Source organism: Dromiciops gliroides, chromosome 6 (genome assembly GCF_019393635.1).
Source record: "Dromiciops gliroides isolate mDroGli1 chromosome 6, mDroGli1.pri, whole genome shotgun sequence".
In the NCBI taxonomy this organism is placed as follows: Eukaryota; Metazoa; Chordata; class Mammalia; order Microbiotheria; family Microbiotheriidae; genus Dromiciops; species Dromiciops gliroides.
The window spans coordinates 65141195-65285373 of NC_057866.1; positions in this window are offsets into that span (position 1 = coordinate 65141195).

A 144179-nucleotide genomic window follows, 5' to 3' on the forward strand; every position below is an offset into this window, starting at 1 on the left:
GATTATAAAAAAGAAAAGTACATGAAGACAACAGTTGTCCTCAGGTATTTCAAATGCTGCCATGTAGAAAAAAAAATATTGATCTGTTTCTACTGTGATCCAAAACACAGAACTAGTTGAAATTCGTAGAAATTGCCAAGAAGTAAATTTAAGTAATTTGTTAGTGGGAAAATACCCTAACAATTAGAGATATCAAAAAGGAGAATGTCTTGCCTCAAGAAATGGTGTTTCCTTTTCTTAGTAGTTTTGAAGCAGAGACTGAAAAAACATTTATTGGATTGGCTATATAGTGGGAAGGCAGCTAGGTGGCACAGTGGATAGAATGTTAGGTTTGGAGTCAAAAAGACTCATTTTCCTGAGTTGAAATCTGACCTCAGGCATTTACTAGCTACATGACCCTGGACAAGTTATTTAACCCTGTTTGCATCAGTTCCTCATATCTAAAAAGAGATGGGGAAAGAAATGGCAAATGACTCCCATATCTTTGCCAACAAAACCCCAAATGGGTCCGTGAAGAGTCATACATAACTCAACAACAACAGCAACAACAACAACAACATATTGGTTAGAATAGATGACTGTGGAGTCTCTTCCAACTCCCAAATTATGTGATTTATAAAAACTGGCAAAAGGCCATGAAACTTGTCAATTGAGAAATCACTGAAAATATTAGAGGGTGCATTTTCAGTTGAGTAATGAACTTTACTGCAATGTGCATCCTGAGAATCTGGTTCCTTATTAGAATTTCAGGGAAGAGTCTTAAATTTATTATCTCCCTCTCAAATTTCCAGGGATATTTCTTTCCCCTTGTCATACATACTTTGCAAAACTGATGTCTTCTTCTCACATAAGTTAGGATTATCCTTCACCATTTGTGTGTGTGTGTGTGTGTGTTTCTCTTTGCTTTTTCTTTATAGGACTATACTTCGTTTAAAGTAACTCTTCATTCTTTCTAGGCAGTAGTAAATAGAACACTAGACTTAGTTTCAGGAAGATTTAGTTTTAAATCCTGTTGCAGAAACTTCCTAGACGTGTGGCTCTGTACAAGACATTTATCTGCTGTCTGACTTGGTTTCCTTATCTATAAAATGGAGTTGGATGATGATAATAATAGCACCTATATCCCAGAGTCACAGTGAGGACACTATTTGTAACTGAGACACTATTTGTAAAGTGTTTGCTTAACACTAAGGTTCTGTATAAGTTCTAGCTATCATCATCGTAATCCTCTTCTTCCTTTTCCTCATCCCTATAGTTCTCCTCTTTTAAAGAGATCAATGTGGGAAAAATTTTGAATACCTTTTAAAGATGTCTCCCTTTTAAAATAAATTCAAGTGTTTATATGTGTCAAGAAAGACATCGTGGATAAAATTAGAAAGAGTAGTTTTAGTCCAGAGATAAGCCAGGTTGAAAATGACTGAAAAGATAAAGAGAGCTGAGATAATAAATTCAACAATTAAAGGCAATGCTTAATACAATCAAATATGAAGAGCTTCAAGGAACATCAGGTGTCTTCTGTGTCACACAATTGTTATGAATTAGAGTCAGCATTTAAATCATAGGTCTTTCAATTTCAAATGCTGCATTCTTTACATAATAACTTTAAGGGACAGAAGTAAACTCTGACACATACTATTAATGTTACTCTAGGCAAGTCATCTAAGCTCTTTCAGATTCAGTTTTGCTATCAATAACATGGAGTAATGATTCCTCTCACACTTTCCTCACAGGGTTAATGTGAAATTCACATGATATGTTACATAAAGTATTTTTCAAAACTTACAGAAATATAGCAATTTCCGTTATTGCTATTGCTATTGCTATTATAATAGGAATTGCCAGCACTTTGCATGCATCAATATTAAAACAGATTTCTTAGATATTTAGAAAAATAAGCACATTTATATATCATTAGGTGAAATTTTCTGACAGGTTCACAGAATAAACAACATAAAATTAGTACTATATGAAATAATCTCCATGTAAACCAAAAGCTAGGAGATACATCTCAGTTCAATAGCCCCTTTGAAGAAAGTCCTGGCCTCGGATGTAAATCAGATGATACAATTTAAGGAATAAAAGAGACTGTCCTTGTTTACTAATTTAAAAAAAGAAGTGAAGAAAGAGAATACCTTTGTAGTCTAATGATCTCAAGAAACCATTTCTCAGAAATTAGATTCATTTGTTTTCTTTTGCAAATGCTATCATCCTCATTGCAAAAGACATAATAAACATGTAAACAAAAGAGGAGGTCTGGATAACAATGAAAGTAGAAGAAGACATCAAAAGATAGGAAGAGAAAAAAAAAAGGAAGAGGAAGGTTGGCAGATATTATGGTCTGTGCTAATATAGTACCTTTAATACCAGAAGACAACAGCTGTTAAACAAAACAGGACATAAGGAAATAGAAGAACAAAATTTTGAGAGGAATAGGTTTTCACAAAATTAATCTATTCACCATTAGAACTCAAAAACATGACTTCAGTTTAAAACAAACACACAAACATAAAAATCTGGTTATTGATGGAAAATTTAGACCCTAGGATCACTCCTAATCAGTATTCAAAAGAGTTATGTATTCTTGGAATATTAAGCTAAATATAGAACGTGAATAGGTTCAGAAATGTTGGTGAGGATTAATAGCAAGAGGTCTTGGATGCTATTCTCCAAGGAGGAGAGTGCAACAGAAGAGGTGACATGTGAAAATGAGGAATGCAAAGAGAAAGGAAACGGGGCTTGTTATGAGTGGGGATGGAGCGGGGAATGGCATATTTTAAGGCAATCATCTATGGGATTTTAAAGAATGATCATGGAAGGGCTCATTTATCACATACCTTTGCATCCATCTCTGTTCTTTACACTATATAGTCTTATCTCCAACCAAAGTAGGTATTTTGTTCATAACTGAAAAGATCAAAGGTATTGCTGTCTCATGAAAGCTTTAAGACAGAATCTAATAACTCCAAGGGTTTCTGATAAAACTTTCTCCATTCGCTAAAATAAAATATATACCACTCCCCTCCCCACTCTCCCAATTAGCAATGTATGGAAAAAAATTTTATACTACTACTTATATGAGCATTGTGCTTCTATAATGGGTCATTTTTTAAAATTTATGTGGCCAGACTTTTCAAAATGTTGTGAAACTATACAGTGGCCCCTAATGGAGAAAGTCTACTTGTGAGTGGGGAAAAAAAATTCATTGCTTTCTTATTACCCATAAGCCAGCTACATTTTTCTTTTTAAAGGTCAATCAATGACAGCATGAACTTTTTCTTTTCCAATACTGAAAAGCAGCAATAAATTGCTTCCACTATACATGGTGGAACTATACACTGTTGGATAAGTTTTAATTCCAAAAATCACAGAAAGTGACCTTCTTTATAATATCACTATTGTTTGTCTAGATTCAAAGATAGCCTCTGTGACAGTTTTCTTAAATTTTCACAATACTGATATTCCTTGTCAAGGTGTCAGTCACAAAGTGAATTTATATTAAAGCAGCACATTCGTCAAGACTTTGGATTTAAAAGTTCAAATATTGTCCACAGTGACACAGGGATACATAATACCTGGACCATTCTATGGTGGAACTTTTTTTTAAATTAAGGTAAGTAAACAATTGAGGAAATTGAATAGGCCAAATGTATATCTAATACAGTTAAACTTTGTCAAATAAAGTTTAAAATATTCTCTTTCAAATGTGAAGCAACCAACTTTGACTTTTCAGTCACATATCCAGTCCAAAAATATATGGCAAATGCAATTTTTGATATGCTACACACCCAATAAGTGTTATCTTGAAACAGTTTTGAAGAAATAATATTTCTTAGGTCACACTTGTTAATGAGCTTGGGGAAAACAGGTAGGCACCGTTAATTAGCTTATTCAATAGTATCTTCATTAATAGAATGGACCTTTTAAGATTCAACTAGTCTTAAAAATGTTAGTTTTGAGTAGAATCACTTGAGAATGTTGCTGCTCTCAGTGATGACAGCTCATTGATACAATGTTTTACAGTTTAGAAAGTACTATCCTTTCAATAAACATTAATTCATTACTGGCTGTGTGGCCCTGGGTAAGTTGCTTAACTCTCATATCCCTGCAAAAATAAATAAACAAACAAACAAATTAATTAATGAATTAATGAATAAATAAATTAATTAATTAATTAATAAACATTAATTCAAATAGGATTATTCACATTTTATAGATTAGGAAACTGAATCAAGATTGATCAAATAATTCATCTATGGTTCTAAAGCCAGGAAATACAGAGCTAACTGTTACTCTAGTCTTCTATAGCCACAACCAGTACCTAGTCTTGATGCTTCAGTTCCTTTAAGTGAACCCTGTCATATATGCACAACTGTATACTGGAGTACATGTACGTCAAGCTTTTGTCAAGTCTATTGGGAAGTTAATAAGATGGATACTGATTCACAAAATTTTAAGTGAAAAATCTCAGACTCTGTTCACTAACGGCATAATTCATTTAAAATTTATACACCCAAGATATATATTTATTAACTGTTATGTTTTTAAAAGGAACTTGAGAAACACTTGATATAGGGTGATGAACATAATTCCTCTTTTGTTTTATGTACTGGCAGAAGTTACTAGGATCTCTGTTCCTAATTCAACTTCATGTTCTTATTGCATTAATAACACTAGGCAACTGCCTATCTGAAGCTTCAGTGTAGTAACTGGGTAAAGGATTATTTCTCCCGACAAATGTTCCTCAATATTTTCCTTTGAGAGTGAAGATAATTCTGAATAGGAAGTTTTGGTCAGTGAAGTCTAGTTTATATCAAAGAAGCTATGACCAGCCAGGTGCTCAATGGAAGAGAGTATCCTGGTTAAGGATAAATCCACCTGTAAGCCTAAATAACAACTACCAAAACTCTTCCCTGCCAAAGTAGTTCCCTTTAGCTCTTACGACCCAAGGGATTTAATTTAACACATTCTACAAACATTTAAGTAAAGTCACTATGTTTGGCACTGGAAATACTAGGACGAAAACAAAATACTGCCCTCAAGAAGCTGATATTTTGCATTGAGTATATGACAGGTATATAGAAAATGTAAATGCAAGAGGTTTTCATGTGTTTGTCTTTTGTTCCCTGGTGGAGGAAAGCAGTAATACTTGAGGGGAAGGGGATAGGTTCTTTACAGAAGTAACACTTTCGGGGCAGCTAGGTGGCACAGTGGATAAAGCACCAGTCCTGGATTCAGGAGTACCTGAGTTGAAATCCGGCCTCAGACACTTGACACTTACTAGCTGTGTGACCCTGGGAAAGTCACTTAACCCCCATTGCCCCACAAAAACAAACAAACAAACAAACAAAAGAATTAACACTTTAGCTGAATCTTGAAACAAGAAAAGAATTCTCAATATGGGAACTGCTTATCCAAATGCATAGACAAATGTAAAGTTCAGAAAATAGCAATTTGTCTGATTTGACTGAATGCATGAAGCATGTGAAGACAAATGGTAAAATAAGTCCTAATGATTGCAGCAAGATTTTGAAGGCTTTTAAATATCAGGCTGACCAATATGTATCTTATCTTGCCATAGAACATGTAGAATCTGGGAGAACAAACCCACTAGCTCTGACAAGTGAGGTCCCCAGAGCTTGGCTACTGTATCACTTCACTGCTGTAAGATTAGACCAGAAGGACTAGAAGTTTTCTTTGTAATTCCTTCACCAGTATGCTTTGTACCATGCTTATCAGTTGAAATTATTTAGTCAGATAAACTTAATTAGCTCCTAAAATAAATATTTTTAAAGTTGTTTAATTATTATAAAACATCTCCACAAAAGTCTGTGACATTCTTCCACATTATATATCAGATTGGATTTACACATAGAGTGTACGGGTATCAAAGTAGTACGTTACCACTCCTACCAATCCTTTTGCTGGAGTCCTGGAGATGTTACCTTTAGGTACAATTAAAATTTGTTTGATCATTCTTGCTTGTTTTCTCCTTCTGTTTTTTTTTTAACCTAGAATCTTTATCCAATTTATCCCTGGCTGACAATGTAGCAACTGCTAATAACTATTCAAAGGATATACTGCAAGGATGATTATGGAAAAGTGAGACGTTCAACATTTTTTAAATATTTTGTAGCTCACAAGGTCTTCCTAGCACCAAGGAAGTAGAAAGAGATCAAGTCCAAGGTCTAGCTATACATTTTTTTTTTTGGTGAGGCAATTGGGGTTAAGTGACTTGCCTAGGGTCACAAAGCTAGTAAGTGTCAAGTGTCTGAGGTCAGATTTGAACTCAGGTCCTCCTGACTCCAGGGCTGGTTCTCTATCCACTGTGCCACCTAGCTACCCCTCTAGCTATACTTTTCTACTCCCCAAAAGATTACTTCCCAAATGTAGTCCTCTGGTCTCTCCACCAACAAAAAACTCAATCTCTTAGTTTGGGAAATGGCTTATTATATTATTATTATTATTATATGGAACAGACTAGAAAAGGGATGATAAGAAAAAAATAAAACTCAATAACCCAATGTTAAATAAACTGTTAAACAGAAATTACTTAGTCCGTATTTGATTATAACAGTAATGATGATGGTGGTGGTGGTGGTGGTAGTAGTAGTAGTAACATAGACAATCCACAGGATATGATCAGGGTTCCTTAGACATTCCTGAACAAAGATCCTGTGCAACATGATTCCAGCTCATCTCATGGGTTTCAAGTATTTCTCATAATTAGTCTAAAGACTAATTTTGACTAATTAATTGAAACATTCACATCTGGTTAATGTATTAGGGCATAATAGTTTATGACTTAATTTAACTGGGGTGGGATATTAATCAATGAACTAAATGACTCTTATTCTTACATTATTAGTAATGGGGAGCCATAGAGAACTTTTCATCAGAAGAAGGGTTTTGTCAGTTTATTGGTAGTTTTATGGAAGATAGATTTGAGAATAAAGAGTCTGGAAGCAATTAGGAGGCCATAAAAATTATACAGACAAAGAACAGCAATGCTTTGAATTTGGAGGTAAATCTGTGAATGGAGAGAAGGAGCCAATGCACTGTTTTTTATGGATATAAAATTGATAGGATTTGGCAACTGATTGAAGCAGAAGAGTGAGAGTGACAGAAGAGTTAAGGATGATTTTAAAATTGTATACATGGGTGACTGCGAGGATATTATCATCTTTAATAGTGGGAAAATGCCTTCTTTTGGGTGTATGAGCTTGAAGAGACAATGAGACATCCATATAGAAGTGTCCATCACACAGTTGGCTCTGCAGAACTAGAATTTAAGAGAAAAAATATATTTGATAATTATTTTTCCAGAGATGATAATTAAACCCATGGGATATAATTGATATCATCAAGGCAGAGGAAAAAAGGTCTATCTTTTCCTCAGAAGAAGTGGGCCTAGGATAGATTATGAAGGATATCTGTGCTTAGAGAATGAGAGATGAATAATGAATCGGTGAAAGAGATTTTAAAAGGGTAGTGAGATGAGAGGAAAGCAAACCAGGAAAAAATAGTGTCACAAAAGTCAAGGAACAAGACATTTTTTCTGGGAAAAAGGAGTGGTAAACAAATGTCAAAGTTAAATGAACAGAAGGATACAAAATTTAGGGGGAAAATGTCATTGGATTTAGTAAGTAAGTAGAAATCTTGGAGTGAGCAATTTTATTAGAATAGTGGGTTTCTAATTGAAAGTTATTGAGAAGTTATTGAGTATTGAGGAAGGGTAAATCAGAAGAATAGACACTAGAAAATGGCAGTAAAAGATGCAAACATACAGGATGATAGCTTAAGGATTATTAACTGAAGGTACCTTAAGGGGCATGGTGGCGGGGGAGAGAAGTACAGAAGGAATTTGCCCATGCCTATAGCCAGTAAAGGAAAAAAAAAACATAGATGTGAAGGAATGATCACTGAAGCAAGCTTCCAAAAATATTAGAAAATGTGAATACAACAAATCTTTTCTTTAAACATTAGAGAAAAGAATAGGATGAGTGAAGATATAGTTATGGGGTGAGGTATGGAAAGAGGATAAGAGAAAGCTCATGATAGGTATCCTCACAGGGGATAAAGTCTTCTGTTGAGTTAGGGTGGAGAGACAGAGATTAAGAAGTTTTGAACTAGTAATTTTTTTCAACTCTTTATCAGAGAGATAATCAAAGAATTTTCACCAAATGGCACTTATGACATTAGTTTTTAGGTTAATTTATTACTAACCAGTATTTGTTAAGAGCCCCTATTGTTCCAGGAATAGTGCTAGATGTGCTAGACACTAGTTAAGATTGGATAACATCAATTTTTACTTAATTTAGAATGGTTTAGTCTGGAAAACCTGGGTTCAAATCCTACCTTTACCACTTAACAGCATCTAGTTCCTCATCTGTAAAATGGGAGTCCTAATAGCACTTGCTTTGTAAGACTGCTGTGAAAGTCAAATAAGATAATATATGTAAATAACTATATAAATATTTAATATTACCTACTCTAACACTATGCCCTGCACACAGTGGGTAATTAACAAATGTTTCTTGGCCTTGGTATGAATTCTCCTTTTATCCCCTGATGTTTTTCTTTGATTTGTCATATGGTATTGAGTCATGAACAGTAAGCAGAGTTTAGGTGAGTTTTGTTTACTTGGGTGGCATGTGTGAAGCAAATAGAGGACATGAGGATAGTTCTGCTAAATGCCAAAGAAAATCACTGTACTGCTTTTTCATTCTCCCTTTTCCACCAAATACAAATCCCAAAGTACAAGTAAGATAATATAGAATAATTCATGGAATCATCAAAGACTAGAAAAATATTGTTAAATATTTTTTCATTGTACAGATTTCACAGTTATCAGATCAACAAGGCTTGGTTTTGCCTTTTTGCAAATAGTTTTATCATACTAAGTTGTTGAAAGTAGTACTTGCTGAACTGGGATTTTTACCTGAACTATAAAAAGATGTTAAATTTCCCTTTTCAAAAAAAAAAATCAGCTGAAAATGCATTTCTTAGGTCCTTTTCCATGATTCTCAGTAAAACAGGTTCCACACTGAGATCTAGTGATATCCCTCTGGATTTCAGCCTTTGCCTGTCTGGGATGAAAAATTAGGACACCTTAGTCCTAGTTTCATTGTTCACTGAAGTTAGACTATTCTTCAACTTCCTTTCTTTTGTTTTTATATTTGAATGGTATATTTTTAATCATAGTAACCTGCTATTAGATAGAGAGCTTGAGAAAGGTAAGAATGGAATGTCTAAATTGTATTGATTATTAATTTAATTCAAAATTAATCTTCGTTTCAGTGGCTTCAAATATTTAGCCTGCTTGTATCATCTCTGCCTCTGCCTGGCTTGATGAACTGCAACTTCTGTGTTTCAAAAAGATCTCTCTGGCATCAGAAAATCCTTTATGATATCTGGGAAAATTTCCTGGTTATGGCATTCTGCATTCTGAAAAGTCACCTGTCAGAGGACCCTTTTAGGTCTTACTCAGTTTCAGTCTTCCTATTTCCATCCAGCCCTGCAGACCTCCTGGGTAATAGATTATCTTTATATGCTTTCTTGAGCTCAAATTACAACCTCTACTTTAGTCTTCCTAGTCCTGTAATACACTGCTACGAAGTGTCACTTGGTTGTGAACAAATAGACAAAGCTTGGATTCAGGAAGAATTAGCATGGAAATCTTCAATTAAATTCATGGTGCTTCTGTTTATCATGCATGAAATGGATTTAAGAATACTTAAATTAACTACATCACAGGTTTATTGAGAGGAAAATATTTCCTAAGCCTAAAAGTATTATGTAAGTTCAAGCTATTATGGAAGGAATGTAAAAGGGAAAAAAATTGCCTACTATGTGCCAGCCACAGTGAGCACTAAGCATTTTATCTCATTTTATTTATTTGTGTGATTAGCAACAGCACTGGTGTTTTGCAAAACTAAAATACTAAAAATCAACTATAACTGTGATTTTCAATGTAATGGCTGCTCTGTAGGGAAGTGCAATAATCACAGAATTCTCTAAGTAAATGTTAGATAATTTAATGAAATAAAGATCAATAATTGTGGGATTCAGGAAAGATTTCCCTCAATAAATGTTACCTGATCTACACTCAGGAAGGACCTAGGGATTTGAGAAGGGAAATTGTTGATTGTATATAAGAACATCATTGAAAATGCAACATTACAAGGACAAGGTCACAATCAGGGCACAATTACTAGATCATTTTACATAAGTGGAGTAATATGAAATATCCTGAAAATAGTTCAGAATCAAATTGTGGAATGATTTAAATGCAATCCTGGTGTGTTGGGGGGATGGTATGGGGAGAGGCATGTAGTTTGACCTGGAGAAAACAGAGGGGATACTAAAGACCATTGAGTAAAGGAATGGAATGTTCCAACCTATCAAAATGGTAGAGCTAAGAAAAAGACAATCATCTTCATTCAACAGATAGTGATTGATCCAGTAAAAAATTATTTCAACAATGGTAATGTAACCTGATTTCTATCCAACTGTCACCCTCCTAACCCCTATAATATCAACTTGTTTCAACATAAAAAGACCCCTATCTTTTGAGTTGAGGGCAAAATGATACTGCCCTTTGGATAATATGTCAATTTAGGGATATTTACAGATGCCAAAAGCAAGACACTGAGTTCAGTAAAGGATAAAAGACAATGAAAGTAGATGAAATTGAAGGTCACTTGGCTGATCTTTCAGAGGAACCATATACAGAAAAGTTTAAAGCCATACAAGTGCTACAGGAAAAATGAAAGAAATACAAAAAAGTTATAACACTTTATGGGCTGCTAGGTTGTTGTGGACTGGATAGAGAGTCAACTCAGGAGTCAAGAAGACTCATTTTCCTGAGTTCAAATTTGCCTTATAACTCACTCATCCCTGTTTGCCTCATTTCCCTCATCTAAAAAAAAAAAATGAATTGGAGAAGGAAATGGCAAGTCACTACAGTATCTGTGACAAGAAAACTGCAAATGGGGTCCTAAAAATTACACATAACTGAAATTACTGAACAACAACAATCAGTTTATAGGTTAGTTTTTTTCCTCTTTTGTAAAATGGGAATAATGGTATTTTATTACCATCCTCCCAGGATTGTTGTGAGGAAAGGACTTTTTAAACATTAAAAAACACTATCTAAATATAAGTAATGATTGTTTTTGTGAGTTTTACTATTAAGAATAGTAAAATGACTGATTGAGAAATAGTGATTTGTTGTATTAAACAAGAATATTATAACAGTTATAAAAGTAGTAGTAGTATTAGTAATAGGAATAATTGAAATATGGACTTAAGGATTTCCAGTGCCAAGATGGCAGATTGAAGAAGGAACCCTCCAAAACTCTCCCAAATTTCCCCTCCAAACCAATAGAAAACTGCCTCGAAATCTTTCCATGAGAAGGGAATTAGCCTACCAGCCAACAGAAGGGTCTGTTTTACCTGTGATAGGAGCAAAGTGACATTCAAGAGCAGCAGCAGCAGTTTCTGAACTCACAACAGGGAGTTTTACACAGGGCTCTGAGACTGGGGGAAATAACGAGTGAGGTTCTGCCCTCTTACAAACCAACAGTCCCCTGGGCAAGTGAGCAGTCTGGGCACAATAGCAGGGACCCTTGCCAGCCATCCCACCCCCAGCTCAGAATATCAGAGAGACCTTGACCCAACTGCTGACCAGTAGTGAAATCCCACTCAGGGCTGGCCAACAACAAGTTCCCACACTTGGGGTCAACCAGGAGAGAGACTCTTTTTTCATAGCAAACCAGAAGCAAGGGTTCCAACCCTTAGGAAGATCTGAAACAAAATTTTTCCTCCAGGGCCAGCCACCAGAAATATTCTGTTAACTTTAGCAACCCAGCAGTAGCACACTGCCCCTGGAGAATTCCAGCTCACATTCAGGGGAGTCCAAAAGGAAGGACAAACCCCTGAATACCAGTCAGAAGAGAAGCTTACTCTATAGAGAAAACAAGCAGCTAAGACCTGAAGCCCAGTGAAAGCCACCAGTAAGATCCAGAGCCTCAGCACACAAAAATTGGGAAAGTGCAGGAATAGAGCCCATTTATTTTTTTCATAAAAACACCAAGTCACAAAAAAGACACAAAAATAAACAAAAACAAAAAAGCTTGACTATTAAAAGTTACTATGGTGGGGCCAGCTAGGTGGCATAGTAGATAAAGCATTGGCCTTGGATTCAGGAGGACCTGAGTTCAAATCCGGCCTCAGACACTTGACACTTACTAGCTGTGTGACCCTGGGCAAGTCACTTAACCCTCATTGCCCCGCACAAAAAAAAAAGGAAAATGGCTATAAGTAAAGCTTCAAAGAAAAATGTAAAAAGTCTCAGGCCAAAACAAGAATTCCTAGAAGAGCTTAAAAAGGATTATAGAAAGCAAATTAAAGAAGCAGAAGAAAAATTAGGAAAATAGATGAGAATAATGCAAGAGAACCATGAAAAAGAGTCGATAGCATTGGAAAAGATATGCAAAGATTTACTGAGGAAAGAAACTCCCTAAAAAAACCCACAAATAACTAAATGGAAAAGGAAGTAAAAAAGGTCACTGAAGAAAATGATTCCTTAAAAATTAGAGTTGAACAAACAGAAACTAATGATTCTATGAAACATCAAGATGCAATAAAACTATATCAAAAAAGTTTTTTAAAAAAGAGGATCTTTGTCTTCTGTTATCTGTTCTGAATAATTGAATACTTTTACCTCAAGGATCAGGAGATAATGAGAATAAATGGGTGGAGGGAGGAGTTGTAGCATAGTAGAGTGGAGTCAGAGGGCCATCTCTGACACCACCTAACTATTATGACCTTGGCCAAGTCACTGAACTTCCCTGGGCTTCACTTTCCTCATATGGACAAGGATAGTGTTAGACTAGTGGGTCTGTGACATCCTTTCCAGCTCTATATCTAATGTAAGTGTATATTATACATTATATAGAAACATATTATATATACAAACTATGTGTGTATACAAATATATATGGAGGGGGTGGATAGGTGGCGCAGTGGATAAAGCACCGGCCCTGGATTCAGGAGTACCTGAGTTCAAATCCAGCCTCAGACACTTGACACTTACCAGCTGTGTGACCCTGGGCAAGTCACTTAACCCCCATTGCCCTGCAAAAAAAAAATATATATATATATATATGTGTGTGTGTGTGTGTGTGTGTGGAAAGGTTAGGCAATTTGTCTAAGGTTAAATGTATATATGTGTGTATATATATACATTTATGTATATAAATATATGTACAAATGTCTGTGTATATATCTGTGCATCTATAAATATGTGTTGTTCTATGTAGAAGTGTATGTATGTATATATACTATAGCATGTAAAATATGCTTATATAATATGCATGTGCGTATGTATATGCATACATATGCACATGCAAATATACATACAAATATAAGGAACGACTTGCCTAGGGCCATAGCCAAAGGCCAGAGCCAATATCTGTTTGAGGCAGGACTTGAACCCCAGGCTTCTTGACTTAAAAGCCAGTTCTCTATCCACTACATTAAATATATGATATGACATGGCATGATATATGACATGCCATGATATATGATATGGCATGTCATGATATATGATATGGCGTGACGTGGCGTGGCGTGACGTATGATATGGCATGGCGTGGCGTGACATGACATGGCATGACATATGATGTGTCGTGGTGTGACGTGACGTGATGTGGCATGACATATGATGTGTCGTGGCGTGACGTGACGTGACGTGACGTGGCATGACATATGATGTGGCGTGGCGTGGCGTGACGTGACATGGCATGACATGATGTGGCGTGACGTGACGTGGCGTGACATGATGTGGCGTGGCGTGACGTGACGTGGCATGACATATGATGTGGCGTGGCGTGGCGTGGCGTGGCGTGACGTGACGTGGCATGACATATGATGTGGCGTGACGTTGCGTGGCGTGGCATGGCATATGATGTGGCGTGGCGTGACGTGGCGTGACGTGGCATGACATATGATGTGGCGTGACGTGGCGTGACATGATGTGGCGTGGTGTGACGTGGCGTGACATGGCATGACATGATGTGGCGTGGCGTAACATGACGTGGCATGACATATGATGTGGCGTGGCATGACGTGACGTGACGTGGCGTGATATATGATGTGGCGTGACGTGGCGTGGCGTGGCGTGACATGACATGATGTGACATGGCATGACATGATGTGGCGTGGCGTGACGTGACGTGGCGTGGCATGGCATATGATGTGGCGTGGCGTGGCGTGGCGTGACGTGGCATGACATATGATGTGGCGTGGCGTGACGTGGCGTGACGTGGCGTGGCATGGCATGTGATGTGGCGTGGCGTGGCGTGGCGTGGCGTGACATGGCATGACATATGATGTGGCGTGGCGTGGCGTGGCGTGGCGTGACGTAGCATGACATATGATGTGGCGTGGCGTGACGTGACGTGGCATGACATATGATGTGGTGTGGCGTGGCGTGGCGTGACGTAGCATGACATGATGTGGCGTGGCGTGACGTGACGTGGCATGACATGATGTGGCGTGGCGTGACATGATGTGGCATGACATGATGTGGCGTAGCGTGATGTGACGTGGCATGACATGTGTGGCGTGACGTGACGTGACATGGCATGACATGATGTGGCGTGGCGTGACATGACGTGGCATGACATATGATGTGGCGTGGCATGACGTGACGTGACGTGGCGTGACATATGATGTGGCGTGACGTGGCGTGGCGTAGCGTGACATGAGGTGACATGGCACGACATGATGTGGCGTGGCGTGACGTGACGTTGCGTGGCGTGGCATGGCATATGATGTGGCGTGGCGTGACGTGGCGTGACGTGGCATGACATATGATGTGGCGTGACGTGGCGTGACATGATGTGGCGTGGCGTGGCGTGATGTAACGTGGCGTGACATGATGTGGCGTGGTGTGACGTGGCGTGACATGGCATGACATGATGTGGCGTGGCGTGACATGACGTGGCATGACATATGATGTGGCGTGGCATGACGTGACGTGACGTGGCGTGACATATGATGTGACGTGACGTGGCGTGGCGTGGCGTGGCGTGGCGTGACATGACATGATGTGACATGGCATGACATGATGTGGCGTGGCGTGACGTGACGTGGCGTGGCATGGCATATGATGTGGCGTGGCGTGGCGTGGCGTGACGTGGCATGACATATGATGTGGCGTGGCGTGACGTGGCGTGACGTGGCGTGGCATGGCATGTGATGTGGCGTGGCGTGGCGTGGCGTGGCGTGGCGTGACGTGGCATGACATATGATGTGGCGTGGCATGGCGTGACGTGGCATGACATATGATGTGGCGTGGCGTGACGTGACGTAACGTGACGTGAAATGGTATATGATATGATATGGCATGACATGACATGGCGTGACATGGTATATGATATGGTATGACGTGACATGACATGGCATGACATGGTATATGATATGATATGATGTGGCGTGACGTGACATGGTATATGATATGATATGATATGATATGATGTGGTGTGACGTGACGTGGCATGTGATATGATATGGCATGACATGATATGACATATGATATGACATGGCATGACATGACATGGTATGACGTGACGTGACGTGACGTGACGTGGTATGTGATGTGATGTGATGTGGCATGGCGTGACGTGACGTGACGTGACATGACGTGAAGTGGTATGTGATGTGATGTGACGTGGCGTGGCGTGGCGTGACGTGACGTGACGTGATGTGACGTGGTATGTGATGTGATGTGATGTGATGTGACTTGGCGTGGCGTGAAGTGACGTGACATGGCGTGGCGTGACGTGACGTGACGTGGTATGTGATTTGATGTGGCGTCATGTGACGTGGTATGTGATGTGGCGTGGCGTGGCGTGACGTGACGTGACGTGGTATGTGATGTGATGTGGTGTGGCGTGGCATGACATATGATGTGACGTGACGTGACGTGACGTGACGTGGCGTGCCATATGATGTGGTGTGGCGTGGCGTGGCATGACATGATGTGGCGTGGCGTGGCGTGGCGTGGCGTGACATGGCATGACATATGATGTGGCGTGGCGTGGCGTGGCGTGGCGTGACATGGCATGACATATGATGTGGCGTGGCGTGGCGTGGCGTGGCGTGACGTAGCATGACATATGATGTGGCGTGGCGTGGCGTGGCGTGGCGTGGCGTGACGTGACGTAGCATGACATATGATGTGGCGTGGCGTGACGTGACGTGGCATGACATATGATGTGGTGTGGCGTGGCGTGGCGTGACGTAGCATGACATGATGTGGCGTGGCGTGACGTGACGTGACGTGGCATGACATGATGTGGCGTGGCGTGACATGATGTGGCATGACATGATGTGGCGTAGCGTGACATGACGTGGCATGACATATGATGTGGCGTGGCATGACGTGACGTGACGTGGCGTGACATATGATGTGGCGTGACGTGGCGTGGCGTAGCGTGACATGAGGTGACATGGCACGACATGATGTGGCGTGGCGTGACGTGACGTTGCGTGGCGTGGCATGGCATATGATGTGGCGTGGCGTGACGTGGCGTGACGTGGCATGACATATGATGTGGCGTGACGTGGCGTGACATGATGTGGCGTGGCGTGGCGTGATGTAACGTGGCGTGACATGATGTGGCGTGGTGTGACGTGGCGTGACATGGCATGACATGATGTGGCGTGGCGTGACATGACGTGGCATGACATATGATGTGGCGTGGCATGACGTGACGTGACGTGGCGTGACATATGATGTGGCGTGACGTGGCGTGGCGTGGCGTGACATGACATGATGTGACATGGCATGACATGATGTGGCGTGGCGTGACGTGACGTGGCGTGGCATATGATGTGGCGTGGCGTGGCGTGACGTGGCATGACATATGATGTGGCGTGGCGTGACGTGGCGTGACGTGACGTGGCATGGCATGTGATGTGGCGTGGCGTGGCGTGGCGTGGCGTGGCGTGACGTGGCATGACATATGATGTGGCGTGGCATGGCGTGACGTGGCATGACATATGATGTGGCGTGGCGTGACGTGACGTGACGTGACGTGAAATGGTATATGATATGATATGGCATGACATGACATGGCGTGACATGGTATATGATATGGTATGACGTGACATGACATGGCATGACATGGTATATGATATGATATGATGTGGCGTGACGTGACATGGTATATGATATGATATGATATGATGTGGTGTGACGTGACGTGGCATGTGATATGATATGGCATGACATGATATGACATATGATATGACATGGCATGACATGACATGGTATGACGTGACGTGACGTGACGTGACGTGGTATGTGATGTGATGTGATGTGGCATGGCGTGACGTGACGTGACGTGACATGACGTGAAGTGGTATGTGATGTGATGTGACGTGGCGTGGCGTGGCGTGACGTGACGTGACGTGATGTGACGTGGTATGTGATGTGATGTGATGTGATGTGACTTGGCGTGGCGTGAAGTGACGTGACATGGCGTGACGTGACGTGACGTGACGTGGTATGTGATTTGATGTGGCGTCATGTGACGTGGTATGTGATGTGGCGTGGCGTGGCGTGATGTGACGTGACGTGGTATGTGATGTGATGTGGTGTGGCGTGGCATGACATATGATGTGACGTGACGTGACGTGACGTGACGTGGCGTGCCATATGATGTGGTGTGGCGTGGCGTGGCATGACATGATGTGGCGTGGCGTGGCGTGGCGTGACATGACATATGGTGTGGCGTGGCATGACGTGACGTGACATGAAATGGTATATGAAAATAGTGTTCACCCTGGTTTCCTATTACCCTAGGTAGTAACTCATGTGATCTTAGGAAATTAACACAACCTTTTTAGGCCTCATCTTTAAAATGAAGAATAGATGTTTTCTGAGGTTCCTTGCTGATCTAAACCTATGATTCAATGAAGCCTTTTGCTAAAGATGGATTGTCAGAAATAAAATACTGCTTTCCAGTTACTATAAAATCCCATTTATTCTGAAAGATATGAAAGCAAGGTTATTTTGCAAAAGGGGATTTTCTGGAAAAATGGGAATTGTCCATTTACCTTGAAAATTTACTGAAGAAAATAATGAATTATATTTGAAAACTAGGTGGTACAGTGAATAAAACACTGGCCCTGGATTCAGGAGGATCTGAGTTCAAATCCAACCTAAGACACTTGACACCTACTAGCTGTGTGACCCTGGGCAAGTCAATTAACACTCATTGCCTCTTCCAAAAAAAGAAGAGGAGATAAAGCATGCTATAGCATTTCTTCTGTTTCTGTTTATTAATTAGGATATATACAAAATCAACAAAAATTCATAATGGTCATCAATCCAATCTTTATGAATAGTCACTTGTCTTTTATAACACTAACTCTTCTCATTGTTGGTGGAGTTGTGAACTGATCCAACCATTTTGGAAAGCAATTTGTAGCTAGACCTAAAGGGCTATACAATTGTACATACTTTTTGACCCAGAAATACCACTCTTAGGTCTGTACCCCAGAGAGCAAAGGAAAAGAACTTATTAATTACCCTATTAATTAAATAGGGTAATTATTAATAATTATTAAATAATTAATAGGGGCAGCTAGGTGGCACAGTAGATAGAGCACCAGCCCTGGAGTCAGGAGTACCTGAGTTCAAATCCAGCCTCAGACACTTAACACTTACTAGCTGTGTGACCCTGGGAAAGTCACTTAACCCCAATTGCCTCACCAAAAAAAAAAATAAATAAATGATCAACAAATTAAAAAAGAAATATATAATCACCCAAGGGTTATAAAATGTATTCATTACAATCTCATAAGAACAGAAAAACAGTATATTTGCACTGGTAAAAGCCTTTCTGATCATCTAACAGTCTCATTTTTACAGTTAAGGAAGCTCAAAACCAGATTGCTAAAAAGTCTTTTACCCAAGGTCACAAATGTTATAGTAAATGGACTTAAAGCGAAGTCTTCAATCCCCAAGTTTGGGGCTCTTTCTACCATGTTACTCTCATACTCCTATTCTAGGAGTCTCTGATGTACTAGAAAGACTATGTTCTCTCTTTTTTCAGAGAGGAGGAAATGATAGCACAGATAACTAAGTTAGAGTAACTGTCAGCAACTCAAACACATCCCAGCTGACGGCAGGGAACACCCTTCAACTCTGGTATAAAGAATCATCACAGGAAGTAAATGCTTCCCACTAAGCATGGGGTCATAATCAGCAGTTCTGACTGTCATACACAAGTGGAAGCCCTCAGATGCTAGCTGAGGATGCTAGCCTGTTCTTATCTGCTGATGCCCCAAGGAAAGGAAGTTAGCATTAACTTAATGAGCCAGAAGCAAAGATGATTCTTACATTTGGCCATCTCCACCTAGACAGAAAGAGTACCAGACAGACCAGAGATGAAAAGCAGTTTCTTCCCTCAAGGTGCTTGCATCTTAATTAGATAAACAATGTGTACACATATGAATAAACCCAAATAAATGCATGTGCATACACATACACACACAATGGACATATCTCCAGGATTTTCAGTGGAGTCATGGGGCAAGGAATTATCACACACTTCACAGGAGCAAAGACCATATTGATTTCATTATCAATCTCTGAGAGGGACACCTCTTTCACTAGTTTGGGGGGAAAAAAGACCATGCTGAACGCCCTCGCTCCACCAGACTGGGGGAGATCATAACCTGAGAGTCCTGGGGAAAAATCGATCTGGCTGATGGTGAGCACATTCTGCCTCTCTCTGACCTCAGGACTCCTCAAACCCCTGCCTTGGTCCCCAGGAAGGATGAGGGATGGCTTATCCCTTTGCATTTCTTTCTAAGGGACTGATAATTAAATCAACATCACTTTTACTACTGTGAAATGCATGACAATTTACTGTGACATGGCTCCACTGAGAATCCTTCATATGTCCATTGTGTGCTTGTGGGTACTCATATGTGTACAGTTTCCCTAATTAGGATGCAAACTCCTTGAAGGGAGGGACTGCTTCCTATCTTCTTTGTACTAGAACCCAGCAGAGTGAGAGAGGCACAAGATCAATACTTGTTGACTCAACCTGAACTGAATTCAATTGGATTTGATCTAGCACTGAGACCAGTTATTGTAGAGTGGTACTTCTGTAGAAATTAGCATCCTCTTGTTTCCACAAGATCACATGAAGAAGGGAATCCCACTCATACAGTGAGTGACATCCCCTTCTTTACTAATCTACCATAAGACAGCATTTAGGTCCATTCACTTGCTTTGGCATAGAAGAAACAGTTTTTGCCTTTTTGTTTTGTTTTGTTAGTTTGTTTGGAAAAGTAAAAGCCTCTGGACAACGTCCCTGTTAATGCTTGTGTGTCTATGTATTGTAGAAAGAGACTAGAAATTGGCCCAAGCAGGTGAAGACTCTTGATGAAATTTGGCCCATTAGATATGTATCAGACATTCTGGCTCTAAAGTTTCCCTTATCTCTATTCTCTAGGAATGATAACCAAGGAAGAAAGTAGTAGTCAACAATAACTTTATTAAAAATAAAATTTTAGTGATATCTTTTGTTTTTACCTAAATTGTTCTGTCATCACTCCCCCTCTCCACCTCAGGGAACCATCCTATAGAATAGGCGGGAGTGGGGGGCAAGACAATGAGGGTTAGGTGACTTGCCCAGGGTCACACAGCTAGTAAGTGTCAAGTGTCTGAGGCTGGATTTGAACTCAGGTCCTCCTGAATCCAGGGCTGGTGCTTTATCCACTTAGCCACCTAGCTGCCCCCTAGAATAGACTTTTTTAAAAAGACAAATAGGAGGGGAAACCCCCAGCAAATTTATCCAATACTTTAAAAAAAAAATTGGCAATACATGCAATATTCCACACTCATGGGTTCCTATCTCTGAAAATGAGTGGGAGAAGATGTTTTATCAGACCTCTTCTATGGGGTCATGCTTATTTTTTATAATTTTGCAACATACATTTTCCATTCTTTGTGGTATTGTTCTTTCCAATTAATAGCTAACATTTATATAATAATGGACAACATTTATATAGTGCTTTAAGATTTTATAAAGTACTTTACATGTGTTATCTCATAGCAACTCAGTGAAGTAAATACTATCACTATTCCCATTTTATAGGTCAGGAAACTGAGGCTGAGAGAGATCAAATGACTTGCCCAGGGTCACACAGCTAAATAAGTGTCTGAGGAAGGATTCCAATTCACATCTTCCTGATTCCAAACCCAGAGCTCTATCTATAGTATGACCTAGATGTCTAGTAATAGTTAGCATTTATATAGCACTTAAAGGTTTGCAAATCTCCTTATGCATATTATCTCATTTTATCTCCACAATCCTGGGAAACAGGTGCTATTATTGCCTCCGTTTTACAAATGAGGAAACTTGAGGCAGACACAGTGGTTAATTTACATGCCCAAGGTCACACAGCTTGTATATATTTATGGTTGGATTTCAGCTCAAGTCTTCCTGACTCCAGTTCTAGTGCTCTATTCATTGAGTCACCTAGCTGCTTTCAGCATTTGCGCTGTTGAAGTTGTTTACATTATTAACTTGTTTTGCTCACTTCACTTTGTATCAGTTCATGTCTTTTCATGCTTCTCTGTATGATATTTATATTTATTGCTTACAATGCAGGAATATTCCATTACATTCATAAACTACAAGTTATTTAGCCATCCCCCAACTGATGGACATCTACACAATAACTTTTCTAAGGTACCAGAACATGCCTTGAGTTACTAGAAAACCACAGATAGGCATAATTATCTCACTTAGGGGTTTATACTATTATCATTCATTCATTTATTCATTCTTTATTTCTGAAAACACATGAATAGAAAGGTAAAAGTATTCATCTGCAAAGAGCAAATGATCATGCAAGATGGATAGGAGACTGATGACAGACAGGATAAATAATATTTAGATGATAAATTTAATGTTTATCCTATGTAACTGAAAAATAATTATGATCTTCATTTTGAAGATTCAAATGTAATGTAGTGTCGTAATGTTCAATTAATGCCACAATGGAAAGGGTGCTAACCTTGGAGATGGGATTATTGTTCAGATCCCAACCTTGCTGCTTGCTACCTATCTATGTAACCTTGGATAGATCACAACCTCTAACCTCAGTTTTCATATATCTATACCCATTTCTTTCATAGAAACCTGTAAGTGATCGTTAACACGGTGCCCATTTAGGTCTTCTCCATCCCTGAAATCTCCTATAAATGAAATGACAAAGCTGCTGTAAAGGGATGGTGTTTCTTGCCCTTCCTTTTATTGGTGCCAAATCTGCTGACAGAGCTTTGATGGTAACAAATGGGTTGCTTGGCAGTGATAAAAATGACCTCAGTACATGCTGTATTAACTGAGGAAGAAAACAACCAAATCTGTTATTAGCATTTGTTATATTCGCCCTATGTGGTATTCCATATCCTTCACAGTTCTCTCTGCCTACCATGGGTTGGGAATTAGTTTCAAGAGGATCTAAATAGGATCCTTCAAAGGACTCATAGGTAAATTGAAGTTTATAAGAAGATGTGATTTTTAAGACTGGGAATCACAAAGGAAACTCACATGAATTTTTTGGAAGATGTAATTTGTTTTGGCAGGGCAATGAGGGTTAAGTGACTTGCCCAGAGTCACACAGCTAGTAAGTGTCAAGGGTCTTAGGTCAGATTTGAACTCAGGTCCTTCTGAATCCAGGGCCAGTGCTTTATCCACTGGGCTACCTTGCTGCCCCCAATGTAAATATCTTAGTATTTAAACTCACTGTCATTCCTCAGTGCTTTCGAAAAGAGAAGATGGTAGTCTCATGCCCCAAAATGTCTTTCCTCTCTCCTTTCTTTTCTTCCTTCCTTCCTTCCTTCCTTCCTTCCTTCCTTCCTTCCTTCCTTCCTTCCTTCCTTCCTTCCTTCCTTCTTTCCTTCCTTTCATTCATTAAGTGCCAATTATATCAGGCATTGTGTCAGCTACTTGGATTTCTTGCAAAAAAAATGATGTGTTTGAAACAAAAGTGAGATATGGTAAGTGATAATTGCTGAGATGTTATTTTGAAACCCCAAAAGCTTTAGTGTCTCTGGAATCCAGTTGGGAGTTAGTAGAAAATCAGTAGAGAAGAGAAAGGGTACATAGGAAAGTCTAGGACCAAGCTGACATCCCTGTTGCTTTCTAGATCAAGTCCAACTTAGAGAAAGTTTTCGTTAAAACTATAATTTATTTTTTTCTTTTTCTTTTTTTTTTGTGGGGTAATGAGGGTTAAGTGACTTGCCCAGGGTCACACAGCTAGTAAGTGTCAAGAGTCTGAGACCAAATTTGAACTCAGGTCCTCCTGAATCCAGGGCCAGTGCTTTATCCACTGTGCCACCTAGCTGCCCCAAAACTGTAATTTGTAAAGGAGGAGAGATTTTATCTTGTCTTTCTAAGTTTTAATGTGCTGCTCCTTGATGAAAGGCAGACTGGTAAAGCACAAAAAGTGTTGACAAATAAAAGTTTGGTGGAAATGGAGACAATGCCCAGAGCAACCAGATGCTTGCGGTCTCTGGGCACATTCATTCCTGCTGGTAGTTTGCCTCTCTGAACTCTACCACATCCCTTTGACCCTTATTCAATCAATCAACAATCATTTATTAAGCGCCTACTATGTGCTAGTCATTGCACTGGATACTGCCAATAAAGACAAAAGTGAAATAATAACTACCTTCAAGAAGCTTACATTGTATCATGGAGACCACATGACCCTGGGTATCAATCTTTTAGCATCCTCAGTGCTCATGACCCTTCTTCCTGCTTTCTGATTTATCCCTGATGCTGATCTCAGAATCAGTCTCAGAGCTGGAAGGGACATTGCAAGTCATCTAGACCAATCATCCACTTTATGCCAGAATTCCTTGCAGAGTCTGCATGTGTTATGTTTCTAACCTTCAAACCCTTCTAAATTTCTGCCATAAAATCACTCCCAGAATTCAAACGCCGAGGTTTAGGGCATACTGGTAACTGAGGTTAATTCTGCAACAATTCAACAAACATCTCTCATGTTGCTGCTATGTTCAGGGCATCATGCAAGCATAAGGCTTAATTCAATACTTAGCTCATTTATTTATATATTCCTAGCATGAATGCAGATAGCAACCCATTCAGTTCTTCCCATCCTGTTTTATTCTTGTCCCCATATTCTCGTAGACCCTCCAGAGTGATTCTACCCAACATGCTGGAGATCTTCTGCTGGGGTCTTTTTTATATCAGTTGAGCATTGATGTAGTACCCAGGCTGCCTTTTTGTGATTCCTTACTATTTCTAGACATGATTCTCAATCCCTTTCCCCACTCCTCATGTATAGATTATCAATGGAAAATAACAGCCTTCTTATGCCATGTGTAGTACTTGTTCCATATATTTGTACTGATGGACAATGAATTGTCCATCCAACAGTAAGTATATCATAGTTTGGATCCGAGCTATTTTTCATCCAGTTGTTTTTTCTTGCCTGAACTGTTTTACTGATCTATTTGAAATAATCTTGGATGTCATGCAGGAAATTCTTTTAAAAATCAACACAAAATTATCTGAAACAGGAGCACTTGGAAGTAAATGCTACAGTAACATGGCTCCGTAGTGATGAGACATCCATGGCCAAAGCCATGATAAAAACAAAAAAGCCTGGACAATATCTTTCAAGAAGTTATCAAAGAAAACTGCCCTGAAATTTTAGAACCAGAAAGCAAAATAGAACTTGAATGAATACTCCAAAATGAAACAAAATTTCAAAGGTTACAGATCAAGGAGAGAGTCTTGCAAGCAGCCAAAAAGAAACAATTCAATATCATGGAGCTATAGTCAGAATTACACAGGATTTTACATCTTCCACATTAAAGCACTTCACGATTTAGATTATGATATATTAGAAGGCAAAAGGGTTAGGTTTACAAACCAGAATCACCTAACCAGCAAAACAATATAATCTTTCATGGGGAAAAATGGAAATTTAATGAAATGGAGGATTTTCAAGCATCTCTGATCAAAAAATCAGAGTTGAATTTAAAAAATGACCTCCAATTACAAGATTTAAGGGAAACATAAAAAAGAAACATGAAAGAAAAAATGTAAGAAATTCAATAAGGTTAAACTGTTTATATTTCTGTATGACAGGATAATACTTATAAGTCTTAACTTTATTATAAGAGCAATTAGAAGGAATATATGTAGACAGATCATGTGGTTATAAGGTGATTTTGATGGGATGATAATATTTGTAAGTCTTAATTTTATTATAAGGAAAATTAGAAGTATATGTAGACAGAGAATGTGCTTACAAGATGACCTTGATGGGATGATACCCCCCAAAAATAAAGGAGTAAGAAAGAAATTACATGGAAGAAAGGGGGAGACTGAATGGGTTAAATCATCCCCCCAAAAAGAGGCATGAAACAACTGATATAATGGAGGTGAAAATGGGGGAGGGTGGTGGCAGGTAAAGATTAAACCTTATTCTCATCAGAGTTGGCTCAAAGAGGAAATAACATACACATTCATTTGTATATAGAAATCTCTTGCCCTACAAGGAAGTAAAAAAGGGATAGAGATAATAGAAGGGGGAGGCGGGATCAATACAAGGGAGTGGATTTTGGGGAAGGTGGTGATCAGAAGTGAAACCTTTGTGAAGAGGGAAAAGGTCGGTGTTAAGAGTGGAGTGGTAGGGCAGTTGGTGGTGCAGTGGGTAAAACACTGGCCCTGGATTCAGGAGGACCTGAGTTCAAATCCAGCCTCAAGACACTTGATACTTACTAGCTGCATGACCCTGGGTAAGTCACTTAACCCTCATTGCCCTGCCCACCCCCAAAATGACAAGAGTGGGGGCATAAACAGGAAAAAAATTGCATGAGGGAAATAAATAGTTATTAAAACTATAAATGTGAATTGGATGATCTGTAAGGGCCTAAAATTCTAGCTGTGATGTCTAAAATCTAATGAGTGGTCGCCTTAAATTAGAAGCTTTAGCAAGAGTTTATCCTTTTAAGTATTTATTAAAATGCATTAGAAGTTAGTGAAAAGAGAGATTGAGAACAGATTCCCTATAGCATGGGAAATCCTAGTTTAGATCTATTTGGTATAGCCAGATAAAAACCTTCCTTTCCTATCAGCTCACGTGAAATCCCCCACCACGGCAAATTCCAGAAATGAAGGGACCTCGCTCCTAAGTGTCTTCTCCCAGAAGCCTGTGAAACCAGAAACAGGGCTGTCCACACACACACAGCTCCAAGCTAATTGGCTGGTAACACTGATTGACAGGACCCACAGAGGGAAGACATCAATTTTCACAGAACTCACCCATTAAACAGAAGGGTATAGCAGAATGGATTAATGGATTAAAAACACATTTGAAGCAGAGAGATTCACAGGGTAAATATAAGGGTTTGGAATGGAATCTTTTATGCTTCAGCTGAAGCAAGGAAAGCAGGGGTAGGAATCATGGTTTCTGACAAAGCAAAAGCAAAAAATCATCTAGTTAAAAGAGATAAAGAAGGAAACTATATCTTGCTGAAAGGTATCATAGACAATGAAGTCATATCAATACTGAACAGATATGCACCAAATGGTAAAGCTTCTAAAATTTTCAAGAAGTTGAATGAGTTACAGAAGGAAATAGATAATAAAACTATACTAGCGGAAGATTTTAACCTTTCCCTCTCAGAACTGGACAAATCTAACCAAAAATAAATAAATAAATAAACAAGAAATAAGTTAAGAAAATAAACAAAATTCTAGAAAATTAGATATGATAAACTTCTGGAGAAAATTGAATGGGAACAGAAAGAACTATAACTTGTCAGCTGTACATGGGACGTACACAAAAACTGACCATGTATTAGGGCATTAAAAACCTCATAACCAGATGCAAAAAAGCAGAAATAATAAACTCATCTTTTTCATATCATAATTCAATAAAAATTTCATTTAATAATGGTCATTTTAAAGAGATAAAAATCAATTGGAAATTAAATAATCTGATCCTAAAAAACAGGTGGGTCAAAGAACAAATCATGGAAACAATTGATGATTTCATTAAAGAAAATGACAGTGATAAGACAACATATCAAAATTTAGGGGATACAGCAAAAGTGGTACTTAGGGGAAATATATATTACTAACTGCTTACATCAGGAAGATAGAGAAAAAGCAGATCAATGAATTGGGAATGCAAGTAAAAAAAACAACTAGAAAATGGACAAATTAAAAATCCCCAAGTAGCATAAAATTGGAAATCTTGAAAATTGAAGGAGAGATTTATAAAATTTGAAGAAAACCATTGAATTAATAAATAAAACTTGAAGCTGCTTTTATAATAAAAAACAATAAAATAAAGTAATGGTTATTTTGTTTTGTTTTTTCTGATAAAAGTATTTAATTTTTTTCCAGTTACATGTAAAGATAGTTCTCAACATTTGTTTATACAAGCTTTCCAATTTCAGATTTTTCTCCCTCCCTCCCCGTCCTTCCCGCCCCCCTAGACAGTAGGTAATCTTATATAGATTATATAGTAATGGTTAATTTGATCAAAAAAGGAAAGAAGAAAACCAAATTACTAGGATCAAAAATGAAAGGTGTGAACTCACCAGCAATGAAGAAGAAATTAAGACAATTATTAGGAACTATTTTGCCAAATTATATGCCAATAAAATTGACAATTTAAATGAAATGGATGAATATCTACTCAATATATAATACCCAGGTTAACAGAAGAAGAAATAAAATACTTAAAGACCAGAATTTTAGAAAGAGTAATTGAAGAAGCCATCAATGAACTTCCTAAGAAATAATCCCCTGGACCAGATGGGTTCACAAGTGAATTCTACCAAACATTTAAAGAACAATTAATCCCAATACTATATAAATTATTTGAAAATATAAATATAGTCCTACCAAGTTTCTGAGACAAATATGATGCTGATACCCACACCAAGAAGAGACAAAACAGAGAAAGAAAGCTATAGGTGAATATCATTAATGAATATTGATGTGAATATTTTAAATAAAATACTAACAAAAAAGATTATAGCAATACATAACATGGATGATACACTATGACCAGGTGGGTTTTATATCAGGAATGCAGGGCTGGTTCAATGTTAAGAAAATTATTACCATAATTGGCCATACCAATAACAAAAGCAACAGAAATCATATGATTATCTCAATAGGCACAGAAAAGGCCTTTGAAAAAATAAAGCAAGCATTCTTATTAACAACACTAGAGATCAAAGGAATAAATTGAACTTACCTTAAAATAATAAGTACTATTTATTTAAAACCATCAGCAAATATTATTTGCAATGGGGATAAGCTAGAAGGCTTCCCAGTACAATCAGGGGTGAAACAAGAATGCCTATTATCAAATCTATTATTTTATATTGTACTAGAAATTTTAACTTTATCAATAAGAGAAGAAAAAGAAATTAAAGAAATTAGAATAGGTAATGAGGAAACAAAAATGTCACTCTTTGCAAATGATATGATGTTAGTGGGGCAGCTAGGTGGTGGCACAGAGCACTGGCCCTGGATTCAGGAGGACCTGGGTTCAAATATGGCCTCAGACACTTTACACTTACTAGCTGTGTGACCCAAGGCAAGTCACTTAACCCCAATTGCCTCACACACACAAAAAAAAGATATGATGTTATACTTAGAAAATCCTAGAGAATCAACTGAAAAACTTCCTGAAATTATCAACAGCTTTAGCAAAGTTGCATGATACAAAATAAATCCACATAAGTCATGAGCATTTCTAGATATTACCAACAAAGTCCAGAAACAACATATAGAAAGAGAAATTCCATTTAAAATTACTGTGGACAATATAAAACACTTGGGAATCTACCTGCCAAGACAAACCCAGGACTATAAAACGCTGTTCATACAAATGAAGTCAGATCTAAACAAAAAATATTAATTCCTTATGGGTAGGCAGAGGCAATAAAATAAAAATGACAATCTTATCTAGGTTAGTTTATTTATTTAGTGATATACCAATCAAACCATCAAAAGTAATTTATAGATTTGGAAAAAAATTAAATTCATCTGGAAGAACAAAAGCTCAAAAATATCAAAGATATCAATGAAAAAATATGAAAGAAGATGGTCTAGCAGTACCTCTACTCAAACTGTATTATAAAGCAGTTATAATCAAAACAATCTGGTACTGGCTAGGAAATAGGGAGGTTGCTCAGTACAATAGAATAGGTACAAATTACAATATAGTAAATGACTATCATCCAAGATTTTAGAACAAGAAACTCATTTGACCAAAAATGCTGGGAAAACTTGAAAACAGCATGACAGAAACTGGGTATAGACCAACATTTCACACTGTATACTAAAATAAGTTCAAAATTGGTACATGATTTACACATAAAGGGTAATAAATTGAGCAAAGAGAGCATGGAATATTTTATCTGTCAGACTTATGAAAAGCAGAAGAACTTAGGACCAAAGAGAGGGAGAGCAATACAAAATGTAAAATAGACAATTTTGATTATATAATATTAAAAAGGTTTTGCACAAACAAAAGTAATGTAACCAAGATTATAAGGGAAGCAGAAAACTAGGAGAGAATTGTTGAAACAGGTATTTTGATAAAGACCTCATTTCTCAAATACGTAGGGAATTTAATCAAATTTATAAAAATACAAGTCATTCCCCAAATGATAAATGGTCAAAGTATATGAACAGGCAGTTTTCAGACAAAGAAATTAAATCTATCTAAAATTATATAAAAAATGTTCCAAATCAGTATCGATCAGAGAAATGTAAATTAAAATAACTGTGAGATGTCACCTCAATCTATCAGAGTGGTAAATATAATAAAAAAGTAAAATATTGGTTTTTGGAGGGGATGTGTGAAAACTGGAATGCTAATCCACTGTTGGCGGAGTTGTGAAAAGATCCAACCATTCTGCAGAGCAATTTGTAAATATGCTGGAAGTACTATAGAACTATGCATATGCTTTGGTCCACTAGGTTTTTATCCCAAAGACTTCCCCCCAAAAGAGTAAAAGACCTATTTGTACAAAAATATTTATAGCAGCTCTTTTTGTAGTGGCTAAGAATTGGAAATCAAAAAATTATCCATCATTTGGGGAATAGCTAAATAAGCTATTGTATATGATGATGATGGAATATTATTGTGATATAAGAAAGTATAAACAGGATGATTTCAGGGCAGCTAGGTGACACAGTGGATAGAGCTACCAGCCCTGGATTCAGGAGGACCTGAGTTCAAACCCAAGTAAGTAACTTAACAATTACTAGCTGTGTGACCCTTGGCAAGGCACTTAACCCCAATTGCCTCGCCAAAAAAACACAAAAAAACCCACAAAAAACAAACAGTATGATTTCAGAAAGGCCTGTAATAATTGTGTGAATTGATATATAGTGATGTAAGCAAAACCACAGAGACAATAATATTGTCTGATGAAGAAATGTGAATGGCTTTACTATTTTCAGTAATACAATTATCCAAGACGATCCCAAAGGACTAAGGATGAAGCATACTATCCACCTCTAAAGAAAGAACTGATAATGATTGAACAATGACTTTCACTTTCTTTTTTTTCAAGTTTTCTTATAAAAAATGACTAGTGGGGCAATGTTTTACATAGTTGCATACATATAACCTATATCTAAATTGCTTACCACTTTAGGTAGGAGTCAGGGACAGAGAGAAGGAGGGATAAAATTTGGAGCTCAAAACTTTAAATAAAGGAATATTTACTGAGACAAGAAAAACAAATAAATAAATAATGTTTTTAAAAGTTAAATACAAACAGAAATGTAGTCTTAAATTTGAAAGAGATATCAGGAACAATATATAGCATAAATCTCCTATACAACAAATTTACATGGGATTGTTAAAGGCCCCATCAATCCCAATAGCAATATGATTAATCTGAAGTAATTATAAAATGGTATTCTGTCTTCATTCATTCGACAGCCATGTATTATGAACTTAGTTGTCAGTATTCTCCCTCTTCAAACGATCATACACATGTTTATTTTTCTGCATATTGTATCTTCCAGTAGAATCTAAGAATCTTGAGAGCAGAAACTATTTGTTTCATTCTTGTCTTTGTATCACTGTGATTAATAAAGTGTCTTTAGCTAGCAGAGGTTTAGTAAATGTGTGATTAATGCTGGAGCTTCTACATATATAACACCACATAAATGACCTTTATGTGGCCTACAATCTACGAGAGAAATTAGATGCAAATAATGATTAATTCTAATATACAATACTGAATGACAAGCTCACTAGGAATTTGTCCCATCCACTCCCCCCAAAGCTATATACTTGAATTTTTAACAATTCCTTTAGTTACATGTTGTTTATTATATGACATGCTACAACATGGCAAGATATTAATTTGATAATTTTCAGTTGAAGTGAAAATAAGTCATAAAACTGACAAATATTTCTAAATCCATAGTAGCTAAGATAGGAAATGGGCTAAGGTAGCTAACTGTTTGGAACAACGTGTAAGTAACTAAAAAAATGTGTTTCCACAGAATTATCAATCATAACTTAAAGACTTAGTAGTGCTTTGAATCTTTAACTACTCTAAACTAATCATTATATGTGCACTGTCATTGTTAGCTCCATCAATCATAATAAAATAACAGTTATTAAGTGCTAATATTGTGCCAGGAACAGTCCTAGATAGTAAGGGTATTAATGCAATGAATAAAACAATCCTTACTCTCTACAAAAAAAACAAACAAACAAAAAGAAAAAGAAAACAGATGCTTTAGGTATACAGTCTTTGCTTAAACATCTCTAGTAACTAAAGATTCATTACCTCTTAATTATACAATCACAGAAGTGGAAGGGACCACAGAGACCTTTTATTATACTTTATATGTGATGAAGAATCCCCTTTATTACATATCTGAAAGTAATCAGAATATAAATAATAATACTTATATAGCTCTTTAAGGTATTCAAAGCACTTTACATGTGTTAATTCATTTGATCCCCCCAACATCTCTGTGAAGCAGGTGCTATTACCAACTCATTTTATAGACTAGAAAACTAAAAACTTACATGACTTAAGTGATTTGTCTAAGATCAGCTAAAATTCACTCAGTTCTTGCTCTCTCCACTGAGCCACCTAGCTGAAAAGTGGTCATTCAGACTTTGTTTGAAGACCTCTAGTGTGGGGACCTAAGGAAACCAATTTTAATCTTCGACAGCTCTGATTATTAGAAGGTTGTTGTTTTTTCCGCCTTACATATTTTTTTCTTTTTTAAATTTCAAATCATTGTTCCTAGATCTACCTTCTCAAGCCAAGAAGAATGATTCTAATCTCTCTTACTCTTTTGCATAATCCTGAACATTCTTTTTTTTAATTGAATAGAATTTTATTTTCCAAAATATGTCAAAAACAAATTTTGACATCAATTTTTTAAATTTTGTGTTCCAACTCTCTTCCTCCCTCCCTTCCCACCCCCACCCACAAGAACTCAAGCAATTCAAAATAAGTTATACATGAGTAGTTATGGAAAACATTCCCACCTTAGCTAGGTTATGAGAGAAAACAGTAAAAAAAAACCCAAAACTTCAGAGTAAGGAATTGTCAAAGAGGAAAAATAATTTTTAAAAATGTGTTTCCATATGTTTTCAGATACTTTCAGTTCTTTCTTTGTAGATGGGTTGCAATTTTCATAAGTCCTTCAGGGCCTTGCTGAAAATAACCACATGCTTCCCAGCAGATCATCTTACACTATTGCTGTTATTTTGTATACAGTACATTTCACTCTGCTTCAGTTCATGTAGGTCTTTCCGGGTTTTTCTGATAGTATCCTGAATCCTGAACATGCTAAAAGATTGCTATCATATCCCTCATCCTCCTGGGCTTCTTTTCTTGCTTCTCCTAATTCTTTCAAGGAATCCTACTATGGTAAGATTCTGAAAACTTCTCACATTCATGATCACCCTTCTCCAGACTGGCTTATTGCTGTCCCTCCAAAAATTAGCTGCTCAAATTGAATATAATTCTCTATCTGTGGTTTTATCAGAACAGAAAATGTGGGAGTTCATTCCCTTGACACAGTTTCCCTTGACACCAGTTGCCTATTAACTCAGCCCAATATTGCATTTTTTTTGCTTGTAAAGCCACATTTATCATGTTTAATGTATAATCACCTAAAATCCTATAATCTTCCCTCAAGCCATATATACCATCTTATACTTTTGAAGCTAAATTTTTTGAACAGGACTATAAAACCTTAAGTATTAAACCTAATCTAATTCCTTGTCTAATTACTCTACTACCACTACTACCACTACTACTACTACTACTACTTCTACTACTATTACTACTACCACCACCACCACCACCACTACCACTACCACTACTACCACTCTAGGAGTTTTTCTGACTAGAGTTACTTTACCAACACTATTGCAGATCCAAGAAAGAAGAAGGAGGAGGAGGAGGAGGAGGAGGAGGAGGAGGAGGAGGAGGAGGAGGAGGAGGAGGAGGAGGAGGAGGAGGAGAAGAAGAAGAAGAAGAAGAAGAAGAAGAAGAAGAAGAAGAAGAAGGAGAAGAAGGAGAAGAAGGAGAAGAAGGAGAAGAAGGAGAAGAAGGAGAAGAAGGAGAAGGAGAAGGAGAAGAAGGAGAAGAAGGAGAAGGAGAAGAAGAAGAAGAAGAAGAAGAAGAAGAAGAAGAAGAAGAAGAAGAAGAAGAGGTAGAAGAAGAAGAGGAAGAAGAGAAAGAAGGAGAAGAAGAAAAAGAAGAAGAATCACTGATCATCATTTCCATATGATACTTTCTTCTTTCTTGAGTTCAATAGTATTAGGTTCAATAGTTATTTTTCTTAATGGGTAGAGTGCAGTATAGTGAAAAGGACACTGAATTTGTAGTCATAAGAAACTGGTCGAAATTTAGACTCCAATTATAAAACCAACTCTATCACTCATGACCAGAATGGTATTTGTTACATTTTTTTAAACCACTCTTGCCCTCCATTTATTTATCCATGACCTATGAAACTTGAATCAGATGACCTCTAAGCTCCCTTCCAGATGTAATCCTATGTTCCTACGACACGTTTTCCCTCCCTCTTCTCACATTGCACTATAAATTCTTCTTGGTCACACTATAGTCAACTTTCATACATCTTTCTTTGTTCTGCTAAGGCATGATTTGTAGTTCAATGAGAGTCCTTCATAAATAATGGTCCAGAAAAATAAGTTATGTTCATTGACACAATCTACATTACCTACTTCTTACATTCTGTAGTTTACTTCCTATATCTCTTTTCTCTTTCAATGTGACAATTTTCACATCGATTAAAAAATGAAATCACTACTTTTTCTTTATTTTCTTTCTTGAGGTTTTCCCCATTCTGATTCTTCTTTCACAACATGATGAATATGAAAATAAGTTTAATGGGATTGTACCCACATAACTTATATCAGATCGCTTGCTTTCTTGGGCAGGGGTAGACAAGGGAGGAAGGGAGAAAAATATGGAACTCAAAATCTTATTAAAAACAAATGTTAGGGGCAGCTAGGTGGCACAGTGGATAAAGTACTGGCCCTGGATTCAAGAGGACCTGAGTTCAAATCTGGCCTCAGAAACTTGACACTTACTAGCTGTGTGACTCTGGGCAAGTCACTTAACCCTCATTGCCCCCCCAAAAAAAATTATTGAGGGGGCAGCTAGGTGGTACAGTGGATAAAGCACCAGCCCTGGATTCAGAAGGACCTGAGTTCAAATCCATCCTCAGACACTTGACATTTACTAGCCTTACTGACCCTTGGCAAATCACTTAACCCTCATTGCCCTGCAAAAAAAAAAAAATGTTGAAAACCATCTTTACATGTAACTTGAAAAAAAATACTATCAAAGGAACAAATGAAATCATTACCCTACTTTCCCTAGTCCTTTAGCTATCTTATTCATTACTCCAGACACTTGAAATATATTGATTTTTCTGATCATATCATTTCTTCACAAGGGCAATGATCAGTGGATAATGATGTCAGTGGATTTGATGAATCATTGCAGATTCTCCTTCATTTCTCAGAAGCCAGCACATCTACCAATGAGTTCACCTCATACCTCTCATGAGGGAGTCACTTGCCTTTAAAATGTCTTTATGTGTGCAAGAATAGGATTATCCTATCTTATCTTTCTATCATATAGCTATTCCATTTAGCATCCTATTAAGGATAGGTTACTGATGATTGTTTAGAAGATTTGAACTTACCCTTTATGTGTAATAGAGCAATTTCTACTCCTTTTCCCCCTTCTTACTTTGCAGTGTCTCATTCCTCCGTTTTTCAACTGCCTGGCACTGGACTTAATTTTTCTCATCCTTTTGAAGACTTTTCATTCTTGGCATCCTTCCCATATCATTATGTTTTCTTCTAACCTGACTAGGAACATTTTGTTCCCCTCCAATAAACCAGAAGGTAAAAAGGAGCTTTTCAATCCCTTCACAGTAATAAGTAATACACCTTGTTCACTTATCTTCATGTGAACTTTTGGTCCAAAATATCATACTGTAATAAAAATGGTTCATTGTAATGATATCTATGTCATTATGTAGGACAAAACATTTAAGACAGTGCTCGATCCTGATAATGCTGTACCATTTTATATTTTTATCTGTGAAAATTGATTTTTCATTCTATCCTAACAGTATCTCATCTGTACATGCAAAATTCCCTGAGGAGATATTTATAAAGTTAAAGCTTTAGTGTGCATTAAAAAACAACAACACATTTCTGGAGTTCTCTTCTGATGCTTTAGTTGTTGGTAAAATCAATTTGAGAGTTTTGATATCTCCTCACAAATGAAAAAAAAACCAAAAAACCAAAAAAGAACTGGATAGTTCCTGGATACTTCCATCTCAGTTACTACAAATACACCAAGTACTTCATTGGGAAGTCTCTGATTTTGTACACACTTATAAAGGGAGAAGAAAATATAATCAAAAGAGAACAGCCTGAAGGTGACTTCATAGTTACCAGTATGGAAGGTAGATCCCATTAATCCTTGTCTCCTAATCCTCTCTCCACCTCTCTAAAGATAATGACTAAAGTTCTACTTTCTTGGTTTAATTTTTCATTTCTCAGCAATCAGCTTTTACTACTTCTTGTCTCCTTCTTTGTGTGCATTGCCTCAAACTAGGCAACACTAAAGATTTTACCTTGAAATAATTATGAAGTCTCCAGAAAAATCATTAAGCTTCATTATATTCCTCGAGGCTGCAAGAGTTAGATTTGGTGAAAAAAAATCCAAATTATTGAGTATATTTTCTACCTACTTTCTGAAAGATCTAACAACCTCCACTCAAAGGAGAAGGCTTTTAAATTCATTCAAAAAGGATAGGTATCCCATTTACAATTACTCCCATGAATTCCACATTAGTAGAATTCTCTCTGTAGCCAAAATGCAGGAAGCCAGGGCCTGGAATGAACTTCATGACTTTTTGACAGTTTACATCAAAACATGTACTAATTATACTCATTATTCAAGGAGCAGGTCTCCTCTTCTGTTTCTGTGTATACTTGGAATAAAACTCCTTCCCATCTATAAACCACAGTTTTCTCCTGTAATCATTTCCTAATCTCAATATTGAAATCTGACAGTTAACCAATTTATTTGGACAAACATTCACAATCATTTATCAGGTGATTATTTTTCCTATCAAAATCTTAAGAGCAGCTATTTCAATTCCATTTTATCTAGACTGAGACAGTAGAATGCACTTACACCTGGAGCTTGAATTTTAATTTAAGTGGCTTGCACAACTGAGGCAGACCAGGAAGTCATTCACTGAGAATATAAGCTTCCTGGGTGTAGGGACAGCATTTGTTTTTATTATTATATCAACAGCTTTTAGTTGTTAATCTGCATTGCTAGAGTGGCTTTCCACTCTAAGAAGTTTCCCTAATGCTAATGAAAATTGCAGGTCTCATCCAAGAAAAAGGAACAAAAAGATTCATTTCTTCTATGACTTTATACAAATAAATATGCAATTAAATTAATTGAAAACAATGTAATGTGTCATCAGAAATTTATTTACATGTGTTCCTATAATGTGCTATAATGTGCTCTCTTTGTGGTGGCAAAGAATTGGAAATCGAGGGAAAACCCATCAATTGGGGAATGACTAAGAAAGTTGTCATATATGAATGTAATGGAATACTATTGTGCTATAAGAAATTATGATCAGGAGGATTTGAGAGAAACCTGGAAGGAATTACATGAACTGATGCTGAGTGAGAGGAACAGAACCAGGAGAACATCATTCACAGTAACAGCAACATTGTGTGATGATTGACTGTAATAGACTTGTCTCTTCTAAGCAGTGAAATAACCCAAAATTATTTCAAAGAACTCATGATAGAAAATGTTCTCCACATCCAGAAAAAAGAACTGTGACTTCTGAATGTATATTGAACCATACTGTCTGTATTTTTGGACTTTTCCCCCTTCAGTTTTATAGCAGCTCTTTTTATGGTGGCAAAAAATTTTAAATCAAGTAGATTCCCATCAATTTGAAAATTGTTAAACAAGTTTCAGGATATGAATATGATGGAATACTATTGTACTATAAGAAACAATAGGTAAGATTTTTTATAAAGCTGAGAAAATAAATTAATGCATGCAAAATGAAGTGAGCGGACACAGGAGAACATTGTATATAATAATAGCAATATTATAAGGATGTCCAAATGTGAAAAAAAAAGAAGCTACTTTGATCATGACAATGATTGAATACAATTCCAAAGGACTCATGATGAAATGCTCTCTACCTCCAAAGAGAGAGGAAGAACAGGTGAATCCTGAGTGAAAATTGAAAAAATCCTTTAATTTTAATTTTTTTCTTAGCTTTTGTGTGTGTTTTCTTTTGCAACATGGTTAATGTGGAAATATTTCTCATGATTTCACATGTATAATCGATATCATATTGCTTGTCTTTTCAAAGGATGGGAAGGGGAAAGAGAGAGTTTGGAATTCAAAATTTAATTTTTTACATGTAATTAGGAATTTTAAAAATATTTTTAAAAGGTACTTTGTACCACCATGGCATTTGTATGTTCAAGAGAACTGCCCATTTCAATTTTATGATCTATGAGTATTTTAAATCTTCAATTATTAGAGATGGTAAAGGACTATTTTCCTTAGTTAAAAGAGAAATAATAAATATTACATGGTAATGACAGAAAATGAGATTCCCTTTGTATTTCATGGTGATAACCTAATTAAAAGGATGGAATCTATAAAGATTAAAGAATTAAAACTAATTAGATATTAGGACTTAATAAATGTTTATATATATGTATATATATATATATTTGTGTTTGTGTGTGTATATTTATATATGTGTATATATACATACATATACATATACTCTGTGTGTGTGTATGTATATATATATATATATATATAAACAATTGATCTAAAGTATCCATCACAGTAATTCAAAATGTAAGTGTCTGATTTCTTGACAAGCTGTTTATCAGTGCCAAGGGAAATCAAATTTCTGACAACTGTAGCATCTTATATTGTACTATTAGATATTTTAAAACATCAATTTATTTTTTTAAAGTGCTGACAGTCACATAGGTGCACAGAAAAAGGCACAAATTAGATGCTTGCTCAGAATGGTACATATATCATAGTGATTTAAGGAGGTTGAGTAAAAAAAAAATTAAAAATAATGAAACAATTGACTAGATGATATAGGCCAAGGCAATAGTGGTAAAATGACATTTTTAAAGGTAGTGAATAAGCTAGAAAATGACCTCCATTTCATATTGCAACTACCGATTTAGTTTATAGTTATTACAAATAAAACGAGAGCCAATGTTACTGTTTTTTAGTATGGCAGTAGAAGATCTGATATTCAGAGATATAACTAGGTTACTGGATGGAAAGAATTATGCCATTGTCCAATATCCAAGTCTATGGCATAAGAAACCTACCGCTGGGCTTCCTCGTTGAATGTAGTTTGAGAATTCATTTGTAATTTGTAGTCTCAGAGAACTACCTAGGATTTATTTTGAGAGAATGCAAAGACTGCTGGTTTTGGAGTTATATGACTTAGTATTGAATACCAGTTCTGCTACTTATTATATGAGGGACCTTGAAAAAAATCACTTTCACTTTCTGAACCTTGGTTTCCTCACCTGTAAGAGGAATGTGTTGGACTAGAGTACCTCCATTCTTCCTTCATGATCCAAAAATATTATCTTTCTATCCTAGGCTCTATGAACCTATGTCAGAGGAAGGACTTGAAGTCAGGTCTTTGTGACTCCATGACCCATCCTTCACCTATTCTAATATATTGCTCCCCATATTGCTTCTGTTATCTTTCATCTTATATTTTGCTTGGTTCTTATTATTTTCCTAGACATATATCCAAAGTTATGGTTCAACCTTAAAATTATTAAAGAACACAAGCATTCCAAATTCTTCTTCCTACCCCACAAGATTTTTTTGAGAGAGATTTTTAGCTGATGTACTTGAGTTGAAAAATTTCAGATAAATTATCCTCTCCTTCAAAAGTTTTCATCAAAATTCTTTATTCCAGAGTTAATCACCCAATCAACAACTTTTCATTAAGCATTTCAAATGTGTTGAAAAGGAAACAGAAGGTATAGTCCTACCTACAGATAGTTTGAAATCTTTGTAGAGCAATTTGAAACATGTTTATATCCTAGAATGTCTTATGTTATATAACTTCTGTCTATCAAAATCCTATCCACCATTCATGAAGCAGTTTAAGTCTTACCTATCCCAAAACTATTTCAGTATTCCTTGATCTTCAACAGTAAATAGTTTGTGCTACATCATTTTTATACTTTGTCTTTCATTAGTTTCTAATTTTTAAAATATATGCTTGGTTCTCCCCTCACCAAATCAATCACAGTTCCATGAGCAAAAAGATATTTTCTTCTGTATTTCTTTGTTGACTAGTACATGATATTTTTAGAATCATATATTTAAAGCTGGAAAGGCCTTAGACATCTTGTAGTCTCACTTCCTGATTTCATAGATGACTTAAAATGAAACTCGGAGAGGTATAGTGATTTGTCCATGGTCAAACAATAGGGGAGAGAGGATTCAAATTGACATCCTTTGATGCCTAATCTATGCATAGTAGAAGTTCAATAACAATTTGTTTTTTTATTGGTTTGAATTATATATGTATTTATATGCATATACACATATGAATATATATGGATATATGTAATATATTTATATCCATGTGCTTCTATATATATGTGTGTGTATATATATATATATAGTTCATGTATACATATGTACCATATATTCCTGTATGTTATAGATTGTGTTTAATGTAACAAAAGAAATTAGAGAATGACTGTAGTAAGATGTCAATTGTGTGTTATGGGTAACAAAGCAAAAACAGAGAAGAGAAAGATCTGCCTAGGCTGGAGTTATCAGAAAAGGTTGTATGGATGACTTAAAAATTAAACAGGATTTAAAGAAGTGCAAATGAAGAGATAATTTTCCTAAATATTCTGTCTCAGGATCTTTCTTTTCCAATGTCCCAACTCTGTAATAACATTTCCCACAAGATTCATTGATTAAGAACAATAACACCACAAAACACCTTTTCTAAGTTTTGGCTTAAGGTTGCAGATAAAGAATTAGGGAGTCCTAGATAAGATTTGTGGCCAGTGATGATAGGTGTATAATTGAAGTCCTTCAAAACCTAGGCCCAAGATACCATATTCTAGCCAAAGTATAGACATAATACTTTTTGTCCAGTGAATTTTCTTTCTTGCTTCTCTTCATACATAGTGCTCCATTTCCAGCATCTGAGTTTTTGCACTGGTTGTCCCTCACACACACAAACCTGGGTTACACTTCCTTCTTGTCTGTGCCTCTTAGAATCTTTAGTTCCCTTTAAGGTTCATCTCAAGTGCTACATTCTATGTTAAGTCTTTCTTGTTTTCCCCAGCTGCTGGTGATTACCCTACAAAATGATATTTTAACCATTTCATATCTATTCTGTAGACACATACTTATATTTGATTATATCTAAATAGATATGTCAATTTCTCTACTCATACTTACATGTACATATATGGGTGGGCACATACAAATACATTTGAATATAAGCTACTTGAAATAAAGAAAGGCTTTTCTTTTATCTTTGTATATCAACCCTGACTAGCATGCTGCCTGGCAGAGAGTAGGTGCTTAGGTTAGGATTGTTGATTTATTATCCCTTGAAAGTTTATATCCTTCATCCAAATAAAGCTTACTTTAACACAGCTCAAGTCAAAGTCATGTAAAAAAAAAAAAAAGGACCAAAATTTGTCCATGGATTCATATTCTGTCTTATTTAGGCAATGATTCAAACTTTTGAAATTGAAGGCAAAAATAAACTGGCTAAAAGCAACACAAGAAAACATCTTAATGGAATGTTTTGTAATCTATTGGGAATAATTCTTCGTGTTAAGACTTTAGTTAATTTTTTTTATATTAAACTTTTTTTTCTAAAAAGAGAAAGTAAAAATATCTAAACTTTGCAATCTATATTAGATACTCCTGTAACTTCCTGGGGTGTGTGTGTGTATGTGTATGTGTATGTGTATGTGTATGTGTATGTGTGTGTGTGCACATATGTGTGTGTGTGTAAAAGTCAATATTGGGCATAAATTCTATTCCCATGCTTAGATACAAATTTAGGGGAAATATAATTTAACATACTACCCAATTTATAATTACTACAGAAGAATAAGAAGGATTTTCAACACTAGTTTTGCTAAAATATTATGCTATTCTTTTCTCTTGAACTATTCCTGTAGCTTTTGAAATTTGTATCCCTCTTCCCAAAAGCACATAACATACTTCTAGGCAAAGAGTTATCTCTTCTTGACTAATTGATTTACTGCCTTGTTTTTGCGATATAAAATTGCTAACTAATAGCATCTTATATGCTTACTAACAAGGATTATAGTTAAAACTTTGAAATAGAGACCATTTCTTTATTTGACTATTTCTAGAAGTTTTCTTGGTTTACTTTATAAGTGCATAGTTATTAATTCCCATCATTTCTCTTGGAATATGAATTATGTTTGGTTTTACTAATGATTCACAGAAATAGACAGTAGAAACATCATATACTGATGAGTTAATATAATCCCTCTTGGGCCCCATTGTTCTCTACATCATATTTGCTTTACTCTCTGGGGTGACATTTTTTTTTTTACAAAGACATGCTTAGATAAACTCATTGTCACCCATGGGAGTTGAACATTAATGAAATACACACCAAGGAGAAAATAGTATTCCATCTCACACAGCATTATCAAAGAACCACTTAAAGAGCAATAATGTAAATATTTTTAAAAGCATTTATAATTCTGCTTTTCTTCCTAGTATTGCATTGGCAAGAGTATACAAACAAAAAGTGGTACATGTACAAAAAGTGTAGAATTTGTGTGTGTGCAAGGAATGGAGAGTTAGTCATGAAGGGTTAATTTGATTCGTACACATGTTGGTGACCAAAGTTTAGTTAGTAACACTACTCTTTAAGAGCCTGGTACAGATCTACTTAGCACTTAGCATAGTCTACATACTTTTTAAATGTAATTTCATTTTATCCTCAAAATAATGCTGGGAGATGAATGCTATTATTATCCACATTTTATACCTGAGAAATTAAAGGCATATAGATATTTGAAATTCTGACAGAATTTGTACAATCTCACTGCCATACTGATATATTGCTTATATAAACCCTCATTGTATTTGTTTCCAGCATGACCACAAAGGCTATCTCCTAATTAATCTTTGAGGAGCATGAACACATATTATATTTACTTTATTTGTAACAATTTGCCCAAAGTCACATAATTTTTGAAGTGGTTGAGGTGGGTTTTGAATGCAGGTCATCCTAACTCTGGACCTAATGCTCTATCAACTGAGCCATCAGCCACTTTAATCTTTACCTCTCCACTATTGAGGATGTCTCATAATTGGCAAGGCTTCTTTTCTAAAGATTAGAAGTTGTTTTTTATGTGTATAATAATGTGATTTTTTTGACAATTTGATAAAAAAATATATTGCTTGGGGACAATTTTCACTTGGACAGCATTGATATAATTATGATGAAAGTCAATGACAGAATGTATCTTAAAGAAAAAACAACCTTTCTTGGAATACATTTCTGGCTTAAATATATGTACACGTACTAGTTTAATGAGAAATATAGGATTCTGCTATAGCTGTGCAATTGTGTACAAAATTCACTTGATTTCCCTTTATATATAAGGACAAGAGCAATTCCTAATCTTGAGAGGAAAAGATCTTTCTCTACTTCTTTCATCTAACCCAATAGGATTGTATTTAATAAGAATGATAATGACACATATATAGTTTTAAGACTTTCAAGTATATAAGAACAACTAGTCCATTCCCATAAGGAAGAATGGGACGTTGGGAAGAGACAGTAAAATAGATTATTTGGTTCCAGCTATTTAAAAAATCAAATTATTTTATTATTTTCTACTTTATTGTCTTTCCTCAGTGCTAGGTAGTTATGGATTATCCTAGACTGCTAAGAATTAGTACCAAATTACTAGTGCTATGCATTTAAAAGAGATGAATGTTAGCAAATGTTGAGATATTATTTCCTGCAAGTAACTAAATGAAAATACCTAGAAGAATCCTGTAGAAAATATTAATAGCTTTTTAATATTTCCTTTCATCCTAATGATTCCCAAAAGTGATCTAAAGTTTCCACAAATCAGGGTATGTGCCATGTTCCACACTGTAATTGATGACCTAAACATATAAGCTTTTATTTTCAGGATAATTTGTTCTTTACACGGATTAATTAGCACTTAATCATTCTTGAAAGTTTTAGCTGCTGACTCAGAGAAAGATCAATATTATTGAAACATTTCTCATGAAGAAAACTACTCAAAAAGCAAATTTCATAGTGTTATTTGGATTCAGCCCTCTTTTTTCAATTTGGTTATTCTTCTTCCAAAAAACTAAAACCCAACAACAATAAAGAAGTTGGTATTAATATAAAATTGTGCTTTTCTCATGGTAATATTAGTGAAAGTAATGTAAAACAATCAATCTTATAAGAAGGAAAATAGGGAAGATACTATAGAAAATATATTTGAAAAATATATAAAGGAGTGACACCAGATTCTACTTCCAGAGATTCTTGAGGAATCCTGATTTTAATCAATACTAGTATTGATATGTATTGGGGTAAGGAATCAACATACTTGCAAAATGGACAAAATATGTTAATCTTTTAATGCCATTTATAAAATAATATCCAAAATCTAGCTGTGCAACAGCCCTTACCTTGAGTTCTAAACTCAGAAACTATGAGAACATTTTCCAAATATCTAACTCATTTGGATATAAATTAGGATGGGAACATATTGGGGATAGGGGAGAGTAAATACAAACATTTGACCTCTGCAGGGAGTATACCCCTTTTAAAGCAATATTGTGAACTGGGCCAAATTTAATGTTTATTCCTTCAACTTTGGGTCCTATCATTTTGTCCCTAGATATCTCTCGATATACTTATGTTGTGTTCCTGATATGTTCCCCCCCTATTAAATTAAAACCTGTGAAGTGTATAAGGTCATTTGGTGTGTAAAGTATCATGGCTGACACTAAAACAAAAACTACAAAAGAATATGACTCATTGTTTAAAGATATAAAATAAAGGAATGACTTTATAACAGTTGATTTTCAGGCATATTCCAGAATACTAAGGGAAACTGGAAGGAAAGATATGTTAGTAACCCTGAAATCATATCATGTGTGGAGTTGACTTTTTAATTCTACAGCTAGCACTGGCCCCTCATCAACTATTGAGGATATTCAATTTAGTTAAATAAACATTTGTATGACCTCCTACATGTAGGAAAAAGTGAAATAATAATCTTTACTAGAATGTTGAAATGCTAACGTGATTTTATCTTTATTTCTTAGTACTTAGGAGAGTATATAATACTCTGTGGCTGCTTAATTAATTATTGGGGAATTGGATTGTAAGTTGCATAGCTTTGTATATACATGCAACCTTCACTGCATAGCTATCAGAATTCCCATGAGATCCAAAGCTTAATAGAGTCTTAATGTTATTGTTGATTCTAATAGATATTTCACTTTTGTTCCATTACAATGCATTAGTACTAATGGTGATTTCTTTAATTAGGCTGTAGTTTTAGAACATCACTTAAAAAAAGATTCAAACAATTTTAGTATAATGCTCATTTCATTCTTTTAAGAAAAACACAACATACTTTTTCCTGGGCCCTGGGTTGTTTCCAAGATTAATCAACTATTTTTTTTTAAGTTTAGTCAAAGAAGTCAGCATAATAATGCCTAATTGTTTGTTTTGATTTAAGAAATACTTTAATGTACATCTCTGCTGAGTTTTCACTAAAAATGCTAGTGACAAAGAGAAGTTAAAAATTAGAATTAAGACTACTGTTACTTAAATAAGATAGTAATTAAAAGTAGAGCCATAGATGCCTGCTGGAACAGCATAATATGATGACCAGTGAACACCATAAAAATTGTAAACCCACATGGTTTAAAGGTGAACGTTGCTAGTTTTTGATCAGTCGCATCTATATATCTGGGAGTTGAAGATTCTGGGGCTAAATAAAAAAAAAAAACAAGCAACACCAAAAATAACCATTCCACATGACAGCCCCTCAAATACTTAAACATGTCTATCATGTCTCAAAGAAATTTTCTCTACTACTGGTTTCCACATTTTATTCCAGCATTCAGTCAATCATCATATTCCTTGGATTCAAAGGCATTCACCATCCTTGCTTCTTCCCTATGGATTCTCTCTAGCTTTTTAATGTCTACCTTAAACTGGGCCATCTAGATCTAAGGCCAACATTCCAGAGTACAAAGAAATTATAATCTCCTTAGTCTTGGAAGCTTTACCTTTTTTAATGCAACCCAAAATCACATTAGATTTTTAAGATACCATATCATATTACTACTGGGCATATATTTCAATAAAATAATTAAATAATTTCAGACATGCATCAATCTAACTAATATACTACATATATTGTACTTGTGAAGTAGGTTATTTTGTTGTTTTTTGGTTTATTTACAATTTTATTTTTCCCAATTTACATGTAAATGCAGATTTTGACATCAATTTTTGAAAAAAACTTTGTGTTTGAAATTTTCTAACTCCTTCCCCACCCCCAAGGACTCAAGCAATTTAATATTATCTATATAAGAGAAGGCATGCAAAATATTTCCACATTAGCCAGGTTGGGAATTAAAACAGACAAAACAAAACTTCAGATAAAGGAACTAACAAAAAAATTATGCTTCAATCTGTATACAGACACCATCAGTTCTCTGTAGATAGGATGAATTTTTCAGAAGACCTTCAGAGTTGTCTTGTATCATTGAAAAGCTGAAAATAACCAAGTCTTTAACAGCAGATGATCTTTCAGTATTGCTGTTATTTGTATATAGGACATTTGATGTTGCATCAGCTCATGCAAGTCTTTCCAGGTTTTTCTAATAGCATCCTGCTCATCATTTTTTATAGTAAACTACATTTATATAGCACTTTAAAGAGAGATTTCCTTACAATAAACCCATGAGGATTATTCTTGCAACAACAGTAATAGATAACATTTATATAGTACCTTATACCTGAAAAAGAATTTTCTTCACTGTAGCTGAGCAAAGTAAGTACCATACTTTACATCATCATCTTCATCAATTAATCCTCTTCCTCATCAATCAGTCCTCATTATCAATCAATCTTCCTCAATCAATTCTCATCTTCATCCAATCATCAATCATTATCATCATCATCTTACATTACTCTTGCCTTTGCTTCAATTTTTTTCACAGTTATGATTAACTGTTTTCCTCTATCCTACTCCCCCCATGATATTTACTCTATTTTCTATCTTCTTTCACTCTATCCCTCCTCAAAAGTGTTTTGCTTCTGACTGCCCCTTCCTCTAATTTGCCATCCCTTCTTTCACCCCTCCCTCTATATCCCCTTCCCCTCCTACCCTCCTGCAGGGTTAGATAGATTACTCTACCCGATTGAGTGTGTATCTTGTTCCCTTCTTGAGCCAACTCTGATGACATTAAGGTTTTTGAGCTAATTCTGATGAGTGTAAGGCTTTTTCACTGCCCTGTTCCTCCCCCATCTCTCCACCTTCTCCATAAGCACTTTCATGCTTCTTTCATGTGGGATTTTACCCCATTCTACCTCTCCTCTTCCCCTCCCCCAATGCAATCCTCTCACCCCTCAATTTTACCCTAAAGATGTCATCATGGGGCACCTAGGTGACATAGTGGACAAAGCATCCACCCTGGACACAGGAGTACTGGAATAAAAATCCAGCCTCAAGCACAAGACACTTACCCACTGCTCAACTCCTGTCAAGCCACCTAACCCCAATCACCCTACAAAAATAAAATAAAGAAAAAATAAATGCTTTGCAGATATCATCCCTTAATAATCAATTCCCACCAGTGCCCTCTGTCTAAATTTATTTCTATCACACTAATACTAATATTAATATATTCCTAATGATGAGAAAGTTCTTATGTGTTAGACATATAATTTTTCCATGTAGGAATGTAAACAGTTTAATATTTTAAAATTCCTCTTGATTTCTTTTTTCCTGTTTACCTTTTTATGCTTCTCTAGAGTCTTGTATTTGAAAGTCAAATTTTCGATTCACTTCAGGTCGTTTCAGCACAAATGTCTGAAAGTCCTCTTTTTCATTGCATTTGCATTTTTTCCCCAAAAGAGTAAAATCACTTTTGCTGGGTAGGTGATTCTTGGTTGTAATCACAATTCCTTGGCCCTCTGGAATATCATATTCTATGCCCTCTGATCCTTTAATGTAGAAGCTGCTATATCTTGTACTGTCTTGACTCTGGCTCTGTAGTATTTAAATTCTTTCTTTTTAGCAGCTTGCAATATTTTCTCCTTGACCTGGGAGTCTTGGAATTTGGCTATAATATTCCTGGGAGGTTTCCTTTTGGGATCTCTTTCAGGAGGTGATCAGTGGATTCTTTCAATTTCTATTTTATGTTTTGCTTCTAGAATATAAGGGTAATTATTTCTGACAATCTCTTGGAAGATGATATCTAAGCTCTTGTTTTGATCATGGTTTTCAAGTAGTCCAATAATTTTCAAATTATCTCTCCTGGATCTATTTTCAAGGTCAGATGTTTTTCAAATAAGATATTTCACATTGCCTTCTATTTTTTCATTCATTTGGATTTGCTTGATTGCGTCTTGGTTTCTCATAAAGTGACTAGCTTCCATTTGTTCAATTATTTTCTTCAGAGAGCTTTTCCATTTGGCTTTTCAAGCTGCTGACTTTTTTCTCATGACCTTCCTGAATCACTCTCATTTTTGCCTCTACCTTTCTTACTTTATCTTCAAAGACCTTTTTGAGGGTCTCTATAGCCTGAGACCAATTCATATTTTTCTTGGAAGCTTTGGATAAAGGAGGCCTAATGCTGCTATCCTTTTCTGAGGATGCACCTCAATCTTCCTTGTCACTAAAGAAACTTTCTATGGTCCACATCTTTCCCTGTGCTCATCCTTAGTGAGACAGTTGGGGTTAAATGATTTGCCCAGGGTCACGCAGCTAGTAAGTGTTAAGTTTCTAAGGCTGAATTTGAACTCAGGTATTCCTGACTCCAGGGCCGGTGCTCTATCCACTGAGCCACCTAGCTGCCCCCTTTTCCTTGACTTTTAACTCCTTCTTAAAATGGGGCACTGCTTCCAGGCTGTACTGTCCCAAGCTTCAAGGCATCCCAGGTGGTATAGTTTAAGGAGAGGAACATTCTGTACTTGCCTGGCCTGTACTCTGGTCTGAAAATAACCCCAGGCCTAATTGCTCTTCAACCAGAAAACAATTTTTTTGTTTTTCTGGGTTGATAGCTCTGGTGAGGATGCACCCCTCTCCCAACTGGGCTGCCACCACTCAAGGCTTCTTCTAGGTTCCCAGCAGGGGTAAAACAACTGGGTTCTACCTCAGTATGCCCAGAGACCCTGGTAATCTTCCCCTGGCCAACCACTCAGCCCCCTCACCAGACTGTGAGCTTAGTTCCAGAAGACACCAGTGCTTAAGGCAATTCAGAGGCTCTGGAGGTCTCTTTCATGAAGTGGGCATTTTGAATGCAAGTTTAAGACTTTCTAGCAGAGAACTATGATTTCAGGATATCTGGTGTTTCCCATATGGCTCTGCTGGTGTGTTTGGGGTATGTAACCCTGTCTTTTTGTGTCCCTGGAAGACTCTTCTTTATATATATTCTGTCTGAGGTCTTGGATATTAAAGGGCAGAGGACTGCATGCGTGGATGATAATGATATTGTCCTACATGGTCAGCAAAAAGTAACAGACCTTCTTTTCTCTGTGACATTCCTGTGTCATGAAATAGGATGTTGAAAATCACAGATTATGGAACTCTGACAAGAGAAGACATGGGAATATAGAAGAGGGAATGGGCCTTAGAAGAAAGTGATGAGACACTTTAATACCTATTATAACTTATTTCAAATCCAAGTTGTAATTGTATAATAAATGATATAATTGATTATCAATGATGAGTGTTGACTTCATGCAAGATACTTAAAGCATACAAAAATGAGGTATAAAAGCTTAAAGCACTACATAAATTTATCTTTACAATAATCAATAACATTGTAATATTTATTGTTGCTGGGTCCTCCATATATAAGTATCATGTAAAAGACACAACCTTTGTCCACAAGGGACTTATAATAATTCATTTGGGGATGATAAGACACATACATAAAAGGCATTTTACTCCAAAAATTCCAAGGACTTCTAAATTATCTCAATTTTCACAAAACTCTGAAAATTATAATCAGATTTTATTAGCAGATGGCAGATAATATTATCCTTATGTTTCAGATGGGGAAAATTCATCTACAGAGAAGATAAGTGACATTTCTCAAGTTTCATTAGAATAGAAATAAAATTCATACATTCTTATTGCATTCTAGGACCACTGAGCCTCAAACTGTTTTGAGCATTTCACCCGCACAGAAGGTAAAATTAATTTATGCTATTTCAATCTTTCATAAACCCTAATGCAAGAAAAAAAGAAGTTTCTCAATAAAGGGGTCAGATGTCTTTTGCACACAAGGAACAAATGAGAGGAGGTAGCTTTGGGAAATATATGTATTCTTCTTTATTTGTCATTTTGTCATATCACTGATCATGTATATATTTTATAACATGCATATTCCTTACATGAAATAATTTACCTCCATATATTACTCAAGGTATCTAATATATTAATCTGACATTGTTTTTCATTTTTCATTAAAAAAATAAATACACACTCCATAGACTTCTTTCTAAAGATTATAGGATCATAGGGGCAACTAGGTGGCATGGTGGTTAGAGCACTGACCCTGAAGTTAGTAGGACTTCAGTTTAAACCTCACCTCAGACCCTTCTAACCAATCATACTGTACCCTCAATAGCCCCCTAGCTTCATCTGTGCATCTAATCATGCTGTCCTCAGCTCCCATGATGTCACCAACCTTATAAACAATTATGGTATTTCCTCATCTACTCTGTTCTGTTCTTTGTTCTATACTTATAAAAAGGAAGTACATCTTGATCTAGGAGTCTTCTGGATAACTGAGGCATCATTTACCCACTGCTAATATATTGTTATCATGCACTTAGAATAAGTTCTTCAGTCTCCCTTTGTTGAATTTAAATCATGACAATACTATATCTGCCTGGTCTTTGGAAAGCAGATATACTTTTTCCCCCAGAACCATACTCAAAACCTTTATGGGTTGGTAGAATTTGTCAGAACTTGGTCTATACAGGGGGAGACTTAAAGAACTTGTAATAATCCCTAGGACAAAATGCAATGTTATGAGATACTATACATTCAGTTGTGAGTGTGGATACTGTATTTCTATACGGTGTCACCACATTTGATTTCTTACCAGGACTTTTATTACCTAGTTCAACTCTATTCCATTAGCACTTTGAACTTGGTGTTTCCAGGCACAATAAGAGATGTAATATCAACAACAGCAACAACAACAACAACAACAACAACAACAAAACAGAATGACAGAAATATACAATACTGCTCATCTCCCCTGTCATTTATAAGTAACTTTAAAAAACTCACTCAGTAATGTTGTCAGTGACATGAAAAGATGAACTTACACTGGAATTATTTAATTATTTTTGATCATCTTTTAGAAATGAGATAACATCACCCTGTGGCAAAGGGGAATTGATCAATGCTTATCTCCAAATGCAATTTTCTTGAGACACCATTAAGTGCATTTTTACTCTCCAAAGGAGGAGTCATGAATTCTAAAGAGTATTGTAAATATATGAAAAAATGGACTTCACTGACTGACTTTGATATTTCTCTCTGGAGCTATAATTCAAGAATCACACTTGCCAGTTTCCATAGTAGACATATTTGTGTTTATGTAAGGAGATTTTTGCCTATCTTACTGCTATCATTTAGGGATCTGTGATTTGATTCATATGAGTACACTCAGCTTCCATTAACATCATATCCTTCCCTTAGTAGATGTTCTTCATAAGTTTCCATAGCAAAAATAACACCAGGAATTTACAAAAACAAACAAACAAAATTTACAAAAAAAACCAAACAGTCAGTTTCTACTTGTGTATGTTAAGTTTCTACTATGTTCTTAACATTTTGATAGGTGCTGATGATACAAATCCAATGAAATCATCTCTATAAGGAGCTTATTTTCAAATGGGAAAGACAAGTTCATTAATGAAAATTTGTAACATAAATAGAAAGATAATAAATCAAAATAAATGCAAAGTAGTAAAATATAAGGTAGTTTGTGAGACAAGGCCCTAGTGATTGAATGTATCTGGAAAAACTTAATGTAGAATGTAATACTTGAGTTGTCTGTTGAATAAAGAGAGAGGTTATATGGGGCAGAGGGAAGAAATGCATTCTACTCATTGGGGATGGCCAATGAAAAACAGAGAGATAGGAGATGGAGTTTCACATGTGATAAACAGAGAGGAGATTAGTGTGTTTTTTCAAAGAGTGTGAGAGGGGTTCTAATGTATAGGTATCCCTTCCACATCATGACTTTCCTGATTGTGGTTTTGATACATTGTGGGTGAGCATAAGAAATTAAATGGGCTCAAAAAAAGAGAAGTAAAAAACTGGGGCAGCTAGGTGGCACAGTGGATAGAGCACCAGCCATGGAGTCAGGAGGAGCTGAGTTCAAATCCAGCCTCAGACACTTGACACTTACTAGCTGTGTGACCTTGGGCAAGTCACTTAACCCCCATTGCCTCAAAAGAAAAAGAAGAAATTAAATGGGAATTTGAGGGGAGTTTTGAACAAGCTGCAGATGTCATGGGAAGGAGAGCAGATAACACAGAGAAGGTTTAGAAATTCAGAAATGCAGAAAATATATGTATAATATTGTATGATATCAACATATTTTCTCTTTTAATAAAATAATAATTCAGACTTCTTTTCTGGTACAAAGGGAAGGCCAAAACATTTTATTCAGATTGTTTAGGCACCGTATACCTAACCCTGGTGATGTGGAAAGGATAACTGTACAATGAGTCTGGAAAGCTAGGTGGAAGCAAATTTATGAAAGGACTTAAAAGACAAGAAGTTCATTTTTTAAACAATCTTAGAACAAAAAGTGAGTCACTAGAGTATACTAAGTAGGTGAATTATATAGTGATGTTCGTGCTTAGGGAAAGTTATTTTGGTGGCAGTATGGAGGATGGAATGGAATGATGAGAGAATAAAGCCAGGCATATCAAATAGAAGACTATTGCAGTTGTCCATGTGGGAAGTGATTAGACCTAAACTAAAGTGATAGTGCATGAGTAGAAAAGATGCAGATGCAACAGATGAAATAAGGATAGCGACAGTAGGATTTGGAAGTGAATTATAGATGAAGAGTGAAAAATTGAGGATAATGCCAAAGTTACAATCATCGGAGATTGGAAGAACAGTGTTGTCTCTGACAGAAAATGGATATTTGAAAGAGAAGAACATTTGAAAAAAAAAGATAAGTTCTATTTTAGCCATGACAATCTTTTGATATATTTAGAAGAACAAATTTGAAATGACCAAAAGGCAAACGGTGATGGAAGACTTATTCTTAGGGAAGAGATTGGGGATGGATATATAGAGTTGATTCATTGGCATATTTGGACAAATGAGAGCTGAAGATGCCAAGTGAAAGGGATATGTAGAAAGAGAATAAAAAGGAGCCAGGAAAAAGCCTCGAGGAAAGTGCACAGTTAAGGGAGCACAAAATGGATGAGAACCATTGATGGTGACCAAAAAGAAACAGATAGACATGAAGAGAAATCAGAGAAGTGTTATGAAAATTAAAAACAAGAATTCAAAGAAGTGAAACATTCAAGAGGACTGTGTGGTCAACAGTGTCAAATGAAGCAGACAGGTTAAGAAAAATAAGGATTTTATGCATCTGTCAGATTTTGAAACTAAGAGATCAATCATATTTAATAAAGGGGCTTCAGTTGAGTGGTAGAGTAAAAAAGTAGGTTGCAAGTGGTTGAAAATGAATAAAAGAAGTAGAAACAATGAGTCTAAATAGTTTTTCATAAGAGTTTGGCTGACAAATGGTAGAGAAAAAGAGTGTTTTTAATTATACCCTTTCACCTTGAAAGGACACTCAAATGTACTCTCCAAAATCTTAAAAGGGACAAACAAAAAGTCTGTGTTGTTGCTACTGCTATTGTTGTTTTTTGGGGAGATAATTGTAATTATAGTTCCTCAGTTGCCTTTCCAAGAGGATGACAATTAACATAGTTTATACATATATGGTAATACTAACAATAATATAATTAGTTATGATGGTTGATTTTAATGTAACACATTTATTTTTTAAAACTACTTTCATGTTTCATACTATAGGTTATATGGAAAGGCACCCTATCTTGGACCTGGGCCATTATTATTCTTTTCTACAGAATAATTCAGACATTAAATGTTGTCCCAGTTTTCCCTTAGTTGGTTGGTGGCAGAATCATTATAACAATCATATTTTCTAGGAAAGATAGTTATCAATCAAGGGACAAAATAGGAATAGTTCATAGAGAAAGAAACCATGTACCCTCCCCTACAAATTCATCAGTGATTGCTCACCATATATATTTCCCCCTATCAGTTGTTCTAAGTAATTCCTTTTTAGTAAATATCAGTCAGCTAAATTACAGTTCACTACCTGAGATAGGATGGATAATAGGTCTCTTGTCCTCCTACATGAGTTAGGCTAGTTGTTTTCTACTTCTCACTAAATAGTGACAAAGTAGAGCACAAAGATTTGATTGTCCAAGAGATGGGACAAGGTTCAAGCTGCTCCTCGCCTGAAACAGATTCCCAGTAAACATCTGGCCATATTACTGTGATCACCTAAGAATTTAAAAAGGCCCATTTATGTAGGGTTGAGGTCCCTATAAATTGTAAGATATCTCAAGTTTTCATGAATAACCCCACTCTACCCTTCTGAGCAGATGTATTTCCATATGGAGATCATGGGAAATAAGTTTATTTGTGACATGTTTTATTTTATTCTTTTTTTTTTTTAGTGAGGCAATTGGGGTTAAGTGACTTGCCCAGGGTCACACAGCTAGTAAGTATTAAGTGTCTGAGGCCGGATTTGAACTCAGGTACTCCTGACTCCAGGGCCGGTGCTCTATCCACCGCGCCACCTAGCTGCCCCTTATTTTATTCTTGTTGAATGTCATTTCTGTGTTAGGCCTAAGGAAATGTCCCTTTGTTAACTGTGCAATGACCTACAAGTATGCCTGTCATCCCATCACTACTCCAAGAAGCATAACAGCTAAGAGCTAAAAATCTGTAATTGTCTAAGGTCTAAAATTGCAGTGAACCATCTTTACATTAAATTATACAAAGCACTGCTTTGATTTTCTCTAAGTGGAATAGTCAAGGATAACTCCAAATGTTCCATTCATCTTTCAAAATTCTCCTTACTTTCTTTTACCACCTAATATCCTCTGTGATTTTCATCAGAATAATAGCATACTGCTTTCTTTTAAATTTCAAAGGGGCCAACTAATATGCCACTCTCCATTGTGTAATAGTATCCATTTCCATTGAGAAGAATACATTATCAAGTTCTTCCCCCTTTGAGAATTATGGATTGCACAGGGACTATCATTTTACATTGTAACAGTTGTGGAGAGGCTTAACTTGATCTTTCTTATATAATCATACTACAAGACTGTCAAATGAAAGTAGGAAGATTTGAGCTTACCAGACCCTCAGTGGGTGGGAAAAGAGTATTAGTATGTGATATTTCCATCTTTCTTTCAAAAGTAGAAAGAGAAAAGTTTTTCAAAGGTAAAAATGAAGGATGGTAGGATGGTTAGATAAGTGCTAGTTCTTATTCTATTTGAATAGTTCTATAGAATGAAAAGTAGAAGATGAATCAAAGATTCTTATTCAACTTCTGATTGTTCAAGGTTATATTCAAAATGAATCAGAGGAAACAAATGTAGCCTGAGCTAAAAAAGTGAAATCTCTGTCTAGTTTCTCTTCGTTCTTACTATATAAAGGTTGTCATGCCATCAAATCCATTTTTTTGTTCTGTTCAGCAACTCTAAAGTATATTCCTTTTTTCTCTCTATTCACCTTTCCAAAATTGTTCTTGGTATGTGAAATCTCTTGCCCAAGAATTTAAAAAACAAAATATTTTCTTTCTCCCATTTTATCCGAATCTCTTCTCTTGGAATTATTCATTGCTGTGATGATATCTTGTTGTTGTTGTCATTGAGTAGTTTTTTAGTCATGTCTGACTCTTTCAGATAACATTTGTGGTTTTCTTGGTAAAGATACTGGCATTGCCATTCCCTTCTCCATCTAATTTTATAAAGGAGGAACTCAGGCAAACAGGGTTAGGTGACTTGCCCAGGATCACACAGCTAGCAAGAGTCTGAGTCAGGGCCTGAACTCTTTCCAAGCCCACTGCTTTATCCATTCTGTCAATCAGGTATCCTAGTGATGATATAGTTTCCTCTTTGATACACATCTTCTTTTCTTTCATGATCAATTGCATTTGGGTCCATCATTGTTTAGAAAGCAATGGTGAGAGCCCTGACCCTGGAGTCAGGAGTACCTGAGTTCAAATCTGGCCTCAGACGCTTAACACTTACTAGCTGTGTGACCCTTGGCAAGTCACTTAACCCCAATTGCCTCACTAAAAAAAAAAAAAAAAAAAAAAGAAAGCAATGGTGAAAACTTCCTTCCCCAAAGGCCAAAATTCAGATTTGTTGGACATACCAGGTAATCAAGAGTTATTTTGCTGATGAGCATTACAAAATCCAAAATAAATATTGTTGATATTTATAATATGTGGCCATTGGTTATCAGTATCAATAATGTATTCTTATTAACCTTTTTAAGTTGTTCTATTGGTCATAAAGAGGAAAAAATTCATCCAAAAGCTATCCAAAGTTAAAATTTATTCATAATTTTAATTATTGTGATGATTTAGAAGTATTTAAAGTAATAGGCTATCAACTTTTTCTTTTTCTCAAGAATTTCAGGTTGTCTGAAACACAATCTAACAATTATTGAAACACCAATATATGATTTCTATGAAGAACAAACCCCTAAAAATATGCTAAAACACAACAATTTCCCATGTACTGTCATATAAAAATAAAGTAACATAAATGATTCTATTTTGCCAGTGTTTCTTATCTCAGATTACAGTAACTGGTGGATTCATGAAATTTAAACCTAATTATTTCATAGGAAAAGTCATAAGGCTAAGTTTGTGACAGTGTCTCATAATTTACAATTAACATGGCCATCAGTAAATTCTTACTCTAATCATCTTGGTGCCATGGAAGTAAGTTTGGGTTTTTTGAGAATTTTGAAGTAGAAACTAAGCTCTAACAAGACCTACCATGGCAGAAATGCTTCAAAGAGTACAGTTGTAGGGATAGACACTGTTTGATGTTTGAAGATGAGCCTAGCCAAGGACAGAGAGAATTATTATCAGGCTGACCACTAAAAGGTTTTTTGTTTGTGGTCATACATACATGAATGAAGAATAGGACACTTTTATAAGGTCCTGTTAACATTCACAGAGATAGCAGTAAAGTGGTAGAAAAAAGCTAAGACAATTAACACAAATAAGAGGTTAAAAAAAAAGAGGAGGGAAGATAGCAGAGAGGGAGAGAGCATTAGATTTCAGCAAGGAAAACTGGCAGGTACTCTGAAAACAGCATAAAGATGGAGGAGGACTGAAGGTCAATCCAGCACTGCCACCCTAGAAATGTGCAAATTCCAGTACTAACATAAAATCCCAAATCAAGAAGTAAGGTGGAAGAATGAACAAACAAAAAAGAACCCAACCACAATGACCTATGATGTCTAGAGGGAATCTCAAGACTGGAAAGAACCTAGAAATTGCCTCAACCAGTAAACACTTGATGTTTCTCGTACAGATATGGCAGGCAATTGCAACACACACACATACACATAAATTTTATATATACAGGCATACATCCATACATCCATACATACATGTGTGTGTGTTTTAATTTGGCAAAAGTTTTCAAGGAGTATCACCTCCTAAAATAGTTAAAAGTAATAGAATTAAAATAAATTTTAAAATTCAAGTAAGACAAAATTAATTCAGGTCAGCCAGAGAGTATTTGTAGCTGAAACTGAAAGGAGGTCAACAAATTAATGGAAAATAAAATAAATACATTAAAATTTTAAAAGACTCTTTTTCTTCACACATGAGAGTAGGAACACCACATTTCAATTCTCAAATTTTAGTTCCTTATGAACCATATGAAAAAATGGGAATGAAAATAAAGAAGATCAAAATAAGAATAGTCACTGAATGAGATTATATCTATACAGAAAGAAATCTTTCTGGAATTGACGCAATTTTGAGGGCATGTGATATATAGATTTCCAATATTTGAACATCCGTGAAAGGATACCTTTTTAATTTAATTTAATTTTTTAATTTTTGGGGGGTTGGGCAATGGGGATTAAGTGACTTGCTCAGGGTCACACAGTAAATTTCAAGTGTCTGAAGCCAGATTTGAACTCAGGTCCTCCTGAATCTAGGCCCGGGCTTTATCCACTGTGCCACCTAGCTGCCCCATGATGCATTTTTTTTTTTAGTGAGGCAATTGGGGTTAAGTGACTTGCCCAGGGTCACACAGATAGTAAGTGTTAAGTGTCTGAGGCCGGATTAGAACTCAGGTACTCCTGACTCCAGAGCCAGTGCTCTATCCACTGTGCCACCTTGCATTTTTTAAAGTTAGGGAAAATGCCATTGATTATATAACTACCAAACAAAGGGTAAGCAAAAGTAAATCAATATCTATCAATCTATAAATTCACTTTCTTATTTCCAAACAATTCTTTATTTAAATTATATATACATATAACAAAAATATCATTGATGAAAATATGAGAAGAATATGCAGGTTTTCAAAAATTTCTTCTGCAGGCCATACTTTAACAGTTATGTAAGTGACAGAAAGATATAAAGAAAGAAAAATTAGGAGCAGCTAGGTGGCAAGGTGGATAAAGCACTGGCCCTAGATTCAGGAGGACCTGAGTTCAAATCTGGCCTCAGATACTTGCCACTTACTTGCTGTATGAGCTTAGGCAAGTCACTTAACCCTCATTGCCCTGCAAAAAAAAAAAAGATGAAATTTATTTATTTATTTTGAAAAAGAACATTTTATTTTTTAGAAAAAAATAGTTTTAAGTATTGTCCTCCAATAACCTGTCTCCCATTCATAAATTGTTATATATAATATATAATATATATATATACACACATATATATACTTTATCAGTGAAACAAGAGAAAACTTTATTATAAAATTTTTTTTATAATATCAAAGGATATATAAACAAGGAGATATAGGCTTTTCATATATGTTTGCCATTGTTATTAAGGGAATCCAGAAGAAATTTAAAAACTGATGCATTAACTAAAGATGGTCAGGTCTTCTCCATGCTTCTATTTGTAGATGATATGGTATTATTGGTATCAAAGTTATGAACATTGTAGAGCTTTCCACAATGAAATTACTGGGCAAACTATGATATATATTTGAATAAAGAGCCCATTAAGTCAACTGACTTATCAGCTTTTAAACCTTAGATTGACAATACAGATAAACAATGAGTAGGGCCCAGAACTGAATAGTGTGGGAGAAACAGAACATGTTGGATTTCATTAGGGAAATTGTGCATTATTTCCAACAATCCCAAACTACATTCTGAAACAGAAAACCACATTTAAAATAAACAAATACACACACAAATGGTTTAGTGTATGTGTATATGTGTACATATTTCTATAGGCATGTGTCATTATTTTATTCCCTGAGGCACATCTTGGTTTAGTGGATAAAGAGCTGGCCTTTTACCTGGGAAGACCTCAGTTCTAGTTCTGGATTTAACGCATAAAACATATGTCACCCTGGGCAAGTCATTTAACCTCTCCCTGCTCTATGCAACTATCTAAAACTATAATTTGCAGAAAAGATGCAGACCTACTTTGGTAAAAAGGAGTTCCCTCATTTAATTAGGAATCCTTTATATCAAAATAAATAAATAAACAAATGAATGAATGAATAAATGAATAAATAAATGGATAGCTAGATAAATGAATGAATGAATGGGTGGATAGGTAGATAAATAAATAGATAAATGAATGAATGAATGAATGTATAAAAGGCACAGATCTAGTTTCTATCCTGATTTTTTTTTTCTGGTGACTATATATGGTTGTGAATTATGGCAAAATAAAATCTCTAAATAATGAAATTTGGGTGATACAAAGGACAATAGAGAGACAGGTATATGGGGGATGGTAATAGCTGATTAGGTCAATTGTGGCTGATTAACAATGATGACTTTTGAGCAATATGTTGCATAAATGGTAATATCCAAGAGGTGTATTGTCCACAAAAGAAAAGAAGTGTTGAGATGTGGGAAAAAAAAAAGTTGGGGATGACTGTTTGACAATCTGAAGCCTCTACTAGTTTACATAAAATACTTTTTAAAAAATATCAAGGAAGTGCTCTAGCATATTGAGTGGGACTCTCTACACATAATTTTTGGGAGGACATTTGCATAGGGTTAAATGATACAAATGAAAAGAGATTTTTGTTTGTTTGTCTGTCCTTTGTTTTTGAAGAGGACCATGACATTAGGGTGATATGACTTGCACTGAATTGAATTTTATGTGAGGAAGGGCTATGTGAGGTCACAAAACTCACTCTCTCCTCCAGAGCCATCTGGGAGCAGTGGCAAGATATATATCAGGATGGCTGGAGATGGCCCCAGATATTTAAAACAATTGAGGTTAAACGTCTTGCCCCAGGTCACACATCTAGTAAGGGTTTGAGGTCAGATTCAAACACCCTTCCTTCCAACTTTAGGGCCAGTGCTCTATCCACTACACCACCTACCTGCCCAGAGATATTATACAGGTAGAAAGAGAACTTAGTACTGAATAAAATCATGTATCCACTGATATGTTGAACCTTTGGATATGTATAGTTTTTTGTCTGTTTGTTTCAAATAGTCTTTCAGCTGAATCTCTCAGGTTCTTTAAGTATCCCACCAAGTTACCTGCAAAGAGTAAAATGTTTATTTCCTCATTGCCTATTCTTATTCCTTCAATATCTTTTTCTTGTCTTATTGCTATAGCAAGCATGTCTAGGACAATATTTAATAGTAATAGTAACAATAGACATCCTCAGTTCACCCCTGCTATTACTGGAAAGGCTTCTAGTTTATCCTCATCCTTGCTCTTGCCTTTAGATAGCTACTACTTATCATTTTTTAAAAGTTCCATTTACTAATGTGCTTTCTAGTTGTTTTAATAGAAATGAGAAATTATATTTTGTCAACAGGTTTTTCTGCATCTATTGATATATGATACTGATATAATTTTGGATATTTCAGTTATCGATATGGTTAATTATGCTTACAGTTTTCCTCATATTGAACCACCCCTGAATTCCTGACATAAATCCCGTATTGCCATAGTATATGATCTCATGAGCAATTTTAATCATAAAACTATCATCAGTATCATTATCTGCAAACGTTTGTTAAGGGCCTGATATTATATCAGGTGTGTGTCTGTGTGTGCTGAATGATATAATTCCTAGTCATAGGGATCTTATATTCTAATAAGAGAGAAAATCATATAAGTAAGTACAAAAAGACCACAAATAAATAAATTTCAGAGGAACCCCTTTAAAACTTGGAGGGATTTGGAAAAGATTTGTATAGAAGGTGGTGCTTGAAGGAAGATATTGATTCTATGAAGCAGAGGAAGGAGTACATTACAGGCATGGGAAGAGTCATTGAAAAGTCATAGAGATGGGAAGACTTACACATGAGGAACATAAAGAAGGCTGGGTTATCTGGATCATAGAATTCAGAAGGAAGAATGCTACACAATGGGTTTTTTTTTTTTTTTTTTTTTTTTGTGAGGCAATTGGGGTTAAGTGCCTTGCCCAGGGTCACACAGCTAATAAGTGGTAAGTGTCTGAGGCTGGATTTGAACTCAGGTATTCCTGACTCCAGGGCCAGTGCTTTATCCACTGCTCCACCTAGCTGCCCCCACAATGTTTCTTCAAAGAAAGTTTGCAACAAGGTATTGAAAGGCTTTGGCAGCTGAGCAGAGTAGTTAAGAATCAAAAGTGTCCCTGTTATTAATTGAGTTAGGAAGTAGTATGTGAGATCTGCTCTTAAGAAAAATGTTTTAGAGGGGCAGCTAGGTGGCACAGTGGATAAAGCACTGGCCCTGGATTCAGGAGGACCTGAGTTCAAATCTGGCCTCAGACACTAGACACAACTAGCTGTGTGACCTTGGGCAAGTCATTTAATCCCAATTGCCTAAAAAAAACAAAAAAGAAAAATCTTTTAGCAGTAGCATGGAGGAAGGACTAGAGTGTGGAAAGACTTGCAAAAGGAAAACCAGTTAGGAGGAAGTTGCAATGATATATGCAACAAGTAATGAGAGTCAGAAGTAAAGTGAAAGCTATGTTAGTAGATGGAAGGTGTCAGATGAAAGAGATGTTAAAGCAGAAATGGCAAATTGTGGCAAAAGGTTGGCTATGTCAGTGAGAGAAGGTGAAGACAAAGATAATGCTAAGGTTAAGAACTAGGGATTTTGGAACAATGGGGGCACCTTCAATAGAAATAGAAATGTTTGAAGGGAAAGGACAAGTGAGGCCAGTTTGAGTTTGAGATGTTTCCAGGACATTCAGTTTGTAATGTCCAGTATGCAATTGATTAGTGATGTAGGATTAAAGATCATGGAAAGGTATTGAGGTTGAATGCATAAGGAAATCTTCAGAGAAGCAATGTCTATTAAATTCATAGTCACTGACAAGGTTATTAAGAGAAAAAGTGTAGAGAGAAATGAGAAGAGCCTTGGGAAATTCACACAATAAGGGAATTGGTAAGGATGATGAATTACCAATGGAGATTGAGGACTGGTCAGACAGATAGAATACAATAAGCAAAGTATTGTGTCATAACAGGCAATGAGAAGATGATATTGAGGAGACTCTGATCCTGGCAAAATACAGTCTCCAAATAATGAAAATTGCATGTGAGCCAAAGGACAACAGAGAGACAGGGAGATGGCATAATGGTCAACAGAGTTAAATGAAGCAAATAAGTAGAGAAAGTTGAGGACTGAATAAGAACCATCAGATTTAGCAATAAAGATATCATGGGTAACTTTGAATAGATAATTTTCAGTGGAATTATGGCGTCAGAAGCTGTATTATAAGGAGCTAAAAAGTGAGAAGAGAGGAAGGAGAGGAAGTAAATAATAACAACTTTTTTGTAGGAGTTTGGTTGAAAAAATGAAGAGAGGGGCGGCTAGGTGGAGCAGTGGATAAAGCACTGGCCCTGGATGCAGGAGTACCTGAGTTCAAATCGGGCCTCAGACACTGAACACTTACTAGCTGTGTGACCCTGGGCAAGTCACTTAACCCCAATTGCCTCACTAAAAAAAATTAAAAATTTTAAAAAAAATTTAAAAAAAAAAGAAAAAGAAAAAATGAAGAGAGATGTCAATAATTGTGAGAATGGTAGTCTCATGGGGAAAATGGGGTGGGGGGTTGGGAAGAAGATAAGGGTAGGGGTAGGGGTTTGGGGTCCTTAGGAATTCCTCTTTAAAGAATTATACACTCTTGCACATAAAAGCAGGTAGAATAAGATGGTAGTTTATTTAGAGGAAGGGGAAGGGAAGGGAAACCATGAAAGAAGTCTTTGGACTTCTCATGGGGAGAAGCCATGGCACAGAGCTTGGTTCTGAGATACCAATCTCCTCAAGCAGGAGACTGGCAGGTACTTTTATAGAGGACTGATGGGGGTGACCATCTGACTGTGGAAAGTTCCTTTAGTGAGGGAGGACCATCCCCCACTGGTGATGGCTGGAGGAAGTGGGTGAAGGGTGGCTGCAGATCTCAAGCCATCTCCTCAGGGCACAAAGGAAGCAGCCACACCTAATCTTATCACCCCAGGGTTGAGGGAGACTAGAATGAAGGGTGGGGGTCCTGGTAATAGCTCAGTCTGATCTGGTTCCACTTATCTCTCTGGGCATGTCTGTCCTTTGGTTTAGTTTCTCAAGGAGAAGGTTCTTTGATGTGCCCCAGAAAACTTCTGGGGTACCCTGGGCCCATAACAATAGTATCTACTGAACTTTTCAAAAGAATTTGGTAGATTGACATTTGTAGGGAAGAAGGCAAAGAAACAGTAGATAAGTATTCATTGAAAATGATGCAGAAGGAGAGAGACAGAGACAGAGAAACACAGAGAGAAACTGAATTTGTGATCTGCTGGAGATTATAGGAGGGGATGGTATCAAGGGCAAAGGTAGAAAAGTTGTTTTTTCTTTGCTTGTTTTGTTTGTTTTTAATTTTTTTAAACCTTTCCCTAAAGACCAAGGGAGGAAAAGGAGAGAGAAAGTTGATATACATCATGGCACTGGCTGTTGTTGTATTGGTAAAAGTAGTGGGTAGGAAGATACCAGGGGCATCAGAATAAGTATTACTAAATTTGAGTAAGATTTAAGCTGGTTAGATTGTTTTCATGTCCATAGCATTTGTGGGGCTATTTTGTTTCCTATAACTTTTATTATCACCCTCATAGAATCATTAAATCCTAAAAGTGATGTAAAGAGACCTACTCCCTATTGCAGGAATCCCTTATACAACATTCTGCCGCATAGAGTATAGAGTGTTGAATTTGGAGACAATGGGCTATAACAAAACTTCTTAAACTGTGTGTCACAACCCCATGTGGGGTCATGTAACTGAATTTAGAGGTCACAAAAAATTTGGCAGCATGTAAAGGTTATGTATCTTATATACATATATATCAGTGGTCACATAAAATTTTGGGGGGTGAAAAGAGATCAAGAGTGCAAGAAGTTTAAGAAGCTCCAGACTCTGGGGGCAGCTGGTTGGCACAGTGCATAAAGCACTAGCCCTGGATTCAGGAGGACTTGAGTTCAAATCCAGCCTCAGACACTTGATACTTACTAGTTGTGTGACCCTGGGCAAGTCACTTAACCCTCATTGCCCCGCAAAAACAAACAAACAAACAAAAAGAAGCCCTGGACTCTAAGATCATAGTTCTGATCTTAGCTTAGACTCTTATTTGCTCTGTAACCCTGGGGTAAATCACTCAACCTCTTTAGAGGCCTCAATTTCTTCATCTGTCCCTACATAGTTGTAAGGCTCAAAAGAGATAAAATAGGGGTGAAATTCCTTAGTGCTTTATAAATGCTAACTTTATTAGTTGAAGTAGGACTTTTTTTCTTATTATCTTCCTCTTTTACCTCTCAATTTTGGAAGAATGTATGGACAATATAAAGCTTGAAAACTACTTAACCAAAAACCTTTACTGGGTCCTACTTTTCAGGGGATTAACAATGCCACACATATGTTTTTGCTTGCTGCCTTCCATCACTGGTCTAAGGAAAGGAAAGTGAGCAAAAAGTTAGATTGAGACAAATTCCAAAATAAAAATTTCCTTATATACAGAAGGAGGAAAAAAAAAACTACTAAATAGTTTCACCAGGAATAGCTAAGCTGCTTTGCTGCAATATACAATGAAGATTTCATTCTCAAGACAAAGAATAGCTGATGGATCTGACTGAAAGTTGGGATTTTAACATTTCTACAACCAGTTGTGTAGAAAAGACTACATCTAGTGACTTTAACCAATGATGACGTTATAAATGCTAAAGTATTTTTTATTATTATTTTGTTTTTAAAGCAACATTAAAACAAATTCAAGAAAGACAGCAATGAAACTGAGAACTCAGAAAATTTTGTTCAAAATAATTTAGAGATATCACTGCTGTTCTGCAGTCACATTTCCATCACAAAATTGGCAAAAAATGCATAACTAATTATTAGCAAACAGACACTTTTTTCATAATGAGACACTTTTCTATACTAATTAGGATATTACATACATTGCTTCCAAAGTGCATCTTAAACAAGGAGACAATGTTGATTTAAAGACAAAACTTGTTCAATCATTTTCTTCAAGTTCACCACATCAACTCTTTAAATTTGTATCCATCAATTTATGAGAAGACAAAACCCCAAGAACAACAGTCCATAATAAGCTTGTGTCCCATCTTACAGGTATTTTTTTTTTAAGTTTAAGAAACTGTATGATATCAAATTCTGAATATCCTCTAGATAAGACTGCAACAGTAGAGCAGTCCCAGTGGAATCCATTGGTAAAGATAGATAGAGTTGAGTGTCATTGGTGTAACAGTGATGAATCAGTCCGTTCTGTTGGAAAATTGAAGCCTGTGATAGATAAATGGTAAGGAATCAGTTTTATGAGCAGGCAATCTCTCATAAAAAGCAGATTTCTGAGTCAGACACATTAAACACTTGAGGATATTTCAGATCTTAAATCTCTGTCTTATCTGGCTACTTGGTTTATTCATGACAAAGATTATTTGCATAAATAAATTTTATGTGTCATTGGGTCAAAAGAGTAAATAAAGCAGATTGCACAGAATAAAAAACAAAAACAAAAACAAAAACAAAACCCTCTCTACCTGTTCTCCTACAGCTTCTATTGATGATCACTTTACTGGCTAGTTAAATACCAACTATGTACAATTTAGTATATACCATAAATTACCAAAAAAAAAGGTACTGATAAATCATTTAGATGAGATACTCAGAAAACTTTTGTAGATAACCACAATGACAAAGGCTATGTCTGCTTCCCTTGTGACAATGTGCTCCATGGATTGACATAAATATCTGGCTTTGGCTTTATATAAATTAATGATTATTGCAAAACCATGGATTTATCCTTAATAAAAGGAATGAATGCTTCCCCAATTTTCCAAAGTAAAGATGAAGCTTTCAGATCCCAGAAACCATAGAACATCACTGTATGACAATAGTTTCACAGAGTTTTTGAAACTCAAATACTCAAATTAACTTGCCAATTTAGAAGCAAATTAATGAGCACAAGAGTTTTGGTTAGGCATTCATATACCACCATTCATATAGCATCTAATTATTCTAATGAGGATAACACAGTCAAATGTTAAGGATAACAGTAACAACAACTCCCTCAATGTTAAATACATCATCCATGCCATAGAGAAGGTGGGGGTAAAGGGAAGGCAAAGGAGGGGAATATTAGCTAGGGTGATATGTAAAGCATTGTGTCCTTCAAAACTTTCAAGTTATTGTAATGATATCACGCTTTCTAAATACTAGCAAATAAGGTTCTGAAAATATCATTGATTGAGTTATGACTGATCAGCAAGATGATATTGTTCCTAAGAGTCAAAGAAATAAAGGGGACAACATAGAGTTGAGCCCTAGTCAGCACGACATGGAGGTTGATGAAGCAAATGGATCTCCATGTCCTGGTCCCACAGAAAGGCAAGGTATACCAAAACAATTGAAAACAAACAAACAATGGCCTACTGGCTAGAAATGCTTCATTGAAGATGGCACTAACCATTAAAAGCCAGCAAATAGAATGTGTGCATTAAATTATCTGGTTTTAAATACCTTAATTATAGACTTGTATATGGTATCATATCAAAAGTAGAATCAGATCTTACCAGTTATTGGCAAAGGCTTTATGGACCTTTTGGCAATTTAACCTTCAGCTCCAAGTCATGAAACAACACATTTCCAAATAAGACAGGGCAAGCATAAGGAATAACTTCCTCCCTAGACTTAGATTAGGTTAAATAAGAAATGAAACTGGAGATTTGGTAAGATTTGAAGAGATACAATTTGAAGAACCAGAGATCATAGAAAATCTTAATACAAACTACATGAAATATACCTAGGAATGGAATGGATGACAAAAGTGACACAGTTCTTTTGAAAAGGAGTTAGGCATATTTGGACTGGAACTTCCAAAAAAACATTTTTGAGTCTAATAGTATGGATTTAATTAGCAGACCAATCATTTAAAAATATTAATTAAAAATAATTACATATTGTTATGGGGATATACATGGGGGTTTGGGATAAGGGTTCTTAGGAATTCCTCTTGAAAGAATTATACCCTCTTGCACACAAATCCATTTAGAATAAAACAATAGTTTATTTAGGGGCTAGGGAAAGGAAACTGAGAGAAATCCTTGGATTTCTCATGAGGAAAAGGCAAGGCACAGAGGCGGAGCTCTGAGATACCTCTCTCCTCCAAGAGAAGACAGGGAAATCCTTTTATAGAGGGCTGATGGGGGTGATCATCTGACTGTGGAAAGTTCACTTATTGGGGGAGGACCATCCCCCACTGGTGGTGGCGGGGGAAAATTGAGTATGGGGCAGCTTTGGATCTCTCAAGCCATCTCTGTCCTCCTCATACCACAAAAGCAGCAGCCACACCTAATCTCATCTTGCTGAGGGGTGGGGGAGACTGGAATGAAGGGTGGTTGTCCCAGAGCTAGTTAAGTCCTGATCCAGTGCCACTTATCTCTTTAGGTGTGTCTGTATTTTGGTTTAGTTTCTTTGGAGAAGGTTCTTTGATTTGCCCCATAACACATAATAATATCCTTCATTAAAGCATCTAATCTCCCATAATAAGTCACAGAAAATGTAGGGGGGGAACAAATAAACATTTCAGGACCTCGACATGTTGCATTTATTGCTATAGTAAGACTCATAGATAATTTGAGTTATGAAGGAAAACTCATTTAAAAAGGCATTCCATACCATCACTACAGTTATTGACTTGAGAGAGATATTGCATTGAAGCAGCTAGGTGGTTATAGTAGATAGAATTTTGGCCCTAGAGTTAAGCAGACTTGAATTAAAATTCAGCCTCAAACACACTAATTAGTTGTCAACCTGGCCAAATCATTTTATCTCTGATTCAGTTTCCTCATCTTTAAAATAAGGATGATAATATCACTAACTCCCTGGGTTGCTGAGGGGATGAATAACAAGATATTGTAAAATGTTTTGCAAATCCTGAAGCAATATATAACTGTGAGCTATTATTATTATTTAAGATCCATTGAAAAATATATTAATATGTTGCTCATGCATGAAGTACACATTTGAATACTACATTACTAAAGTCAACATAAAGTATATTACTAATTCATGATTGTATTAATTAACAGTAGAAGGCAAAAGTCAAAAGGTTAACATGTTATAAAGAGTCAAAAGTTATAAAGAAGAAAATAATTCAATAACACTTAAGAGATTTTATATAGGAGCTTCAGAAAAAAAAAAGTTAAAGATAGGGTACCCTAAAGAATAAGGATGTGGAAGATTTCTGTTTAACTATATGGTTACAGGATACACAACAAAATGAAACTACAAGTTGAATCATCAAAGAAACAGAAGGGTTGCTCCTTACTAATATTATGAGCTTTAAAACAGAATCATCAAGGGGGATGACTGAAACTCTTTCTCCATAGAATTAGAAATGGGTCAGCCTGAATAAGATCTATACATATTTTCTCAACCACTTCATAGTTGCAAATGAATTACTGCAAAACAAAACTAGTTTTCTATCAGACATAAATGATTCATTTTTCTTAAGGTAAGGTATGTGACGTTTATTATGAGAATACCAATGAACTCAACAAATAAGGATTACCATGAGTTTATTCCCTTAAAAAAATGAATGCATAAATGCTTATAAGAAAATAATATATTTGCTGATGTGGGGGAAAAATCTCAGAAAGTGCTATCAGTATAAAGAACTATTTATGATCAACTTGGAATATGTTGAATAAAACAGCTCCCAAACACTTTAGCATACATCTTGCCTTTGTTAATTATCACAAAATTCTGGCTGCATTAAGGAGCACTGGAAGGCATCTAATCTAATAAGTAAAAAAGTAATTCCTTTGGTCATGGAAATTTTCTTGCCTTATAGAAGGCCCAAGTCCAATTCATACTGTAGGCCAGGGCTTCTTAACTTGGAGTTCATGAACAGATTCAGAGTGTAGTGACCAAAAAAAAAAAAAAAAGGAAAGAACCTTAGGGTATGTTAACCTGAAAATTAATGAAATAATCAATGTAGGAGAAATAAGGGCTTTAATCAGGGCAAAGGAACCTTAACTCAGAGGATCACAAAACAAAATGCTAGGAATACCCAAAGATGGGGACTGAGGACAGAGTTTATATGGGGGTAATGGAACTGAGGGAACTATGAGACTGCTCTTGGTAAAAGTAAGTTTCGCACAGATAGAAACCACTTAATGTAAATGAATCTTTTTTACATAATAACCTAAAGTCCTGGAAATAAGCTTGGAAATCTCTGGGAGGGGATAGTTTCTTTGGGAGAGATCCATAAATCAACCAAAAGTCTGGAATTAACCAAGATTGGTTTGCTCCAGGCAATTGATTTGCCTGGGAATAGGGAGTGGGTGGGGATCAGTCAGTTCTCAGTAAATTGTCTTTATCAGGCATTATGTCAATCTATCCAGAGCTCAGATAGATCTGTGTCAAAGCTTTCAGTGTTAAAGCAAATAGGTTACCACTTGTACTAAAGGAATTCTAACATTCTCCAAAGCAGTATTTCCTAAGTAGTACTTAGTGACCTTTGAAGCAAAGTCAAGGGAAATTGTGCTCTTAGTTTTACTTTGTAATGCAATTATTAACCTGAACCCCTCCAGGCTCCAAATTTCCCTTTGCATTAGATTAGGTGCACCACTTGGGGACAAATCTGTAAAAGCTGGTTTAATGATCTAGGCTGGGGAAATGTGTGGGTAATAAAGGTAAGGGTTGGGGAGAGCAATACTTGCTTCAGGGAACATTCTTCTGGGCCTCCAGGCCACAGCATGGGTAGCCCAGTGGAAGCTCATGCCTAACTGGATAGTAATTCTTTGACAAAGGGAAGCAAGATGAACTGGGACCCTGCTTGAAATGGAGTTGAAACTGGGGCCCCTGACAAACTCCAACATAGTAGACTGAACTAGAGAGCCCAGTGCCCTGAAGTAACATAGACAGGAGTGTTGACAAGCCAAAGTAGTCCTTTTTTCATTGTTATCCTTTTGATAATACCCTACTGCCAGATGAAGGAATGAAGATTAGCATGGATGCTAACACTGGTGACCATCTAGATCTGAGGTGTCAAAGATGCAGCCCACACTTCCTGAATGTGACCTAAACCAGATTAAAAGGTAATTAGAAATTATTTAACAAAATAAATGTAGAATGAATATAGCTAACATTATGCTTTAAAACAGTCGGCATACCTATGTCAAATTAGTAATGCCATTTCTATTTCTATTCCAATTTGACACCACTGCCATAGAACATTGCAGGCCAGGGCTCAGAGGGTAAGTTTTCTAAGCTAGGGAACCATGATGCAGATTCAGCAAAGCTAGAATTTACCAGTTGAATGCCCACCAGGTAGATTGACCTGACACCCCTTAAAAGGAATTTAGTGAAAGGATTTAAAGACTGTCCTTACTTTGGGTCCTCTAGGCGATTTTTTGGGGGGAGGGCGGGGGTGAGTAGAAGGCCACAGGACACTTCCAGGTTAAAGAAAAATACTGACTAAAGTTCTGCTCAATTTTGCCTCTACTTAGTAAAGCAATTGTTTAACTGAGCCCTCAGGCTCTGAATATTCCATTGATCCAGATAAGGAATCCTTTTAGGGTCTCTATCATTATTTAAAGTTTGGGTCTTCCTTCATTACACAAGCTGAAAAATCCTGGCCTAATTAAGATTGATCCTAGTGTTTGGTTCCCTCAGTTCCATGTCTATAAAATGAACTGGACAAGGAAATGGCAAAACACTCCAGAATCTTTGCCAAGAAAACCCCAAAAGGGTTGATGAGGAGTAGGATAGGACTGAAAAATGACTAATCAAAACTTATTGGGGGGCAGCTAGGTGACGCAGTGGATAAAGCACCGGCCCTGGATTCAGGAGTGCCTGAGTTCAAATCCGGCCTCAGACACTTGACACTTACTAGCTGTGTGACCCTGGGCAAGTCAGCCCCGCATTGCCCTGCAAAAAAACAAAAACAAAAACAAAAACAAAAAAACAAAAGAAAACAAAAAAAACCTGATTGGAGGAGGAGAATTTTGAAGGGCACTATTTTTCTGACCTGGGTAGCAGTCATCCCCCTTTAAACAACCTCTAAGTCCTTCTCCCTGCTGGCTCAACTTATTTATGGTAGACTTAGTTCACCTAGTGATGGGTTTAGCACACTATAAATCAGAATTCCAAGCTCCAGAGATCTGCTAGCCTTACACTTGGGAAGGATACCATTATTTCCCAAATCAGCCCACTGACCTTTTGAACAGTTAACATGTTTAGGAAGTTTTTCTTTAAGTTTTAGGGTTTCTTTGCTCACAGGTTACAGAACTTCCTTAGCATGATACAAATCAACTGAAAGGAAACACTACAAATGTAAATCAGTTAAACCGTACAAATCAATTGAACAGTTCAACTTAAAGCAGATGCTATGGTTAGATTATGTAGAGATAGGAAGAGTATTATCAAAGACAGGGAGGTCTAGATAGTTGACCAGGAGAACAATAAAATCTATTCACTTCTTTGGGAAAGAAGAGAGTGAATAAAAATTTGAAAGGGGCATTTAAATTAGTTTATTCTATTGGGGAAAGTAAATAGGGAGTGTCTGGTTTCAGTTTTGAAATGTGAGTGAAAGGCATTTTGCTCCTATTAATCCATGGTCTCATAAAATTCATTTGGATAATGAGGCAGCTCCATCAAATCTAGGTGATCTATACATTCATAACAGTTTTATCAATGATATTGATATATGACATGCTAATTAAATGGGCAGATGACATTTTTCTGGGAGGGATAAGTAACATATTTGAAGATAGGATAAGGATCCCAAAAGATCATGCGCTAAATGTAATAAAGTAAAATTTATTGCAATAAATAAATAAAATAATGTGAAAAATATATTTCAATAGGGATAAAAGTAAAATCATATGTGTTGCTGAATCTGATAAAATTTAATAAGTCTTGGGGACAGGTACTCAATGAATACAAGATCAAAAAGGTGTAGTTATATGGAAGTACCAGGAAAATGATCTAGGGGTTTTAGTGACCTGCAAGTTTAAATTTAGTAAATAGGATAATTTGTCAGCATCTTCCCCCCCCAAAAAAAAAACCCAACCAAACAAACAAACCATAACTAAGTAATGTGATCTTGAGTTGCATTAAGAAAGTAATAGCAAAACAAAAAAGAAAAGAAAAGAAAAAAAGAAAGTAATAGCTCAGGGACAGCTAGGTGGTATAGTGGATAAAACACAGGCCCTGGATTCAGGAAGACCTGAGTTCAAATCCAGCTTCAAACACCTGACACTTACTAGCTGCATGACCCTGGGCAAGTCACTTAACCCCAATTTCCCTGCAAATAATAATAATAATAATAATAACAACAACAACAACAACTTACATAAATATATTGGTTACTCCTGTTTGTACTCCATCATAGTTAGGCCATATTTGTAGTACTTTGTTCACTTTGAGTTGGACACTGATAATCTGGAAGATGTCCAAAGAAGGAAAGACAGTTATAATTGTAAAGATCATTGAACTTGCTGCAATATTCAAATTTGAACTATCTGACATTATTTTAAGAAATGGTTATATTTAAAATACGGTAATTGATTCTAACCCAAAGGAAATTTGCAATGGAAAAAAATAAAATATATTTTTACAAAATTAATGTAATATACTCCCCAAAGCTAAGAAAACGTACTTTTGATTCAAGTCTATTACAGAACAATAGTCAGAACAAACATCTTAAAAATTAAAAGAAAACAAATCCCTAAATATCATGCCTAATAAGCCACACTGACAATAGAGCAAAAAAAACAAAAAAAATCACTATCATCATTACAAATTCTTTAGCAGTGTAGACTAAACTGTCTTCTCTTTCTTTAAATCTTCTTATCTAAACTGTTAGATATAGAGAGATTTATCTACCTTTGGATAAATTTACATGTTCACATTCTCACATAGTGAAACATGTATAGCTTAAAGTGAAAAATCCTTAATACTTTTAATGAGATATTGTTGTCCTTACAGTATTTTATATCTGGGGTAAAAACAAAACAAAACAAAACAAAACCTTGGAACTGAATCCTTGAAAACCTAGTAAATCATACTTTTTTTATATGAACACTGAAGACATGGAAAACAGTCAAAGATTGTCTTCTCTCAGAGAGTTACAATTTCGAAATTGATAAACAAACTGATTCTAACTTCAAATACCCTTCTGCATCACCTTCCAGTAAAAGTGTTAGTTTATTCCTAGGCTCTTTGAATCCAGAATGAGGTTGGTTGTTTGTCTCTTTTTCCTTTAGAAATAAATGTTCTAGGAGGCATCTTTTTTTTTTCCCCCCAGAATTAGCTTATTTTATTCACATTAAAATTGACTAATTAGTCTGTCTACCTTCTCTCATGCTTTTCTTCAAAACATTCAGGTGTTTAGCTCTAAATACTCTTCCACAATGGCTGCCTCTCTGATCATTTTAACTTGATGCAATTGAACTTGATTTTTAAAGGGACCAACACTTAAAGTAAAAGTTCCTTCAATATCTACTTTGTTTTCATTTCCTTTCATTGTCTAAAATAAAATTGAAATTTTTGCCTGAATGGCTTCTCTTCTAAGAGGAATACATTTTTAATGATAATTTTCTATCTCTACAGCTAAAACATGCTCCATTTCTATTATCATAACAGTTTTCTTTCTTTTAGTGGTTTGTAAACCACAAAAGGCTGATGCAACTTTGCCTTTTTCTTTGATCTCACTTGTATTTGTATAATATCTGGAAGAATAGATTCAAGCATTCTGAAATCTTGTCCTCTTTTAGAGTTCAATTACATCAAATTTTTTTTCTGATGTAATAAGAAATCTCTTCTTTTTGCACTAGCAGTGTTTCCATCTCAAGTATTTTTTCTGTTTCCATTTGGGTAAGTGCTTTAAAAAATAACTCAACTATTGGTAAGATGGTATATAGCAGCATATCATATCCACATACAACAACAGGCAAGAGCAGACTGACAACAGCAACATGTCATAGCCTCTGATTCGTTTGTACATGTTGCATTCATTGAATTTTAGTTCACATTAAATTTAATTTGTTTCAGTTCATAGAGTGCTGGGCTTGGAGTTAGGAAGACCTGAGTTCAAATCTTCCACCAAACACTTACTGGCGGTGTGATGCTGGGCAAGCCTCTTAATCTCTCTTTGCTTCAATTAATTCGAGAAGGAAATGGAAAACCACTCCCTATCTTTGCCAGGAAAAACCCTACAGACATTAATTGCATGGTATGGTCAAGAGAGTAACCAAGAGTTTGACACAAATGAATAGCAGCAAACTGTGTATTAGAGTTGGAAGAACTAGATAGCATGGACCCAATGGAGATAGGAAAAGAGCTCAGGGAGTAGGAGTTTGAGGTCTCATTTTGGGCAGATAGATAGCACAGCAGATAGAGCTCCAGGCCTGTAGTCAGGAATACCTGAGATCAAACTTGACCTCAAACACTTAGCAGCTATGTGACCCCCGGCAAGGCAATCAACTTTATTTGCCTCAGTTTCTTCCTGTAAAATGAACTGGAGAAGTAAATGACAAACCAGTCTAGTATCTTTGACAAGAAAACTTCAAATGTGGTCAAGAAGAATCTGACATGACTGAGCAAACAAATATTACTTTACACTTTGCATTAAAAGGAATTTTTTTTTTAATTTTTCGAGCTCACATTAACTGTGTCCTGGCTGTATTCCATTAAAAAATATTACTTGAAAGAAATGGATTTAATCTTGAGAAGACAAGAATCAGGGAGATATAACAGCTTCATGAAAGTTCAGATAGGTGCTTATTATGGAAGAAAGATTAGACTTATTCTGTTTGGCCTTAGAGAACCAGAAGCAATGGGTTGAACTTGAGCAAAATCAGTCAATAAGCATTTATGAAGTACCTACTATGTTCTAGACACTGGGCCAACTTTGCCTTGATGTCAGGGAAAAAAAATGTGTAACGATTAAAGCTGTCCAAAAGCATAGGCTTCCTTGAAAGGTGGTGGCATCCCCTTAGTTGGAGACCTTTATGAAGAATCTGGATAACCACTCTTCAGGAACATTTTAGTGGAGATGCCTTTATTTTATGGCCTGGACTAGCTCAGGTCTTTTGTAACTCTAGGACCTTCTGTTATTCTATGACTCATCTGGCAGAGTATCTAAGAAGTGTAGACTGGTTAGAACTTAATCTAGAGGGCAGCTAGGTGGCACAGTGGATAAAGCACCGGCCCTGTATTCAGGAGGATGTGAGTTCAAATCTGGCCTCAGACACTTGACACTTACTAGCTGTGTGACCCTGTGTAAAAAACAAAACAAACAAAAACAAAAAAACTTAATCTAATGCAATGACATTTAATAGAGATAAATATACATGTGTTCGAAATTCAATTTTATGAGTACCAGATAGAGAAAGAAACCATATCTAGATAGTGAGAAAGAATTTTGGTATATTGCAAGTCCAATTACTATGAGTCAACAGTGGGTTATGTCACTCAACAAATACTAACATGATTTTTTTTTTTTTTGCCATGATTGTATTGGACAATGGAACGTATTGGGTCTACTCGTCAACCCCAAAACTACTATTGGATATACCATGAGTAAGGCACATTCTAGGCAAATCTGTTCAGTTTTGTATTTATTTGTTTTGAGGAAGGAAAACAACAACAACAACATGCTACATGGAATGAAATTGTCCTTTTCTTCCACAGAAAAAGATGGGAGGAACTGATCAGCTTGATTTTGTTTGAAGAGATGCCTTTATTAAGGACTTTCATCCCTTTTCCCTCTGTTGAGTGTGGATATACCCCTTGGTAGTTTATTGAAGCAATTAAAGACCTCTCTTGGACTTGAGAGCATTTTAACCTATCCACACTGCATTAAGGATGAATTATTAAGTTACAGAATCCAGGGGGCAGCTAGGTGGCTCAGTGGATAAAATGCCAGCCCTGGATTCAGGAGGACCTGAGTTCAAATCTGGCCTCAGACACTTGACACTTTACTAGCTGTGTGACCCTGGACAAGTCACTTAAGCCTCATTGCCCCGCCAAATCAAAAACAAAAACACAAACAAAAAGTTACAGCATCCAGGGATGATTGGGTTGACTCAGGCTATTTTTTACTGGAGTCAATTTGCCCCCGACTAAGCTTAAGAAATGGATGAAAGAGTCCTTACTCATAAAGATTGAGGGAGAGTCTGACTCAAACAGCAACTCAGTGGAGAGAGGAAATCATAGCACATAGATTATAGGGTGAGTTTATGGGGAGCATAGGTCCTTCTCTCCACCCCAACAATTAAAGGTAGCTATAGAAAGGCAAGCTTAGAAGCACATGATGTTACAAATACCGACAGGTGACAGCAAAGACACTTGCAGGAACACTGAAATGCATTGCTCCAGGAAAAGCTGTAGACAACTCAACCCTCTAAAGACATTAGGGCAAGGTTAAGGAAAAAAAAAATTATCCTTAAAGAGTTTTAGACCCAGGCTTCTCAATAGAGGAGGGAAGATTTCATGGACAATGTTGAGTTCTTGGATCCAATCTTCTGAAGAGAGGTGGAGGAATACATGGACAGTGTCAGTTTTTCATTGTACAGGGCAGGGGAGATTAAATGCTTATTGAGGTGACTTACAACCAGTTCACTGTACTCTAAATATCCCTGCGTCAAGATAGTGTGACCTAATAAGGAAAAAAAAAAGTATCAGCTGTTTCTAGATCCACTGTCAGTCCTTAATATTTTCTGGCATGAAAGGCTTGTGTTGGACCTAATCCACATTTTAATAACTTGAGTATTTTGGAACTGGGAATGTATTAAACACATCAGTAATTATAGTTCCCAAAGGAACCTCTACATTGAGACAAAATAACCAGAAAGGTTTGAATTTTGAGAGTCTACCAAGATTGAACTCAGGCTTAGTAAATTCAAAATGTGGGATCCTATAAAACAGGTTTCATATTGGTGTGGTATAGGGAATATGATACTAAACTTATGGTCAAGAAAATAAGGGTTCAAACCTTTTACCAGCTGTGTGAACCTAGGAAAGTCACAACTTCCCTGAGCCTCAGTTTCCACATCCATAAAGAGAAGATAATCAGATAATCTACTTCACATGCTCTTTGTGAGCAAATGAATTAAAATAGATTTTTAATAGATTTTATAAAAATGAAAGTACTATATAAATGTCAGCTATTATGAATCCTCTTTGCTAATCAGAAGAATCTATACTCCCTAGCAGATATGTTCCAGGACCATAAGGCTAGGCCTGTATCACCCTTCCTATGAACCTGGCTTTCTCATATATTTCCAGCACAATATTTCTTCCAAGACTGGCTTTCTTCTCTCTTCCAATCCCATGACCTCTGGTGGACCCTGCTTGACTCCCTTATCACTAGCAAAACTGAGATGACAGATATACTCTATGTGTCAGGAACCTTTTCCTTGGCACAGGTGCTTACTCTGACATACTTCCTGTTCCTTGCTGTCATTTCTTTTCTATTTCTTTATAAAGAAGCAGTTTATTAGAATTGAGTTTCATTATTGGAGAACATCCAGTTAATACTGTGATAACTAAACATTCCACTCACTGAGCAGGACAAGGTCATGGCACCAGTGCTTAGGAGAAAAAAAAAAGAAGAAGAATTAGGTGTACATTCTGGGAAGATGGTGGAGTAGATAAAAAATGTATGGTTCTCCATATTTCCTCTACAGACAGAAAATCACCATGAAATGAATGTAGAGCAGCAAAAATAAAGGGGTAAAGGGGGTTGTACTCCTAAAGACATACTGTGAGGGACTAATAGAAGACACTAGGGGCTGAGGTTTGGCTTAAGTGAAGGATAAACACCTCCTGGCCAACTCCATTGAATCAACAAACAGTAGGCCCTGAGGGAAGCAGACTAGGCTTCAAGAAATTTCACCCCAGGAACTTTCTTGTCAGGAACTTTTGCCTCACAAACTTTCATCTAAGGAAAAGCAGACCCTTGATTAGGGGGAAATTTGAAGGACACCCTGCTGTTTCTGGAAATTAGGGCTAGCAGTGCTGACCAGACGTGATCTCCAGTGGTGGCTGTGGGTGAGGAGGAGTGAACACACACGTGATGAGTCCAGTGCCTGCCTCAGGAAGCAAGAACATTTTCAGTGTGGCTTGGGCCAATACGGATGCCATCACATTATTCTGCTATTACTGCTTTTGACAGGACACTAAATCATTGCCTTTATAAGTCCTTAGAACATGCACATTTAATCTGGAAGTCATTGACTTCTGGGTTAAAAATCAATCTGGAGTCCAGACGTGAAGAACCCCATATGGATTTAGGCCCTGGTTGCAGAATACTAACTGAATATTTCCTCTGCCAAAATTGAGAGTTGTGAGCTATGCTCTAGGGAAAAGGATACTTTTGATTTAATATCCACATACATTTGTCAATTCTCTATTACCTAAAAATGTCAGATTCAAAGGGGACTCTCATTCTCCAATGATTCAGGTTGGAGCTGTTTTGATTTCGGGGGTGGGGATTGCTTTGATGAAGTCTGAATGAATCTCACCAAGTATTGATGTAATTAGCACCAACAATAATAATTGAGTGATGCTATTAGTGGACTATTTTAATGAGGAGAGAATCAAACCCCTTATCATTTATAAAAACTTCCCTGTGATATCAGAAGGCTATCACAGCTGAGAAACTATAAAACATTTCTCAGAACAATGTTAGAAACTACAGGAAGATAAAATATCAATATGACAATCTGTAACTTTCCAAATATAGTGGGGGAATTAACACATTGTTCGAGTCTTTTCCCACAAAAACTGAACTTATCCATTTTAATGATTGACTGATTCTTAAACTCTTTTTGACTTGATACAGAAAATCTCCCAGTGGCACTAAAAAAAAAAAAGATGAAGCAACTCAACTTTGCATCAGTTTGAAAGGCTTAATTATATTTCCTAAAAACTGTAGATTTTACTCATTCCTCCAAAGTGTACTTATTTGACAAGGCACAGTAGCATTAGGAATCCAGCATTTAATCATCAGGTGATCAGTAAAGAATTTTTAAGAATAATATTATTTAATAATGATATTATTAAGAATAATATTTTCCTCTTAGAAATGATTAAAGCAGGGAGCCCAACTCAGGCATTTTTGATAGCCATCCTGAGATGGCTTAAAAAATCAGAGTTTCTTTCACTTGTCATTTGCTTCTCTAAAACTTATCAGTTCTCTTCCTCCATCCAGCTAATGAAAAAAATATTCATGTGGAGTAGTGGGGGAATAGGTGTTTTAGTAAAATGTACCATATAAAAACCAACCATTTGCCTTTGTTTCTCCTAATGGCCTGAATAATTAGCCATATGGTGATATTGATTTGAAGAGATTTTAAACATTTTTATTTTTTATCTTTTTAAATGGAGAAAAAGATAAGGAAACATTTTTAAAGGGAAAGGATGTGACAACCATTTAATTATTTAATATTTCGTTTAGGAGGAGGTATTTCAAAATTGTATTTATTTATTTATATTTATATTTTGGTTTTAGCAGTTATTTTCTGAGGTCTGTCTCTAGTCAACCTTATTCTCTCCTCTTCACTCCTAAGCTATAGTTAGGGCACCCAGCCATGCTGTCCCACAAATAATCTTGCTCCCTGTGTTTTCTCCTCCAATGGCTGAAAACCACAGCTGTCCTCTCTGCCCCAGAACTGAAACCAGGGAACCTGCTCTACCCACATATAACAGGGTCCCAGCCCCTTGCTGCTGTGCTTGCTCCTTCTCCCCACAGGCACAATCCATAATGTGTCTGGTCAACAAAGCTGTGCTTAGCATCTCTAGACAATGGAAGGTCATTCAATCTTTTCTTATCCAGCCATCAGACCCCCACACACTGTCAGGGAAATGAAAATTTCTAAGGTTGAAGATCTCTCTCAACCCAACTACCCCAAGGCCTTATTGTTTGTTGATTCTGCAGAGTAAACTTGGAGGTATTTGCACTTAACTCAGTCCAAACCTCCACCCCTGAAGTCAGGTCTTTCCTGGAATCTTCCCAGATTGTTTTAGGAGGAAAAGGGCTTTACCCTATGTTTATTTCTGCTGCTCAGAGGTGATGTTCTATCTCTTGTTATTTATTAGTCAATCCCTTCTGTGTGTGTGTGTGTGTGTATGTTTCTTTTTCCCTTCTAATTTGCTTCATATGGCATTGGGAGTTTTGATTCCCCTTTATAACTTTATGGTTCTGTTTTTGTTTGTTTGTTTGTTTTTGTGAGACAATTAGGGTTAAGTGACTTGCCCAAGGCTAGACTGCTAGTAAGTGTTAAGTGTCTGAGTCAGGATTTGAACTTGGGTCTTCCTGACTCCAGGGCCAATGCTCTATTCACAGCACCACCCAGCTGCCCCTGTGGTTGTGGTTTTTAAACATTTATTTTAATTTTTAGAATTTTATGAATGTCAAAACCAAGGTTTTTGTTTTGTTTTGGAGAGAGAGAGAGAGTCCCTTTACTTTAAAGAGGGGGAGAGTTTTCAATTCAGTGAAAGATGGGAGTGGTTTACATTCAAAGAGGGAGATGATGTCTACTATTTTCATAGCCTGTCAGATGAGTCTCATTTTATAGGATACCCATAAATACAATAAAATAAAATAGAAGTTGAGTAAGGGGTTGGTGCTAATGCTACTGCTGCTGAAGGTACTTGCAAGAATAACTTTTGCTGCTGAAGCCTGGGGCACCTGGCCTAAAATTCTTTGGGAGGCTTTCTGTTAGCAATATTAGTATTGGCAGTCCCAACATTTCCTGGAATATACACCCCCATGGAGCACTTCCTTCTTTGGGACAATCCAGACTTTTTTGGACTATTACAAATGTCCTTTATTTTTTAATTTTCAGATCTCAAATTTTATAATTTTGGTGATTGGATCAAAATTTCAAAATAAACATTTCAATGGCATTTGCTAGAGTGTTATCTTGATGAAGATCTGAGTGGAGGTGGGAGGATGGGAAGAAAACTCAAGAAAAGAAAGACTGAAAACTCACCCACATGGGAAACTAGGGGTTGAGATCTGGCAGCCTGTGAATCCCTCAAAGTTTACAGGAACCAATATATTATAAAACAATCCTTTAGGGCCAGAAATGGTAAATCCTCTAGCTCAGCATAACCCCAGTGAAGATTCTGAACTGTTAGATGTATGCAATTCTTTTGTTCTTTCTTCTCAGCAGTTATCCCCAATGATACAGTCAGTGTTTCATCTCAGCATGAAATAACATCAGATAACATTGCGTTCTGAGAAAGCAGATAAAATGAGGACTCCAAAAAATGAAGTAGAAATGCCCCCATAGTAGCAGCTAGGAGTTAAAAACAAGAATTGACAAATGTACCTATTGAGGGGCTATACAGAGAGTTTCCCAGGTCAACTACTTATCCTTCACTGTGAATATTGGTACTGGAAGTGTCAGACAGCAAATGATAAAGCTGGTCATGACAGATTTATTATTTGAAGCAGAACCAACTGTCTAAGTGATATCCACTTATATGACAGCTTTTAAATGTTAAAAAAAAAAGGAAAAAAGAGCCAAACAAGTCATTTCTTTACATTGACTTGACTAAAAAGGATATGTTGATAGAGAGCATAAATTTCTCTATTTCTGTGCAGTTATATGATATTGAGAGTTTCCACAAAGTGAAAAAAAATTCTCATGCAGCTACTTCAGAAAGGGTTCCCATTCATTCATTCATTCATTCATTCATTCATTCATTCATTCATTCATTCATTCATCCATTCACATATATTTTTAAATTATTTTCCTTCCAACTATTCATTTATATTTTGTTTGCTTGCTTATTTGTTTGTTTATTAAATTAATTAGAGTGCTGCTCCCCACCCCCACCACATACACACTTTCCTTTAGTTGCCATATAAATACTCTCGGGCTAATTTAAGATTTATTGCAGTCCCCCTTTGAAAATTTTCTCAAAATTTTAAAACTGCAATTCAGCCCTCTCTGCCTATTAGGAAGTAGAAGGAAAAAAAGAATAGCATTTGAAAGCCAAAGAGTTTTTTTTTTTTTCCATTCCATTTTTTTTTCTAGAAATCTCCTTTAGAGATTTTTATTTTTCTTTCTGACAGCAGAGCTGTTATTCATTGCTGACTGTTTTGACATTTTCAAAAGCTATGAACAGTTATTCTTCAGTTGCTATTAGGCATATTAGTATAAAGATTTTTTTTTCATAAACCAAATAATTTAAACTATTGATGGGATTTTTGTTTGGAAGATTGTTGATGTCTTTCTGGGTGGGGGAGGTAATATTTAGGACATTTTGTTTCATTAATAAGAACAAGAGTGGCCTCACTGTGTACTGGATAGAAGGTATCTAAGAGTCAGAAAGACCTGTTCTGCCTTTTCCAGAAACAATTGACAGGGATTGGCTTATGCTTCAATGGAGAAAAATAGTGATAATTGGCTTGACCAAAATTTATAGTAGACAGAATTTTGTTTGGTTCTGTCATTATATCTATAAGCACAGCCTTGCTGTCTTTGATTATGTAATCAAATAATCACAGAATGTTAGTGTTGGAAGAGAACTCAGAGACTGTCTAGCCCAACTTCTACATTGACAGGAGTTCTGTCTAGATGCCACCTGACAAATGGTTATCTAGCTTTTGCTGGTTGGGCTTTAGTTAGGAGAAATGCACAGAATTAGAAAAAAAAACCCAGAAACTTGGGTTCAAATAATAGCTATTTTGTAATCATAGGCAAACTAAACTTAAAATAGTACCATGTTAGTACTGGGGTTGAAGATACAATGGAAAGCACTGTCCTAAAGCCAACATCATGAGTACGTACTATCTGTCCATTCAGTTGTGACCACAATAATCAGTGCTTTCAAGTCTGTGTAGACAAATTGGTCACTAATTAATTGTGTATCCAGCTCCTATTTCATTGGTTTCAGGGGTAAATCTCTCCCCTGAGCTTGTGATCTAACCTTGGTACAGGGAATTATTTTTTCTTGAATAAATGGATATCAATATGAAATATACTTTTCCCAGCTGTGGAAGCTAGTCCTGTTATTGAATGAAAGAGGTGGTATTTGTTACATTTGAATTGATGATTCTATTTTTACTATTTTATTTAATTGTAATCTAATTGAATTTTTTACTTTAGTAGCCATCCTTATTACTGAAGGGTTTTTTTTGTTTGTTTTTGTTTTTGTTTTTTTTATTTCTGGTTTCCTAGGAAGAAGAGGAAGTGATAATGAGGCCTCTTCAAGAAAATATATACTAATGATAAGGACAACTGTGGTTCATGGGAGTCATCATTGATAGAATCAAAGAAATTATTGAATAACCCGTAATATCCTGGGGTCTTAGGTTATTCTGCTCTGATGTATTGTGAAAACATTATAGTTCTGTATTTCCACCTAGTTGGTATTTGAACAGAGCTGTTTTTGATAGACCAAACCCAGCCTAGGACCCGAGCATCATATACCAGACATCTTACCTCTAGGGCTAGGGCCTTAGACACCAGTCTTACACGTACAAGACCTAGCACTTCAGAGTCAAGATCCTGTACCACTTCAACTTTGTGGAGCTGCTAACAGCAGAACTAACTGCCTCCTTTCCCTTTGTGTTATCGTGATAGGTGAGCATATTTCCTGGTCCACTACATCTAGCCGGTCCCACTCATGCTTCACATTTCATCCCAGCCATATTCTACCCTTCTGCCCTGTCACTGTGTGTAGCCTGTCCTCCACACCCCTTAGCCATCCTCCCCTCCACCTTTCCTTCTCTTTTCTAGTACCATAATTTAATCTGTAATTATATTCCTATTGGAAAGGGGGTATTGAAAAAATCTCCTAGATTGTCACTCATAACCCTCTGATGCCCAAAGAAGACTCTCACCAAAGAGGGAAGCACAGCTAGAATACATGGTGAAAGGTAGATAGTGGAATAGTACTAGCAGTGGTATCTAGGCAACATAACAATAAGATGATAAAAGCATAGCATGGTGGGCCTGAGGCCATCTTGATATAGTGAATTTTCTCCTTATCACACTCTACAGTACTTGGTGGACCTTCTTTCATATCCTACAGCTGTTACAGTGGACCCAGAAGTAGTGACCTATTGTTTCTAAATTCAAAATTCCATCTTCTACTCTCATGCCTAGAATGTACTTTCTCCTTACCTCCTTCTTAAAATCATTCATGTTCTTCAAAGCTCAGCTCATATGCCGCCTCATCCAGGAAAGCTTTCCTGTTTCCCTAGTTTTTAGTGCTCTCTTCATCTTCAGATTAAACGGAGCAATACATCTATGGTAAAATTATAGGCTTTCGATAAATTGTTAGCTCCTTGAATTGGGAGGTTGTTTTTCACTGATTTCTTTGTATTCCCAATGCCCAGAACAGGGAGTGGAACTTAATAAATGTGTGTTGGAATGGATTGCATACCAAAATTTGGCAGTTAAAAGTTGAAAGAACTCTTGGCTAATTTAGTCTGACAAATTACAACTTAGTTTTGCTTCCCAAGAATGAACCCATGAGGTAGTTAAGCCTAGAATGTTGATTGATTTTTCAAGAAATTTCCTTTAGGACAGCAAAGTGAAGATAGGGAATCAAGGTTCAAAGTAGCATTGATAATCTGAGATTTTCATGTTTGCTTGATTACTTGATAAACACTATTTTCTATAGTGAAGTTAAATTTGTATGGCAGAGATTGCACTAATTAAGCATTACTGTAATTTCACTTGAATGGTAAGGAATGCATTTGCACTATATTTCAATGTAGCTCACTGAAGTCATAAATTCCTTTCATAACTACATATATATATACATACATATGTGTGTATATATACATGTACACATATATGTATATATACATACACATGTATGCATGTATATGTATGTGTATTATTATTATTGTAAGTGGTAGTAGGTGTAAGGGCCTAAAATTCTAGCAATGATGTCTAAAATCTAATGAGTGGTCACCTTAAATTAGCTTTAGCAATTTAGACTTTTAAGTATTTATTAAAGCATATCACATGGATAAAGAATGAGATTTGCCTGCTCTCCCTATCCTGCCTGTCTCTACTGCAAAGCCCCTGTCCGGCCATGAAAGGGCCTCACTCCTCCCAGAAGCCTCCTGTGAAACAGGAAACAGGGCAATCCACACACACACACACACACACACACACACACACACACAGCTCCAAGATAATTGGTTGGTAGCACTGATTGACAGGACCCACGGAGTGGCAAATGTCACTTCTGGATGCTAAAATCACATGGTTTCTTTCCAGGCCAGAGATCACAATGTCCTTCCTAGCACAGGGTGTCATTCCAATTCTCACATAGTGGCAAACCCTTGGGCTACCAAATGCAAAGAGAAAATTTAAGAATTACTTAAAAGCAAGACTCTGATACCAGATTGTTCTAGGAAGTTTGTAGGGGTCCTTGGAGGTAATTTTATTCCTTCCAAGATTCAAACCTCTACATCTAAGTAGAGTATTTCTAATGAATTCAGAACAAGTAAAAGGGATTGCTATTTTATAACATATAAAAAGTTCCAGAAGCCTTTAAATAATCGCTCACTCAAGAAGTCTCCTATTTATAATCATTTAAAAATGAATTGATATGAGATTCAAAATGGCTGAGTGCATTGTATAAGAACATTGACTGATGCAAGGGATTAAAGAGTCCCTGAGCACACCCTTATAGTTCTATAAGCCACACTAAGAAAAAAAATAGCTGATTATAATGAATTATTGTTTGACATTTAATCCAATAAAACCTCATGGACCTGACATGGGTTTATTGCCACACAGAAGCACATATAAACTACCTCTTTTGGCACAGTGCTGGGCAAACAAATTTAAACATTTTTCCTTTTCAAGTTTGCCATAAAAATAGGCAATAGTATTATAGAGAAACCTGAAAGGAAAAAAATCTGCTCATGTTTATGTCACTGTATTATATTCATTAAAATGAATATATGTGGGTCAGCTAGGTGGTGCAGTGGATAGAGCACTGGCCCTGGAGTCAGGAGAATCTGAGTTCAAATCTGGCCTCAGACACTTGACACTTACTAACTTTGTGACCCTAGGCAAGTCACTTAACCCCAATTGCCTCACCAGAAACAAAACAAACAACAACAACAACAAAAACGAATATATGCATATATAGCTAAATACACGTGCTCCATGTTTTTGTATATTTGTATGTGTGTTATATTTAATTTTATCTTTGTGGGGTCCTTCCAGGGTAGACATTCTCTATGAGTGTGAAAATCAGTATACTGTCTGAAATTTCTGGTGTTATATTCTTAAGCACTGAGAGAGAAAATCTTTTTTTCTGTGGACACACAAGTTGAATATATCAGAGGCAGGATTTAGACCCAGTTTTTCCTGACTTTAAGAACAGCCTTCTATTCACTACACTATACTGTTGTTTAGTTGTTTTAGTGATATCTAACTCTTCATGACCTCATTTTTGGGTTTTCTAAGCAAAGATGCTGGATGGTTTGCCATTTTCTTCTCCAGTTCATTTTACAGATGAAGAATGTGGCAAACAAGGTTAAATGTCTTGCCCAGGGTCACACTGCTATTAAGTGTCTGAGGTCATATTTGAACTCAGGAAGATGAGTGTTATTGACTTCAGACCCAACCCTCTATCTACTCTGCCACTCATCTGCTTATTTTTTTTTTTCCCCTAAGGAAAAAAATTTTTACCATAATATTGTGGCAAGTGATTGGTAGGCATTATCCAAATCCATTGGTTCACTGGACTTGAAGGTGGTTTCCAGTTGAGTTCAAAGTTCTTAGCTTTTGAGAATAATACCTTCTTAAAGGCCAACCAGGTGTGGTTACAACCTAATTAACTTTAAGTAGGGTGATCAACCAAAGTCAATCACTCTCACTTAATTCAATCAGTTTAGATTAATCTCCAGGTGGGCCTTTGAGTATCTGCCAAATCCCATTATTTTCTCACACTATACACATCAAAGAAACATGGAAAGAATAACTGATTAACCAGTATTGAGCCAGTTTTCAGGTAAGACACATGGATTGATTGAGATTTATAATTATGAAAAAAACTTCTTGTATTAATTTTTGGGTCTGACAGCTTCTGGTCATCATAATCTAGGCCCTTAGTTAAGGGTATTTAAACAGTGGGTAGAAGTGGTCTAACTTCACAGCCATGCCGAGCTAGCTTCAAACAATACAATGTGGGTTCCCCCAAATTTCCATAATTGAATAAAGTTTTCTTTCCAGACAGAAGTTGGACTAAACCCATTACTGAATAGAAAAAGAACTGTTAGCTCCAGAATTGAGTCACAATATGGAGTCAGTGTGGTTCACTCAATTCCCGCAGTTAAGAATTACTCTACTAATGCCCTCAATGCTCTTTCTCTCTGTGATTTTTAGCATGCTTAGAGCATGAATAGAGACTAGATGGAGAAACTGTACTTGTCACTTAGAGACTGAAAGCCAAAGTAGCATTCGAATTATTTTAATTGAAAATAGAATTGGTATTATTAGAAAGGTAGAATGGCACAAATTTATCTCTACTTTAACAGTTTTTGTGACTATAATGGATATATTCTGAATAGTGTATTATAGTGTTATGTAAATAAAGTGACAATATGATATACAAAATGAGAATAAATATATATTAGCTAGAAAAACCACTGAAAATTCCTGTGGAATGGATAGCATTAAAAAACAATAAATCATTTCACATAGCCTTTTTCTCTGAATACTTTAAGACATCAGAATGGAGCAATTGTGGATCATTAATATATAAATTGCAATTTGTAGTGGACATAACTTGCATGATACATTTTGCAGTTTGATTAATGTTTTCAATATCTACCTTTTTCATTTCACAAATGACTCCATATTGGTTTATAATACCTTTATCTCTAATCCTATCTTTGAACTTAGTACAAACTACTGCACCATTTTTTTGTCTTCAGAAAATGAATTGTTTTTATAAACATCTCAATTTAATATACAATATTTCATACTTTCACTGGTTATATATGCTGTGCTGTACTCACTTTTCAGTAAGGAAAATATATTAGGAATATATTTGGATACTTTAAGATTGTTATTTGATCAGAAGATATACTTGGATATACCCATGATGAAGGGAACATGATGCAAATGAGGCAAGCAAACATTACTATATATTTAATATCATCTATCACAAACCATGACCTATTCAGCCATTCCCCAATTGATGACTATTCCCTCAATTTCTATTTCTTTGCCACCACAAAGAGAGCTGAAATAAATATTTTTATACATGTGGGTTCTTTCCCCTTTTGTATGATCTCTTTGGTATACAGACATAGTAGTGGTATTGCTGGGTCAAAGGGTATGCACAGTTTTATAACTCCTTGGACATCCAAATTGTTGTCCAGAAGGGTTGGATCAGTTCACAATCCTACCAAAATTGCCTTAGTGTTCCAATTTTCCCACATCTCCTCCAATATTTACAATTTTCTTTTCTTGTCACATTAGCCAATCTGATAGGTTTAAGGAGGTTCTTTAGAGATGTTTTAATTTACATTTCTCTAATCAATAGAAAATTGGCACATTTTTATATGACTCTAGATAGCTTTAATTTCTTTATCTGAAAACTCCCTATTCATATCCTTTGACCATTTATCAATTGGGGAATGACTTGTATTCTTATAAATTTGATTCAGTTCTCTATGTATTTTAGAAATGAGGCTTTATCACAAACACTGACTGTAAACATTGTTTTCTAGCTTTCTGTTTTCCTTGGTTGTATTGGTTTCGTTTGTGCAAAACTTTTTTTTTCTAATTTAATGTAGTCAAAGTGGTCCATTTTTCATTTCATAATGTTCTTTATCTCTTCTTTGGTCACAAATTCTTCCCTTTTATATAAATCTTCCAGGCAAACTGTTCCTTCCTCTCCTAATTTGCCTATGATATCATCTTTGATGTCTAAAGAATGTAACCATTTTGATTGGACCTATCTTCTTCATGGAAAACCCTTAAGAAATATTTCTCCATTTCTCTATTCTAGCAACATATTACAAGTAACTTTCATTTAAAATAGATTTCTCAACAAAACTTTCTGAAGGCAAAACCATACCTTTAAAGTTTCTACTTCAAAGTTCATGGTCACAATTACATCTTACATTTATATAGGGTTTAAGATTTTCCAAAAAAAAAAAGAACCTCTTTAAATGTATTTGCTTTGTGACTGGCTAAACCAAGGCAGAGGAATTCTTGAGATGTGGCAACCATTCTCATTACAAAGCAATCTTTATTTCATCCCCTAGCAAAACTTAGGTAAAAAAATAATTAGATTCTGATGCTAATACCATTTCTTTCAACTTGCAATATACAAAGTAAAGAGGAAGAGTAGGGTAAATGGGGAACAGAGATTTCCATAATAGCTTCAGAACTTTCAATATCATGAATCTGGCCAGACACCTAAAAAAAATAAAGAGTTGCCTTAGCAACTTAGGGAAAATAAGGGAGTTGAAAATTGGGGCAAAAACTATGTTCCCAGCTTACAGCCTATTCCATTTCACCTATCTAATAGCTTTTTCTTAGCTGGGCTGCCTCTCTAGATGACATTACATTTTTCCTGGATCATTGGCTCTCAACTGATAGTGTCTACTTCAAGTTCTATGGTGTCTAATACAAATATCCAAGGATCAAAGAAGATGAGTCATGCCTTCCAGCACACACTTATAATGTTGATGCTTCCAAAGCCTTCTAGTCCAGCAAAAACTTAAGAATTTTCTTACTGGTTAGCAAAGGCTTTAAGAATGCAGGAATACATACACACCTTTAAAAGGCATAAGAGTAAAACTTTGGTGTGTATAATTTTTATTATCTATCAAGGAAGTGTAGTCAGTTCACAATTGTTTACACTAAAATAAGAAAACAATGAATAAGGAAACAGAAAAAAACATACAAGTACCATAGTTTCTAATCATTTCCCCTCTAGGAATCTAGGAAAACAGGAAAGGACTAGATGTGATAGTTCTGTTCATCACAATGTGGGGAGTAAAGGCTGGACTTCTTGAGGAATGCATTTTTTTTTGTACCATAACATAAGTGACTCACTTCTCAGGTGACTTTTTCCCCTGACTTAGTTCTGTCAAGCTCCTGTCTCAAAGGGGCCTCATATTTCTTTTTTTTTTTTGAGGTTCTCCTTTAATTCCCCACTTTTAACCCAGATACTAAAAGATCTAGTTAATATTGTTTCCCAAAAGGACTGAAACGATTTTTAAAAAGACTGAAGTTATAAATATATGTTTAGTATTATTTGACTCACTATGTAATTTATGCCATTATGTTTAGTATTATTGGAGTCACTATATAATTTATGCCATTATTTTTTAGATTGTATACAAACCTTAACTTTTTTTTACTCTTAATATGTAATCTATGGCCAATGACATTTAAGTCAACACACTACTAGAGGAACTGAACCACATCTATATGGACATTCTGAACATGAATTAAACTATAATACATAAAGAAAGTAGAACCTAAATGGAAGGATCACTCATAGGTTATACTTTATTTTTTTTTGTTTGTTTTGTTTTTGCAGGGCAATGAGGGTTAAGTGACTCCCCCAGGGTCACACAGCTAGTAAGTGTTAAGTGTCTGAGGCCAGATTTGAACTCAGGTCCTCCTGAATCCAGGGCCGGTGCTTTATCCACCCAGCTGCCCCCTCATAGGTTTTACTTTTGATGAAAATCCTTTAGAGAAGGCCAAGAAAGAGTTACTGAAATTGATTTTATATTATACCCCACAGGCAATAGGAAATATCATTTTACAGGAAACTTGGCTGTCCTTGCAGTGCTCACAAGGAACATAAACATACAAACTACCATAAAAACATTTGTAAAAAATATCTCTTGCAGAGGGTGAATAAATAGAAAATAATTAAAATCAACCTGATAATATATTCTAAATTAAGTCAACACTTCCTAACATTTTGTGCCTTCTCTATGAAAAGGGAGAGTGAAGAGTGTCACGAAAAATGTTTTAAGTCCGACGGAAGAACGAAAATAACAAAGTTTCCAGGCTGAAGCAAATAGGTTTATTGAGAGAGGGTTAGTCCCTCAACAAAACCAATAGGTTTATTAAGAGGGTTTTAGCCTCCCAATAAATCCGGTCATCCAGGCATTGGGCCTGAAAGACCCAGAATTACAAAATTCATGGGTTTATATACCCTTCCAAAGTTACACTTGTACAGTATTATATCATTAGTTACATTTCTAAAATTAAAACATATTCTTAGGAAATATAAGGAACTATCTAAACGACTATAAATGACAGCATTATGATAACAATAGGGTGGATCATTGTTAGGCCACTGGTCAACATATAAATAAAATTAATATCAACATTTTCATTATTAAGGAAAAAATAAAACAGGCATTTATTGAGTGCCTGCTATGTGGCAAACACTGTGTTAAGTGCTTCACAAATATTTTCTCATTTGATTGTTACAATAACCCTAGCATCTAGGTGCTATATATTTTCCCCTTTTTACAGTTGAGGAAACTGAGGCAAAAAGAGGCTGTGACTTGGTCAGCATCATATATTTAGTAAGTACCTAATGCCAGATTTGAATTCAGATCATCTTGACTCTAGGCCTCAAACGCTATCCATTATACCACCTAGCTGACTTATTAGTGAATAAAACTAGAAGATATTTTAAATTGTTGTGAAATGGAATGATGGCCACTAGTCCTCTGTGGAAAATATTAAATAAGAAAATTGATTGATTTGGTTCCATCATGTACCCAACAACAGATAAAAATAATTCCATGAGCTACTTAATCATCTCATCTTGCAATACTCACACACACATACAAAGCAAAAAATAAAAATGACTATCATAAAGTTAATTTAAGCATATGTGCCAAAATCTGTTGCTGAAGTTAAATAATATGTTGACATCTTAAATATCTTCAAAATAAAATCAATCTAAAAAAGAAAAGTATTTTGGAAAACATGGCTTAAGAACAAGATATGAAAATTTTCTTATACAATAAAAGGAAACCCCATATGTGTATGTATAAAAGATCTTGAATATTTTAAAAAGAATATATTCTGGAAGTATTGCATATGGTGAGCATTGAACAATACCACCACCACCCCAGATAAATGGAGTACATCCTAACAGTAAAGACATAAACATCTATTTTGTTGTTTTTGTTTTGTTTTTATGGGAGCCATTTTCAAATTGATTGTGTAATATTCAAAGAACAAAATGACTTGTCTTGATCAACATCAAGAAAAATTCTAAGAATGCCTGCCAATGACAATAATATATTGCTTATAGTTTAAATCAAACAAACCAACTCCAAACTGACATCCTCAAATACGGTCCATAAAATAGAAACTGGTTAAAGAGTAGACATAGACATTGACTTTGTTGTCCCTTAGAAATCCCACAAGGATGGGTGGAGAAACTAGCAACTAACTCAGGTACTAGCTTGTTGCCAAGCAGAGGGTCATGGTAATCAAAAGTAACATATTTTTTAATATTAACTCATTGTTAACCATTATGGTAGAGAAGGTCAGATACATAATCATGTTGGCATATTTGGGAATATCTCAGTCTTCACTTTTGGAGAAGTTATGCTAATGCTGGTTAGAAAACCAGATATGTTTCTCCACATGACACTACCTTTATTCAGTCCCTGATCATTACTGCTCATAGCAACATCTTCAGATTCTTCAAATTCATATCCTACATGCCATCATAAGGCATATCAGCTTGTGTCATGAAATCTGCTATACATGAATTAAATCTCTAATTTTATAAATCATTGACAGACTTTACTATTCAATGAAAGGTTAAATATATGATTGATAGGGTCAGTGTTATCAGCTGTAGTCACAGAAGCCTGTAACTATATATTTTTTTCTGAGCAAGGTGTCTTAAAGGTCATTTATAGATAGGTCACATAAGAGTTGAACTTCTTTAAAGGTGATTGTGTGGACAATAGGTGTTCTATAAATCAACATTGCATTGAATAGAATTGTTATAGGTTAAGAAATCAAAAATAGGTTCATCGTCCCCAAATAGATCAATAAGCAATATCAGCTCTACCAGCTTTTACATAATCCCTTTGAATAAATGCCACTACGAAGGCACTATATCTCACTTTTATGGCCTGTGCTAAGGCTCCAAAGCTCTTTTAACTCGAAGAATGTGCAATCTATGAATATCTCTGCAGCATTTCATTATCTCCTGATTTCTCCTAAATTAAGGAAAAGATAATATTTTATTTTGATTCACAAGAAAACTAGTTAATGATCATAATTTAGATGCTGGTATAAGGCAATAACTATTTATACAAATTATTACCCTAAACACCTGCTCTAATTTTCCATGTATTATGCTAACAATGTTTTTGTCTTAATTAAAAATGTTAATTAGCCATGATATAGAAAGCAAAAGAAGACCTTGTAACATATGTGCAAGAATTGTACAATATGTGCATTGCTTCCCCCCCAAAAAAAAGATGTATTATGAATGATTCAAAATACTTCTGAATAAGCCCATATTTCTAACTGAACCTGACACTATTCACTTAACATCAGGCAAATTTAGCATATAATTTTCTAGTGCTTTTGCCAATCATCCATTTATATTTTTGCCTAATTAATACACCTATATGCATTTTTCACATAGTGTTCATTGAAATACACCTTCCCTTAGATTCCTAAAACAGAAATCCAGTGTGTCTTTTCAGTACAAATATCATTCATTCTATTATCACACCCTAAATGAATTCCTAAAACACAACAAAATTATACCTTAATTTGATTAGGAGAAAAAAAAGACATCACTTGTAATCCTGGCTATATCACGTTAACTGCAAAACCATGGGCAAGTTCAATCACTCTTCGGAATAACAGTTTCCTCATTTTAAAAAAATGGTAACATTTGTATTATGTAACTCAGAGGGCCATTAGTGGTAGTTCTTACAATGGCATAAAACCTGGATGGCATTTGAACCCAGGTATTCATGACTTCAAGTATAGAAAAATTAACAACAATAATATCTATGTGACACTTTGCTTTTTACAAAAATAAGTAAATAAAACAAAATGTATTTGGAAAAACAAAAGGTAAAGACTATCAAAGGAATTAATGAAAAAATGTAAAGGAAAAAGTTTTAGCAGTACCAGATCTTAAACTATATCATAAGGCAGTAATTATCAAACTATCTGGTACTGGCTTAAGAAAGAGAAATATGGATCAGTGGAATAGAATAGACATAATGTACATTGTATATACAAATTATTATAGTAATCTTGTATTTGACAAATGTAAAGCTTTAAGGTTTTGTGATAGGAGTACACTATTTGGTGAAAATTTGGGGGAAAACTGGAAAGCAGTCTGGTGGAAATTTGATATAGATCAGAATCTTCTTACAGTGTTTAGTGAGTATGGTCAAAATGGATACATGGCCATATAAAGGGAGAAATAAGAAAACAAGAAGAACATGGAAAATATTATTTATCAGACTTATGGCTAGGAGAAGAATTTGTGAATAAGGAACAAACAGAACATTGTGTGATGTAAAATGGTTAATTTTGATTACATTAAAAAGGCTTTGTATAAATAAAACCAAATGTAGTCAAGATTAGAAGGAAAGCCCACAATGATCATTGTGGGGAAATTATAGATCACTTCTCAGATAAAGGTATCAAATTTCAAAAATAAAGAGATAACTTTGTCCAATTTATAAGAATATGAGTCATTCTCAAATTAATAAATGGTCAAAGGATATAAATACACAATGATTGATTGGATAAATGGAAATTTAAATGACTTTGAGGTAATCATGTCATACTTATCTGATTGGCTAAAATGATAAAAGTGGGAAATGACCAATATTGGAAGGAACATAGAAAAATTGGTACATTAATATGCTGATGGTTTAAACATGAATTGATCCAAACATTCTGGAGAGCTATCTAGAATTTTGGCCAAACAGATATAAAACTGTATACACTTTGACCTAACAATTCCACTATTAGGTCATTTTCCAAAGGTGATCAGGGAAAAGGAAAAGAACCTATATTTTCTGATATTTATAGTAGGTCTCTTTGTGGTAGAAAAGATCTGGAAACTGAGGAGATTTCCATCAGTTGGGGAATGGCTAAACACATTGTGGTATATGATTATGATGGAATACTACTCTGCTATTAGAAATGATGAGCTAGTTGATTTTAGGGGAAAAAAAATGGAAAGACTTGCAAGAAGTAATAAAAAGTGAAGTGACCAGAACCAAGAGAACTATATACAGTAATATTGTTCAAAGAATAATTTTTGAACAACCATGGTATTTTGAGTACTATGAGTACTCAAACTATCAGTATGCATATTATGGTATGTTTGTGAACATGTGTGTATATATATACACAATATATACATATACATCATACATATACATATATGGTTACACATACATAGATATTTATAGTTATATATATATTCATACACAGATATGTCATATATGTGGCAAATGGTGGCCTTCTCTAGTGTGGGGTGGGAAGGAAGGGCAGAAAAAAGTCTGGAACTTAAAATACAACAGAAATAAATGAATTTAATTTAACTTCAAAAAGAAACATGCAGGCTGTAGATCAATAATTTGAGATGAGTGGAGTTCAGTTTCTTCTATAAAGTTAAGGATGAAGGAGGTCTAAGTTCCTCTTAGGAGGGGGAAAAATCTGGCAGAAAACTTTTAGCTTTGATTATGAAATTACAAATCTGTTGACAGAAAAGAGAAGATGAAATGAATATACCTTGTCATTAGGATCTCCACCATAGAAGGATTAATGATAGTTTATATTTTTATAGTACTATGCATGATAATACTGAATCTCCCCTCTTTCTCATCTCCCTCCCTCTCTCTTTTCCTCTATATAGACACTCTATAGCTCCTTTTATTAATTCTTCTATTCTTTATAAACACATGGAACTATAAATGAACATGTATATTTAGTGAAATGATATCTATAGGGGGCTAAAGGTATTTCTTGTTCTCTCAATTTTCTATCACAATTGAATGTTCCTTTCACTTTCTCCTTTTGCTTTGAATAGTCTAAACTTTCTAGTCCAGTTCATAAACTTCTTGGTGGGGTCGGGGACATTGTCTTGTCACTACTGCTACTCTTGAGGTACCTAATGCTTCTGAGTCTGCCTTATAGACTTTTTGGCCTGTTAACATTTTAGGAATGCTATTACTGACTTATGTCTGTCTTCAAGTCAAAAGATCTGTATAGTCCCAAATTTCCCTCAAGTCTGAGAAAGAATGTTGTCCCTCTAAATTACAAATCTCATGAATTAAATCAATTCATAAATCCCTAACATCTCTATTAATCTGTAGAAAATATTTTGCATATATATATATATATATATGTATACACACACACACACACACACACACACAGAGAGAGAGAGAGAGAGAGAGAGAGTGATACAGAGAGGCAGAGAAAGACAGAGACAGAGATACATAGAGATGGAGAAAGTGACAGATAAAATAAAGCAGTAACCCAACCATCAAGAAGAGGCTTTGAGGAAGATAGGAAGTGATTTGTAGTAGAAAGAGAATTAACATCAAGATCAGAAGATTTGGGCTAAATTACTGCTTCTGTTACTTACTATGGACAAGTCATTTTACCTCTTTGAGACTAATTTCTTCATCTGCAAAATAGAGATAATATTAACATGGACAATAAAATCTTGTTTTATGTACATGTGTTTTCTTTTGAAACCTGGCTAGTATGAATATATGTTTTGTGTGAGATTTAAAATTGGATATTAGATCATAAATCTCCCCTACTTAACTTTTCCCTTAATTTATCTCCCAGACTAGTAAATGGAAGAAGCTTCTGGTTTTCTAGATAGAGCCTTTATTGTATATAAGGTGTTGTTGATTAGAAGGATAGGAAAATAGAAATACAGTACAAATCGTCTTAAATCTAGGTTTAGTCTATATTCCTTATAAAAACTCACCAAACCGAAAAGGCCACCTTTGGAGAGAGGGAGACCGTCTGTGCCGCGCCGCCAGGAGTCCCGCCAAGCAGGCAAACAGGCCTACTCTCCTTCTCTCCACCCCAGAAGTCAAAAACCCGGCAGGCAGTCTGACATGCGCAGCAGGCGGACTGTACCCGGCAGGCAGTCTGACATGCGCAGCAGGCGGACTGTTCATCTCCTCCCCAAAAGGGTGGTCCTTGAAAAACTGGCGTCTTTCAGTTATCCTAACCGACTGTTAAAAACTTTCATATTTTACCACATTTGCATGATTTCACATGTAGAATTGTATCATATTTCTTGACTTCTCAGGCCTGGGGAATGGGGGCGGGGCAAGGGGAAGAAGAGAATTTGGAACTCAACTTTTTAAAATGTATTAAAAATTCTTAAAAATATTATTGGATAATTTTTAACAAAATAAATAAAATATATTTTTTAAAACCCTCATTTTACAAAAAGATATTTAGAGAAGTATGACGAGGCAGTATTTTTGTCAAAAATACCTGGGTTCTTTTACATGCTACAATTTCAATAGAACTAACTGAACTTGTACCCCAAACATGCAGTCGTTCTGCATTAATAGATACCTTGACCGGGGCAACTAGGTGGTTCAGTGGATAAAGCACTGGCCCTGGATTGAGGAGGACCTGAGTTCAAATATGGTCTGAGATACTTGACACTTACTAGCTGTGTGACCTTGGGGAAGTCACTTAACCCTCATTGCTCAACAAAAAACAAAAAACAAAAAAAACAACAAACAGAAAACACAATAGATACCTTGACTTAGAAATGTAGTATACTTACATATTTATTTTATTTACCTGTAGCTCTACAATTTTGCCTGTGAAAACAACTAACCACCCTAAAATACCAATTATAATAACAAATTTTAGGTTAAAGTAAATTTAATGAACCGATTATCTTTAGAACTTCAAGTAAAAATTGCTATCATCTGTTCTTTAACATTTTGATGCTATATTAAAATAAAAAAATATGTCACATCTGTGTTTCTTTTAGCTGAATTTTAGAAAATCAGTTGACAGAGAATGGGAAGCAGTGCAGCAAGATTAGAGATTACACCCTCTAAGGAGTCATAGAATCACAAGATTTTAAAGTTGGCAAGGACTTGACCAGGTAATACAGCCTATACCCCGAAACAATCCCCACTATAAGTAGCAAGTGATCATCCAGCCATCACTTGAATAGTTCTCATGAAGGAGAGCTCACCACCATAGAGGCATCTCATTTCATTTTTGGATAGCTCTAAGTTTCAGAATATACCAGCTTCCTTGTTTATAGCTTCCATCCATTGTTCATGGTTCTGCTATCAGATGCTAGCCAGAAAAAATCTAATTCCTTGTCCACATGGCAGCCTCGAATGTTGGACTTAATGTAATAAAATGAAGTATAACTATGATGACTGAAAAGTTTAACATTAAGTTTCAAAAACTAAACTTCATATATACAGAATATGAGAAATGTGACTAGAGAGCAGGTTGCTTTAGAGAGATCTGGACATTTTAGTAGATTATAAACTCAATATAAGTCAGTAGTTTTATGTGGTGCTCTTCCTCTTCTACCACCACCTCCCCCTGCCCCCCCAAAAATAATTCAAGCTTAATCTGAGAGGTTGAATTCCCAAGACAAAGAAGGTGACTAACTCCCTCTAATGTATCTCATTCCACCCACATCTAGAACATTGTGTTGAGAGCTGGACAGCACATTTTAGTGAGGAAAGCATTCAGAAGGAGGCACATTTGGATTGTGAGAAACGAAAAAAAAAACTTATTTGGACAGGAATAAAAAAGGATGATAATACTTTTCAAGTCCTTGAATGACTATCATCAGTAACAACCAGTTAACTTTTACAGTTTGTTCCTGGATTGCAGAACTAAGAGAACTGAAAGGAAGGTAGTTGAAAAAAAAATATTTGCACTTCATGTAATGAAGGAGGAAATGAGCTGCTTTCTGATTTAACAGTTTCCCTTCCCTGGAAGTGTTCAAGCAAAGGCTGGCTGACCACATGGGGACATATGATGAAGAGGGAGTTTTTACACATCCATGAGCTAAATTAGTTGGTTTCTGAAGTTTTTTAAAACTCTGAGATTAGGTGGTTATGTAATTCTCTGATTGTATGGTGGTCTTAATCACGAGTGATCTTATATTCAAATAGCTTTCTTTATGTGATTCTAGGTAGAATAATGTGTCTGCTAAGTACAGAAAGGGACAAAAACATAAATAAATGTATGAGATTTAGGAAATATTAACGATTGTCATTACTTTTTTAACAAAAGCTTTTTTTTCAGTAATAAGAGAATACAATTGAAAGTGATTAAAAAGGATTTTGTCATCCACAGAACCAACTCACATTTGTACTGAAATTGCTGCAGATTCCTTCTCATTCCTTTTCTCTTTACAGTTTTTCATGTTATTTCTTTTATTCTTGGCATTTTCTCTCCTCTCCTGATATAAGATATAGCCTCAGACACTTACTAGATCTGTGACCACAGGCAAGCCGCTTAACATCTGTTCCTCAGTTTTCCTATCTCTAAAACTGGGATAATAATAAAAATGATAATAATATCTATTTATCAGAGTTTCTGTGAGGATAAGATGGGATACTATTTTAGATTATGGAGGTTATAGAGCACTATATGAAAGCTAGTTATTATTTTACATGTGGAGGTATGTGGTACTGTGGGTAGAGCACTGGACCTGGAGTTAGGAAGACATTTTAAAATCTTAGATACTTACTGTGTGACCCTGGAGAAGTAATTTACTCCTGTTTGCCTCAGTTTCCTTATCTGTAAAATGAACTGGAGAAAGATGAAAAACAATTCAATTATCTTTGACAAGAAAACCCCAAATGGAGTCATGAAGGGTTAGTCACAATTCTAATGACTGAACAACAAGAAATATTACTCTACATAGACATGTAAATATGCACATTGAAACAAGTATAGTAGCTAAGATCAGGAAAGTGACTATTCCATTATTTTGTAGGTACCACATTTAGGTATAATGTTTAGCTTTTGATGCCAGACACCCATTTGTGCATTTATTTGTCTTTTTTTTACATTTAGAAAAAAAGTAAATAATGCATGTGTTTGTGAATTTGTGGGTGGAGATGTAGAAAGACAGAAAGAGAAAGTCATGGAGACACAGCATAGTCCAGGAATTCTTAATCTATAGTCTCTGAATTAAAAAAAACACTTTGATAACTATATTTTGATATAATTGATTTTCTTTCAAACCCCTTGTATTTCTTTTAATTTTAGTTATTCCATTTAAAATTTTTATTCTAAGATAAGGTATATAGTTTTCATTAGATTGTCAAAGTGTCTATGATACAAAAATGGTTAAAAATCTATGACACAAAGTGTTAACATTCTATATCCACATTGTTTCCTTTAAAGGAAAGCTGTCTTTTCATTTTTCAAAGCCAGATAAAATGTGAGGAATTATTTTAAAAAATTACTAGAAAACAGAGAAAAAAGTCCTTAAAATGATTACTAAATAAAATAATGACTTTGCTGTTTGAGTCCTAATTCCCTTGCTTCACCAAGTTTTCTCAAGTAAAAAAGAAAAAAAAAGTGTATAATCAATATGGAATAAAAACAAAGAATTTTAATGAGGTCAGAGTTGTTCCAGGTTAAACTAGAATAAGATGACTTTTTGTGGTATGCACAGGAATCAACTGCCAACATGTGAATTAGTAGCAGCTTTTATTTACTTTACAATCTCACTTTTTATGTTGAATAAACAAGCCATGTCAGCTGAATAAGTTGTTGATACATTTGCATAAATTTATTGATCAAACCAATAGAGGAGCTAAAGGTTACACTTCTGTGCTAATAACTCGTAATAGACTTGTCTAAAATTGTACTTATGTTTCAAAATATTCAATAATATCATACAAATAATAATTACTACATCATAGGCCTTTGAATTACCTACTGATCAACATTAGTCTTCTACATTAATGTAGAATTCTTACAAAGACATATTATGGAATTTTTAGTTTTAGTGTGAAGGAATTATATCAATGGATTCACAACACTTTACTAACATACATATGCTTGGAAAATCAAAAATAATCATTCTTGCTCCTTGCAGATGTTAAGTAAATGCTCATAAGTTATAAAGGAGAGACATTCTACTATGGGGATTACTGTGGGATAATTCCTGTCTTCTAAATTCTACCATGAAATCTCTGGGTAATTCTACACAGAATTTTGTGGTACATCTTTTGTGTTAGAACTTAACCAAGTCTCAAAGATACATAATATTCATCTATTCATTCTCTCTTCTCCCTTCCTCCTTCCTCCCTCTCTTTCTTTCTCTTTCTTTCTCTCTCTCTCTTTCCCTCCCTCCCTTCCTCCCTCCCCCCCCCTCCTCAAAAAACAATGTCCTAAGGGGCAGCTAGGTGGCACAATGGATAAAGCACCAGCCCTAGATTTGGATTCAGGAGGACCTGAGTTCAAGTCCGGCCTCAGATACTTGACACTTACTAGCTGTGTGACCTGGGTAAGTCACTTAACCCTCACTGCCCTGCAAAAACAAACAAAAACAAACAAACAAACAAAAAAAAACCCCATGGTTTTTGGATGAAGTACAGCTAATAAAAGCCAGAAAAAATGCATAGTCCTGAATTTTGTAAATATGATTAAGAGATGGGGAAGTATATAGGAATGCTTGTGCATACTTCTATATATTATACTTATTTGCTCACATTTTATATATATATATGTGTATGTATAATATATATGTGTATATATGTATCTGTATATATAGATACACATACACATATACAATACACTTATACATACATGTATACATACACATACATATATACATATATGCACACACACATATAGTGTTGTTCAGTTGTATCTGACTCTTTCTGTCCCCATGGACCATAGCCAGCCCTTCTATCTTCTGCTTTATCCTGAAGTCTGTCCAAGCCATGTTCATGGCTTCCATGATACTATCTAGCCATTTCATCTTATGCTGTCACCTTCTCTTTTGTGCCTTCAATCTTTCCCAGTATCAGGGTCTTTCCAAATAAGTCTTTCCTTTTTATTATATGGCCAAAGTGTTTAAGCTTCAACTTCAGTATATGTTTTCCAATGAATAGTGAGAATTAATATCTTTAAGTATCGATTGATTTGATCTCCTTTATATCAAAGGGACTCTTAAAAATCTTCTTGATTACCATAATTCAAAAGCATTGATTCTGGGGGTGGCTAGGTGGCACAGTGGATAAAGCACTGGCCCTGGATTCAGGAGTACCTGAGTTCAAATCCGGCCTCATACACTTGACACTTACTAGCTGTGTGACCCTGGGCAAGTCACTTAACCCCCATTGCCCCGCAAAAAAAAAAAAAAAAAGCATTGATTCTGTCTCGTTCAATGTATATGTATTGTACATATACATACATATATTCTCAAGTAAAAAAGAAAAAAAGTGTAGAATCAATATGGAATAAAAGCACATATATCTGCTTTCTATTATCTATTTATCTATCTCTGTCATTTACTCTCAGAAGAAACTTGACAGCTCCTAAAGAGGATACATGATTACTGCAATTTCTGTAGCAGTGAGGGCATAAATAAACTTGCCCAGGATCCCATACCACATTGCTCTGTATCAGGACTTGAACACAGATCTTTCTGTTTCCCTAGTCATCTCTTTACATGTTGCCTCTTTTTCAAAAGATGTTCACAAAAGTATAATATATGAAGAAGTTAGACTAAAGAGGAGATCTGGGAACATGAGGTGGAAAGCATGACAGAGATCTCCCCCTTACTATAGGGTAAGGTAGTGTGAGGGCCAAAATTTGATATATGAAGCATTATTTGGGTGACTTGCCTTAATATTGGGGTCCTGGAAATATGAGGGACCTTTTAGGTTCTCCCTCTGCTCTGAACTGCCCTTTTTAGATATTTCTCCCAGGCCAATAAGAAAGGAGCCTCTAAGCTTTAGTTCACAAAAGGATAAGATTTTATTACTTGGGAATTAATTAAACAACAAAGGTGAAACTAATAAGAATCAAAGATAAGAAAATAGAAAATAGAAATACAGATAAATGCTCTTAACTCTAAACTTAACCTATACAACCCCAGACCATTTCCAATTAAGCTAGTTCAAAGAAATTTATGGTTTTCCATAATTAACTCACCAACCCTGTACAATCTACAGTTGCTCACACCACGCCAAGACAGAATGAACCCACACTACTACAAGGGACAGAGAGACCCGAGAGCGAGTTTGCATTCCAGGAGAAGCCTAGCATTCCAGAAGCAGCCCTCCCCCTCCCTTCAGGGAGCATTCAATCTTTCCTTCCCCAAAAGGGGAGGTCCTTCAAAAACTGCCTATGGAGAGTTCTCCTCAGTTCAGTAGCATACATAACCTTGGGGTGGGCCAGGTATGGCCCCTCCTAAATGAGTTAGCTAAAAACAGGAATATTAATCTTTACCACAAATAATTTTTACCATAGTAGGTAGTATTATAGATAAACCCTTGAACTTGGAATCAGGAAGAACTGAGTTCAAAACCTCACTCAGACACATATTAACTGTGCCATTTGGATCAAGTAATTTAACTTCTGTCTGTTTCTTTGTTATCTGTAAAATGAAAGATTAAAATAGTACATACCTCACAGGGTTGTTGTAAGGATTATATGAGATAATAAAATGAAAGTGCTTTACAAATCTTAAATTGTTATAAAATTATTAGCTACTGTTATTAGTGCTCCTCTCTATATACATTTCATTTATAAGTCTGTTTGGTTCAATGAAGAAATGAACAGAATGAATGTTTTTAGAGTATACAACAGGCCACCTGTACAGCTGAAGGAATTAGATAAGGTGTTTGGAAAACAAATCACAAAATGTAGGCATGATAATAATATAAAAATGAATTACTTTATCTGAACATTTGATGAATCTTTCCCATGCTAAATACAGAGATGGTGGGAAATGAGATTTGCATAAAAGATGACATATCATCTAAGAAGTGGAAGAAGCAATAAACACTAATACAATTCTGGTCATTATTCTGACCAATAAGGAGGATCTAAATATTAGCATAGAGATGATAGTAGTTTTGGATACAAGTGGCTGCTTTATCACAATGGTCAAGACATAAGAGAAAAAAAGTAAGACATTCTATCATATATACTACATTTGAGAATGGATAAGTAATATAGTATAGCTTAATATTCTTCATGGAAAGTCAGGGACAAGAGGAATAGGTGTTTTTGGAAAATATTCTTTGAACAAATTTTATTGTAACTTCAATTGACATATATAAACAAACATATGACAAGGAAATAAGGAAACTGAACAAAATAAAAGCAAATGCTAAAGAACTGTAATGAGTCACTAAACATCTGTTATTTGTGAGTTGTTAAACCACAAACAAGATACGCTTATTTTGACTTAGCAATGTAATAACCACTTTGTCCTGTTTGCTTCCCTCTTGAAATTCTTTTATTTTGTTCTTAATATAAATTTGTTGCAATCACTGTAGTCTTAATTGTATAGTTATAGTCATCACACATTTTGATCTTTCAGTTGTTTTCTTAACTTTGCATATATTTGATTCTTATGGCTTTATGTTTGATGAATTAATTTTATCATATTTCAGTAACTTTACTAATTTGGCATATGATGGAATCTCATAGATAATTTGATTTTATTTTCTCTGGTTAGAGATATCATACATTTATATTACTGTTTTTGTTGTTTAATAATTCAGGCATATTTGACTCTTCTTGACCCCATGGACCATAGGTATCAGACCCTTCTATTTTCCCCTGTCTCCTGAAGTCTAAACTCATGTTCATTTCTTCCATGACACTATCTATCCATCTAACCCTCTGCCATCCCCTTTTCCTTTTGTCTTCAAACTATCCCAATATTAGTGTCTTTTCCAGTGAAGTCTGTCTTCTCATTATGTGGCCAAAGTATGTAAACTTCAGCTTCAATGTTTGTTCTTCCAATGAATAGTCTGAATTCATTTCTTTAAGTATATGACTGATACCATCTCCTTTACTATCCAAAGGACTCTCAAAAGTCTTCTCCATCATTACAATTTGAAAGTGTGGATTCTATGGTTCTCAGTTTTCCTTATATTCCAACATTCATATACCTATTGATAATTTATGTTCCATCTTTGAAGAACTTCCTATTCATATTCTTTTATTACTTTTTTTTTTTGGCGGGGCAATGGGGGTTAAGTGACTTTCCCAGGGTCACAGAGCTAGTAAATGTCAAGTGTCTGAGGCCGGATTTGAACTCAGATACTCCTGACTCCAGGGCTGGTGCTTTATCCACTGTGCCACCTAGCTGCCCCCACCCTTTATTACTTTTCAAATAGAGAATGACTCTTCAAATGTTTTCATCATTTACTTAAACTTTTCCTTAGAAATCCTGTGTCCATTCCTTCATAATGGTTATCTTTCATTCCTGTAATGCCTTCCTTCCCCCTATCTTGGAATCTTTGCTTTTCTTCAAGATTTAGATTAAGCATGACCTTTCACAAGGAGGTCTTTCCTGTTGCTCCAGGTGGTAGTGCATATTTATCTAAGGCAACCTTTTACTGTAGCTATTATTCAACCATCTTGTATATACAATATATGTTGTGTCCTCCATTAGAACATAGGATATTTGAGAATAGATACTGTTTTCATTTTTTCCTTGTATCCTTAGTAGTGTCCAGCATGTAGTAGAAAAAATAGTAAATACTTATTGATTGAGTAAGTTACTCAGTGTTTGACACATAATTCTTTTATTTGAGATTTTTATTATGGAAAAGCATTTTATATTATTTTATTCAATTTTGTTGGGATGGGATTGCTCTGCTATTTTGCCAACAAAGCAATATTTCTCCCTATACTTATATCTGTGTATTTGTTACAGTAGATTAAAAATATACTGACTATTGGTGGGAAAAACAAAACAAAACAAACAAAAAAACCCAGAGCAGCCTAAGGCACATAAGAACAGAGTGAGACTTTCTCAGCAAAAGAGGGCAATTCTGATCACCTAATGATCATGCTGAACAGCTCAGCATGCAGTCCAGATCCAGCCAGGAACAGCACCCATCAGAGTCTTCAGCAACAGCAGCTTCTGAGGCTCTGACCACAGACTGGTGAGGGGGATCAGAGGTAGGCCTGGGTGAAGTGGAGGTAGTCTATGCTGCAGTTGGGGCAAAGAGCCCTGGTTCTGAACCAGTGGGCTGAATCAAGTAGTGATGGCCCCTTTGGGGAGGGGCACAAGCATGCCAAGCTTCCAACCATAGAGAATCAGAGTTCAATCAGACTTCTGTTTCTGAGTCAAAGAGAAGGTAGCTCAGGTTACTCACAGGACAGGCAGGCTGAGAAGAAGCCTAATCATCCCCTGGCCCATGTTGTAGCTCGAACAGTGTGTCCTGGAAGCAGTACTATACTTTAAGAAGGAGTTAAAAGCCAAGAAATAGTTAGCCAGGATGAGTAGGCAGAGAAAGCAGCAGACCATCAAAAACTTATTTGGGGGAAAGGTAGACCACAGTACACCCCCAGAAGAAGAAGATAATAACAAAGACAAAGCTCCAACATTCAAAGCTTCCAAGAAAAATATGAATTGGTCTCAGGGCATGGAAACACTCAAAAGGGACTTTGAAGAGAAAGTAGGAGAGATAGAAGGAAGATTTAGAGAGATGGAGGAAAGAACGTTAAGAGAAAAGAGAGCAATGCAGGAAATTCATGAGAAAAAAGTCAATAATTTGAAAAGCCAAATGGGAAAAGAAATAGAAAAGCTCTCTCAAGAAAATAATTGCCTAAGAATAAGGATTGAACAAATGGAAGCTAATGACCTTATGCAAAATCAGGACACAGTAGAGCAAATCCAACTGAATAAAAAAAACAGAGGGTGATATGAAATATCTCTTTAGGAAAACAGCTGACCTGGAAAACAGATCCAGGAGACATAATTTGAAAATCATTGGACTACCTGAAAACCAGGACCAAATTAAGAACTTAGAAACCATCCTCCAAGAGTTTGTCAGGGAAAATTGCCCTGATATTCTAGAAGCAGAAGGCAAAATAGAAATTGAAAGAATCTACCAATCAACTCCTGAAAGAGATCCCCAAAGGAAAACTGCCAGGAATATTATAGCCAAATTCCAGAGCTCCCAGGTCAAGAAGAAAATATCACAAGAAACTAGAAAAAAGGAATTCAAATACTGTGGAGCTCCAATAAGGATAAAACAAGATCTAGCAGCATCTACATTAAAGGATTTGAGGGCATGTTATATGATATTCCAGAGGGCAAAGCAAATGGGACTATAGCCAAGAATCATGTACCCAGTAAAACTGATTATAATCTTTCAGAGGAAAAAATGGGATTGCAATGGAAAAGAGAACTTTCAAGCATTTGTGATGAAAAGACCTGAACTGAATAGAAAATTTGACTTTCAAATACAAGACCCTGGAGAAGCATAAAAAGGTAATCAGGGAAAAAAGACTTCATGAGAGATATTAAAAGATCAAACTGTTTACATTTGTGGTAAAAATTATTTTTGGTAAAGATTAATATTCCTGTTTTTAGCTAACTCATTTGGGAGGGGCCACACTTGGCCCACCCTGAGGATATGTATGCTACTGAGCTCAGAAAGGCAGTTTTTGAAGGACCTCCCTTTTTGGAGAAGGAGAGATTGAACACTCCCTGAAGGGAGACAGGCTGCTTCCAGAACACTAGGCAGCTTCCAGAACTCAGTCTTTTTAATCTTGGCCCTTGTGCTGGTGGCATGTTCACTCTCTGTCTGGCAACTCCCCTTGTGGTGGCGTGGTGGCTGTTCTGGCAGTGTGAGCAACTGTAGACTTTCAGGTTCGGTGAGTTAATTACAGCAAACTCTAAACTCCTTTGAACTAGCTTAATTGGAAATGGTCTGAGGATTAAATAGGTTAAGTTTAGAGTTAAGAGCAATGATCTGTATTTCTATTTTCCTATTTCCTTATCTTTGATTTTTATTAGTTTCACCTTTGTTGTTTAATTAATTCCTAAGTAATAAAATCTGATCCTTTTGTGAACTAAAGCTTAGAGGATCCTTTCTTATTGGCCTGGGAGAAATATCTAAAAAGGGCACTTCAGAGCAGAGGGAGAACCTGAAAGGTCCCTCATATTTTCGGGACCTAAATATTAAGGCAAGTCACCCAAGTAACACTCTGTATATAAAATTTTGGCCCTCACACATTCCTACATGGAAAGATAATACTTCCAACTCAAAAGAACATCCTCAGTAAGGAATTCACAGAAGACACAGGTCTGAACTGAATATGAAGGGATGATATCTGTAAAGCATTTATGTTTTGTTCTTTGTGGGGCAGACAGGGTACGGTATATTATGTCTGGGGATGGATTTGCACTTGGGGCCTCCTGGGTCCAGGGCTGGTGCTTTGTCCACTGTGTCACCTAGCTAACCCACGTTGACTTCTTTAAAATAGGGTTGAGGGGTAGGAGGAATAGACTGGGGGAGGGGGAAGGGGAGAGATGGTCTGTGGAGAGGTAGTTCACACAAAGGAAACAAGAAAAAAGCTCATGGAGGGGAGGGGGAAGGAGTTGGAGAGTAAGTGAACCTTACTATCATCAGAATTGGCTCAAATAGGGACTAACATACACACTCAAGTAGGTATAGTAATATATTTTTGCCCTGAGGGAGGGGAGGGAGATAAGGTTTTAAGGAAGAGGGGAAGGAGGGAAGGGCAGATTGGGAGAGAGAGCAGTAAAAAGCAATACACTTTCAAGGAAGGTGATGTTCTGCAATACTGTATGAGTATGACATTGAATTGTTTGATTTCATTGGGAGGGTTGAGGAGGGAGGGAGGAAGAAAAGTTTAGAACACAGAATTAGCTCAAAGACCTTAACCTCATCAGAGTGGGATCAAGGAGGGAATAACATTCACACCCAATTGGGAGGAGTAATCTTTTTAACCCTACAGGAAAGTAGGAGGGGAAGAGGATAAGGAGGGAAAGGTGAAAAAAAAGAGTTCAGAGCAGGGGAGGAGACAATCAGAAGTAAAACACTTTTGAGGAGGAATAGGTTAAAAGAAGATAGGAAATAGAGTAATTATCATTGGAAGGGAATAGAATGGAGGGAAATAGTTATGATGATTGACTACAATGGCAAAACATATGGTACCTACTTTGTTGGGCTATTATGAAGAAAATTCTCTGTCAAGTTTAAGGTATTATATACAGGTTATGATGAACAGGATACTATCAGTAAAACCTGAAAAGACCTACATGAACTGAAGCAGAGTGAAATGTACTGTATACAAAATAACAGCATCTATGGAAAAAGTTCTGTAAACCTTAACATTATGCCAAATACAGCTATTTTATTATAATCATTATCAGAAACATCTAGGTGAGACAGTAAATAAAAGCACTGGGCCTGGAGTCAGAAAAGCCTGAGTCCAAATCCAATATTGACCCTAGAAAAGTTATTTTATTTTTGCTGGTCTCAGTTTTACAAATGGGAAAAAATCATATTTATATCATAGGATTGTTGTAAGGATAAAGTAAGATATCTGCAGAGTTCTTAGTACAATTTTGTACATAGTAGGTGCTTAATAAATCTTAATCACTTCCACTTCCCTTCCATCATTACTCTTTTTGGTATTATTATTATTATTATTATTATTATTATTATTATTAGTAGTAGTAGTAGTAGAAGTAGTAAAAGTAGTAGTAGTAGCAGTAGTAGTAGTAGTAGTAGTAGTAGTAGTAGAAGTAGTAGTAGAAGTAGAAGTGGTAGTAGTAATAGTAGCAGCAGCAACAGCAACAGAACAGTTGTGGTTGTAGTGGTAATAGCACTAGCTCATATGTTACACAAGTATTTTAAGTTGTAGGTTGACACTTAAATTGCATCTCAAGTTTTACCTCTTTCATTCAGCCTTTAATAATATATAATATATACATTCATAAGCAGGTCCAACAGGCTCAAAATCCAACTTGTCTTTTTCGAATACATTCCTATTTTTTTTTCTTCAGATACCATCAGTTCTTTCTCTGTAGGTGTATTGCAATTTTCATAAGTTATATTGGATCATTACCTTGCTGAAAATTACCATGTTCTTCCCAGCAGATCATCTTACACTGTTGCTGCTATTCTGTATACAGTACATTTCTCTCAGCCTCAGTTCATGTGGCTCTTTCCAGGTTTTTCTGATAGCATCCTGTTCATCATAACTTTTATATAGTGCCATAAACTTGACAGAATTTTCTTCACAATAGCTCAGCAGAGGAGGTACCATATGTTTTGCCATTGTAGTCAATCATCATAACTATTTCCCTCCATTCTATTCTATGGAATGCCCAAAGGCCCCAGCTGGAGGGGATTGATTAGACTGATTGGACTGACTGACTACAATGATCAACTCAGTTAAAGTTAACCACACCTGCCTGACCCTCAAGAAGGTGTGTTCTCAGAGGCTGTGGACTCTGATCTCAACAGGGGACCACACACAAGTACAGTGAACTAATGGATTTGGGAGATGCTAGCTAATTAGCTTCATACAGGGTGTAAAGATGGCATCTCTTTGAGATGCAGCAAAAGCTTCCACTCTCAGTTTCTTTCTCTTGAACAGTTTCATGGTGGAGGATGTGAGGAAGAACCAGGCCAGGCTGGAACTCTATGATAGATAGGCTTTTTCTTAACTTTCTTATGCAGGTGTTCTAATATTTGATATACTTTAATAAATGCTTAATGACCAACACTGTTGCTAAAACTTCTAATTTATAAGTAACAAATATATTAGAAACCCAGCTAATTTCTCCTAATCTTGGGAAAGTAATATCCCCTAACCCTAACCTTAACCATAACACATTAAATTTCACATGTCACAAGGCCTTGTGGTCCATTCCATATGGAGATTTGTTGGAGGAGCAAGAATTGTTTAACATGTAGAAGAGAGGAAGGGGAAAGCATTGCCTCATTGGTTAAGTGGTTCTCCATTGTTGGATATTTTTAAGCACAAGCTTCATGGTGATTTATCAAGTACATTATATTCACAGTGTTTTCTCAGGGGTGTCTATTATAGTGTTTTCCAGCTCTAAAATTCCATGAGGTGGGTTCTCTGAGGTGTTTGTAAGAGTTACAAAGACAGCGCAGATGATTAGGGTGCTCAGAATAGAAAAGAACTAAATCAGCAGAAATGACCCATCAGGTGGCTGTCATTCAGTCAGTCAATTGCCATTTATTACACAAATATGTTCTAGACACTGGTATGCCAATATAATATTGGGTTTATCCAAAAGTTATACTTCTCATTTTGACTCCCTTGAAACTGAGATGAATGAGAAGCCCAAGAGAATTTCTGGGTACTTAACAACCACTTTATTAATTAGGCTGGCTGATAATCAATAAATTGATGGTCAGTGTTTTTTCTTGTTAACCAAAGACAAAACTATGGAGATTACTGAATGCTTAAATACCTTTGGAAAAGGTGTCTGTGTGTGTGTGTGTGCCTGTGACAGCTGGAAATCAACCCTGTTTGGTGAAAAATTAATGAGGGGGTAGAAATATTAATGAGGAGTAGGCTAAAACTCTTCAACTCCTCATGATAATGTGACTTGATCACGATACTCAGCTGCCTTCAGCAGTGTGGATAAAGTAATCTACCTCTACCCAGAAGATTATAGTTGTTGATTTTTTTCCTTCATAAGCTGGGTTGCCCTAGACTCCAATGGAGTGGTACAATGACATGGGCTTATTTCCTGAGGGGAAGAATTCACCTAGATTAGATTCTATTTATACTATAAACAGAAATAAGGTTTTCTGGTTGGTTTGGGTCTTGCCCGAAATACCAGAGCATGTGCCCACAAGTTTTAAGCAATCTCAGCTATCAGAAATGTCCTTCAGAGACTTATTGAATGATCTACAGGGACCTGTCCCTGAATGAGGAATTATAAAAGAAAAGCCTCAATACTAATTTAATAATTGGTAATCAATATAATAGAAAAATAATCACCTTTCTCAGTTCACTGAGTATATATTGATAGCCAACTCCTTGTTATCAATATATACACTTTAGTGTTCAGTACAGGCATGCTTTCACAAATTTATGGGAACTTTTACCTCATATAAACTTGGATATTGGTGACTATTTCACAACCTCCATTTTCACGTTAACACTAAAACCAGTTGAATAAGATTATATTCATTCATCCATTTAAAAAAACCAACAACAAAAAAGGACCTTTAATAGAATTTTCAGCTATGGTACTTTGTTTGAGGTAAATACATTAGAGATGTTAGAAGTTGCAGCTATTCCTCATTTCACAGTTCCTAACGTATATATTGCAACCTACTTTACTTTGTTTACTACAAAGCTGACTCTGATTCACAGTGTTGTCATCAACATGCGCAAAACATAAACACACAGTTTTAAATGACTCATTTTGCCTTTGCCAAGTGACTTCAACACAAAAAGCAAAATGCCTTTCTTTTAGGACCCATCTAACAGTACTGCTAAATTCCAGTGTTTGCCTATTTTGTTTGGCTTTTTAAATGCTTCACACTTTGACCCAGTGTATTTTCCCAAAGATTTGTTGCATTCTATTGTCAAGACAAACTGGTTCTGATCCTCACACTTGGCACCCCATCACCTAACATGTCTTTATACCGGCTGTCTCCTATGCCTGGAATACATTTCATTGTCACATTCATATCATAGAATCTCTACCTTGTTTTAAGAAATAGATAAAGAACCACCTTATCACTATACCTTTTATAATATCCTAATTAGGACATAGGTCTCACTTTAATCATTGCTACTTATTCCATATAAATATATTCTAGTGAAAGAATGGGAAACTTTTTCAGAGCAAGAATGTTTTCATTTTCTCTTTGTATTTCCAGTGACTAACATAGTGCCTTATACAGAGTAGGTGCTTCATAAATGTTTATTGATTGATTCCTTTTTAACTTAGAGAAATATATGGAAAGACTGGATATACATGTGTATGAAGAATGAACTAGATAAACTAGTGTGAACACAAAAACTGAAACAAGTATATACACAGGGGTTTTTTTTTAATTAATAAAGTATTTTATTTTTTTTCCATTACATGTAAAGATAGTTCTCAACCTTTGTTTATACAAGCATTACAATTTCAGATTTTTCTCCCTTCCTCCCCCCCTCCCCCCTCCCCTAGACAGCAGGTAATCTGATATAGCTTATATATATATATGTACACACATAATAACATTAGTCCTATTTCTGCATTAGTCATGTTATAAGAGAAAAAAATCAGAGCAATGATGGAAAACCTCAAAATAGAAAAAAACAATAGCATCAAAAACAAAAGAAATAGTATGGTTCATTTTGCATCTATACTCCGCAGTTCTTTTTTTTTTTCCCTGGATTTGGAGATCCTCTTCCATCACCAGTTCCCTGGAACTCTTCTGTGCCATTGCATTGGTGAGAAGAATATAGTCCATCACAGTAGATCAATACTCAATGTTGATGATACTGTGTACAATGTTCTTCTGGTTCTGCTCATCTCACTCATCATCAAACCGCGCAAGACCCTCCAGGTTTCTCTGAACTCCTCCTGCTCATCATTTCTTATAGCACAATAGTATTCCATTATATTAATATACCACGACTTGTCCAGCCATTTCCCAATTGATGGGCATCCCCTAAACTTCTAATTCTTTGCCACCACGTAAAGAGCAGCTATAAATATTTTTGTACATGTGGGTCCCTTTCCCCCTTCCATGATCTCTTTGGGAAAAAGACCCAAAAGTGGTATTCCTGGGTCAAAGGGTATGTACAGCTTTATCGCCCTTTGGGGATAATTCCAAATTGCTCTCCAGAATGGTTGGATCAGTTCACAGCTCCACCAACAATGGATTAGTGTTCCAATTTTCCCACAGCTTCTCCAACATTTATTATTTTCTTTTTTTGTCATTTTAGCCAATCTGATAGGTGTCAGGTGGTACCTCAGAGTTGTTTTTATTTGAATCTCTCTAATCATTAGAGATTTAGAGCATTTTTTCATATGGGAATAGATAGCTTTGGTTTCTTCATCAGAAAACTGCCTGTTCATATCCTTTGACCATTTCTCAATTGGGGAATGACTTGGGTTCTTATAAATTTGATTTATTTCCCTATATATTTTAGAGATGAGGCCTTTATTAGAAGTACTGGCCTCAAAAATTGTTTCCCAGCTTTCTGCCTCCCTTCTAATTTTGGATGCATTGCTTCTGTTTGTACAAAAATTTTTTAATTTAATGTAATCAAAATCATCCACTTTGCATTTTATAATATACTCTATCTCTTGTTTGGTCAAAAACTGTTTTCCTTTCCAAAGATATGATAGGTAGACTATTCCTTTCTCTCCTAATTTACCTATGGTATCACCTCTTATGTCTAAATCATGTATCCATTTTGACCTTATTTTAGTATAAGGTGTAAGATGTTGGTCTATGCCTAATTTCTGCCATACTATCTTCCAGTTATTCCAGCAGTTTTTGTCAAATACTGAGTTCCTATCCCAGAAGCTGGAGCTTTGGGTTTATCAAACACTATATTACTAGTGTCATTTACTACTGCATTTCCTGAGCCTAGCCTATTCCACTGATCTACCACTCTATTTTTTAGCCAGTACCAGATAGTTTTGATGACTGCCACTTTATAGTAGAGCTCCAGGTTTGGTACCGGTAACCCACCTTCCTGTGAATTTTTTTTTCATTATTTCCCTGGATATTCTTGATTTTTTGTTTTTCCAGATGAATTTTGTTATTATTTTTTCTAGCTGTATAAAATAATTTTTAGGTAGTCTGATTGGTATGGCACTGAATAAGTAAATTAATTTAGGCAGTATTGTCATTTTTACTATATTAGCTGTGCCTATCCATGAGCAATTGATATCTTTCCAATTATTTAGATCTGATTTGATTTGTGTGAAGAGTGTTTGGTAGTTGTGTTCATAGAGTTCCTGGGTTTGTCTTGGCAAGTAGGCTCCCAAGTATTTTATATTATCTACCATTACTTTAAATGGAATTTCTCTTTCTATCTCTTGTTGCTGGATTTTGTTGGTCATGTATAGAAATGCTAATGATTTATGTGGATTTATTTTATATCCTGCTACTTTGCTAAAGTTGTTAATTGTTTCAAGTAATTTTTGAGTTGATTCTCTAGGATTCTTTAAGTATACCATCATATCATCTGCAAAGAGTGATAGTTTTGTTTCTTCCTTGCCTATTCTAATTCCTTTAATTCCTTTCTCTTCTCTGATTGCTAAAGCTAACATTTCTAGTACAATATTAAATAATAGGGGTGATAATGGACATCCCTGTTTCACCCCTGATCTTATTGGGAAGGCCTCTAATTTATCTCCATTGCATATAATACTTGCTCATGGCTTTAGGTAGATAGTGTTTATTATTTTAAGGAAAGCTCCCCCTATTCCTAAACTCTCCAGTGTTTTTATTAGGAATGGGTGCTGTATTTTGTCAAAAGCTTTCTCTGCATCTATTGAGATAATCATATGATTTTGGTTGGTTTTCTTATTGATGTGGTTGATTATGTTAATAGTTTTCCTAATGTTGAACCAGCCCTGCATTTCTGGTATAAATCCCACCTGGTCATATTGTATTATCCTGGTGATCACTTGCTGTAATCTCCTTGCTAATATCTTATTTAAGATTTTAGCATCAATATTCATTAGGGAAATTGGTCTATAATTTTCTTTCTCTGTTTTTGCTTTGCCTGGTTTTGGTATCACCACCATATTTGTGTCATAAAAGGAATTTGGTAGAACTCCTTCTTCACCTATTTTTCCAAATAATTTGTATAATATTGGAATTAATTATTCTTTAAATGTTTGGTAAAATTCACCCGTAAACCCATCTGGCCCTGGGGATTTTTTCTTAGGGAGTTCATTAATGGCTTGTTAAATTTCTTTTTCTAATATGGGTTTATTTAAGGATTTTATTTCTTCTTCAGTTAACCTGGGCAGTTTGTATTTTTGTAAATATTCATCCATTTCATTTAGATTGTCAAATTTATTGGCATACAGTTCAGCAAAATAATTCCTAATTATTGATTTAATTTCTGCTTCATTGGTGGTAACATCCCATTTTTTGTTTTTGATACTGGTAATTTGGTTTTCTTCTTTCTTTTTTTTAATCAAATTAACCAATATTTTATCTATTTTATTGTTTTTTTTCATAAAACCAGCTCTTAGTTTTATTGATTAATTCTATAGGTTTTTTTTTGCTTTCAATATCATTAATTTCTCCTTTGATTTTCAGGATCTCTAATTTAGTATCTAATTGGGGTTTCTAATTTGTTCTTTTTCTAGCTTTTTAAGTTGCATACCCAATTCATTAATCTCCTCTTTCTCTTTTTTATTCATGTAAGCATTTAGAGCTATAAAATTTCCCCTAAGTACTGCTTTGGCTGCATCCCATAGATTTTGGTATGTTGTCTCATTATTGTCAAATAATAATAACCTTGGGGCAAAAGAAAGAGATTTTGAGCAGGAGAAAGTAAATCAGTTAGAGACAACTATAAGAATTGTTTACCTCTTAGTTATTTTTACTCTGAAAGATAGATTTGTTCTTACTAGTAAATATTTGTTCATTTTTATTGGGATTAATTCTCCTGTCTCCATATAGGAAGGCACTGGCAACATCTTTTCACAAATATGGCATCCTACTTTGCTATTCTGCTTACTATCCTAGCTTATGTTTGGATGAAGGCAAGAATAGCTCCCAGTTTTTGTATGATTTCATATTAGACTATGACAACTAAGAGGCAAGGGGGAAGATATTTTTACATTGCAACCCCTCACCATTTATCCCTTCTATTTTATGGTATTTATTTTCCATTTGGCACATTTCATGTACTTGTTTAAATATTCATTTGGCATTCAGTAAACACATATTATGTGCTGATTGTGTACAATGATAATGGAAATTGTGTTTTCTTGTATATAATATGGAAGTTCCCCTTTTAATGATGATATTCCTGAAGATAGACTATGTCCTACTTTGGTATTTCTTCATAGTGTCACCTACAATGATCTGCTAAACATTTCTTACATAATGCATTTAAAATTAACCAGCCAACATTTATCTAGAGGAATAAAGGGCTATAAAATCAACACCCATTCCTTAATGCATGATAAGGGGGATGCAATGTTAGGGCAGAAATGCATAAAACTTTAGTGTTTTCAGGTTTGAATGAAATTATATCTTCTAATTCCTGCTCCCTCATTCACTGTAACATGAAATCATTATACAAAGATACCAAATACATTACTTAGTACATCAACAAATTATGGTACACATCCCTAGGAAATTTTCCCCCACAGGCGTGCCCAGGGAATTTAGCCTCTCCACTTCTAAATAAGACCAACAGAATTACATTTTTAAAACATACAGGGGCAGCTAGGTGGCACAGTAGATAAAACACAAGCCCTGGATTCAGGAGGAACTGAGTTCAAATGTGGCATCAGACACTTGACACTTACTAGCTGTGTGACCCTGGGCAAGTCACTTAACCCTCATTGCCCCACAAAAAAAAAAGAAAAGTATAAAACATACAAAAGCACTTCTTTTTCAAATTTATTCTTCTGAATTGATTTTGGCATTATAAAGCACAGGAATAATTATTTTAAATAAATGAATTTTTACTTCATTTAAATTAAATTTTTTTTTTATTTAGTGCATGTACACATTAGCCTTAACCAGAAGAAATGGTGCACACTATTTGGCAACTGAGCTCTTGTTTCTAATAGCTAATACTATGCTTTACAACCTGGAACCTCAAGTACACTAATTTGAAAGAGATTCAAGCCTATGACCCTTTGCTAGGGGATACTTTGTGAGAAAGAATATTCATTCATGTGCTGCATAAAGAGCTATCTGACCTCACTTAACAAGCTATTCGATCAGTTTCTGAATGTGAAAGCTCTAAGGATAGGCCAATGAATATCTCATAAAAAGGGAAAAATGATTGACTTTCCTGTGGAATCTGTGGTTATTTCACAAGAAAGGTATGATTGTGCCATAGCTTCAGAACCCATATTTCTATAATTGCTATCTCTAATGTGAAAAGAAGTATGAATTAATAAGTATTAGTCATGGAAACATGTCAGCCTGAAATTCAATTCAATAAATATTTAGTTAGTACCTACTATATTCCAGACATTATGTTATGTACTGAGGATAGAAAAAAGAGGCAAAACATAGTCCCTGCCCTTAAATGCTTATCATTTAATGTAGAATCATTCTGGCAGGCCTGATGTTTTTTCCTACAGTACATATAACCTAACAAAAAATGAAGAGATATAATATCAGTGCCATAGCATTTTAAAATAACAGAATAGAAATGTATATTTTAATATAATAATGTCCTCCAAAAAATAGAGTGCCGGATTTGTTATATGAGACTGGGGTTCAAATCCTAGTTGTGGAACTCATTGCCTGCATGACTTTAGGCAAGTAATAAGACTTTCCTGGAGCTCATTTTACTCACCTGTAAAATAATGGAGTTGGTCAATAAGGTATCTAAAATGACTTCTAGCACTTAATATATGTCCTTTCTACTTAATTTTGTACTTAAATAAATCCTACCTTGTTAGCTTTCTTTTTATTTCACATGTCATCTTGATTTCCTGAATAAGACTGCAAACTTTTAGATGTTTGAAGGAAGTTAGTGTTTCTATAAGGCTGAGGAAAGTAATAAATGTATGCAAGATAGGACAGAGAGAGGGTTTAAAGTCATAGTAATAGGAGATGATAGTTTGTTTTCATATATGAGGAACAGCAAGGAGAATATCTTGGCTGGATGATTAAAGTCTATGGAGAATGTATACTAAATGTGGAAAAGTTGACTGGAACAATTTTATGAGTTTCAAGTGATACTGACAATAGGAAGCCATAGGCACTTTGTGATAAGTAACATGCTTAGAAACATGATAATGGATACAGAAAATTAGGGCATGTTAGAAGACAGAAGTAAAATAAATGACTTTGATGCTATTTAATAATGACTATGCCCATATTGTTGACTTGTACAATTACATTTGTCTTTCAGTTTCTTTTTTCTTTACATATTTCATTTCTTTATGTGTTGAGCAATTCTAAGTAAATGTTTTAACCAGAATAAAGTGAAGGGGCTGAAAGATGCAGCTCCTTTGCTTAATAGAAAAATATATGAGATTCCAAAGTATGATAGTAAAGAAAAGCTCATTAAGTATTTCTTCTGCTTCTTTTTTCTACAAAAGGTAAGAAGCCTGTAACTTTCCTTGCTAGATCACTGTGTTTTTTAAATACATGGTAGTAATGCAACAAAAATATAATGTGGTCTTTAAATATCATTGATACTCTGTCTTGAGAAGGCTATGAATTCCATATGTTCCTATAGAAATGTGACTAATTCAATGCCACATTTATTAAATACCTACTATGTGAATCTAATTTTGCCAGACACAGGAAATATCTGGATATTTACTTGAATGGATTTGTAATCTCATCAATGTAAGTGCCTCTTCCAATAGTTCAAAGAACAAAGTCATTGTTCTCACATCTAAATTGATTGTCATTCATATACTTACATAAATAATTCTTATGTGGTATATTTAGTTTTCTGATATCCTTTTTCCTTTAGATCTCTTGATGTGTGGATACAAATGAAACACATAGCCTCCCAAGATATTTTGCCTTATTTTCACTGCATGGCAGTTCTATCTCTACTGCTAACCTTTCTCATTTAAATCTGGGACAGCTAGAGCCAAGATGGCAGAGGAAAAGCTGTAATTCTCCCCACTCCTGATAAACCTGTCCACACACTCCAAAAATAATGCCATACTACAACTCCTGGAGCAGTATAACCCACAAAAGAACTGAGTGAGACTATTTTCCTGCCAGAGACAGCTTTAGTGGGTGACTGGGATCAAGTGCTGTTCAGCTTGAGAGAGGAGCTCAGCACAGAGGAGAAACAGCCCTAGGCAGGCCACACCTCCAGAGCCCCAGAATATTCAGCAACTACTTCTGAAACTCAGATCACAGACTGGTGAAGAGGTCCAGTGCTGGGGAGAAATACCTGTGGTCTCTGCTAGGGCTAAGGTAGTGCGCCCATATTCTGAAAAAGTAAGCAAACTCAAGTAGCAGCAGCCCAGTGGGGGAGGGGCACAGGCACCCCAAACTTCTGACCATACAGAATCAGATTTCTAGCAGACATCTGCTTACAGGTCAAAGAGAAAGTGGGTTGTGGTTACTTATAGGCCAGGTGGGCTGAGAACAAGCCTAATCACCTCCTGGGACCTGCTGTAGGTTGGGGCAGTGCATCCTGGAAGCAGCGCTACATGTTAAGAAGGAGTTAAAAGCCAAGAAATAGGTGGTCAAGATGGGTAGGCAGAGAAAGCAGCAGACCATAGAAATCTTCTTTGGGGGAAAAGTAGACCAGAATACACTCTCAGAAAGAAGATAATAACAAATTCAAAGGTCCAACATCCAAAGCTTCCAAGAAAAATTTTAATTGGCATCAGGCCATGGAAGCACTCAAAAAGGACTTTGATGAAAAAGTAAGAGAGATAGCCAGGAGATTTAGAGAGATAAAGTGAAAAAATGGAAAGAGAAATGAGAATGAAGCAGGATACATAAGAAAAGCTTGAAAAGCCAAATGGAAAAAAGAGAAATAAAAGCTCTCTGAAGATAATAATTGCCTAAGAATTAGGATTGAACAAATGGAAGTTAGTGACTTTATGAGAAACCAAGACACAAAAAAGCAAATCCAGATGAATAAAAAATAAAGGGCAATATGAAATATCTCCTTGGAAAAACAGCTTACCTAGAAAACGGATCCAGGAGGGATCATTTGAATTGAACTACATGAAAACCATGATCAAAATAAGAGTTTAGACATCATCTTCCAAGAAATTACCAGAGAAAATTGCCCTGATATTCTAGAAGCAGAAAGTAAAATAGAAATTGAAAGAATCCACTGATCACTTCCTGAAAAAGATCACAAAAGGAAAACTTCCAGAAACATTATATAATATCCCAAAATCAAGGAGAAAATATTGCAAGCAGTTAGAAAAAAAGAAATTCAAATACTGCGGAGCTGTAGTCAGGATAACAAAAGATCTAGCAGCTTCTATATTAAAGGACAGGAGGGTGTGAAATATGATATACCAGAGGGCAAAGGAACTGGGACTACAACCAAAAATCACCTACCTATAAAAACTGGGTATAATCTGGGGCAGCTAGGTGGTGCAGTGGATAGAGCACCAGCCCTGGATTCAGGAGGACCTGAGTTCAAATCCAGCCTCAGACACTTAACACTTACTAGCTGTGTGACCCTGAGCAAGTCACTTAACCCCAATTGCCTCAACAAAAAACAAAACAAAACAAAACAAAAAAAAACCTGTGTATAATCTTTCTTTTTTTTTTATAATTTTTTTTTTTTTTTAGGTAATGGGGGTTAAGTGACTTGCCCACGGTCACACAGCTAGTAAGTATCAAGTGTCTGAGGCTGGATTTGAACTCAGGTACTCCTGAATCCAGGGCCGGTGCTTTAACAACTGCGCCATCTAGCTGCCCCCTGTGTATAATCTTTCAGGGAAAAAAATGGGACTTCAATGAAAAAGAGGACTTTCAGGCAATCATGGTGAAAAGCCCTGAACTGAATAGAAAATTTGACTTTCAAATACAAGAACTTAGAGAAGCATAAAAAGGTAAACAGGAAAAAGGAATCATGAGAGATATTAAAATGTTAAACTATTTACATTCCTACATAGGAAGATAATACTTCTAATTCATAACAACTTTTTCAGTATTAGGGCAGCTGAAGGGAATATACTTAGACAGAGGGCACAGTTTTGAATTGAATATGAAGGGATGATATCTGTAAAGAATTTATTTTTTATTTATCCTTGTCTTTTTGTGGGGCAGACAGGGTGTGGTGGCTTATGTCTGGGGCTAGATTTGGGCTCAAGGCCTCCTGGGTCCAGGGCTGGAGCTTTGTCTACTGTGTCACCTAGCTGACCTATGATGACATCTTTAAAATAAAGTTAAGGGATAAGATAAATGCACTGGAAGAAAGGGAAAGGGAGAAGTGGAAGGGAGTAAAGTAGCTCACATAAAAGAAACGAAAAAGCATATGGAGTGTGTGTGGGGGGAAGATGGGGAAGGAGTAGGGAGTGAGTGAACCTTCCTTTCATCAGAATTGGTTCAAAGAGGGAATAACATACACTCAAGTGGGTTTAGTAACATATTTTGCCCTGAGGGAAAGTGGGAGGGGAAGGGGATAAGGGGTGGGGAGAGACAAAGGAAGGGAGGGCAGATTGGGGAAGGGAGCAGTAAAAAGCAAAACACTTTCAAGGAGCGATAGGTGAAAGAATATAGAAAATAGAGTAAATATCAAGGGGGAGGGAATAGGATGGAGGGTAATAGCAATAATAAATGAAAGAAATGATGAGCAGAATGCTATCAGAAGGATGTATGAAAAATGCAAACCATCAACAACAGAAGAACTGATTGTATCTGAATACAGATTGAAGTATAATTTTATTTCTTATTTCCTCTTTCTAAAGTTATTTTGTCTATTTTCTTTCACTACCTGACTAATATGAAGGTGTTTTGCATAACTGCACATGTATGACTTATATTGAATTGCTTGATTGCATAGGGAGGGTTGAGCAGGGAGGAAGGAAGAAAATTTAGAATGCAAAGTTTTAAAAAAATCAATGTGAAAAAAAAATTTGTTTTTTTTTATATGTAACTTGGGGAAAATTCTAAATAAAAAAAAATAAAACCAAACCAAACCAAACCAAATCAATCCAAAAACCAAAAACGAAAAAATAATAAATCTCTGACAGGTAATTTATGCAGTATAAAGAGCACCAGACCTGGAGTCAAGAATACTCATATGACTTAGTTTGAATCTGGCCTCAGACACATAGTAGTTATGTCACCATGGGCAAGTTACTAAACTCTCCTTTTCCTCATCTGCAAAATGACCTGGAAAGGGAAATAGTAAACCATTCTAATATCGTTGCCAAGAAAATCCCAAATATGGTCATGAAGAACTGGACACATAAGAATTGACTGAAAAATAACAAACACAAGAAAAAAGAAAAAAAGAGAAAACAAGATTAGAACCTTTCATATCTATGCATAAGGAGAAAATTCTTTAAAATGGGGGAAGAGAATCAGAAAAAATGCAATAGATAATTTCTAATTATAGGAAATTGAAAAAAAAGCTACAGCACAAATAAAATTAATGGAGCTAGGAAAAGAAGTGGAGCCATCAATTGCTTGGAGTGTGGGGGGGGATATGAGCCTCTGAAAAGAATGTGTCAAGTCTACCTGTCAAGACAAACCTAGGAACTATATGAACTCAATTATAAAACACTTTTAACACAAATAAAATCAGATCTAAAAAATTGGAAAAATATAAATTTCCCATGGGTAGGCCAAGCCAATATAATTAAAATGACAATTCTATTTAAATTAATTTACTCATTCAGTTCTATACTAATTAAACTACCAAAATTATTTTATAGAGCTAGAAAAAATAATAACAAAATTCATCTGGATGGGCAGCTAGGTGGCACAGTGAATAGAGCACCAGCCCTGGGTTCAGGAGGATCTGAGTTCAAATCCTGCCTCAGACACTTAACACTTACTATCTGTGTGACCCTGGGTAAGTCACTTAACCCCAATTGCCTCACCCAAAAAAATTCATCTGGAAGAACAAAAATCAATAATATCCAGGGAATGAATGAAAAAAATATGCAAAGGAAGGTGGCCTAGCTGTACCAGATCTAAAACTATTTTATAAAGCTGTAAAAATCAAAATATTTGGTACTGGCTAAGAAATAGAATGGTGAATGAGTGAAATAGGTTAGGTACACAAGACAGTATTAAATGACTATAGTAATCTACTATTTCATAAAACCAAAGACTCCAGCTTCTGGGATAAAAATTCTATTAACAAAAACTGCTGGGAAAACTAGAAAATAGTTTGGCAGAAATTAGGCACAGACCAACATCTCACTGTATACCAAAATAAGGTCAAAATTGCTATATGGTTTAGATGTAAAGGGTGATACCATAGGCAACTCCTAAGTTGACTAGTGTTGGAAAAGATGTGAGAAATTTGGAACACTAATGCATTGTTGGTGGAGTTCTGAACTGACACAACTATTCTGGATAACAATCTGGAATTATGCAAAAAGGGCTATAAAACTGTGCATACATACCCTTTGACGCAGAAATAGCACTACTAGGTCTATATCCCAAAAGAGATATTAAAAAAGGGAAAATGACTCATTTCTAAAAATATTTATAGTTGCTCTTTTTGTGGTGGCAATGAATTAAAAATTGAGGAGATGTACATCAATTTAGGAATGGCCAAACAAGTTGTGGTATATTAATGTGATGGAATCCTATAAAAATGAATGGTGATTTTGTAAAAAAAATATAATTTAAAAAAAGAAATGGTGAAAATTCTATTTACATGCAGTTTGGGAAAAATAAATACTTTTAAGTGGGGAAAAAGGTGAAACAAATATGTCCATAAAGTATCTGATATCCAAAATATCTAATAACAGGAACTATTACCGAATTGCTGTGGTCAAAGACTATGAACAAAGAGTTCTCCAAGAGAGAAATGCTAACTATTAATAATATTGAATGCTCTGTAATTATACTGGCCAACTTTGGTCCTGGAGAAGAGTTGAAAAATACATTTACCTTCCTCTTTTTGCAAACTTGGGAGTGATGGCTATTGTATAATATTTTACACACTATCAGACATGGTTGAGGTGTTGGTTGACTGGCCAAATTACTTTATTTTTCACTTTCTTTTGAATCTTTTTAATCAACGTAGTGTGGGAGGAGTTAAATACCCAAAGTTAAGCTCCCTTATTGTGGTATAAGATTTTGGTGATGTACTTTACTGGGAAATAGAATAGCCTCTGAAAGTCATAGGGAAAATATATTCTCTAAACTTTGTATTTAAGAAAGTGCTGCAGAAGGAAGGTTTAAACTCAACCACAGGTGTGAGGAATGAGAGCTTCCCCACCAAGTTGAAGAAGCCATGATCTTAATCAAGTGTGTTAGGGGAGTGGTTAAGCTCCAAGCCACTTGGAGCTGTATTTGAACAGGTGCAGCCACAAATAGCCTAGAAATGAAGAGGACTCATTATTGAAGTTCTCTGGTTGAACTGAAGTTAGTTTATGCCCAGAATGGCTTTTGCAGTGTAAATTCCTTGCACAGCTGTAGTTTAAGGTAAGAATAAACTTTGAAAATGGTATACAGACCAAGTCAATTTGTCTGAACTAGAGGCACTTAGATTGCTTTATAATAATTCCTGTTATTATCCTGGCAAAATAAGAGAAATACTTTCACCTATACCATAACCTTAAGTACATCTTAAATATCTTCAAGATCCCTTTGGAGTTGAATTCACTCTCAAAATTTTGTAGGAGTCAAGTCAGGCCAGGCAAAAGCAAACAAACAAAAAAACCTTAAAATTTACCATCACTTTCTTATCCTTGGCAAGAGTCAAGGACAGAATCAACCTATGGGCAGCCTGAATCAGGGAATTTGGTACTTGAATGAGGGAGCAGAATCTTTGCCTTTGTGAAAAGGGGGAAGGGGAAAACTCTCAGTAATATCAGTGATCCTCTCTCCCTCCTGCAGTCTTAAAATAGGACATTATGCTTTCTATTTTCTGTTCATGATTTTAACAAAGATAAGGTTTCATCTAAACTGATCAGATACTGCAGTGGGAAGAGACTAAGTGCCAAAGAACTTTCCCTCTCTCTGTGTGCTTCAATCACAGAGCACACTGAAACTGTTTCCTGAAGGGATTAAAAACAACTGAATATAGAAGGACTTAGCTGGTCTGATTGATTTAGAACTCTCTGCTTAATACTTTCACATTCTTTATAGCCAAAAGTGCCACTTAGGGCCAGACAGTGATTAAATAAGTCACTGCGACTTTCTTTGCACCCTGAGGATATGATGCTAAAAGCAACACCTCAACTTGTATTACAAATAAAGTAAAAAAAAAATCTAATTTAGTTTAAACAGGAAAAGGCAAGTTTGTGAATGGAATATTAGTAGTGATTTTATTTTCATAGAACTTGATTATAAATTGGTGTCAAAATGACTTGTCACTGATACTTTGTTTTTCTATCAATTTAAATGATTGCCATTAGATTAGCAGAAATTATTTTAAGATATATCTTTGCATGGTGCAAGGCAGAAGGCAATATTGAGGAAGAACTCTAAATTGAATGATTACTCTTCCAAGATATTCTGGGTTTTAAAGAAAATTTAGTCCTTCCCATTGTTGTGGACACATATTGTGACTGGTTTCACAAAAACTCCTTTTTTAGTAAAATCATTCCATTAGTCATAATATTCTGTTTCTAAGCTGATGTCCATGGTCAGTGTAGAAAAAAAATGGAACCTTATGAAATTCAAACCATGAATATGTTTTGTTCTGTTTTGTTTTTTTTCAAGCAACAGGAGTCAATGAATAATTACTAAACAGAATATAGACAACCAAATTGGTGAATTTATACTAAGCCCAAACTGGACTTTCCATTTATTGAGAATCATGCTGGTGAGCTTGTTGTTGTTGTTTGTCCTTTGTTCTTGTACAGTACCATGGCAGATGTCATGACTTGCAATGAATTGGATTTAATTGAAGAAAGGCTGTGCAAAGTCACAAGCCTTACTCTCTCTTCCAGAGCCATCTGGGTCCAGTGGCAAGATATATTATCTGGAACATGGGAGATGGCCCCAGATGTTTAAGGTAATTGGAGTTGTGACTTGCCCAGAGTCACACGCTAATAAGTGTCTGAGGTCATATTTGAACTCAGGTCCTTCCAATTTCAGGGCCAGTGCTCTATCCAATGTGCTACCTAGCTGCCATTTCCTGAAGAGGTAAAAAGGGCATTAAATATAGATTAGGGAGATATGGGCTCAAATCTTGCTCCTTCTCCTTAACTAGAATCATGACTTAATAGTGAAAATAATATTTTCATCAAAAATCTCTGCTTCTCTTCCTTAAAAAGTATACTGTACATTATAACATGTATATCTAAGTCATTGTAATAAATTGCAAGGAGCACCAATATTTGCATTGTAAATTATAACAAATACTTGTGACTTCATATCATAGAGTATTAATTATTATTTTTCACTACTGCATATGTTTAACAATATATTTAACAAAATCTCAGAAATGGGTATTATAGTTCTATTAGTTGTTGATTTCTTAAAGTTTGCCATGAGACTTATTATTTTCTGCTATTTTGCGTACTTTGTTATATTTACTACATTTTCACTGGATGTTCTTTCAAGATGAATGATTTTTATTTATGTCCAATTTGGTGTAACTAATTCAGCTTTGTGTGTGGGTTTGTGTGTGTGGGCACTCAAAAGTATTTTGATCTTTCTAGGCCAATGCTTGAACATCAGTTTTCCAAATGCTGGTAAAACTCAATGGGGATCTTCACCAGGACCCCAGGGATATAATTTCTCCAGCCAGGTAGAGGGGCAGGAGTTACCTGATTTTTTATGATCCTAATACCCATTCCCCAGGCATCTACCACAAGATTGGCTTCATAGAATATACTTCAATCCTTTTCTCTTACTCCCTCTAATAATGTAGTCAGCTCTAAGGATCTGTATTTTGGATGAACATTTTGCCTCCACCTCTGTGAAACTAGTTTGTCACCCCTGTGATAATGCTCCAGTTTCCCCTTAGGTTGGGCAGGTAGTTCTGTGTACACCAGTGGGTTCAGATGACCACTTGGAAAACATGGCACCTGAATTTATATGCCCTACTCTCTTTTCTTCACCCTTATCCTATTTTATATATTTTCTCCCTTTTGAATGTTTTCTTTTAAAGTTTTGTTCATTAGACAAATTCTCTCTGAAGCCATATTATTCTCTTAAGCTCTATTAAAGGAAAAGGCTTCATCAAGCCTAGGACATGGCAGACTAAATGCACTTTTTCTTTTTCTTTTCCTTTTCTTTTTCCTGTTTTGAAAAGTTTAGTAGATGGAGAATGGAAATTGTAGATACATTTTATATATATAATGTATATATGTATAATATATATATAATATAGGTATATATACATTATATACATACATACGTGTGTGTGTGTGTGTGTGTGTGTGTGTATAGGGGGGCAATGAGGGTTAAGTGACTTGCCCAAGGTCACACAGCTAGTGTCAAGTGTCTGAGGTCAGATTTGAACTCAGGTCCTCCTGAATCCAGGGTCAGTGCTTTGTCCACTGCACCACCTAGCTGCCCCTGTAGATACATTTTAACTAGGTTTTAGAAAGCATTTAATAAAGTGTCTCATACTATCATTGGGTACAAGATGGAGAGATGCAAAGGGGATCAAAGTACAGTTTGATGGATTCCAAACTAGCTGGATAGCCTGACTGAAACAGTATTAATAAATGTGTTGATGGCAACTTGGAGCAAAATTTCTAAGGGTGTTCCTAGTTTTCAAGAAATCTGTACTGAGAATTGTGTTATTCCATATTTTAGTCAACAACTTGACTAAAAGAATAGATGGTCTACATATCAAGTGTGTTAATGCATAAAGCAGAGGGACAACTAACACATTGGACAATAGTCAGGATTCCAAAATTGGTTCACAGGCAAGAATAGTGGGTTGAATCTATTAAGATAGAATCTAGAAGGAAAAATGAAAAATAGTTTCTTGCTGTTAAGGGGAAAACATCAACTCTTTTTTTTTTACCTTTCTTGAAAGTATTTTGCTTTTTATTGCTCTCTCCCCCAATCTGCCCTTCCCTGCTTCCCCTCTCCCCCCACCCCCATCTCCCTCTCCTCCCTCAGGGCAAAAATATATTACTATACCCACTTGAGTATGTATGTTAGTCCTTCTTTGAGTCAATTCTGATGATATTAAGGTTCACTCACTCCCCAATTCCTTCTCCCTCTTCCCCTCCCTTATATAAGCTTTTTTCTTGTTTCCTTCATGTGAACAACCTCTCCCCAGACCATCTGTCCCCTTTCCCCTCCCCCAGTCTATTTCTCCTACACCTCAACCCTATTTTAAAGATGTCATTATGGTTAGTTAGGTGGCACAGTGGACAATGCACCAGCCCTGGACCCAGGAGGCCCCAAGCCCAAATCCAGCCCCAGACATAAGATACCCCACAAAGAACAAAACATAAATGCTTTACAGATATCATCCCTGCATATTCAGTTCAGACCTGTGTCCTCTGTTAATTCCGTACTGAGATATTTCTTATGAGTTCAAAGTATTATCTTCCCATGTAGGAATATAAACAATTTGACCTTTTAATATCCCTCATGAAGTCTTTTTCCTGTTTATCTTTTTATGCTTCTCCAGGGTCATGTATTTGAAAGTCAAAATTTCTATTCAGTTCAGATCTTTTCATAACAAATGCCTGAAAATCTTCTTTCTCATTGAAATTCCATGTTTTCCTCTGAAAGATGATACTTAGTTTTTCTGGGTACATGATTTTTGACTATAGTCCCAGTTTCTTTGCCCTCTGGAATATCATATTCCATGCCCTCCATTCCTTTAATGTAGAAGTTGCTAGATCTTGCTTTATCCTTATTGGAGCTCCACAGTATTTGAATTCCTTTTTTCTAGCTGCTTGCAATATTTTCTCCTTGACCTGGAAGTTCTGGAATTTGGCTATAATATTCCTGGCAGTTTTCCTTTTGGTATATCTTTTAGGAGGTGATTGGTGGATTCTTTCAATTTCTATTTTAGCTTCTGTTTCTAGAATATCAGGGCAATTTTTCCCTCACAATCTCTTGGAGGATGGTGTCTAAGCTCTTGTTTTGGTCATAGTTTTCAGGTAGTCCAATGATTTTCAAATTATCTCTCCTAGATTTATTTTCCAGGTCAGCTGTTTCTCCTAGGAGATATTTCACATTGCCCTCTATTTTTTCATTCAATTATATTTGCTTCACTGTGTCTTGGTTTCTCATAATTTGTTCAATCCTAATTCTTAGGCAATTATTTTCAACAGACAGTTTTTTAATCTCCTTTTCCATTTGGCTTTTTAAACAGTTGACTTTTTTCTCATGTATCTCCTGCATTCCTCTCATTTTTCTTTCCATTCCTTCCTCTCTTTCTCTACATCTTCATTCTGTCTCTCCTACTTTCTCTTCAAAGTCACTTTTGAGAGCTTCCATGGCCTGAGACCAGTTCATATTTTTCTTGGAAGCTTTGGATGTTGGAGCTTTGACCCTGTTATTATCTTCTTCTTCTTCTGAGGTTGTATTGTGGTCTACCTTACCCCCAAAGAAGTTTTCGATGGTCTTCTGCTTTCTCTGCCTACTCATCCTGGCTTTCTATTTCTTGGCTTTTAAATCCTTCTTAAAGTGTGGCGCTGCTTCCAGGACACACTGTTCATGCTACAGCATGGCCCAGGGGATGATTGGGCTTCTTCTCAGCCTGCCTGGCTTGTGCGTAATCACAGCCTCTTTCTCTTTGATTCTCTGTGGTCGGAAGCTTGGCGTGCTTTTGCCCCTCTCCCACTGGGCCACCACCACTGGATTCAGCCCACTGGTTCAGACCCAGGGCACTTTGCCCCAACTCCAGTAGATACTGCCTCCATTTCACCCCGGCCTACTGCCGAACCCCCTCACCAGTCTGTGATCAGAGCCTCAGAAGCTGCTGGTGCTGAAGACTCTGACATGCACTTGAAGCAGTGTCCCTGGCTGGGTCTAGACTGCACACTGAGCTGTTCAGCCTGATAAGCAGGTGATCAGAATTGGCCTCTTTTGTGGAGAAATAGTCTCACTCTGTTCTTATGTGCATTAGGCTGTTCTGGGTTTTGATGTTTACTGCATTATTTGGGCATGAATGGATGGGTTTACCTGGAGCTTGTGGGAGTCACAGCCTCTCCTCTGCCATCTTGAACCATCAACTTTTAAAAAGTAAATGATGGGGATGGACTAGATAGTAGTTCCTTTGACAAAACATAATTATTGTAGTGGAGTGCAAATTCAGTATGTCAACATTGTGATTCAGCAGGGAAAAAATAATATTGCATTGTGAAATTCATTAATAAAGGGATGTTTTTTCAGAACAATAGATATTATAGTACCACTGTCTTCCATCCTTCTTAGCTCACATGGAGGATATTGTGTTGAGTTATGTATATAAGGCATTGCATTTAAGAAATAGCATTGAGAAGGTAGGGTATGTCAGAAGGAAATGTTCCAAGCAGTTGAAAGACTTTAAAATGAAGCCATATGCAGAATCATTGTAGGAAGTGGGGATGTTTAGCCTAGAGAAGTTGAAACATATAAGGAATATGGTAAGTATCTTTAGTTATTTGAAAGTCAATAAAATAAAATAGGGATTAACTCGGTCTTCTTGGCAGAAATAGAAACAATGGGTGAAAGTAGGAGAGAGTAGATTTTGGTTCACTTGTTCAAAATTAAAGCTAATCAAAAGCAGACTAAGCTGTCTCAGGCAGTAAAATACCCTCCCTCCTTAACACAGGTTGCCAAAAATAGATATAGTGTATCATGGATTCTTATTCATGTATGGAGATTGTACTCAATGACCACTGAAGTATATTCCAGATATGAGTTTGGGTGTTACCTTGATTCATTTCCTCACTGGATTAAAAATATGGTTTAATTGAATTTTCATATTTAATAACATTTCATACACCTTCTTGAGCCATCTTCCAAAAAGCTTTTTTCATGATATTATACTTATCTTTTCTCTAAACACATTTTACATGGCAAAAAGGGAAGGTGAGTTATTTAGAGAACTTTGAAGATTTTTTCTCACCTTCCCTTTTTCCTATTTATTAATTTGAAATTTTTTATGATCATCTTTAATTAAATAGCTGTTACAAAGTTCAGGAGATTATTGAATAATAGATTGAAAGCTAGAAGAGACCATGAAAGGAATTTATTCAAACTCCCACATTTGTAGATGTGAAAACTGGGGACCAGAAAGGTAAAATTATCTTTTTAAGATCACACCAGTACTAAGTGGTAGAGGTGAAATTCAAACCTAGGTCTTCTGCTTGAGTATCATCATTGGTATAAATGTTTAATGACCTATTTCCAAAAGGAATTACATGGTGTTTTTTCCCTCTTTCCTTGGTGGGGATGGTAGGTTCTAAGGAAGTATTATGTAAGATAAAACTGGAGATGATGTATAAAATTAACCAACATGACACACATTTATAGGCATTTAAAATATAGTAGAATCTACTGATCTTATGACAATTTGTAGACATGAAAGTTCCTTGATACCTTACATAAAAAGTCATGGTTGCCAATTTAATTCAACAAACATTTAAATAGTGCTTGCTATGGAAAAGACAATATGCACAGAAATAGAAATACAAACACCAAAATGACATAGTGTTTGCCCTCAAAAATATAACATCCTATTGGAAGGAAGCAACACACATAGAAATGAGTATTATTCAAGGACGATGGAGGTGTAGATGGATTCATGCATTCATGGTATATAACTCGAAAGAAATTACAGGGTCTAAGAGCTGATTGTGAGGGCGGGGCAGAAAGCTTCTCAGCACAGGAGATATCTAAAAGAAATTTATGGAGGCAGAGAATGGAGTGCTGAGTTCAGGGACTACATTACTAGTTCAGTTGGGATAGAATATAGAGTCCATGAATGGAAAATGTACAATAACACAACTAAAAATGGTGGCAAACAAATATCATGCAAGGACATTAGAGCTCATCTGAGAGCAAATCTTGACTTTTCTTGTACTATCTTTGAAGATTCTCTGACCTTGATATTAAACTTATCTTTTATATGAATCCATTCCACATAGGAAGAAAATGAATTTACATATCAGATATATACTATACAAATTTTATCTTAGGAGTTGTATCCAAAGTGGTTTAGAAAGGGAGAAAATAGAAATAGGAAGACAGAATAGAAAAATATAAGATTATTTCATACAAGAAGTCAGGAGAGCCTGACCCATGTTGACCATGAGCAGGGAAAAATGGACAGATGGGAAAATGTTTTAGAACTAGAATCAATATTATAGCAACTGATCAGATAAAGCAAATGGTGAAGAAGAAGGAAAGTTAGAAACTTAGGTAACTGAGAGGATGGTAGCACTCTTAACAGAAAGATGTTTGGAAGAACATATTTTGAGATACCTCCTGGACTTTTCAGAAGAGATACACAGCAGGCAGTTTTCAACATGAGGAAAGGGAAGGGAGGGACAGAAGGGAGGGAGGAGAAGAGGGAGAGAGGTGGGGAGGTGAAGAAGGAAGAGGAGGAAGAAGGAAGGAGGGGGCATAAAGAGATACAGAGAGAGAGAAGGACACAGAGACAGAGAAAGACAGAAAGTGTGTTGTGTGTGTCTATGTGTAGCTTGATTCAGAGTATGTAAAACCGGGGGCAGCTAGATGGAGCAGTGGATAAAGCACCAGTCCTGGATTCAGGAGGACCTGAGTTCAAATCTGTCATCAGAGACAAAGATACTTACTAGCTGTGTGACCCTGGGTAAGTCATTTAATCCTCATTGTCCCAGAAAAACAAAACAAAACAAAACAAAACAAAAAAACCCAAAGTGTGCAAAAACTATAGAGATTTCAACAAGATTGGAAAAAGATATTGAATTTATCAGTAAATACATTATTAGAAACCTTGGAGAGATCTGAAAGAACACCATCAGTTGAATATTTTGGTTGGCAACTAGAACTTTTTCAACAAGATATTGAGAAATTAATGGGTGGTGAGGAAGTAAAGTCAGCAAGTGTCATTTACTCTTTCTAAGAATTTTGCATTGTAATTGGGTAGAACCATCAGATTCAGAGGATAACTTCACAAAGGAAACTTAAATTAAGATTTATTGGGGATTGGTTGTTTTTAAGAAATAGAGCTGAGCATATTTGTATGAAGTAGGGAGAAAGCAAACAGTAGATACCCAAATAGTGAAACATAAGCTCATGGATAAGGCAGGATGGGACAAGATTGAGGGTAAAGGGAAGGGAAGAGAAGCATGTGTAAAGATCAAAATGGTGTTTTGAAATAGAGAGCTTGTATGGTGAAGGAGTTAGTGATAATTCCCTCCATTTTCTTAATAACATAGGAGAAAGAAAGAAGCATTTGGGATTTTGAGAAAAGAAAAAGGTTTGAAACAGCTGCTGGAGATAATAAAATAGAGATTAATTTGAAAAAAATACAGATTTGTATTATAACAGTAACGCCAACTTCCGACTAAATAATATGACTTTATATTGATAGATTTAAATCTCATAGTGCTGGGGCCTTTTCTAGTGAATTTCTAAGCTCTGGAAGATGAGTAAAGATGGCAGATGGTGTGTGCTATCAAAGGTTGATGGTGGAAAGAGTCATGAAGGACAGTAGATCAAGGAGGAGTCAAAGTTCAAGCAGGTAGTATAGTAAAATTGGTTTTCATTCAACACTACTAAGGATTTGAAAATGAAGTCATATTCTTATGTGGAAATCTATTTGTTGTATCCTCTCAGTAGAATGGTAACTCCTTAAAAGTAGCATCTTTCTAATGTATCTATACTTGTATTTTTGCAGGTACTTAAAAAATCACTTAATTTTTTGATGTGAGAATATGATGTGGGAAGACACTTTCATCCCACCTCTTTGCAGAGGTGGGAGGTCCACAAAGGTTGTACATTTTCTGTATTTTCAGACTTTTCCAAAGTTTTGGCTATTCCGATTTTTTCCTCTTCCTTTTTTGGTTTAAAAAACAAAACAGTTTATTATCTGGGATGACTGGGAGGGGGAGGGAGAATACTGAAGTATAGAGATGTAAAAACAAAATTGAAATAAAAACTTATTTTCAATAATAAAAAAATCACTTAATTGCTTTATTTTGCTCTACTGAATAAAAAGATTGTATGTTTATGATTTCTTTTGATAATCAAACAATATATACATAAATGACATATACATTTTGCTAAATATATCCTCTGTACCACTCAGTTGTGGTCTACTGAAAAAAAAAGATCAAACTGCAAAAGTGTACACATTCCCATCTTATATCAGCATCTCAATGTAAACATTATCACAGATTTTATATTGACAAGAAAACAGAAATATGAATTAGTATTTGAATATGTTTGCTTGTCTTTTTAAAAAATCTTCATCTTTCTATTCTTTTAGAATTTTTTGTCTTTGAGATTTTTTTGAATAGAGTTTTATTTTCCAAAATATATGTAAAAACAATTTTTTTTTTAGTGAGGCAATTGGGGGGTTAAGCGACTTGCCCAGGGTCACACAGCTAGTAAGTGTTAAGTGTCTGGATTTGAACTCAGGTACTCCTGACTCCAGGGCCGGTGCTCTATCCACTGTGCCATAAAAACAAAATTTTAACATCAATTTTTAAAAAACTTTGTGTTCCAACTTCTCTTCCCCCCTCCATTCCCAACCCCCCACCCACAAGAACTCAAGCAATTCAAAATAATTTATACATGAGTAGTCATGGAAAAATTCCCATATTAGCTAGTTGTGAGAGAAAACAGTCAAAACCCCCCAAAACTTCAGATTAAGGAATTGTCAAATATCAATTCATACCAGTCCCAGTCCCTCCATATCTCTTAAGATCACACTTTTCTATTCCTTGTCTAATGTTATTTTCCTATGCCATGATGCCTTATTTCCAATTTCTGCCTTTTGAAATACTGGTCACATATGCTTAAACTTATCTATTAAAAATTAGAGTCAATTTTGGTGGTGTTGTATCAGAATGTGATATCTTGGGGGTAGTCTCATTATCTTACTGAAGTGATATGTCTCCCTCAGAGCTTTAAACAGTGATATGTCTAGAACAAGTGTTTAAACAAATGATTGTTGAATAGAAATTAAATTATCATTGTCTTCATCAAAGAATAGTTTTTGATTTGTGAACCCCAGACAGAGAGAAAGAGAGAGAGACAGAGAGAGAGAGAAAGAAATGGAGAGAGAAGAAAAACAGAGAGAGACAGAGTGAATAACAGAGACAGAGACAAGAGAAATAATGTATTTCGTAAGTAGTTAACTTCTTTAGAATTATTTCATTTTTGCACAAATACTAAATATATACTCTTAAGGATATTGTGGCTCAAACATTTATAAAAGAGTCTTCAAAGAAAAAATGAGAGGATAGAAAAATGCTAAGGAAAACTATGTTTTCTACTTTGAAATCTTTTTATATTTGGTCATAAGACATAATTTATAGATATGAGTACACTGAAACAGAAATAGATAACTGATAAAGCCATTTTAAAAAACTTTATGGATCAGTTGTATGGCTATTTTTGAAAAGGTCTGGGTTAACTTTTAGAGGGTGCACTTGAGACCTGTCAAACTAAGTCAAATAAGTGGTTTGTTATCATCAGTTACTTCCATGAAATGATTTCTGTTCCAACAAAATATGGCATGCGATCAAACCTCATCACACCAATCTTGGTATTAACTGTTTACCCTCATTTTTTTTTAATAATTAAAAGTTTCGCTAAATAAATTGCCTGTTCAACTCACATTTAGAGCCTCTTCACAGTAAACATTCTAGAGGTGGAAATTGTAGTTCTCATTCATCATACATTATGCATTTGTTATGACTCATATCATTCTCATGTCTAATTGCAAATGGTATCCAGGCTATTCCTGTCTATGTAATGCTGCCACATGTCTTACAAGGCTGATGTTTAGAGTCACACAGAGAAATCATGCTTGACAAGGAATGTCACATAGATATGCTGTTAAATGAGACATTATGTAATTCAACCTTGATGAAGGACTTTATGCAAAATTCATAACACTCATTTGAGTCCAAGGCTGGTATGTGCCTTTATCAGATAAGTACCACCGTGAGCAATCTGTTTTTATAGCTATGATCTCTGACCCACTTTTCATCTTTTTTAATGAAGGTGACACAAAATGCTTCCGAAATTCTTAAAAGTATTTCATCCATGGTTATATTTTATAGCCAATTCACTACTACAGAACAGTTGTAAGTAGAAAGACAGAAGTATGTAGAAGACTAAAAATAGGAGTTTCAAGAATGATCCCATTTGCATATGTTTATTCAAATTTCAATCACAGCAGCACCACCTATTGGCAGTTTTTCTTTAGTGCTTTATCTAAAGGACCTAGCTTATATGGAATGTATTGCAGCATAATTGCTTATGGATAAAAGCATGCTTTTGAAATCCTACTTATTGCAAGTCACTCACGTAATGAAATTACATAAATGAACTTTTCATTTTTATAATAATGTGCAGCATAAATATTTTAGTCTAAATATGTCCTTCAGAATGGGATTCCAGAGTGAGTCCCTCTGGAAGTCTTTGAAAGCTACCCTGAAGTGAAATGAAAGATTCCTTTGAATTACACAGAAAAAAAAATAATAAAGAGTTTGACTTTTGCGAAGTTGTTTCCACACTGACCTGAAAGACACCCTTGAATAGAAACACAGTTGGGGAATCATTCTACTTCCTTTATACCTAACCTGAAAAGTGTACAGTAGCACATTTTGATATGGATTCCTGTTCAGAACAATTTCCCTTGCCAAAATAATGTCATTCTCTCATTGTCCTATGGTATAAAGTAATTGTGTTTTAAAATGGAACTGGATTTTCTAATATCTAATTATCTTATTTCTAGCCACAGCTCAAATTATTAATATCTCACAGGAGCTCCAACGTGATATGGAAAGAACTGAGAAATGTTCTCCTGACTGTCTTGAAAGGCATTGTGAGAAATACAGCAACTCCTTGGTTAAGAAAGGGGATGCGTTTCAGTGACACTACAAAGTTATAAAGAATATAGGTGCTATAGGGATGAGTTGCAGAATGTTAGGTAAGCAAGATTATGGTACGAAAAATCATTAAGTACCAACAAAATAATGTCAAGCATGCCAGGAAAAAATAAAACTAAAAAACTTAATATGTGTCTGTGGGAGAAATGGTGATGAGATAATGAAATGTGAAATTTTTATTAAGGATAGAAAAGTTGAGGAAGGGACTTGACCTTGATTTTGGCAAGGGAGCAGATTTAGAGGGATATAGACCTAGGAAAAAGTAGGGTCTTCATCTTATCTTGGAATGTCATCAAGAATGGATGGAGGTTTCTCTTCGTAAAGTTGATCTCAGATTTAAACTTTTAACTATTTCATTAGGCCTTCTTAGGGGAACAGGAAACTACATTTGGGGAAAGATATCATTTATGAAATATGCCTTCCATTACTGACTTTACTATTAGCAGCTCAAATAGTACTAAATCAGAGTAGATTTGAGGGTACCTCATCCAAAAACATTTTCCCTTAGATTCTCTGATAGTATAGAATTCCTTTAAAATTCCTTTGCAATTCCTTGACACATTAATATGGTATAGTGCAGGGCTTCTCAAATTTTTCCACTCACAACCCCTTTTTGCCCAAGAAATTTTTATGTGACCCTAGGTATATAGGTATATAAAATAGGTATACAAATCAAACATTTACTCTTAATTTTTGCGAGCCCCCCACATTCAGTTATGTGATCTCATATGGGGTCATGACCCACAGTTTAAGAAGCTTTGGTATAGTGCACAAGTATCAAACATGTGGTTCCCAACCAGATTAAAATATAATTGAGAACTATTTAACAAAATACAATAGAATATAGATGTTATTTTGTAGTTTTCTTAGTCATTTTGCTGCCAAAAAGGATCCATGTGTATGGGGTGGGGGCTTTCTATTTGAGTTGGCAACACTGTGTAGTGGACCTGGAATTATGACCACTTGACTTGAGTTCAAATTTGGCCTCAGACACTTACTATGTAACTGTGAGCAAATCATTTAACTTTTGTATGCCTCAGTTTTCTCTTCTGTAACATGGGGGCAATACTGCCTCTCAATATTGTTGTGAAGGTCAAATGACATAATATTCCTAAAGCACTTATCAGAATACTAAGAACGCTGCTTTCCTTCATTCTTTCTTTTGGTAGCAATGCCTTTCATTCTAGATATCAATATAGGAATCTAGAGATGAACATTTTTTGTTCTGATAGTTGGAAATAATGTTAATAAATAGATGATCCACACCCAACCAAATGTGTGAATCACTTTAAAAAAGCCTTCCCTTTCTAGACTGGAATCACTAGATCATAGATTTTGAGCTGGAAGGGACATCAGAGGTCATCTATCCTATTCCTCTCATTTTATAGATGAGAAATCAAAGGTCAAAAAGGATGAAGTGACTTGCTAAGAGTCACACAAGCTGTATGTGGCAGAGCTGGGATGTCATCTTCTGGTTCCACAGCTAATACTCCTTCTCTGTCTCACACCATTCTGTCCCAGAAAGCCTTTCCTTCTTTAATACAACTGTTATAATACCACCAAAGCAAATTTCCTAGTGGAAATTTAACAATAATAATTACAAATTTAAGATTAAATAAATTTATCAACAATAAAAAATAAGATAGCATTTATATAGCACTTTAATTTTTGCAAAATGCTATGTCTGTCTATCTATCCATCTACCTATCTAATCTAATTTTTCTTCATAACAATTCTGTAAAGTGAACTGTAATTATCCTCATATTTTAGCTGAGGAAATTGAGGCTAAAAGAGCATAAATAACTTGGCTAGGGTTACACAGCTGGTAAGTACCTGAAGGAGGATTCAAACTAAGTTTTTACTAACTTCAAGTGCAGAGTTCTATCCACCGTGCCTTTTATTTGCCTTAGTTCTAAGCATGTCATTGGAATATTATTCATTGCTCATTCTATTCTGCCTTCTTCCATCCTTTCAAGTAGACCTTCCATTTCCTATTTCTTATCTCTGGAATGGACTTCCTGCACATCTTTTCCTATTGTACATTTTTTTTTTTACTTCAATTCCCAGTACATCTTCTACCTCCTCCATGAGACCTTCCCTGATTCCATGGGCTAACGAAGAAGCATACCTCTTCTATTTCTCCTGTTCTGTTAGACGAGTCTTTTCATCCACATTTCACGTTGCATAACTTTTATTATATCTATATGTGCATTTAGATGACTCAGTGGAAAGACTGCTAGGCCTGGAGTTAGGAAGATTCATCTTCCTGTATTTAAATCTGGCCTCAGATACTTACTAGCTGTCTGACCCTGGGCAAGTCAATTAACTCTGTTTTCCTCAGTTTCTCATCCATGTGTAGATGTATGTGTATATGCATACATGAGTTTACATGTGTATGTATAAACAAACATTATCTACACATGTGTATATAATACATACATATGTGTACACATAGGGAGAAAGCCAGTAAAAATGTATCATTAGGAGAGAGAATGTCTTTGTGAGGAACAGCATAAGCACTAAATAATGTTAAATGATAATAATTATTTTTATTATTAATAGCTCATTTCATCTTAATAAAATGAACTCCTTCTACACAGTAATATATAAGTACCTACACACATGTGTTTGTATAACACGTCATATATCAAAACAACTAGGGAATGACTCATTTCTCTAAATTTGACTCAGTTCACTACATATTTGAGAAATGAGGCCTTTATCAGAGAAACTTCTTGTAATATTTTCTCCCAGTTTTCTTTTCCTTCTAATTTTGAGTACATTGGGATTTTTTGTGGGGTTTTTTTATGTGCAAAGGTTTTTAAATTTCATGTAATCAAAATAATCTATTTTATATCCTGCAATGCTCTTTATCTCTTGTTTGGTCATAAACTCGTACCTTATCCATAGATCTGACAGATATGCTCCTCTAATTGACTTGTGATACCATCCTTTTATGTCTAAATAATTTTGTCCACTTTGATCTTGTCTTGATTTATGGCGTGAAATGTCAGTCTTTCCCTAGTTTTCTGGGAAGGGCTTCTTGCAAAAGGTATAAATTTAGCTGAGACTTAAAAGAAGTCCTGGAAGGTAGAAAGCAGAGAAGAGAAGGAAGAGCATTCTAGGAGTGGGAGATAGCCTGTGAACATGCACCAGCAGGAGGGCAGCGAGGTGGTGCAGTGGATAAAGCACTGGCCCTGAATTCAAATCAGGCCTCAGACACTTGACACTTGCTAGCTGTGTGACTCTGGGCAAGTCACTTAACCCCCATTGCTCTGCCAAAAAAAAAGAAAAAAGAAAAGAAAATGTACCATCAGGTCACTTAACCCTCATTGACCCACAACCCCCCCCCCAAAACAAAGCAAAAACTGCACCATCAGGAGATAGAATGTCTTTGTGAGGAATAGTATAAACATTAAATAATGTTAAATAACAATGATTATTTTTATTATTAATAACTTCTTTCATGTTTTAAAATGAATTGATCTCACCCACAAATACCTTATCATTAATATGATTTAACTTTCCCCTCAAATTTGGTCAATTAATAAATTTTAAAAGGCAATTTGTTTATTTTCATATATACATGCAAACCATGAACCTTGCCTATAGTCCTTTGTCTGAATTAAGAATTACCTTCCAGTTTCCTTGATTTAAGAAAATAATCCAATCAAACAATTGTACATAAATATGTTTATCCCATTCTTTTCACATATTTTCCCCCTTCCAAACACAAAAATATGTATATTCAGTTTTATGCAGTATTGAAAGGGTAATGTTGAATTTCATAGAATATAAATTAAGTTGGGTCAATCACACAACTTTGAGTTGTTATATTTTTTTTAAACAAGGCATACATATGCTTAAACTATTCTCTCCTCGAAAATCCTAATGCTAATCATTTCCTGTATGAATACATTTCACCACGCACCCTATATAATAAGCAGGAGCTGTCAATTCTCTATAATTTTGTGGCGACTGCCTCACAGCTACACAGTCATTATATTCTTGCAGGCTAATTGGTAATTATACTTAAATTGGGGTGCTGGGAAATTTTACTTACTCTTGTGGAAAACTACCTGCAATTTTCCTCTATAATTTTCTCTTTTAGGCAAAGAATTTATTCTTTATTTATTTAGACTATCTTCAAAGAGGGTGTAGAGTTGGCTTCTTTCAAAATACAACAGGTTACATATGAACCCTTGAGCCTATAAAGCCAGAAAAAAAAAAGATGCTACTGAGTATTGCAGGGAAAAAAAAAAACATTGTCTTTCTTTCTTATTGGTTTTGGCTAGATTTTATGAGTGTCAAGCCAAGACTACAGAAGCTGCCATTCATAGCCAAGCCAATTATGGTATGGTAACTTCATAGGGATTTTCTGGGCATCTTGGTCCATAGAAATAGTGTTGTATTTGGAGTTAGGAAAGACGTGGAAAAACTCTCTTCTGATATTTATGGTTTGGTGCCCATGAGGAAAGAGCTTTCATTTTTCATAGTCTCAGTCTTCTGATTTGTAAAATGAATAAGCTATTGGAAGTATTTACTTTAGAAAAATATTGCAAAGATTTTCAAAGTATTTTGCAAAACTTAAAATGTTACGTACATGGATCTGTAGACACAGGAGTAGTAAACATAAAGAGTAATCTTAGGCATTGAGTACAACTTTTTTTTTTTCATTTTACAGATGAGAAAGCTTTAGCCCCAAGAGATAAAGTAAGTTGTTCAAGGCAAGAACAATAATAACTGACAGAGAAAATATAGAACCCAGATTTTCAGACTCCAGGCCTAGAATTCTTTCTACTATAACATGATGACTCCTGAAAAGCCAGCTATAATAATGATTACTACTGCTACTGGGCAGCTAGGTACCACAGTGAATAGAGTGCTGGGCTTGGAGTCAGAAAGACTCATCTTCCTGAGTTCAAATCTGGCTTCAGACACTTACTAACTCTGTGACACTGGGCAAGTCACTTAACCCTGATTGTATCAGTTTCCTCCTCTATAAAATGTGCTGGAGAAGGAGCTGGCAAACCACTCCAGTATCTAAGCCAAGAAAACCCCAAATGGGGTCACAGACAGTTATACATGACAGAAAATACTGAAAAAAACAAAACCCACTGCTCCTGCTACTACTACATAGGGAGCTTGATCTTAGGCAAAAGACCAAGAAGTGATACTGCATTCTTCCATATAAAGCTATATTTTTCAGGAAGAAAATTTAAGTAAAAAAAGGATAAGGGAATAAATTGTTATGTGGGTATGAAGAAAGTGAGGAAGGAGAGCTGTACTCACAGCTAGCCTCACAACTCCTTCCCTGATGTTTACTTTATTCTCTAATGGCCCAAACCCAGAATCCTCAGCACTCAAGCCTTGTTATCTCTACTATTGTCCCCAAGGTACTTCACTTTCCCCAGATTTCCTGGCCTAATTATTGGCAAACTTTGTTCCCTGAGTTCCCAAAAGCCGGTGATTAGAAATATTAAATATCTCAGATAAAAAAGAAATATTGAAAAGGACTTTGTCATTAAAATTAACATTTTT